Source organism: Cucurbita pepo, chromosome 2, assembly GCF_057944985.1.
Source record: "Cucurbita pepo subsp. pepo isolate OVF chromosome 2, ASM5794498v1, whole genome shotgun sequence".
Lineage (NCBI taxonomy): Eukaryota > Viridiplantae > Streptophyta > Magnoliopsida > Cucurbitales > Cucurbitaceae > Cucurbita > Cucurbita pepo.
Window position 1 is genome coordinate 5,754,208 of NC_141799.1, and position 144,179 is coordinate 5,898,386.

Sequence of the window (144,179 nt, forward strand, 5' to 3'; positions counted from 1 at the left end):
ACGCAAGTAAAATATTAGTTACTATTCAACGATCAAAACGAGAGTTGAAAACTCACTTAATATGTCACCGGCTCTAAACACCTTCCCATTAGGCCATCCCTCCATGCCCAGGTTCCATCCGTTCGAGTCGCCAACAACAAAAGTTGTAGCAGCATTGTCATGTTCGAAGCCAAGCAGCAACAGCAGCAATGCCATTGCAACAGCCACCGTGCTCATCGAAACCGCTCCGCTGCTCCCCTCGTGTCGAGCCATTCGTGAAGCCGAAGTAGCTCTCAAAAAAGATATGTAAAACAATTGTATTCCTTTGAAGCTTGGAAATGATGGTTATAAAGATATGTAAAACATTCATAACTTGCCTTTTTCTTTTTCTTTGTTTCTTGTAGTGGGCAGTTTTGGGATTGATTATGTCTCCTGGTTTTGAGATTAAAAGAAAGAGAAATAATCTTCCTAGTCCTCTCCACCAACCTCTCATTCCTTCCCCAATTATCTCTCTTCAACCCACCTCCCAAAAAAAGTACCGTTTGCAAAAAGAAACAGAAAAACAATAATTGACAGATTTAATTTGAGAAAAAAATGAGAATGGTTTTACCCAATTCACCTTTAAGAAGATTTATCGTGGAGATATATATTAAATCTTAATTTTTTTTGTCCTATTTTTTTTTTAGAAATCACGGCCAATTATGGTTAAATCTTCATTAAATCATTACAATTGTTTAGTTTTGAGTTAGAAACTAAATGCCAATAATTTATATGAATTCTAGTAAATTAGATAATAATATTAGATCAGTAAATTTATATCAATAGACAAATGAATAGATTAAAAATAAAATGATAAAGAAAATTTGTGAACATAATCAAGTGTTAACAGAGATGAGAAGAAGAGGAAACACAGAGATAAAGAATGATTTGGAAACACTAATCCACTATAAATTTTGAAAACATTTGAACAAAATTAAAAGGCAACAGAGTAAATATAGATAAAAAAAAAAAAAAAGAAAAGTAAAAGGCAATAGAGTACATATCCATAAAGAAAAAAAAAAGAAAATAAAAGGTAATAGAGTAAATACAGATAAAGAAAAAAAATAAAAAAAGCAAATAGAGAGGGCAGCAAAGCAGTGAATGACTTAAATAACTCTGTCAATCATTTTAAATAAGATTTTTAATAAAAACATAATTATAGATATATAATATTTCAAAACTTTTGACAATGGATCAATGTAAATTAGAAAAATAATTTTATAGAGTTCAAACTTGAAACTAATGTCATGGGCTCACATATGTTGGTTTGGATTAGGACAGAATCGAACTTTCATTAGGATAACTTCGGGACATCAACCTAAGCTAATCAAGTAAGTGGCCTTACTATCAACATGGTTATATTTATGTTAACACGTGTCCCATGGTTCGGCACGTGTCATATATATTGATATGTGTGAATTGTTTGTGGATTGATATGCTTATCATATGTTATGTATATGTTATAATATGTGAATTGTATGATAATAATTATGGTACGATGTTCAATGATATGTTTGAGATAGGATACAATAAGGATGCACAAAACGAAATGTAACGATAGGAGTAAGATACGTTCCTGAAACGTTAAGGTTAGGTTACATACCGAAGTGCTATGGATATGAGAGATTGATAAAAGAATACGGTTAGGTTATGTGTAGCAAGGGATATGGGTAGAAAGGGATAGATGTGTGATAGATTTATAGAACGATAGCGTTAGGATACGTTCATGTGATGGTATGACTAAGGTACATTCATGTAATGACATGACTGTGATAGGTATAAGACGTTAAGACTATGATAAGTTAGGGAACGATATGACCACGAAGTGTTTACGCTATGATATGATTATAATACGACATGTATATATATATATATATATATATATATCTGTCATCATATGATATGAAATATGTTATAGTACGAGATATGTGATAAATTGACTTATTTATGATATGATATATTGTGATGCAATATGTTCTGGTATGATATCTATATGATGAAATGTTATGTTAAAAGCATGGGACGGTATGTTATGTCTCCTTAATTGTGTGTATACAGCATGATATGAATGACGTGAAATCACGATAAATGATATGAAATATAACCCCTTTAGAATTATGTATGATTATGAGAACCGAAGAATGAGAAACGATATGAGATGAATGATGAACGATATCTGAAACGATATGATATATACAGAATGCTAAGAGAGTTGTATTAATGATAATGAAAACGGAAAAATGTTGGGACCTCATGCATTATGTGTGTTCATGCATTGGGGGATACCCCTATTCCATCACGAGGATACGGACACATACATCCATTAGGCAGGCAAAGTATCGTTATGTTTTACATAATGCTGCCGTGACGGTTACTAATTCTAATGGATGTCCGGCAAAAGTTGAGCTACCAGAGAAGGCTCGCTCGACAAGAAAAGGGGCCCAGCGGTGTACGAACTAACTAGTGAGCCGAAACTCGCATGTATGCGCTGTGTGTAGAGTATATGGTACACATCCAAGCTGCCCAATTAGAATAGTACCGTAGTAAAAATAGACTGATATGATAGGTCCTGTCGTTGCATTCGCATGTTCTTGCATTTAACCCCCAATAGTGGGGTCACTTACTGAGTATTTCTTAATATACTCAACCAACGTGTTACTTCTATTTCAGGTTAAGGCAAGGCATTCCTGTACGGCTGACGACGACATCGCAACTCGAGACTATGGCACATGCATAGGGTAGTCGCATTTATTTTCTTAATCTTAGGCTAGAATACGATGTTTTTAATTTAAACGTTTATTTATTTTATTTATTCTTTTGTTGTGTCGTTTTAAAGGTGTTTTCAAAACACTTAAGTCGGCTGTGTTTTAGGCTGAAGGTTATGGTTTATGTAAGTTTAAATGAAATATTTCCGCATTCATGTTTATGATATGTATACAGTAGCGACCTTAAATTAAGTAAAAAATTTCAGGTCATTACAAAGCATGACGCAAATCTCCGTCTACATATCAACTAGCGGCCTATAACACCGCTCGAAATAAAAAAGAGTTTGTGCCACTCATTGCAATTTTTTTTATCAATTAGGTGTAGGAAGGTATTTCATTAAGTTGAACCTGGCGGACGTCCAAGTGCGAACCACTCTTTTTCGACGAAATACATCTTAAATTAGGTCCAATATATAAAATTAATGCAATATAATATTTTATTCCAAAATTTAGAGGACTATATTTTCAACGTTAAATTTGAATAACTATTATAATATTTATTTTTAAAAAGTGAATATATCTATATAATAAAATATAGATTTAGGTTTAAATTAGGTTGTTTGTATTAATTCACACCATATTCATTTTAATAAAGAAAAAATGATTCTCTTTGATGTATAATTTAAAAATCCAAGAGGGGTGATTATAAAATTAAGGGGTGGTTTTGTATTGTACATTGAAATGCAATGATTGATGCAAAAATTATTGGAAGAATTTATATTTAATATTGAAGAGTAAAGCCAAATATATGACATAATTATTAGGTGCGGAAAATTTATTTAAAGTATTTTATAACGCTATCACTTACACATTCATAATAGGTTATTAAAATAATATGGGAAAAAGTAAATAACGTGAATTTTAAATAAAACTAGAAAATAAAGTATTGTCGTGATCTAACCTAAGCGCTATGGTAGAAAAACAACATGAGTGTATTTACACTAACTTTAGTCTCATGGTTGCCACCGTGACATCGTCATCCATACAAAGGTGTCTTACCTTAAAGAGCAAGTTGCATATGATTATTCTGTAAAATATTAATCTTCTCAATTAACGAATTTATAAAGAACGATTAAATATTTTGTGGTTCAGTCTTATACAACTTATTGTATAGGATACTCATACTCACATGGATTTGGATCAATTCATTTGTAATAATTACAATGTGGGCATATCAAAAGTGCTACCGAGATAAGGTATCCAACCTTATCTGTAACAACCGGAAAAAATAAAATAAAATAAAATAATAATAATAATAATAATAATAATAAATAAATAAATAATAGTAAAAAATAAAAAAATAAAACATTTGGTAACCATCCCTCCTCCTTCCTTCAATCTCTCACCACTCCTTCCCTAAAAATAAATCAGGCAACAAATCAGAAATTCTTTTTGGTAAAAACAACGCAGATTTACCAAGAATTTTTTCCTTTCTATAAAAACAAAAAGGAAAAAAAAAACAAAAAATTTCAGCAGATTTAGTTTGGCCTAGGAGATATGATATTTGAAGAGGTTAGTAGTAGTATGTTAAATCTTCCTCTTATTTTATTAAATAATATTAATTTGGTTACAATTATTTAGTTTTGAATTAGAGATTAAATGAAAAGAATTTTGTATGAATTTTAGGAAATCACAGCCCATTATATTTTAGATCTACTGAATTGTTGCAATGATTTAGGTTCTCAATAATTTTATATGAATTATAGAAAAAGAATATAACCAAATGAATCGATTAAATTAAGAGCTAAGAATATAATGGTTAACTAAACAGAAGGAAGACGAAGGAAATAAGAAAAAATGAAATAGATATGGAAATCCAGAATACTGTTAGCTGAAAAGAAAAAAGAAAAAATGAAGATTTGGAAGTAGGAATAGATTAACAATTGCAGAAGATTGCAGAAGATTGAGGAAAAATTTGTTGAACAGAATTTAAAAATAAAACAAGAGAGATGAGAGGGCAAGGAACTCCATTAAATTTAGTTAATAGAAAATATCATAATTTAACACCTGCAGAAATAAGAGAAATAATTTTATAGAGTTCAAACTTGAAACTGATATATTGGTGACAACGACTTAAGCTAACCAAGTAAGTGACCGGCATGGTTATATTTGCTGTTGACATGTACCCCGTGGTTCTGCACGTGTCATATATATTGATATGTGTGAATTGTCTGTGGATCGATATGCTTCTTATTTGTTATGTATATGTTATAATATGTGAATTGTTTGATAATAATTACGGTACAATGTGTTCAATGATATGTTTGAGATAGGATACGAGAAGGATGCACAAAACGAAATGTAACGATAGGAGTAAAATACGTTGATGAAACGTTAATGTTAGATTAGGGAAGACCTTGCAACTCTCTCCCACCTATTTGGAAGACTATCTCACCAAAAATCACTCTCCCACTATTTGGTCAAGCAGTGAACTGGTTCTTAGGTATGGGTTAGTTTAAAATCTTATGCCCATATAGTTGTCATCGGGGTTGGTTTAAAATCTTGTCAGTTTTCATCCCCCTCTCTCTACCTTCCTTCTTTTCTAGATTTTGTTTAGTATTATGAGGTTTGGATTGGGGATTGAGGTGTTATAGTAATTTTTCCTCTCAATCCAGTGATGTATGAGTGTATGAATGAATTTTTTTGCTGCTGCAATGTGTTATAGTAATTTTTCCTCTCAATCTAGTAATGTATGAGTGTATGAGTGAGTTTTTTTTTGCTGTAATGACCATACTAATGTATATAAACACATACTCCATATTTAATTTTTTTTGCTGTTGAAATTTGTTGTTACGGTGACTTTTCACTCGACATCACTAGAGTAGCAACATTTTGAGGGAAAAAACACATATTTATACTAATATATATTTGGAGCCGATAAACACACACTACTCCATCAATGATTATTCTGCTACAAAAAATAGATATATCCTCTTGTAAGGAAAATATTTGTAGCTTTCTAGGGATATATGAGTGAAATTTCCAGTAGAATAAGCAATATTGTAAGCGTATATTGTATCTTGCAAGATAATTATGGAAATTAGAAAAATAATTCAATTTGAGCGTCTTAATTTGTTTTCATTCTTTTAGTTTTGCCTTGCTTATGGATTTTTTTTATTTTCTTGATTAGTCGATTCTGAGGCATTACACAGAGTGCCAACAAAGGGTGGTTTAAGGTTTAGCGAACTGATTGAAATTAAAGGTGTTGAACAGATAACTAATTGTAAGTTACCTTATTCTCATTGTCGTCTTATTTTTGGAGAGATTTGAATGTACTTGTTACACTACATTTTTACGCTCTTTATTATCATATATCTATATATCTATATATATATATATATATATATATATATATATATATATATATATATATATATATATTATGCTCCAACTTTAAAGATAATACAAATATACTAGAGTTATCGATATCTTATTTTCTTAAATAGTGATTGTGAATCAAGTTATCGACGGTCCAATTGATCATCCTATTAAGCATACCAGAGCCTTCAAAATGTTCGACAAAGATTGGTTGTATTTGAATCGGTATGAGAATATAAGTATCAATACACTTTATTTTTAAGACACATATACTTATCAAAATTGACTTTGTCTAATAGTGCTAGCAATGAGTACATGGAAGGAGCATGGAAATTTCTACAAGAAATGAAGAAAGGAAGCCGGATGCCAAAAAGTTTCTATGTCCATGTAAAGAGTGTAGGAATATGAGATATTATGATATCCAAACCATAAGAAAAGTTTTATTCTATTCTCATGTTATATGTGTGAATTTAGTATATTTATTTCATTTTGCAGAAGAAAAGTTCTTCGGATCCAACTTCGATATCAAGGATTATGTTATGGACAAAGGCTCACACAAAGAAGGATGGACAACCGGTGAATTCACAAGTTGCTGAGACACTCGTATGTTAAATTTATTTGAAAATTACTTATTTTTAAGTTTGCAAGTATTGTGTTCGTTGATGTCTCTTGTTTATAATGTAAATGAAATGGGCAGTTGAAGTGGTTTTTTATTAGTATGAGCACATTGAATAAACAACTGACTCTGTTGAGATGTTTTTTATCATGTCTCTTAACTTATAAGATGTGTGAAGCAATTATGGACAATTGACATTTTTTAAATGTAGGAGCGCATTGAACAAGCTGAGATTGAGACAAAAACTTCATCAAATAATATTGTTGATGATGCCTTGAGTAAAGTTCTTGGACCAGATCGTGGGCATGTAAGAGGACTTGGATTTGGAGTGACTCGTTCAAAATTGTCTCTCTTGTCTCAACAAGAAAATAGATACATGACTCTTGAGAAAAAATATTTGAAGATGAGGGAAGAAATGATGGAAACAGGTACATTTTTTTAAATTAAGTTATATAAATTTTACATTTATGAGTTTATTCCATATATATTTTAATTGAAATTTTCATAGATTGACCTAACCGAGGAAGCCTCTAATGGTATTGGAAGTATACCAAAATCAACAAATATCCATTCAAATTTGACAATATCTTCTCCTACAGTAAGTTGATTTTCTAATTTAACGAATAAAATTATTAATTTCATTATTACTATAAAGTTCTCAATGCTTTTATTCTTCTTCTTGTAGAGCATCAATAATGATACTCAAATTAAGTGTAAGTTACTAGATTAGCATGACTTAGAAGAGATTGTTGCAGAAGGACAATGGTCTTCTAATGATCCAGTTGCTCTTGTTCATCATATCCCTATTGGACCACATGTTATTAGAGTATGGGTTGATATACCAAGGAAATGCAATGCCTATTTGTGGCGGCCTACCTCAGAAATGACATGTATTGAAGAAGCCGTGGGTAGTATAGTTGCTTGGCCATCCAACAAAGTAATTATCGGTATGTAATTTTTAAAGTTTATTTATTTAAATTAATGAAATAATTTTTTTATTATTTAATTAAAGTGTTCCCATAATCATATATTCATATATATTTTGAATATTTATATAGGTGAATAGAGTGATGCATGTCTTATTCATGCCAATGATGAATTTGAAGACTCACTTCTCTACATGATAAACTTGAAGCCAAACTTGGTGAATTTTGTATTTTGTAAACTACTTTTATGTTTTTTTTTTTTTTTTTTTTTAATTAGGCAAAAACTTTATCTTGCATGGTTGAAACTTCCTCAATATGAACTTCAATGAAGAATGAATACTTTTTTTGTATTTAATGTGTTATAAAATATCTTTGTTAGGAGAGAAAAAATGTATAACCAAGAGGTATAAAGAAATTTATAGAAAAAATAAATGCTATCAACATGCATATAAATAAATAATTATAAATGATTCATAGCATAAAATTGAAGCTATAAATAATATATTATAGTATTAAAAAAATGTTACTATATAAGTTAAAAGATACCATACTATTTTAGCTATATTAAACATATTATAGCTTAATAAAAATTGCTATAAAATGTTTTCATGACAACCAATATAAGCTATAGATTCATACTATATTATAGCATTCATTATAGCTATAAAAAAACGCTAGAAAAAGTCTCAGACTTTTAATAACATGGGCTGTCACGACGTACGAAAAACGCTATGAAAAGTCTACGATAGCATTTTTCGTAAGCTATCGTACTTATTGTTTGTTGTAGTGAGAGATTGATGGAAGAATACGGTTAGGTTACGGGTAGAAAGGGATAGGTTTGTGATAGATTGATAGAACGATAGTGTTAGGTTTGATAGAACGATAGTGTTAGGTTACGTTCTTGTGATGATATGACTAAGGTACGTTCACGTAATGATATGACTGTAATAGGTATAAGAACGTTAAGGCTATGATAAGTTAGAAAACGATATGACTACAAAGTGTTTACGTTATGACTTGTTTATGATATGATACATTGTGACGCAATATGTCATAGTATGATCTGTATATGATGAAATGTTATGTTAAAAGTATAGAACGTTATGTTAGGTCTCTTAAATTGTGTGTATACAGCATGATATGAATGACATGAAATTACGATAAATGGCATGAAATATAACCCCGTTAGAATTATGTATGATTTGAGAATTGAAGAATGAGAAATGATACGAAATGAATGATGAACGATATCTGAAACGATATGAAAAATGATATGATATGTACATAATGCTAGCGGGGTTATATTAAAGGATAATGAAAATGGAAAAGTTTTGGGATCTCATGCATTATGTGTGCTCATGCATTTGGGGAATACCCCTATCCCATCACGAGAGTACGGACGCGTACATCCAATGGCAGGACAATGATCGTTATGTTTTGCATAGTACTACCGTGACGATTACTAGTTCTAACGAGTTCCGGCATAATGGGCTCCCAGAGTATGCCCACCGGATAAGGAAAGTGGCCCAGTGGTGTGCGAACTAGCTGGTGAGCCCATACTCGCACGTATGGGCTGTGTGTAGAGTATATGGTACATGTCCAAAGATTACCCGTTAGGACAGCACTGTAGGGAAAACAAAACGAAACGAAACGAAAGATAGGTTCTATCATTTCATTGCATGTGATTGTTGCATTTAACCCCAACAGTGGGGTCACTTACTAAGTATTTCTTTAAATACTCAAGCCATATGCTACTACATTTTTCAGGTTAAGGCAAGACATTCATGTACGGCTACGGCTGACGACGACATCGCAACTTGAGACCATGGCACATGCATAGGGTAGTGGTATTTATTTTCTTACACTTAGGCTAGACTAGGATGTTTTTAACTTAAACTCTTATTCATTTTATTTAGTCTTTTGTTGTGTCGTCTTAAAGATGTTTTCGAAACACATAAGTCCATGGTTGTGTTTTAAGATAAAAGTTATGTTTTATGGAAGTTAAATGAAGTCTTCCGCATTCAATATTTATGGTACGTATACAGTAGCAACCTTAAATTAAGTAGAAAATTTCGGGTCGTTACATTATCCATATACTATAGACCCTTCACGTTATTGCTTAAACATGATTCTCCTGTATGTCAACCACATACTATTCAATGTTACACTAATAACCTTAGATTTTTCATACAATCGATAATATTAAATTGTAAATAAAATAATCAAAATTATTATTAAAAATGAATAATTAATTACGAGTCTTTATGACATAAATCCTAACATGGAGACCCCTAACAACACCGACAAGGTGCTCATAAAGTTCTCATAGGCTTCATGCATTTTTTAGGGCTCAACCTAGTTCTACAAACTCATAAGGGCATTATTGTTGTTCTCTACCAATTGGGACAAGTTGACTAAAATGAAATTGACCGACAAAACCCTAGTATTATGATATAGTACAAGCAAATCATAACTAACTCTATAATATTGTCTAGACCCTCGGCAATCGAGTCAATTTCACGACGAGGAGTTAGTTGACGAACACTTGATCATCCGTATATACCTTCATGTGGATTTGTCTTTTTCCATCATCGGTTCTCACATTGCAGACTTCTGTTGATTTTGGTTTCTTTATCAAACCTAAAGTATTTTTCAATTCAATTGTAATGAGCCACAAACCATTGAGTTTGGTTAAGAATTGAGGGAGATATTGTCTACTAATGTGAGATCCCACATCGATTGGGGAGGAGAACGAAACATTTTTTATAAGGGTGTAGAAACCTCTCCTAGCAGACACGTTTTAAAAACCTTGAAGAGAAGCCCAAAAGGAAAACTCATAGAGAACAATATTTGTTAGCGGTGGACTTGGACGAAGGCTATAAAGCTTTCTCTAATGAGTCTATATCAATTTTAGTTTGTTAATATTAACCATTTAAACTATTTATTCTTACGCATTAGAATTATTTGATTCGATTAAAAATTAAAGTAAAACATTGTATAAGAAAGAAAGAACGAGAAGGAATTATCAAGTTGTGGAACCTGATGTTTACTTATGGATTAAATTTTAGCAAATGCTTGAAATCATCAATATAAACTCCTAACGACCGTTATCTACAGGGGCAAGCTTATGCTCAAAGTGGACAATATCATATTATTGTGGAGAGTCGTGATTCTTAACACAGTATCAGAGCCATGCCCTAAACTTAGCCATGACAATAGAATCCTCAAATATCGAACAAAGATTGTGACCCTCGAAGGTATAGTCAAAAAGTGACTAAAGTGTTGAACAAAGCGTGTACTTTGTTCAAGGGCTCCAGAGAAAGGAGTCGAGCCTCGATCAAGGGGAGGCTGTTCGAGAGCTCCACCAGAGAAAGGAGTCGAGCCTCGATTAAGAGGAGGCTGTTCAAGAGCTCCATATGCCTCAGGGGAGGCTTATAGTGTACTTTGTTCGAGAGGAGAATTGCTGAGGATTGTTGGGAGTGAGCCCAACATTGACTAATTTAGGAAATAATCCTGAGTTTATAAGTAAACGAATACATCTCCATTGATTTGAGGCCTTTTGGGGAAGCCCAAAGCAAAACCATAAGAGCTTACGGTGGACAATATCATATTATTGTGGAGAGTCGTAATTTCTAATAGAGTTTTGCCATCACAGTGTTTGATAATCATTTGTTTTTTTAAAATGATTTTTTTAATGATTTTTCTCGAATGATTTTTAAGCACATTTATACTTTTTTATTATTTTATTTAAATTATATTAAAAATAAAAAAACTCTAAATTTAGTAATTTATTTAGGATTGGTTCGTATTTTTTCAAAAATTACAATAATATCCTTGACCTTAGTAAATATTTCAAAATTATCCAAAATTACAATAATACTGTTGATTATTGAAATATATTAAAATAGAAATTCATTTAGAATAATAAATGAAAAATCAACGTTGAAACACATATTACAATCATGAATGTATCATTGTAAGTCACGGTCATGATATGGAAAGATTGTTATTTATTTTTTAAATAATAATTAAGAAAAAATATAAACAAATTTTAAACGGAGAAAAACAATAGTTCCTTATAGAAAAGATAATTGGAAGTAGAAAAGTAAAGGACACCAAAAAAATTCATTCCCACCGCCCCGAGTTCAACCTCTCTGCTTCGATTCTTCTTCCCATAAATAAACCCATCGCTATCCACTTTGTTGGTTTCAATTTGTTCTCCGAGTTTGACCGGTAACCTTTCTCTTCAATCTCCACGCTTCTCTTTTCAGTTTTTAAATTTCTATCATACCCTTTCCTCAAATCATTATGTTACCCCGATTTTAGGTTGCGGATTTGTATGAGTGGATCCGAATTGTGGCGCAAGAAAGTTTCGAAATCTCCTGTTGGTTTAGCGAAGAGGTGATTTTTCTGCTCTAGTTTGGAGACCCGGGGTTAAATTCTATTTTCATTTTCAAAATTTTGAGCTGATTATTGAATTCTATGTTGCCATGAGTGCTTTGTTGATGATCCAATTGGTTCTTGTCAATTTGGTTGCCAATTTCTTATGTCGTTGGGCTTGAAAGAGGATTGGCTGGTTCTAATATTTGCTGGATTCTTTTAGCTGCTTATTGAATCGGCTGTTGCCAAAGTGCTTTGTTGATGATCCGATTTGTTCTTGTCAATCTGGTCGCCAATTTCTTATGTCGTTGGATTTGAAAGAGGATTGGCTGGTTCTGATATTTGCTGGATTTCATTAGGGCTTATTTAGAATGTCTCCGTAGAGAAAATAGTTTTTTGTTTATTCCATTATTATTGGTCGAATGTCAAATTTCTTCTAGTTTATATATTAGGAGGTCAACTGTGTCGAGGATTGACGTATCAATTAAGCAAACAACAATTGAAATCTGCAATTCATTGGTTAATCTTCCAATCCACATTTGACTTTGTTCTATTTATGTTAAATTAATTAAAGGAGCGAGATTATGATGAGTTGTATGTATCTTCAGGAAGTTGACGTGAGAAAAAGACTTCGGTGAGGGAATAGAAGAATGGCCAATACTGCAGCAGCCTGTGCAGAGAGGGCAACCAGTGATATGCTGATTGGTCCAGACTGGGCCATAAACATTGAGCTATGTGATATTATTAACATGGACCCTGGGTAATAAATTTTTATTATTTTCCCTTTTTCAGGTTAATCGTACTATATTTAGATTGAGGAAGTGCAACTTTGTTTCTCCTAATGTATTTTACAAATTTTAAGAGACATCGTCTATGCCATTTTGTAATCCTTTTTGTCTCTTCTGTCGTTTCAGACAGGAATTGTTAAATTTCATCAAAGAAAGTAGGATATATGAAATCAGAACCAATGGGTCCACCCCGGTTCAGGAACCAAGCGAAAATCATAATGAACTATTTAAACTGAAAAGATGAAAAATAAAATGAGGCTAAAAAAGTTTTTTGCTATTTAGTCACAAAAAGGCTACAAACTTATCTTAAACTAAATGATGCTTTTAGCATTAATGTACTAAATTTCTTGTGATTTCTTTGGTGGTTAGGCTTTAGAGAGGAAGAACTGCCTTTTTGCAGTTGTAATGTTTCAGTTGTTTATTTGGTTTTGTTATTGGAGACAGATGGGAGAGTATTTTGATTAATCCAATTTTTTTACTAATTGTTTAATGAGGTAAACTTCTTGGTTTGTGCTTGCATTTTCAAGGACATTCTCTGATGATTATTACATACTTTTTCTAATTGGAAACAAAAATTGTATTCGTAGTTTTGGTTGTAATTTTATCAGATATTTGTAATGAAGTCCTCTGATTTAGAAACACGGTGAAAGAGAGAAAATTCCATTTCATCAAAAGAAGTGCTTGAATTAGCTTAAATGCTCATTAATCAAAAGACTTCAATCTTGTTTGGATTGCAACACTTTGCATGATGATCTCTTAATCCATTTGCTGAAAGACATATTTTGGTGAATGACTTACATGCAATGACTTACGAGTTATGATTAAACTTGTGACTAAAAGTTTCCCTTTCTCAATGCAACAGTCTACATTGCATGAGAATCATTTTGTGTTTTCGTCATAATATTTCTCTTTTTCTTTTAATATTTTAAACCTCTCATCATAACCTCACATAGAGTAGTGTTAAATAGTCGTCATTGAGAATAGTCAACATGCACTTAAGCTGACCAAAATACTCACAGATATAAAAAACAAAAATTAACCTCATTGGCTAGTTCAATGCCCCTCTTGGATATTTGTAATCAAGGATTTCTCATTCTTTTGAACTGGAGTCCTTTCTTAATTATGTAGTTTGTTAGTTTTCTGCTTTTCTGGCTCCTTCTATTTTGTATTTGTCCATTCTTATATTGCCCCAGTGTATTCTTCTATTTTAACTCAATGAAAGTTGTTTTCTTCATAAAATAAAATAAACCTCATTAGAGCATGTTACTTGAAAATTTCTTTAATCTATTTGCAGAAAGAAATCTGTTGAATGAATGAATGACTAGCATAAAGTTCTTTATGCTTAAATTTGTGACTTAAAGAGTTTCCTTTGCTTAATACTAGAGAGTGCACAATAGATTATTTCCGTTTTAGTTGTACTGCTTTTTTTAAAAAGTTTTATTGACGATGGTTTGAATCTCATATCCCACTTTTCTCATCTACATCATTTTCATTTTACAATCAACATGCTTATTCTATTTATTGTGATGGTTTTGAACTTTGATCATTGTTTCAAATTGTCAATGTCAGGCAAGCAAAGGAGGCCTTGAAGATACTCAAGAAGCGGCTTACAAACAAAAACCCCAAGATTCAGATTTTGGCTCTTTTTGTAAATTTCTCTTTCCCTTGTCGAATCAAATTTTATCGAGGAGTCACTTACACTTGCATGTTTTAACTAAACTAGACCATGACACTGATTAATTCATTAAATCTGAAGCTATTGTGTATTATACTTGCATTGACTATAAATTTTTGGCTAAATGTACAAAATATCCCTGATATTTGCCCTCGGTTTTAAAAATACTTCTGTTTTCTTAAAAGTTGCAATATTACCCTTGACCTTTCATAAAAATCATAAAATTATCTTTAGAGTATAAATTTGTTGCGCGTTGGAAAGGTCAAGGATAACATTGCACTTTTGAAAGAATATTGGATCTTCGGTTGTATTCCACCAAAAGAAACCACTCCTTGTAGAAGTTTTTTTTCAAGATCAAACGGAGAAATTGGTACTATCACACTAGTTCAACACACACAAGAAGCTCATGAAAGCTGAACTCGTATCATTGGCAGTTAAGGAAGAACAACCTTGGAGAAAAAAGTGCGAAAAAATTGAATGTATTTTCCAATTAGTACCCTTTATATAAGAGAGACAACGAATCACAAAACCCCTTATTTATGCATTGTACTTTTACTTTTAACTTCTGGATAAATATTCTCAATATCTTCGGAAGAACCTCTCTTCATCTAGGGAGGTCAAGAGTTTATTGGACATGGTCTTAATTTACTATCCCTTCAATAATGCACAAGCTCTGTTGTGGACTAACCTCAATGTGACTTTCGCGAAATCGAAGAGTTTTCCCAGAAAAGATACAAACTCATTCTAGGCTTTTCAACAATGTAGTTTACCCTGCTATTCTTTTGGTGTAAAATTGTCTAATACTTTTGATTCCTATTGTCATACCTCCCTCATTGCTAATTGGGAAAGTTTTTTGTAAGCATCATAAATAACACATCCCTTTTGATAATTTCAAACATCAATGAAATTGTCTCTTACAAAAAAGGAAAAGAAAGAAAGAAAGAAAGAATAGGGAAAGTTTAAAACAAGGGGCGAAGTTCAAGGATCTTTTTATTGTTTATCCAAATTTTCCTTTGTAGATTTGTGGTTTTTCTGTATTCTCTCGATTGCTCCATTATGTTTTGGTCACCCATGTGTAATTCGTTCCTGTGTGAATGATTCGAGGCTTTTTTACCATATCCAATATGTAAAGCTCACTATGTCTTCTTTCAAATATTAATCATATAGGCCTTGGAGACTCTTAGCAAAAATTGTGGTGAGAATGTGTTTCAGCAGATTATTGAGCGTGACATCCTGCATGACATGGTTAAAATAGTGAAGAAGAAGGTGATTTTCTATATTGACCTATAATAAAAGGACTTGTCTATGTGGTTCCATTTTGTTTATTCATTGGTTGTGCTGCTTTTTTCTTCTTTGCAAACTCAGGCAAGCATAGTAATGCTTTCTTTCAATATGTTTCAATTTTGCAGCCGAGCTTGGATGTGAAGGAGAAAATATTAGTTCTAATAGATACATGGCAAGAAGCATTTGGGGGACCAAGGGGAAGGTATCCCCAGTGCTATGCTGCTTATAATGAATTAAAGGTAGGTAGTTTTTTTTCTTTATTCATTCTTTCTCGAGCCTGAAACTCTGTAGAGTGATCTTCACTTGCTTTATAAAACTTCTTATAGCGATCAGCCGGAAATTATGTATAGTGGCCTTCACTTGCTATATAAAAGTTCTTTAGCGATCTCATTCCCTTAAACAGAAGATATTTTGTGTTTTTTCTTCTTAACCCTTGTCCAATAGAAGTTTAACTTAGCAATTGCCTGAATCAAATTATAAATATCATTTTCGTTGGTTTCTATTTTGAATTATTTCAATTCATTCGTTTGTATGCCAGCTCTGCATTGAAACTCTTAAATTTCATGTTGTTCCTGATGGTGTTAAATTTTTGTTTGATGCTTGTATAAGATTTATGTTGCTACAGGGCTTCTATATTGACATTCCTTCGTTTTGATATAATATCATGATATAAGTAAGCAGTTATTTATGCATCACCCACAAACCTGATTAATTGTTCTTTAGGTGCTACTTGTATCTCTAATTTTCTCCATAAATTCTCAAAAGTCGTTGTGCTAAGAAGTTTGAGTGTGCATATATGCCAAAGACCCGAAGAAGAAGCCGTCAGCAAGGAGAATTGATGACCAAAGAGAAAAAACCTTCAATAGCATCTGGACTGTGAAAAGAGAATAAAGAGGCCTTCAAAAGAATATGTATACCACCCGAGGAGGCAAAAGAGGGCAGCCTGAATTATTCCTTTTAAGCTACAATGTAGATTTGGAGAGCCTTCTATCAATAAGAGGGAATATGGTTCTTTGAAGATAACGAGGGGGGATTGGCTTTGAGAATGGAAGATTTGACTGTAGCTATTTCTTTCATTGCTTAGAAAAACTCGGACATTGAAGTTGAGAATTCTTTCATGAGGAACCATAAGATTCCTATTTGATTGAAATGGAGATGGGTGCTTATCATGATTGACGGGAAGTGTGACGGTTTAGTAGCTCTCTAATGATTGAGTTTTTTTTTTATTTTATCTTATTATTTTTTTCCCTTTCATTTTCTTTTGTTCCGAGGGTATGAAGCTAGTGAAGTTCTTTTCAACCTTGATGTGGGTTTCCATGTGATCTAATTATTAGAGGACAGGGTTTTAGGAGCATATCTAATAAAGCCACCACAAAGCATTGCTAATGCCAAATGAGGGATTTCAAGTTCCATTTTTGAGAGGGTTCCATCCTTCAATCATTTGGGTTGATATTGATAAAAAAGGAGATAGTATTATTTTTCTTTTTTAGGTTTAAAGCAGACAATGGGAGCCACATTTGATTTTGGAGGACTCTTGGGCGTTGGAGATACCTTGTCCATGTGAATGTTCCAGCTTTATTTGGTTTATATACGAAAGAAGGAGAGGTTATTGGTGATTGTTAGAGGGCTGTATCACAGACTTGGGACTCTGGAATAAGCAGAAGACTCGTTAACAGAGGGATGCCTAGATGGGCAGAGCTCTAGAAAATTCTAGATGCAGTCTGAGTAGCTACTCAGCAAGATAGATTGCTGTGGAAGATTGATTCCGTAGGATCCATCATGGCAAAATCTGCGTTCATCTTACTAAGCCAAAAACGAAGATGGAAACTCCCCTGGTGCATGAAATCTGGAAATGTGAAGTCCAAAGAAAGTCAGTTTTCATATAGTCCTCCTTATAGAAGTCTTGAAACCTGCTGATAAACTGCAAAGGAAGTTCCCGAGTTGGTTGTTATCTCCCTCATTCTTCTGTTTGTGTTTGAAGAGGCTGAATCCTTGGGATCACATCTATCTCAATCGCCCTTTTGCTCGGTTGGCTAGGTCCTCCCTGTTGGCAGATTTTGATATGGCTATTTGCGGTCCTGGAAAAGTGGACCTTTGGTTATTGGAGAGTCTGGGGGGAAGTTAAACGGGAAAGCTAAAGTTTTATGGAATCATGCGGTGAAGGCAATTCTTTTCTCATTTGCAAGGAGGGACACCAGAGGATCTTTGTGGATGGAGTGACATTAGTGGATTCTTTTTGGAGTATCATACAACATACTACATCTTGGTGGTGTTTAAACTATAAGATATTTTTTTTCATAACCTCCCTATAATTACTAATGATTGTAAGGCTTTGATCGTGTAGCTTTTTCTGGCTAGGGATTTTCTTCCCTTAGCCCCGATGTTGTTTGTCTCCCTTGTGTGCCAATAATATTTCTCAAATTTCTTATCAGGAAAAAATAGTTACAATAAAACTTTCATATTGTAAGTGAAGGTTTCTTGCTTGGTTCTTCATTCACATTCGAATAGAAGCTAGTTGAGGTGGAAATACTTTTGCCTGGAGAAAAGAAACTAGTTGAGGTGGAAGGCGAGGCTTTGGTAGGCTATTCCTTTACATTAAAGTTTGGCATCATGGTGGGAGGCACATGGGTAATCTTTAATGAGCGAGAAAGAAGACCAACCCAAAAGATTTTTGCTTACAAGTATCATGACGTTTCTTTTCCTACGGGAGTTACCAAATTTAACAAGCTCAATGGTTTTCTCCTTCTCTGTTGGGGGGTTCTTCAATTTTAAAAACCAAACCCACATATTCATCACCTCTAATTCTCTATTTCAAAGAATTTGATTCTGCTACCTCTAAAAGCACTGTCAATCTTGATGATGGGTCTTCTTTTGCACAATCACAACCACAGAGTTTTGCTTGAAGCTCCAGCTCACGGCAATTGAAGAGTAAAAGAAAACTAGAGCAGGGGTCAGGGAGAGGCAGAAGGGGGCTTAGGTGAGGAAGAATAAACCATGGAAAATGTGGGTGGCGGACAGAGAGGAATTCAGGAGAGGACGCATTTCAAATAATGCAACTGAAATTTTTGGTTTCTGGGTTCTGTTAAAAATGATTATCAAATGGGTTAGGTATCTAGAAATTCTTCCATCTGGCTTTTATCGTGCAATTGTCTGATGCTCTTTTATTATGGTGTTAATGGTCTGAATTTTGGTGGTAGGAGTCGATTATTAATAGAAAGTGATTCAGAAATTGGACAAGAAGCTGAAGTGCCGAGTGCAGAACGATTTACTTGGTCGAATAGTAAATGATATAGAATGCCTTCCTTTCAAAGAGAAAATTGCCGCTTGGTTTTTGGACTTGAATCTGATAGAACTAGGTTTTGAAAGATCCTAACCCACAGATCCTAAGAAAATAAATTTTATAGATTTTTTTTACCATTTGTAAGAAACTACACAGGTGGTGTACTTCATAGTATGATAAGAATAAAATGGTCTCTGTTGGTTTTGAAGATTTTTCGCTGCTTCTTGAACCTGAGATGAGTCTTCTTTATTAGGAGGGAGGAATTCGTTTATTTGTTTGTAGTTTTGGGTAGTGATCCCTACTCTTTAATAATTACTAATTAGGAAAAGGTTATGTGATTATTTTGGTTCTGGTTGTGAGAGAATTGGTATCATTCCGTTCTCCACTCCTTCCTATGGTGAAAATTAAGTGGTGAAAAATTACCCCTCACGTTACTTCAATTTTTTTCTCATACTTCTAAAATTGATCTTTTTCCTGTTTGTGTGTGAATTGATGAAATCTTCATTCGATTTCTTTTTCCCTTTTTGCCACGTACCGATCATTACTTCCATTCTTAATTGAATCTGGCCTTTCACAGAATGCTGGAGTTGATTTTCCACCACGAGAAGAGAATAGTGTTCCATTTTTTACTCCACCTCAGACCCAGCCCATTGTTAATCAACCTGCTGCAAGCTATGAGGATGCTGTACTTCATGCCTCTCTCGATTCTGATGTTTCTGGCCTGAGGTACTTTGAGCTCATTTTCTCCTGTGTTTGTTCCTGACATTCAATAACCATTCCACCACTAAATCCTCTGCATATCTGTTTCTGTCCCACTCTTGCATTATTTGAATTTTGCATAAAAATGTTATTCATTCTACTTGTGTCCTCCTATAGCCTTGTGTACATTTCTCTCAGAAAGTTTTTGGTCTAACTGCTGTCTATCAAACTGAGTTTATTACGTACTCAATAAGTTTAACAAATCAAATAACTGAACCATTTAGAGTATAATAACATATAAATGATAGATAAACCAAAACAGTAAACCACCCACAAGCTTTTAGTACATCATCCACCCACATGATTAATCCACCCTCGTTTCCCCATTGATTGGTGTGGCATTGCCCCATGGTTTTATATCATCACATAGAAATGCAGTAATAGTTACCCTTTGCAGCCCCTGTGGTTCTTTTAACGTTTTATAACGTCAATCCGCTGATGATGTGCAACGGCATTGGTTGTTCATGTTTTTTTTTGGTCTATGCTACGATATAGTTCATGGAAAAATTGCTTGCTTTGACTTGAACCCTTGGGGATAATTTTGGCCGGTTCTCTAGTTGTTAGATATGTTCTTAATATACAGCTAGTTTTCACTCCTATTTGATGGGCAAAGGATTACTACCAATTAATAATTTTATTTATAACAGCTTGCCAGAGATTCGAAATGCACAGGGTCTTTCAGATGTGCTATTGGAGATGCTTGGTGCTTTGGACCCTAAAAAACCAGAGGTAGGTTATCTGTACATCTTCTATAGAATGAATTTGTAATATAAAATTTGTTTAAATTAAGCCGATTTAGTACAAATTTCCTTTCAAGATGCAGGAAGTTGTGTAATATTACAAACTTATCTACTTCACTCTTGTTGTGTTAAACTGCTTGAATAAAATAGGCACAGAACTAGCTGAAAAAAAGATCAAATGGTTACTAAGTCAATCAAATAAAAACAAAACAAGGGTAGTACTTCTGTAGGCGATATGTCCCTAATATCAATTAAATTTTTTCATGTGTATGTGCTTCATTAACACTGAAGAAAACAAAATGTTCCTTGACAGGGCGTGAAGCAAGAACTGATTGTTGACCTGGTTGACCAGTGCCGGTCTTATCAAAAGCGTGTCATGCTGCTTGTAAATAGTACAGCGTAAGAGTTTTCTTTACCCAGCCATTTTTTTACTTTATTTTATTTTTATAAGAAACAAGGGATGCATATTTAGAAGAGAGGTATAATAAAGAAAATGATGCTTTGTTTACCTTATCCATACTCTGTATACTGATTATTGTTTTCACTTCACCAGAGATGAAGAACTTTTATGTCAGGGATTGGCTTTGAATGATAGTCTGCAGCGAGTACTTGAACAACATGATAATATTGCGAATGGAACTACTACTAGGAACGCAACAGGAGCTGAATCATCATCTCTTCCGATTATAAATGTCAGCCATGACGATGACGAATCAGAAGATGATTTTTCACAGTTAGCTCGAAGGTATTTATAAAATTCTCTCTACGAAATGATCTCCATTAAAATCTCTGCTGAGTGATTACAGTGTTTCTGATAGTTTGAGACTGGGCTTGAATGTTCATTCTTGTTAGGAGTTAGGACATGATTATTGTATAGAATTGTTAGATCAAAACATTTGAGTTTCTAAACGCCCAACATTCTTCCCATTTCATATTTTCATGGAAGTTCAATGTATGCATTGTAATTCGTTGCAGAAAACCAGCCAGCAGTAATACAGAAGGAACTCGTGTTGGCCCTCTTCTACCTCCTCCACCATCATCAAAGAGGCCTGTTGTTACAGGAGGCAGCGGCGTGGTTGATTACCTCAGTGGTGATGCTTACAAATCAGAAGAAACATCAGAAACCTCTCGTCCACCGTTCACTGTTTCAACTTCAACCCCGCCGTCTTCTTCTCCCCTTCCCCATGTTGAACGCTCTATCCCATCACAGCCACTTCCCACTGGACAACCTGTGTATGATGAACCAGCTCCCACGAGCAGGTCTGCTGATCCGCTGCCTCCAGCACAATGGGGATCACAGTCCCAAAGCTCCTCCTTTCTTCCACCACCACCATCAAAATATGATCAGAGACAACAATTTTTCGACCAACAAGAAACTCATGGGTCAGGTTCGTACGATAGTTTAGTCGGACATGCACAGAGCCTCTCTCTCAACTCACCAACCCCAACTAAGCAGGAAAAGCAAGAGGATGTACTATTTAAAGATCTGGTTGATTATGCCAAAGCTAGGTCGTCGTCTTCGTCAAAGCCGAACCGATCTTTGTGAACATTTTATTAAAAGATGAAATTAATTGGTGTTGGTACAGATTATAAAGTTGCGTTTAGCCCATCAGGTCTTGCACCAAATTGGAGATTTATCAATTACCAAATTATATGTTGGAATAGGAAGCCTGGTTTTTGGTTGTGTATGTATGGTTTTTCTGGGTTGTGAATGGATCGAGCACTTTGTTGCATATATTTGGCTTTTATCTATCTATTTATATATAATTTATACCGTATGTACTTGCATAATTACATCATTGTTGTACTGATTAGTGAGTCCGAGATGGGTCTTAGCTTAAATTACTTATATTGATTTCTATGTGTTAGGATTGCATATCAAAACGCACACACTCGATCTAGATGAGCACAAAGAACATGAGAGAGAATGCAAGGAAAATATTGGCTCCTACACAAAATTACGAGGGGATATATATATACATATAGGCAAATATACTGACTAAATAGTTTTTTAGTCATTCAGTTTCATACCTAATCTTTTAAAATTTTCAAATCGATCTTTTTATATATTATTTTTTTCTACCAAATCCTTATCATTAAACGTTAAATGTTACACGTTTAATTTCATCAAAATAAATTATATATTATTTTTTTCTACCAAATCCTTATCATTAAACGTTAAATGTTACACGTTTAATTTCATCAAAATAAATTAAAAGTACTCACTTAAAGTACTCTAACAAGTGAGAAATATACTTGATTGAAAAGGAAAAAAAAAAGAAGGTTGCCAAACTAAGATTACAAGTATACTAAAAATGATTGCACTTCTTTTTAAAAAAAAATCATTTTATGTACATAATTTGTTTAATAAAAGAACTTTATTGAATGGTCAAATTCACTTAATAAAGTAATGATGGTATACATATATATATATATATATATATATATATATATATATATATATATATATATATATATATATATATATATATATATATATATCAACAAAAAAATAATAATAATAATAATAATAATAATAATAAAAGAGGAATATAGTATAGAAAAACCACATGCTGTTCTCTTCTAATTTGATTTGGCATAAAAAAAATATTGTTTTGTTGGGTAAATGGCAAACAAAAGTGTCTCAAAATCAGCTTCACTTTTAACACTGTTGCCCATCTCTCCTTCACACAACCTTATTTTATGTTCAAACACCTCTCCCTTCTTTGCCTAACCACTAAAGAATTGGTTTTTTATTAGTTTAGTGCTTTTGTTTTAGCCTAAGCCAATATTTAATAATACCCTAACTTTATTATTATTATTATATTTCTAACCTTTTCTTAATTATATATAAAAAGCAGGTGGGAACCACGTAAGAAGCGAAGAGTAGGTAATGTGACCATGTCGTAGAGAATGCCAGAGCCATCAAGTACAAATTCAAAAACATGACCATGTTGCAGGAGATGTGGGGGAATGTCGGAGTCATCAAGTGTCGAATTCAAATTCCTAAAAATTTTCCTATTATACATGTGAGTGAGGACAAAACATGTTGGAAGAACTTAATCTTCGCTCATAAGAAGCAAAGAGTAAGTAACGTAACCATGCTAGAGCCATTTGGTATCGAATTTAAATTCCAAATCCTAGACAAATAACATAAATTGTACTCATACATAACATTCTTTAAAAAAAATAATAAAATAACCAAAGAATGAAGCTAAATTAATTCAAATGACCCTTAAAATAGATTAATAATTGTTAAAGTAAAGCAAGACCAAACTTGTACGTGTGGCTTAACTCATAATTACTACTTAAGTCGCACACTTTCAAAAAACAAACAACAACAACTCCGACAGCAAAGATTTCTTACCTTAAAACAAAATTAAAAAAAAATATATATATATATATATATATATATTTAAATATTTCATAAAAGCTTCAAAACTTCACTGAAACAGAGATTCCTTTTGATGTTGTGTTTTTTGTTTTGTGGTATTAGGTAATGGAAGGGCATAACATGTTTTGTCTGCCATTGCCACACCTTTTCATTAACAAAACTAGTTGGCCCTTTCCTTACTTTACTCTCCATGTCTCCTTCCATTCCTTCTCAAAACCCTCCTCCTTCCTTCCACTCTTACAACACCAATATCATGTTTCATTCTTTCCGCCCTCGTTTCATTTTCATCCTTCTTCTCGTTCTTGCCCTCGCCTCCATGTCGTCGGAGGCGGCCAGGGTGCCTACAAAGTATTGGGAGCAGATGTTGCCAAAGAAGCTACCCACACCGTCCTCTGCGCCATCCAAAGGGACGAATTCTGTGGCTTCTTCGAGTTTTAAAACTGTGAAGGTTGATTGGTACCTGCTCGCCAAAGGTGGGAAGGTTTAGGTTTGAGATGGTATAGAAAGTTGATAAGTTATTCAATAGGACTGTCACAATGTGATAGCAAAAGATAGAGGATTCCGAGGAGGAGGCGGTGACGTGGCCGACTATGACGGTAGAGCTCTTGGTTTGAGTGGCTTGAGCTGTCAATGATGGAGTTTGATGGCGGATTGAATTGTATAATTATGTGAAGATTTAGATTATTATTTTTTGTTTGGTCGAATGGGAAGCCTCTTGTAAAGATGATGGGTGGATCATGATCCGACCAAAAGTGAAAATAAGAGAGGAATTATAGAACAATTGTTTATCAAAACTTTCTTTTAGTGAAAACTCGATATATATTTTGGGTAAGGCGGAGATAAGAAAGTCTTTCTTGTCCTCGATTCTATCTCATATTTCATCCTCTGTTATCGTGAAAATTTTCATTTATTTTTACAAAGATTTGAGTACGAATTCTCTTCGGAGAATGGATGGAGATCGAGTTCCCCATAAAAACTTATTATATCTATATATATAAGTAGAGTGAGGTGGGGCGGAGATTGAGCCGGGATCATAGTTTCATTTTTGCACAAAAACATTAAACTCTCGAAACATGCATTAATATCATACATATTGTTCGACCAATATTCGTTTGATGTATAGAAAGTCATCTTATAAGAAGCATAATTATCATAACTTTATGATCATACAAAAGAGCGAACATATAAATATCAATTTATTATTATGATGTAATACTGGAGAACTACGAGCATGTATAACATTACACGTTCGTTTCACATATCATACAACTCGCACAAATTTTAACCCTTGTTCAAATGGCTTTTAACTTACCCAAATTATTTAGAAGAGGATTATCCAAACAATCTTCTAAACCTAAGTCACCCTTAATCCCTAAGTTATTCAATACTTACCCAAAAATTCTAAAATTAGAATTCAACATAAAGCTTTTAATTGAATTTGAAAACTTAAGGGTTGGTATTCGAAAGCTCAAAATATTAATCGGATAGTACAAAATGCACTAGAGGTATTGATATAACTCGAGAATCCAACTAACTCAACTATTCAATCCAAACTATAAATGTTGGGTTACGTTAGATTTTTTTTTTCTTTTGCTTGGGTTCGGTTTAATTTTGGAAAACCGAAAATTCGAGTTTTTTTAGTTGAGTCAACTCGACCAATCCAAAAATAGAGTTTCAATCCAACTCAACCCTATTCTACTTTATTATGAAAATTAATAATATTTGACATTTGTAGCTTATGTTTGTGATCTACCATTTGAGTTTTATGAGTGTTATTAGGGTAACTTGTATAAGAGAGAACTAAGATTTTTTTTTTAAATAATTAAAAAAAAAAAAAAAAACATCAACTCAACCGAACCCTAAAATAAAAGGTTAAATTGGATTAAATTGGATTAAATTGTGAAGTCTATTCGGGTTTTTTGGATTAAATTGGATTAAATTGTGAAGTCTATTCGGGTTTTTTGGATCACTAATCCAATCCAACTCAACCTGTGTATACCTCTAAAATGCACAAGCTTATCCTTTAACATCAAAATAGAATGGGAACTCGAATTTGGAGTCGATTGGTTCACGAACAAAACAAAAGGAAAGACAAGCAATGTGGTCCGTGGAGGCTAGGGCACCACCACTTTAGTGGATATGGTATGATACTAAAAAAACGAAAAAACCTTTTCTGAACGAGTTAATGACCCTCCGAGGCATTGCCTGTGATGCTTATTAAGAAGCCTGTCAACGTTCGCACGGGTCAATGCTGGCTGATGAGCGTGAACATAGAAGAAGAAGAAGAAACAAAAAGCAACCCACGTCTCCAAAACATGCATGAAAAAATGGAGGTTGATTGCCTAGCTTGCTCGACGGTGGACAAAAATGTGAGAAGAAGGTAGAGGTCGGCCAACGTTTCACCCCCGTATGTCGTCGATGGTCTGCTGGACAAGGCGCCTCAACAAGGGCATGAACCATTTCCAAAGAAACAGAAGTTAAATAAAATAAAAATACAAAGATTTATGTGCGGGTTAGAGAGAAAAAATTTCTTACATCCACGGGCGGCAACCAATCTTAATAATCAAAGTGTATATCTCACACTTTCGTACTCCAAAATTTCACTCGACAAAATTCCTCCTAAATATCATTAGGTAAATACAAAATGACATTCAATCTCAATACTTCTCAACCACATGAACGGGAGATGAACCAAATAAATTCCAATACATGCATAGGAGAGGGGAATGTACTGAAAAAGTTCATGAATTCACCTATTCTTCATGACAATTTACAACAATCTCCATAGAAGATTTGCAAGTAGATAACTGGTTTGGCTGCCACCAAATCAACAAATTACTCCTTCCGACCAACATTAATTAGATCGAAACAATGCCAAAACTTCTTACGAGCAATCACGTTTGTCAACATATCCGCATGATTATTGGCAGTTCCAATTTTAGATAAACGAATGTCCCCTTCGTTGATAATTTCTCGAACAAAATGAAATCGAAAATCAATATGCTTCATACGAGCGTGATGGACTTGGTTCTTCGACAAACAAATAGCACTCTTGCTATCACAAAACACATCTACATGTTTCTTAGCAATATGCAAGTCATTAACTAAACCATACATCCAAATAGTTTCTTTAAAAGCTTAAGTGACTATCATATACTCTCCTTTTGTGGTAGACCATGCAACAGTAGACTGCAATGTTGAACGCCAACAAACATGTCTGTCCACCAGCCATAGTAAATAGATAACCAGTAGTGAATCGTCGCTTATCCAAATCACCAGCATAGTCAGAATCCACATAGCCAACTACGAAGTCGTTAAAATTAATGTTAAGGATATTTAGTAATAAATTATACTTTACATATATATTATATTTGATATTTTATTATAAGACAAATATCTAATATTAGATATTTGCCTTATTACCACAGGTATCTTTCCATTTATGATTATTTCCATTTATTACTATTTCTATATACTTGTAATTTATTTGATTATAAATAACATAACTTTCACACCATTTAGGTGTGGTGGATTAATCAAAATTCTTAATTAAACATCTCTTATTTTTTAAACTTGATACCAACATTAATAGTACAGAGAATGTACCTAGGAATTCATTTGACAGTCTGTCAATGCTCGCATATAACGACTCACCATGCTTACCGCGTGTGAAAGATTAGGTCGGGTACACATCATAGCATACAACAAAGCACCAACAACATTTGTATAAGGAACATTCTCCATATGCCTTTTGTCATCACCAAAACTTGGACACATGGAAGCACTAAGCTTGTGATATTAAGGCTGATTCAATCAAATGGTACCTATCTCCATTCCAAGTTTTTTTTTTTTTTTTTTTCTTTCTTTCGCCTAAATCTTTCATTTCAAATACTTTAGAAATTGATCTTTGAGCTTATCAATCTACACGTGTCTTGAAAGCAATTAACATGTCATCAACATACAAGAGCAAATAGATAAACGATCCATCGTCAAGGCACCAAAAATATACACAATAATCAAATTGATATGAGTGTACTTATGCTCTACCATGAAGTGATCAAACTTCTTATACCATTGCAAGGAGATTGCTTCAGCCCATGCAAAGATTTCTTCAATCTGCATATCAAATGTTGTTGCCCAACTATGTGAAAACCAACGGGTTGTGTCATATATACTTCTTCTTCCAAATCTCCATGCAAGAAAGTAGTTTTTACATTGAGTTGTACAAGCTCAAGATTAAATCGAGCAACCCCACCAAAATCCGAATGGAAGAATGCTTTACCACATGTGAGAAAATCTCATTGTAATCAATTCCTTCCTTCTGCGCATAGCCTTTAGCCACAAGTCGAACCTTATAACGTGTACTAAAAGAGTCTTCCTTTTTTGCATAGACCCATTTACAACCAATTTCCTTCTTACCTTTCAGAAGTCGTACTAAGTCCCAAGTTTCATTTATCTGCAATGACTTCTATCTTCTCATTCATAGCCTCTTGCCAATGTAAGTTATCCGGGCTCTGAATAGCATCTTTGTAGTTGTAGGGAACTCTATCAATCATAGGGAGAGCATATGCTATCGTATCATCAAACCTCGCACGTTTTCAAATTTCTTTTCCTAAATACTCCTCCACCCCACCAAGTTTGCATTCTAGTAGTGTCTTAAAAGTATTTTATAATCTATTTCTTAATTGATCTTAACAAAGGCTACGCGTATTTCCCACAAAAGAGTTGTATTCAACGTAACCTTGATCTATAGATTCATATTCTATTAGATAATCCGAATATGATTCCACATTCATGACATGCACGGATTCTCCGTAAAGTTCGTTTATTTCAAAATAGATCACACATTGATGCAAAAGGTTGAAAAACCCTGCCAGCTTCATTCACGACAAACATTGTAAGTACAATTATGTGTAGGCAAACACTGGTTGGAGGCTTCTTTAAGAAAAAAAAAACATTAATGATTGGTCGGAGAAATCTTGGATGGGATATTACCAAAGGCACAAACAGTTATATACCCAACGACAGGACAACAACTCAACCAACAACGACTTCCCTCTCCCATAACCTTGGAATTGTCAAAAAGAATCTCGTCCTTTTCGTTAAGATTCATATTGTTCATTATGATCCAGATTTTAATATACTGAAACCGGCCAGCGGCGACTTTTAGGTTATAACTCTCTTGAATAATATGTCAACTTTTTATCTTTCCTAGTTTTCAAGCATCACCAATGACTTCTTCACTGGAGATGCCAACATGGTTCTACATCGCCTTCATGATAATGGCTGCCATGGCGGACGATGAAGTCGACCGGTCAGCCATCGCCTTGCCGGGCTGCTCGTATCAATGCGGCGAAGTCGAGATTCCATACCCATTTGGACTCACTCCTGAATGCTCCCTTAATGAGGCATTTCTCGTCACTTGCAACACCTCGATTCTTCCCAACAAGCCGTTCGTCGACAACATTCCAATCATGAGTGTTTCGGTGGAAGATGCCGATTTGGTTATCGAAAATCTTGTGGCTAATTATTGTTTTGATGGCAAAGGAAATATGTCTGGCCACAATGAAACGCTTCTTAAGTTTGACAAGTTCACGATCTCAACGAAGAACATCTTCACCGTCGTTGGTTGTAGTACTGTTTCAATGATCGGAGGCATCCTCCAAGATGATGAGGATTACTTGTCGGGTTGTGCATCGTTTTGTAGTAGCTATCGGAATATGCCGAACGGGACGTGCTCCGGTGTCGGGTGTTGCCAAATGACAATTCCTAGTGGATTGAAACAGGCAAGATTTTTGTTAAGAATATTTAGGATAAGTATCTTTTCATTTATTGTTCTTCCCATCTACTTTTAACAGTAAAATTATTGTATGAGAATTAACGAGATTGAATTAAATAGATGAATTTGACGGTGGAGGGAAGCGATGTGACGAACGGTTCGGATATATTTTCGTGTGGGTACAGCTTCTTGGTGGAGGAGGGTGAGTTCAGGTTCTCGCCGGCTTATGTTCCACACTTCCCGAACGCCACAGTGCCCATGGTGTTGGAGTGGTCCATCGGCAATGAGTCGTGTGAGGCGGCTGCGGGCAGCCAAGGGTTTGCGTGTCAGGGAAATAGTAGCTGCCTGAACCCTGGCTTCATGGGGGGCTACCGCTGCAACTGCTTGCAGGGATTCACTGGGAATCCTTATTTGCCACATGTTGGGTGCCAAGGTACGTCAAGTTTTTTTTTTTTTTTTACTTTAATTTTTTTAATTAAAAATATTGATTTTAATTCTTTTATTTGGTTTATTTGGTTGGTTCGAGTTTAGAAGTTTTGTCCAAACCTTAAACCGTAGGTAAATGAGCTTGGTCTAATGTTTTATTGACATCAAATTCCAATCTGGTGGGTGTAGACATGATTTTAACGAACGGGCATACGATATCATGGAGCATCCGTCGAATGTCTTATTGACATCAAATTTGGCAAGATTTCATACTTCATATGGACGGATTTGACTCCAAAACCGCATGTCCAAATTCCCTCTAAAAACTTGACTTTCGAGGTTAAAGCTCAGGGTCCTACACGACCTTTCAACAGATCTATCTCTTACACTTATGTCTACTCATTGCCCCCTATCTTCAATGCACACATTATATAACATGCTTCACACGTTCAATTAAGCAACTTAAATTTGTATGTATGCTTAGATATTTTCTTATTCGGCTCCTTGTAGGAAGAAAAGAAAAGAAAAGATTGTGATAACTTACTCTTATGTATTGGTTTGTTCAGACATAAATGAATGTGATGATCCAAATGAAAACGAGTGTAGGGATATATGTATAAATACGGTAGGAGGTTATCGATGTGAATGCCCAAATGGATACTCCGGCAGTGGCAGAAAGGATAGCAATGGCTGTGTTCCCCGCCGCCGGTTCCATACTCTCATATTACTTTCTGGTATCACATTCCCTCTTCCAACCTCTTCTTAAATTATCACTAATTCATGATAAAAATATTAGATAATAACAAATGATCACTAATTCAACAATCACTGTCTTAACGGCAGGTATCGGGCTGGCAGTAATGGGCGTGCTAGTAAGTTCGTCCTGGTTCTACATCGGCTTCAAGAGATGGAAGCTCATCAAACTCAAAGCTAATTTCTTCGAACGAAACGGCGGATTAATGTTAGAGCAACAGCTTTCCATCCGCGATGAAGCCAACCAAACTGCAAAGATCTTCACCGCAGAGGAATTACGGAAAGCCACTAACAACTACTCCGACGACCGAATCGTCGGCAAAGGTGGCTTCGGAACCGTCTACAAAGGCATCCTCCCTACCGGCGCCGCCGTCGCCATCAAGAAATCCAAGGTTGTCGACAACGCTCAAAACAAGCAGTTCATCAACGAAGTCATCGTCCTCTCGCAGATCAATCACCGCAACACAGTTAAACTCTTAGGCTGTTGCTTGGAAGAAGAAGTTCCTCTTCTCGTCTACGAGTTCGTCTCCAACGGTACGCTCTTCGATCACATCCACAAGCGAAAATCGCCGCGGCCGATTCCTTGGAAGATCCGCCTTAAAATCGCATCGGAAACCGCTGGAGTTCTCTCCTATCTTCACTCATCGGCCTCGATTCCGATCATTCACAGAGATGTGAAGTCCACGAACATTCTCCTCGATGAAAATTACACCGCGAAGGTCTCCGATTTCGGTGCTTCGAAGTTAGTTCCCTTGGATCAGGTCGATTTGAACACAATCGTGCAAGGAACTCTCGGATACCTAGATCCAGAGTATCTGCAAACCAGTCAATTAACAGAGAAGAGCGACGTGTACAGTTTCGGCGTTGTTCTCGTGGAATTAATGACCGGAAAAGTTCCTCTATCCTTCAGCCGATCGGAGGAAGAACGGAATCTGTCGATGTACTTTCTAATTGCTCTGAAACAGAATCGGGTGAGAGAAATGTTAGACAAAAATTTGGGCGGCGATGTGGAGTACGAGCAACTGAAGGAAGTCGCGAGCCTTGCGAAGAGGTGTTTGAAAGTGAAAGGGGAAGAAAGGCCGACAATGAAGGAGGTGGCTGCAGAGCTTGAAGGGTTGTTTCATATGGCGTTTGGTCATCCATGGATGGTTGATGATAAATCTCCATTAGTTGAAGAATCAGAGGTTTTGTTGAGTGGAGAAAAGGAGAATCAGAAGGACGATGGTGTTGATTCTGTTGGTCGCGAGGTTGCATCTGGAACTGAGTGTACGGAAGGGAGTAACCGATATGATAGCTTTCCCACTAACCAAATCATACCAAAAGCAGATTCTGGGAGATAATTTTGGATCACTTTTTAAGTTACTCACACACCATAGGGGAGTTTTTAAACTTTTAATCTATCTTTAATTTTGATCTTGTCACTGACTTTTTATTAGTGATGAACACTTCACTATATACCCGTTATGGATGTTGTTCTTAGATTCTCTAGTCAAGATTAGTAGAAATCTCTTGAGTAGACCAACATAGAGTCAAATATCATTAAGGAGGCAACGATTCTCGTGCCTACACCACTTATTTGTTTATATGATTAATTGTTCAATTGTTCATAAAAATCTTGATCGAGAATTATTTAACATAATATAGTCCGATCCTAGAAGTATTCAGTTTGGTGTTTTCATAAATCCTATTCTCTTAGGCATTCTCCAAATGAGCCCTACAACAAGAAATTGGATTTTCTAGACATTCTACAAATTTTTTTTTTTTCTTTTTTTTTTTTTTTTTTGCATTTTCTAGATTCATTCTCATCTAAATTAACCTTCGATTTCTTCAAAAATTATAGATCTCCTCGTGACAATTCTATAGCTATAAGAATTATCAAGAATTGTCATCTATGCTAAAAGATGTAACCACTTGAAATTAGTTTTTTTTTGTATCGGTGGTACTTGACAAAAAGGGAATAATGTCTTTCTTATTTCGACCTTTCTTTCCAAAGAGAACAGACAAGAAAAAATTTCACTTCGGAATTCTCAATTGTGAAAAGGTAAAAAATGGATATGGATACGTGTGGTGGCATTTATTTCTCTTTTTAACCCTACGCTGCTGGTGTCTTTTTACACAAGATGAACATAGAAGTTTTTGATACCTACTACATTTTTTTTCTCTTTCCGCTTAAGTAGCCCAACTCTAAAGAAAAAACATTATTGATAGTCCAAAATCATACATATTGATAGATATAACTATTGTTATTTGATCAATAGATAGATAAACTGAAAAAATCATAACTATACTTAACAATAAAATACTCGGAAACGACCACATACGTCGAAGGTTTTTGGTTGCAGTCGGAAAAAGTAAAAATACTCGGAAACGACCACATACGTTGAAGGTTTTTGGTTGCGGTCGGAAAAAGTAGACGTCTCACTCCTATTAAGATAGGAATTGGAAGTGAGATGAAAGGTATGATCCGAAGAAAACGGAGGGGACTAAACGGGAATAAGAGGGATCCACCGAAGAATAAATGATCACTTTAAAAGGAGAAGCTATCAAATGATAAAAGTTCTCTTTGATTGGTCTCTCCTAGTTCTCTTTGATTGGTCTCTCCTATAATAAATATCTTTTATATTTTCAATATATCTAAAATTACCAAAAAAAAAAAAAAAAAAAAAAAAAAAAAAAAAAAAAAAAACTTCGAATTCTGGATTTGAAACAATAGATGAAGAGTATAAAAGAGAGGAAATGAAAGAAGGAAAAGAAAAAAAGAATAAAAACGATGATTGAAATATAAATTTGTTCAAACCAATCTTAATGATGAACCAATGCAAAACCAATCTTAATGATGAACCCAATTCAATCATTGCATTGGTTCGAGTTGTTCCGAATAAATGTTTATTTATTTTCAAACATTTTTTACTTAAAATTACTTTCCAAAATAAATAATCTAAAAAATAATTATAGAATAAATAAATGTGTATATAATTATATCACAACTAAAAATATATTTTTTAGAATTAAAAATTTGTTAAATTTGAAGGAAATAATATTTAAAAAAATTAAAAATTAAAAGCTTCACAATCTATCTACATTATAAGTAACATAAAAGTCAATTAGTTTAGAAAATGATTATCATATCTAACCTAATAATTTTGAACTTCATGCAAAAGTCCACATCAGGTCTACTTACAAGTTCTATATATATTGTAAACATCTTCTCTAGCATTCGTTTTTTATTCAATGATATAATTTCTTGTGTAGACCATCATATTTTATTAGATTGCAACTCATGATTGCCATCTCAACTCCTTAAGCCACAACCTCTACTACGGGATGCAGTTAATACCAAAACATTTGAGGCAAAAACTTCATTTACATTTTGCATTTCGATACTGAAAACATAACACGATACGATACCTCGATAAACCTGTGGCAAGAAGGTCCTCCTCTTCAAGGTTGCTGCTTCCACCTACAACATGAGCAAGGCGAAGCAAGTTGAGCCATCCTCCTCTACGCATTCCTCACACGTTATGGCAACCATCTGAAGCAACGATTTCATTTCAGCATAATGTGAGCGAGGTTTTATACGGTTCGTTCTTCTGATTAGTCGGCATGTAGATGGTGCTTCTTCTTTCGGCATCGGTTGATATACCAAGTTGCATACTTCTGCAGACTTAAGCCAACCAAAATCTTGAGGCTTATGAGCATGACATAGGTAACGCCGAAGAGGAGAGGAACTGAAAGAAACCTCCATGGGAGAGGATTGTATGGAAGAAGGGCAGCATATACTGGAGTTAACACGCGAATGACCTATACACCAAATGCAACAACACTTATGCATCCAAAATTTCATTCACCAAATGCAACAACACTTTATGAATCCAAAATTTTGAACTAAAACGACCAAACATGCTCATAATCCCCAAGTAAAGATCCATTTCGGGCAGTTCAAGAAGTCTTCATAAATGTTCATGAATCTTTAGTGCACACATGACAGGAACAACATTTTATGCATCCAAAATTTTAAGTTTAAACATCCAAAAATTTGAACTTAAACGAAAAAACATGCTCATAATGTGTCATGGCAACTTTTCAATCATTAATGAAAAAGTTCTTTTTCCATTTAGAGAAATATTTGTCTAAATTATAAAATAAGCATCCTTACCACGCATGCCGGCGCAACGGGAACAAATGTCAAATTTTTCTTTGCATCTTCACATGGCATGTTAAGAGCCTAATGATGGATGTAACAACAATTGAAAAAGAGTTACATTATGTATATATGGGACAATGTATTAATGAATTAAGGAACAAATAAAAAGATAAATGAGAAAATCATGAACCTGTTTGCAAAGGTCTTCAAGAAACTCTGAGTATGCGATAGGCTTTATGCCGTTGAATTTAGCTAAGAATGAGTGCTTTATGATATCAATGAGCATTTCACAGATGAAAACCATGAGAGCGTTCTGCAGCCACCCAAAAAAAGTTTTAAGAAAAGTAGTTGCTACTAATCAATTTTCATAATAATATGTTCCAAGTAAAGATGGCCGAGAGAACTTACATAGAGAAAACTCCCAAACCAGGGACCCTCCGCCTCCAATATGTTTTGAGCCAGCACAAACAAGAGAAATGCCAAAATGTGGAATCTTTCGATTGAATCTATCAAAATAAATAACATCAAAGATGTAGTAGGATGCAAATGTTATGCTTCTATTTTACTTCTATTACTTTTGGATCTTATTTGATGGGACTTTGTTGAAGTTTCAGATTATGTGGATTTACTAGAGTTCATTTGCTACAAGACTCCTGATTGTGACTGTGCAGAAAAGAAGCTGACATACCAAAATAAACCAAACTGTGAATATTGTCTTTGCTGTAACGTTTAAACACATTGCTTTTTATCTCTGCGAAGTTATTAGACACCAGCAAAGCAAGCAAGGCGTTGTTATGAGCCACTATACAGGTGGATAAGGTAATTGCCTGAACTAATAAGATAAAAGAATGAACAAGTATGAATAGTCAAGGAGCCAAAGGAGAATCATAATATCTATAACCATGAGAAAAATTCCAGAATTCCAAAAGAAGGATATTTGAGGCAGCCACAGCGAGAACTTGATCAGAAATGAATCTTCCGATCCAGAAGCCCATGTTTTCAGGTGGAGAATTTGCAAGTCCCTCTGCTGAGTTAAATAAAGTTTGCAACACATCTCCACCAAAACTTTGAAATAGTTTATCAAATATCTGAAACAAGGGGAAAAGGATAAAGAATATTGCTATTCTGAAACAATAAAACTTTTCATAGTAATCAATAATGAACAGAAACACAATAGTATAAGCAATTTTCCCAGAGATACAAAACAACATAATGTTTGACAAACATAGATCAAAACTGCAAAAGGAAGTAACCTTTTTTCTCCAACGTCAAACTAAAACTAAAAGAATACTCTTCTTCTTGGTCGTGTCCATACCATAAGGGTCGGGGTTGGAGAGAACCCCCTCCAGCTTAATGTTCTCAAGGCTACTCATTGGAAACAATGATGGATTTGAAGGAAGTTTCAAAAGATTGGGAGGACATTAGGAATTTAGTCAAATTCAGTCTTGATCTAAGTGGTGCACTTACAGAGGTGGAACGGGTGGGCAAGCAGGGAATCGTCCCCTCTTAGTATGTTGTAATTCAAAAAGTATAACTAAATACTTATACTTCATAGTTTTTGTAGTTCAAATTTTATATATATACAAAGTTAGATGAGTTTGTCCCTCTCTACAAAAAATTATGGCTTCGCCATAGTTGTTTTCGCATAAGATTGGGAGGACATTAGGAATTTAGTCAAATTCAGTATGGGTCTAATTGATGCACTTTCCTGGGTAGCTACAGATGTGGAACGGGTGGGCAGGCAGAGAATTGTCCCCTCTTAGTATGTCATAATTCAAAAAGTATACCTAAATACATATACATTACAGTTTTTGTAGTTCAACTTTTGTATATATACAAAGTTAGATGAGTTTGTCCCTCTCTACAAAAAATTATGGCTTCGCCATAGTTGTTTTCACATTTAAACCAATTGAGGTCCTTTGTAAGCATCATGGCTCGAGGGAAGTTTTATCAATGAAAAGCATCTCCTTATTTATAACATAGATGTCTAAAAAGAGAAATGGAGAGAGGGATAGACGTGGATCCACTTTCTCAACTTTCTCAGTGTGGACATCAAAAGAAAATCCAACGAAACCCAATTGACATGAGCAAAGATGTTTCAAAATCAAACTTTTGGAAATAAAATTCTTCCATCAATTTTAATAACAAGTTACTAATGACAAAATCAATCTTCAGAAATTGCACTACTGTTGGAATCATCTAACATTCATGCAAGTATCAACATCAGGTTATAAAAGGTATCAACACACTGGTAGGAGTATTTTCAAAATCAAGCATCAAACATGATTACTCATCAAATTAATGATTCATGCATTTGAAATCTATCAAATCGATAAAGCACTAGATTAGAAGTAGGATTATTCTACACCCGATTCTCAACTAACCTCCAATACATTGTAAACAACATATAGTTTAATTGTTCCTTGACCACGAATCATGTGATAAATTAAGCTGATATCTGAAAAAGGTTTAAAATATAAAAGAAATATTAGCAACTTAAAAATGCATCATGAGTACAAATAAGACTTTTTCACATTCAACGGAACAAAATTATACTCATCTAGAAAGCATAGACACAATTTCTTGAAAAGAAACAATGTGAGGACATTCCAAAAATTCAAGTTGGAAGAGATTCTCATTGAAGGCTGATGAGAAGAATAAAAAAAAAAAAAAAGCTGAATATATGCACTTAACACCATAAAAGGGGGAAAAACTAAAAATTTCTCAGCAGCAACTAACAGGAGGAGGTAAAGGTTCAAAGGAGAATCTCTGTCTATGGTCTCAGGAGAAACAAAGAGAAGGATGAAATTGAAAGAGGCTTCACACTGAAACACAAGGCTTCTGTTTTGAGTGCTCGCAACAACAAATTTCAGCTATATTATGAGAGGGATCAAATATAATTATCTTTTTGATATTCAAAATTGCAATAAATTAAAATTTGTCATCAGTATACATGCATGTAAGTAAAACTTTATAGACACAATTCATAGTCTTTGAAAGCACTGAAGTGCAATAAAAATATTCAAATCTAAAAGTATTTTTTAATCAACTGTGACCCTGTATGTCTGAAATTGTTCCACATTTGCGTCCCAACCACTTGCGTACTAATTGTTCGAAAATAGCTTATTTTAAGAGTCTCTGCACTGTGTCTACGTTCACACTTACTCAGATACTTAAGCCACTAGTCTAATTGAAAGACAATTAATAAGAAAAGAGAACAAAGAAACTAGAATCTGAAGACATCGCATACCCGTCAATTCTAAGAGGGCAACTCCGGATGCCATTATTAAAAAACAGCCAAAATCAGATAACTCTGCTGAAGAAAGTCTTCCAAAAGTCCTGTTACGAAGGTGACTACGTAAATTTTTAAACATCATTAATTACTTTGTGTTTAAATAAGTTAGAAACAACGAGCTAATCAAGTATCTTGTTCAAGGACATGATGCTTGTTCAGGTGAGAGATATCAAGAAGGTGTTCACAATATGTGACTAAATTATTGGCTTCAAGTGTCTACAATAGTATTTTTAGAACAGATCAAAACAAGTAATAAAGCACAAAAGAAACCCGTCACACCACAAATTGCGATCAAAATGTAAGTTAGTTCTGGAGTTAGATCAAAAGAGAAAATGAATTGAAAGGCATAAATTCTTCTCTACCTACGTCTATTTTTGTTGGGAAATTTATAATGATCTATGTAGCATGAATTGTTTAGTCTCTCACTACCAAATGTAGCTTTCTGGGTACCAAGCAGCCAAAATATATAGAATATAAACATGCTAGTATTGAACAAACAATAAGATAGAAGCTCCTTCGTCCAATAATCTGATTAAAAATGAAGAATCTTGCTTTTGAGCCCGAGTCTTTGGTCATCGAAAATCATAAAATAAATTCAATTTTCTTAACAAAAAACAATCTTTCTTTGATAAATTTCATCATTGATATCTACAAGTATATATTTGCATTTAAAGGCTAGATCCCTGAATGACTTGACTCTTCTAAGGCAAATGCAATATCTGCAGTTTCATATAAACTTCACTAAGAAAGGGATGTTGAAGCTGATAACTAACCTTGTACTAAAAAGCTTCCAAAGTGTTATCAGGATCCTTGTTGGCATAACGGTTAACAATGAAAGAAATGAATCAAGGCAGACAAAGAAGCCGACATCTATGAGCTGCAACAAGTTCAAATTTAGGAGTAACTGTTGGGAACAAGACTGATCAAGCTGAAAGCTCTTACCCTCAGATTCCCAGCCCCACCCCAAAAAAATGAATGGGGGTAAATTTCATTTTTAGATAACGGAAAAACTTAATTCTATTTATCAACAAAGTATAAACTCACGGTTACAAAACAAAGTAAAATTCACTTAAACAACACTCATGACCAACATAACTGCCAAATAATTGGTTTGATTAAAATGATCAAAAAGCCAAGTCTCAATAGAACTAAGACCATGTTCATGTACTAAAAAGTTTGCAACTCTCAAATTGATAATTATGAAATAAGAGCTAAGGCTACCAATTCACATCTCCATGGCAAGCGAAAGATGGTATCATAGACTCTTTCTCGTTCTTTCTCATTGCCAAAAGTGGTAGTGATCCGCAATGAATTTCCACTAAACATTTCCTCCATGTAGGATTTAACTGGTGACTTGTCTGCAGAAAATGTATCTAAAGCGAAAGGTCAGTAATATGAAGAAAGCATAACAGCAGATGAAATAAATTGAGCCACATAGGAACCAGAGCAACACAGGTTCTGGTTAGACTCTGCTTCCATCTGCTTCAACTACATTTACTTAATATGAACAAGAATAAGAGAGAATAAGACGGAAATCAATCAAAATAGTTACAAATTGTGGAATGTGAATAAAATTTCTTATATTGTATTTATTAAAATTCTGGCCAAATTGCATTTTATCCCTAATTTTTCCCATGTACTTGGTCCCTACGTTTCAAATCTTAGAATTTAACCCAAAGTTTATACAAATAGGTCCGAACAGTTCAGGTTCCTATCATTATTTTCTGTTTGATACAGTGATAAAAAACTGAGTAGACATCTTTTTATTGTTTTTATATTATTAATATAGCATTTAAATAATTTTATATTTTTATTGCTTGTGGCAATAAATTATATATGTTCTTTGTTAATCAACTAAATTAAACACCAAAACTGTCAAATTGAACATAGTTTAATTAGTTAATGCATTATTTTTCGGTCAAAAGATCAAAGGTTCGAATCTCCATCTCCTTACATGTAGTTAAACTAAAAAAAGAAAAATTTAAATAAAACAACAAAAGAACAAAATCAAACACAAAAACAAAAATTTCTTCGTCCTCTTTTTTTGCCCAGAAAGCAACTAAAAAAACCTTCTTTCTCCATTTCTTCATTCAACAGACTTGGAAGGGGTGACCATAACCCCAGAGATAATAAAAGAGAGATCTAAATAATTACTTTGATGTGCATTTCAAGAAATCTCTGGGGTGTCAGACTACCACCAGTTCAAGCAAACCATTCATGCCTCATCTGTACTCCTGCAGTTTAGCAAGGGCTTGTCCAAACGGAAGTGCTTTAGCTTACAAGCCTCAATGATGGTCTCCTTGATTACCACCATATTTTTTATGAATCATTACAGGAGTATAACCATATCACCACAACGGACTCTTACCACACATATTATCTCATTCCAAAAGAACGTCCCTATATCATTTCATCTACATCAACAACGGATGAGCAAATGATTAACAAACAGATTCTTCTTTCTAAATGAATTCACATAGAAATGTCTGATGAAATGCTACAAAAGTTTCTCATTTCTCAACTGCATTTTAACAAGAACTACATAATTATCCCTCCCTGTTGTTTGCTAGGAGAAATAACTTCATGAAACATTCACTTTTGAGTGAAAGTCCTTTGTGCCTAATAGGTTCCATTCTCCACTTCCCTATTCCTATAAACTTTAGGTTTAATGGGGGCTTGTACCAAATCTAAAAACAAATCATCCAACCAAGTAGATTGCCAGGATAAAGCAAACTGCACAAAATCTTAACCTTCCTTCTTCAACTACTCACATCTTCTTCACAAGGAATTTTCATTTGTATCAAAATTACTGTGAACACCTTCTGCACCATCTTATACAATCCTTATTTTGGTGTTTAGTATAGTCTGTTAGTGTACAATTAAAACATCAAAAAAAGCGAGAGAAAGACATTGGAATATTCGACTTCTACTGGGGTAACAATGAACAACTGGCATGCTCATTTTAATAACAATTGGAAGAGATGTGTTCCCTCTCCCAATAAATCATATCATGCCAAAAAGAAAACCATCATGGGTTGCACTAGTCGCCAATAAGGCTCATGTCAATGAAGAATAACCAAAGTGCATGCAAGCACTCACAGATATCAAAAACAAAGAATCATACCAAAAAAAAATGGAAGCACTGCATTCGCAATTTGCAACAATTTGTACAATTAAAGGCAAACCTAAAGGGTCATAATAGATCCAGATGCACTCCATAATGGGTGGAAACGGTCAGGATTATTTTCCTAAACGATTTTTTAGTTATTCAAAAGCATAAAACAGAATCAAGCTTTCTGCATTGCTTGATTGATTTAATTTTTATGCAAACAAGAAATGTCCACTGCCATCCTCTTGGCCAATGGAACATTCGTTGAATAGCCAAGAGACTAAAATTTGCAGTGAAATATTTTACTACATCAAGAGCAAATAATGATATTCCAACAATCTACTACGTCTTCAACTAACAAACGGGCGATGCTAAGGGAATCCATAAAAAAATCATAATTAACAAGGAAAGTTCACTTACAAGGGTCCTGAGCCATGAGCCGCTTCCAGTCCAAGGACCCTGCAGTCTCCAATCTTTGCACCACATTTCCGTTCGGCTCACTTTTTTGCTTTACTCCAGAGTTCGTTTCCACGCAAGACTCCACGTTCCCATCATCGCCAAATCTTGATGATGCATCATCTCCATTCACAGTTCTTTGCCTCAACTCACCGAAAGTAAACCTCTCATTGCGCAAATTTGGGCAATCCACCTCTGTCGTCTGCCCCAACATCGATACGCTCCCTCTACTCTCCTCGGGAACAGTCAACTCCTCACAAACCACAGTCCCAGTAGAACATGTACGGAAATTCAGTTCCAACCCCAAGCGATTCGTACAAATACTACCTCTGTTTTCGGAAAGTCGCCCCAAGTCTTCGCACTTGTCAAAGACGGAATTAGAGATCATGCATTTGTCAGCGATCGGTTCCTCCGGAATTGAGAAATCCGAAGGTGCCGTCATCATCATTGCCTTATTCTTCTTTGAGCCACGATGCCGCTTCTTTTTCCGATTGGGCTTCTCAATCATATGATGCGATACGGATTCTTCGACGCCATTTGAAATTAGATCAGATTTTGAGCCCAAAATTAAGGATCTATCATCTTCAGAAGAACCGCTTCCGCGAAGCACATCGAAAGACAGCTTTCTACCACCAGATCTCAATTCCATGACTGACCAAAAAAATTTGGGAATCAAAGTGCAATTCTAGACTTGTTCCTACGTATCCCAATGAGGAAGAGCGATTGCTTTGATCTTGGAAATGGATTGTGGGATAGAAATCTAGGAATTGGAATCCAGAACAGGGACGAAACTTGGATTCAAATTCAAGAATTCATCAAATGGAGACCTAATGGGCGACAAATACTATTGATTTCGCCCTATGGGAGAATTATGGACAACAATTCCCTGCCCAAGAATCCTTCACAGACATTTTTTTTTATTTATTTTTAATTATTATTTAATTTTATTGGTTTATTTTTTTATTTCTTTTTTTGAGAAAGAGGAAATCTTCATTAATATTGTAAGCTTAATTTGTGAGAGACAGATAAGAAAAATTAACTAAAATGAAAAATTGCAATATTTGTTATTGAATTAAATAAATAAATAGTATATTTATATATTTATATATAACCAAATTTTGCTTACGTGTAATTCAAATAATTTAATTTATAATTATTTAGGAATCTATTAATTTTATTTTAATTCAATATGCCAGCAAACATTTTTATTAAAATAGATACACGGTGTTATGAGTATACACGTTGCAACTATATATGTGTCGTGACAAATTTATGCAGAAAATCATTTTCAATTATTTACTTTAATAATAAAAATAACATAGTTGAACGTCTCTTTTTCAAAGTTTAGAAATGAATGTCATTTACTACAACTTAAATGTGGAATCTCATCGTGACTTGATGATTCCATGATCTCTAATATTGTCACCTTTACATAAGAGTTATTGTCTTTGCTGGAAACATTGTTAAATGTGGTTTCAGTATTTAAAAATACTTAATAAGTGACTCGACGGTTAGGATTGAGAAGTGCAATCACGTACAATCATAGATCGTGGTAGGACCTATGTTTCATGATTATTCCTCTCTGCGTAGTTCACGCATGCACATAAACAGTTGGAGTAACGGCCACATTAAAAAAAAAAGGACTCATGAGAATTTCGGTGAGTGTCGGAATTCTCGTTTCCACTTCAGCCACACTCTCTCCCCGACCCTCACGCTGCACCAAAGACGAGACAAACACCTCCTGCCCCACTCCAGATCCCCTATAAAAAGGAATAAAGAGAGAGAAAGAGTTTGAAAGTTTTCTAGCGAGGCCAATCCCACAAACCGACGCGAAGAACGAATGAACCACGCTGCAAAAAAGACCACCGACGACTACACATACATAGGAGGTAAGTTTCCATGCCTTGACAACGTTGTTCTTCGTCGAAAATGAAATGTGGGTTTCATACTTTTGGGACCTCGTAGATCTATGTTGTTATAGGTGATTACAAGTCGTGAAACGTCGCAAATTTTCGCGATAATTTGAGTAAGGAAGAAAAAGTCCGTGGACTTCGGGTCAGATTTGGATCGGGTACCCAACGAATAACCCAATACCATCGGCAACCCATAACATCTGCCCAACATACAGCCTCGACCCACTTGCAAAGGTGCAACATCTACAACGACCTAGTACCCGCAGCAATCCAGCACCAATCCGTGACCCACACCTCGACCTGACTCGACCTGCACACGCGTCAACGCCCCGTTGCGTCACGTGTCACACCTACAACAAAAAGCCCCTTCGACTTAAATGGCTTAAACGACTCGACTTGGCGACTCAAAAATTAGCTTCTCTGCTCAGTAAAGGATAAATACACAATTTTCTACCGTTTCGACCATCCCGAAGCTGAATTTGACCTTGTTTAAGGCAATTAAGGTTAGTATAAGGTTAAATTTCTTGATATAAGTTAAATTTGAGTTATTAACGAAACAGGATGCACTTTCTATTAGAAAATAACAACCAGCGATATTTGGAGCAATTTCAAGGAACAAGAAGCGAAAGTAATCAAACTTAGGAAAAAACCTAGCTAAGACCAACCAAGTAGGTGGCCCTACCATCGATTTTATTATAATTGTGTATTGTATGATGACACATGTCTGTGGCTTCGCACATGTTATATGCCCGTATATGCAAACTCTTATGAAATGATATGTATATAATATGATACGTGAATATTATGTTGTATGTGATGAATTGATATGTTTATGATATGATATGTTGAAGGCTTGCTTGAGTTATGTTATGTGACTGTTATGATATATGGTATGGTATGATACGTGCATGATGTGAATTGTTACGTACAAAGACATGATAAGTTATGATATCGTTTATGTTTGATATAAATGATATATGATATGATTGACATGCAAAATGAGGAATTGGCATGAAATACAACCCCGATACACGCATGGAAGATATGATATGAAGGAAGACGCTAGCGGGGTTAGTAGTATATGATAATGAAAAATAGAAAATTGTTGGGATCTTATGCATTATTGTGTGTTCATGCATCAAGGGATACCCCCTCTTCTTTTACGATAGTATGGACGCATACTCTACGAGACAGGGAAACAATCATTTATGTTTACCATAATGCTGTCATGACAGTCGTTATTCCTAACGTGTGTTTGATATCAACAGCTACTAGAAAATGTTCGCCCGACCAGAAAGGGGTCCAGGAGGTGTGCGAACTGACTGGTGGGTCAATACTTGCACGTGTGGACCGTGTGTAGGAAATTAAATACATATCCAATTGCCCACTTAGAATAATCACCGTAGGAAAATAGACTATTATAATAGATCGCATTCATAAGATAGTAGGTGTTTGTTGCAACATTAAGATCAAAACATGGTTAGTAATTCTACCTTCTAACTTATTTATTATCTTTTTGTTGTAATCTATTTTTGTTGCAACGTTGTTATATCACTATTTATATTTTTATAATAATTTAAGGTCGTCCAACTTCATCATGCATAAATAAGTCTCTTTTTATACTATTTTTTCTTTTAAAAAAATTGATGTGTTCTTGGTTTCTTTTATGTTGCCTCCAAGGATGATCACAAAATTTAACTTTCGTTCTTCCGATTTTCTCCACGAGGAAACAATTTGGATACCTGAACTGAAGAGGCTGTACTCAATTTCTTTTTCTTGTATTACACTATATTGTATTATTGTATTTTCTATTTGTACAATTACTCGGTTGAATCATGTCTAGTCCTTTTAGACTTGAATCACCTCAAAATGTATCATAAGAAAGTTGTATAACTGTTTGGTGAAATCATGTCTGGATCTGACATACCTCTATGACATACGTGAATGAATTGTCTCAAAATGTGTTATAAGAGTATGTGACTAATTGTCAAATTCTTCGTACTAAAAAGTTATAATGTTGCTTTCAAATCTTCTCTCATTCTTACTTTTTAAACTCCTTTCGAAAATCTCTAGGCCTCTGTTTTCTAACACCTTCTCAAAACAGGGATATAGGCTAGAGCATACATTGTCTGACCGTATGCGACGTGAATTCAAATTGGCTTGACTCACTCAGTGTTGGTAGTGAGTGTTAGGCTTATGGAGCCTGATACTTATTTATAGCTTGGTCAACGGTTATATCCGGTAAAGCTATATTTAGTGAAGCTATATCCGGTAAAGCTATATATGGTACATAGCTATATATAGTAGATGGTTAAATCTGGTAAAGCTATATTTAGTAGACTGAACCATATATATATCCCGTCTAGTAAAGCTTTGAAATGTACTTTCTATTCTCTGTACTCTCTCTTGTTGTACATCCCTGAAGTCATCCATACAAAATCCTTTTAGCCAGAGTTCTCCTTGCAACTTCTCTCTATTCTTCTCTTTGTGTTCATCTAGATCGAGCGTGTGCGTTGTTGTGCGATCCTAACAACTGGTATCGATCCTAACAGTGAGTGCTACACAATCACTGCCAGTTGGCTTGACTCACTCGGTATTAGGAGTAAGTGCTACACAATCGCTACCACTTGACTTGACTCACTCAGTGTTAGGAATGAGTGCCACACAATTGCAAATTCTACTTTAAAAAAAAAAAAAAAAGAAGAAGCGATTGTGTGGGTAGAGCAACATTGATTAACTATGACATGACACATTCGGACATGGTATATGAAGTGCCTCATCTAGGAGTCTCTTTCTGATGTGGCTTTGTATTTAGGTTCCAAAAACGGGTAAAATTGAGAAAAATGCACATGTGAACGAGGACAGATTCACCATCAAGATGTTCTTGAGAGGAGATTTTTTTATTATTGTTCCAAGGAAGTTCAAAGCTTGTGTTGCTTTACCATTTGGGGTAAATCATAAGCTAGAAGTTCCTAAAATTCCCATCAGGTGCTCGAGGTAAGCTATATTCGGGCTATATTCCGGCTGAAGCATTGGTTCCCCATAACAAATAAGCTAGCTCAAGATCTCAATTGCCTATCTTATGCTCAAGCAGGCCTGCAGTTCCTCGACAACACTTCAAAGTGCATTGTATTGTCTTACATGAGACGAGATATTCCTCACTCCATGACATTAACACCTTTCACTCATCCATTCTGCCTGTGGCGTAGATGGAACTTAATTGCATTTTGAACGTCAATCAGATTGATAGCTTTGTACTTTAGGAGATGGGGCAATGTTCTTTCAGATCCCCTCAACCAACTAAGACATTTCTTCATCAATTCCTTTCACCCCCTATCACAACAAGGCAGAGCTAACCCAACCAACATTCTACTGCAAAAGGCCAGCCCATTCGACGAAGCAATCTTGGACCCTCTTGGCTGCGCTGTGCTTGGATGTACTTGTATTCCACACGCCAGCGATGAGATTCAAACCGCCCCCATTCAGTGGTTCCCGTGCCACCACAATGGCATGGCATCAAAAGTGTGACCGGAACCTGTCCCTGACACATGGCCTTTAGTTTTCCTATCTTAAGGCTCCTCTCTATGATGATTTGTAAATGGAAACGAAATGTCACATTTTTTATAATAACAAAACTAGTTTTTTTTTTTTTCTTCTATATTAGTCTTTCTATTTTCAGTTCATGTTTTTGTTTCGTTTTTTGATGTCTAAAATGTATAAAATAATAGTTAAGGATCAAGCAAGTTATTTTATAAGTTAAGACAAAGCATAATCAAGCAAGTTATTTTATAAGTTAAGACAAAGCATAGTAATCAAAGTAGAATAGATATGCAAATCAAGTCTGTCAAGTTCTTACCTTAGTAGGCATTTGCTCGCAATGCTTCGATTGAGACTTTGAATATGATAGAAGCCCATCTTCAAATAATTTCGTACTTCATTGCCTCAACTTCACCAGCTTCTACTCATTATGACTACTAGACACTCTCTATTTCCATGATTCGTATTCATCGGAAGATCTTCAATCTTACCTTTTCAACATTCTCAAACTTGGCCACTGCTTCCACATAAAATAGCCTGCATAGTTATTTTGAAGTGTATCACTTTCTGCATACATAAACATATCCAAATTCTACATTTATCATCACATATTCACCTGCTAGTGCCATCTTTAATAAGCACCACACTGAGCACTTTCTGGTGACATTCTTCAGAATTCAATGGTCCCTAGAGTTCAGACTAGCCAGATCATTATGCCTTTCGTGCAGGTCGAAGATTACCCGACAACACACTCCAGTTACATGAAACTTACTACCAAGGATAATGTTGTTAACTGGGTTTACCTCCATTTTTTGAGCTACTTTGGCCAGACAGCTCCTCCATAACTTGAAGAGAACCATCAAAGATATTATCGGAGAGGTCAAAAGCAAGCACGGTTGCATATGGCAAGCTAGTTTTCCCTAAACTACTGCCATATAGATAATGTTCCATGCATACTAAACAAAATGAGTTCAATTTGCATTACCCATCCCCAAACAAGTAGAAAAGATTGCCTATGGAACGCTGTGGCCCCTTTCTATCAAAATCCACCGCTGTTTCATGTGTCCTCATCCGTTGGGAAGGAGGCTAGCAAGCATGAAAAGAGACTAGGAAAGTCCATCACCTTGCACAACAACTTTCGAGTTAGTATTGGCGTCGATAAAGAGCTACTTGAACATTGCTTCAGCCAATATTACCATTCTATTTCATGGAAAGTAAGATTAAGTTCAAATTAATTTTACCTCGCATTCTTCACTTTCAGCTAAATGATCGTCGTTGATCTTGCCGGCACCAGCTTTGAAGAACCTGCTTTTCCAGATATATCTATACATGCTTTTTCTTAACATGGCAGGATCAAATAAACCTCAAAGTTGATCTTTAAAATAAAAACGCTGTAAATTAGTAAGAGCTTAAGAAAATAAATGGTCATCCTATGAAGGCACATGATATGTTGAAGAAAGAACACATAGAATTCGACATTAGATACAAAATCCCGAAATATAGCATACATTACAAATGATAATATAATAAATATATATCTAAAGAAAGCCTAAGAATACGTACAAAAGGCATCATTTCCTCTCGTTGTCATTGTGTTAAATGGATTTTACAATAGAACAGAAACATCGGCCTTCTCCCAATCCTTGGAGATTATATACCTCTCATGGTACAAAATGAGTAAAACAATACATGGTTGATTCTCACCTAGATCTCCTTTAATCAAACAGCGTCCTGGTTTCTCAGAATCTTCAGTTTAAGATGTGCCAAGTTTCTTTTACACAGACTACATACATCATTCCAAGTTATAATCTCCCAAAAAGTCAGCATGCCTAAATGTCCAAAACCTATCGAGTCCATGAACATAATAAAACAAATTCTAAGAGATTAAAATGTGTAATCAGTCAACATGAAATAATTTGTGCTTCAGACCTTCTCTTTTATCAACTATTTATATCAAAGGTTAGCCAGACCCTCTTCATAATTTAGGGTCTTGGCCGCAGTAAGAAGCATGTCCATTCCTCTCCTTCCTGTATCCGATTCCTGATCGCCTCCATTGATCCGTTTCTTGCCTGAATTGCCATAACCCCCAAATGTATCTTTCCCTCTCTTACTACGCTTGTGTTCAAAATTCTCATATGCCCTTTTCACCCTACGTATTGCCTCGATTCCAGCTTCACATTTGCTACAAAACCATTTTCCTTTTGGAATTTCAGCAAGTGGTGGTCTCATACAGTAAATGTGGTATCCATGATCGCAGCCATCACATAAAACAATCTTGTCATCATCTTGATTTATGAGGCATGCTCTGCAAAGACAAGAAGGGCAGTACCAGCATGTATCGTAAGATTTTAACTGTTTCTTTGTCAAGCACCTGGTGTGATAACATTTGTGAGGGCAGAACAGGTGGCTGCATATTCTAAAATTATCACCACTTTCTACTCCATTTCCACAAATTTTGCAAGGGCCCAAATCTCGGCTGTCATTTAGTTGTTCAATTCCATCATCTAAACAACAGTTCAGATTCTCATTGACTTCACTAGTTTCCAGAATTTCACCAACTCCATTGGCTAGCATTGTGGGCGTATTCAACCTCTCACATACTACACAGTTGTCATGACACAAACTAAATCCACTTGAAATGCAACTAGCACAGAACCAACTCTTAAGGGGAATCTCCTTGACGGGAGGTTTGATGCAAGATATATGGTAAATTTCCTCGCATGAATCACAAACCAGACAATCAATCCCTTCTGCTTTCTCTCCACAACTTCTGCAGGCACAAACTTTATACACACCATAACCATCCATATGCTCTGCTTTAGCATGAGAAGGTGATTCCCGCGTAGAGAACTAGATGGACAAGAAATTTGCATGTCAGCAAAAATAACAAATTATTTTAAAAAATCCAACCCTAACTCAGAACAATTGGAAAATTAGCTTCAATGCTGTTAACAAACCCTTTAAATGCACTTAGGACAATGTGAAGTCATAACTAGGACAAGGTTTAGAAGTGTTCTTAATTGTCAAGAGGTTGAAATCCGATTATGATATACTTGCTGATATTTTCATTACAGTTATTTACATTACAATGTGAAGTCATTAGTTTATTAAAAAGATATATTCCTTTTTTTAGCATAATAAAAAATAAATTTATTTAAAATAGAAGAACCAGAAAAAGAGAGCACGGAGGCCCAAGCCAAAGGGGAAAAGACCCCTAATTTAATGAGAATGAAAAAAGTAGAGAAGTTACATCAAAGGTTAACATAGAACCATCCGGGCAAAGCTTGAGAGGAAAGTATTGATATCTCTAGGACAGCACTAAACCATCCCAATGTCACAGCATAAAAAAGACCAGCAGGAATAAAGAAACTAACTATTATTGAATATTGCAATTTGTGGTCTCCCAAACAATTCAGGAAAAACTGGAACGAATAAAAGCATGGGTCCTTTTCTGCAAACTGTTACCTTTGTTGAGATACTAGCATGGTAGGTAAGGATCACAAAAAAAACTTGACTTTACTAGGAATATTTCCCTTCCAATCATCCCAATAATGTGCTTTCCAGTATTAAAGTTAAGAGTAGGTGGGCTTGCATGGAAAAAGTACCCCAGGAGTCTAATCCACACTAATGTTCCTCCAACTATGAACGGTGTGCCTCAGCTTCATGGGCAGAACCAGCCATTTATTGAAATCCATGTCTAAGAGTTTTCCTTCTCCAACTCTAGTGCTTCGTCATTTCAGCATTCTCTAATGGGCTGTTTGCAATTTTTCTCTTTTCCCATGGGTACTCAAAACCCATCCACATGTTCAGCAGCCAACAAGGCATAGCCACATAGCCATATTAATCCAATGGAAATAAGTTTCATTTTTTATTTTTTATTTAATAGTAGAATAAATATTAAATATTAATTTTAACTGATAAAAGAGGATTAAAGTTAATATAAAATCTATTTAATTTAGATCAACAATTTAATTTAGTTGGCAAAAGTACGTTGATATCAATTGACTGATAAATAATCTAATTTATTCAATCAATTGATAATTGGTTAGTTCTAATTTATAAAACAATATTTCATTAATATACTAGTAAACAATTAATTAGCAGCCCACCCTTGATCTCTTAAACCATAAATGCTAACAAGCTTCTTTCAAAGATCATTTTCTCGTTTGCAAACCTCTAACATCCATTTGGAGAGGAAAGCAAACCATCCTTTCTTGATCTTTTCAAAGCTTGGATCACCAGACTCGTGAGGTAGGAGAACCCACCAACAATAAGCCAGATGGCCCCAAAAGTCAGACCATGAAGTTCCTAATCAGACCTTGAAGCTCCTAACATGACATTCCATCTTTTATGTGATCCCACCATGTGAAATCCCTCATTTTCCTACTGTGGAAGGCTAAAATCCCAAATGTGAACTTCTTTGTTAGGCAAGTTTGGGTCGAAGGGTGAACACCCTGAATTGTGTTTTGAGGCATTCATCCTTCGTGGTGGATCCACATAGGTGAGTTCTTTGGAAGAGAGAGGTTGAGGACCTAGATCATATTTTTGTCAATTTGTTTGTTCTATTTCGCTATTTCACATCTGTTTGCTAGGAGCAAAGTTTACAGCTCTATGGCGGAGGAGGTTCTTTGTAATCCACCTTTCTGTTCTAGGGGCCAAATCTTGTGACAGGGCTTCTTCGTAGTTCTTTGGAACCCCTAGATTGAAAGGAATAACAAGATATCTAGGGATGTGAAGTGTTATTAGAAGGCTTGTTAGGTATAGTGTCTCTATATAGGCATCGGTCTCTAAGGATTTCTGTAATTATCCACTGGGTCTTATGATCTTGAACTGAAGCCTCTTTTTCTATAATTAGGTTCGAGGCTCCTTTTTTAGGTCGTCTTCCTGAATACCCTACCATTTGCTTTTATTTCCTTTTTCTATTTCTTTCTTTTATTTTTTGAATGAAAGCTCAGTTTCTCAAATAAGAGAATTAGTTGTCGCTCCTCTATTTAATACCCAAGAGTTTTGAGCTTGCGCCATGGAAGATAAAGAATACTTAAAAGGTTACTATTTTGACAAGGACTCTCTCAGTGGAGAGGGTAAATATTGCTGACGGATTGCAAAGAGTATCCCTACCTAATAAAGAGAAGACCTTCCTCATCTACCTTTTCATTATTCCGTTAGCAAAAAACTGTGGGAGCCAATACAAGGCTTTGGATGCTCCTAGATATTTAACTTTGTGTCAAAAATAATATCTTCCATCTCTTATGTCGGCATAAGCCTAAAAGAATAGCTAAAGTACAATGGATCAATAAGCTTAAAGCTAAATTTTAGGGTATCTGGATCGAGAGATCGAAATGGCAAACAATTGGTTTGGGAAATAATAATCTTCCTTACATCAAACAAATAGATGTTACTCTATTAATAAAACAATGGATGATGATCAAAAGTTATGGAGCTTCATGCTGTACTCTTTTTTATGTCCTTAGTAATTAAAGGCTAACTTTTGTTTCACAATAAATAAATATAGGAGATATTCTCCGTGTTCCCTTCAGCTTGACAATATTCCACCAACTGCTCCCACCTTACCTCTCTTTGGTAAGACATTTTGTCTCATTAATGGGATAGGCCAACAGCCTAGGCCAAAAAGATATAGCCTTCTCAAGCTCGAATACTAGATAATACTAAGTCCATGGTTCACCACATTTTTTCTAGAATCTACAAAGTCATTTTGTTAGAAGTTCCTCTTGTTTCTACTTTCAAATTTTCAATGCCTAATCTAACACTCCCCAACGGTAATGAAATTATATTCCCACTAACTACGTGACATAACTCCCTTCCCTGTAGCATTCCAAAGAAAAGTTATTAATTTTTCCATCTAACAAGTAACACTGTTGGTTTTTAGGTATTTGGAAGACAGACATATTGTACATATGCTTCTTATGAAAAATAGCCTTACTTAACATGGATGATGGACGTGAGAAAATCCTGCCTGCATGAAACATTATATAGATGAGGTTGATGATTAAGAAGGTAGACCTAGGACCTCAAGATCCCAAGATCCAAACGAGGAGTCACTTAGAGGAACCATTGAAGAAAGTGGTAAATGGTGGTCGTGAATATAAAGGATGAACCAAGCCAAGGAAAATTCACCGTCGCTAAGTGTCCAGTCTCAAACTTAACCTACAGCTACATGAAACCTTGAATATCCCATCCCCATCCCAAATTCACGGGTATCCATACATCCAGTGCTCTACTTTCTCACAAAAAATTTGAATGCAAGTCCACATAGCATCTAGGATAGTTGACAATAAACTTGATATTTTTCTGACGCAGAAGATTACAAAAGGAAAGTTGAGATCGCCCCGATGAAGAATAGGGCTCAGCTGAAGAATGAACTCAAACAGTACTCTCTCTTCTCTGCCATTTTCATTCCACTTCCCCATACAAAATCGTGACAACCTCTTCAATGGTGACAGACAAACGGTTCTACTAGCTCTTAATGGGTGGAGCCACATATTAGCAGAATGGCAGATATTCATGAAAATATAGTGAATTTTAGAAAACTGGAACTTGGTTTAAATCGACAAAGTATTAGAACTACATGGTGTCTTAAGTGTTTCAATCCTCATTATTCTCACATATTTGACTAAAGTAATATAGTTTTAAGTTTCTGTGCAATTTTTTAAACCAATAATACAAAATGCAAAATAAAACAAACATTTTTACCTCATGCTTGCCATCTTCAAATACATTGCGTCCTGAAACTCCCACCTGGAAGGTTGAAAATTATAAGAGAATATAAGATAGAAGGATCACTTAAAACAACTTTTAACTAGGAAACAGATGATTAAAACATATAGTCTACAATTTTTATAGGTTAAATTACAAATTTGGTCTTCGTGGTTTTTTGTAAAGTTTAAAATTTAGTCACGATGGTTTTAAATGTAACAATTAGTCCCAATGGATTAAAATTTTATATAAGGGAGACGGGGATGAAACTTGTAACTTAAGCCATTTTTCTAAGATCTTATCAACTGCTGAAGATACTTGTTTTACCTTTTCTTGATAAGCGGCTCTGGAAAAGTCTGAGAGGCTTTCTGCCAGTGATACCAATTCAGTACCAATTGCTTGAAACTTTCTCCATATCTGAAAAAAAATCAAACATAACTGCTATTAATGGCAAATCAACATTGTAACGGAGTGCACCTGTGGTTGAAAGTACAATTCCAACGCCAACAAATAGTATTCAAATTTCCCCAAGTTTATAAATCATAAAAAAATGGAGAACAGCAGGTTTGGAACCTAGAATGAAACCCAAGAGAATGCTGAAAAAAAAATATAAGAAAACAAACAGTTTTTTCAACTTTTTTTCAATATGAACGATGGAATGTCGACTGAAATATACATTAGGGACAGTCAGAGATGGTTAGAGGGCAGGCATTACACATGAAAAAATTATAAAAACATTAAGTTGATCCTCATATACCCAGAAAATAGATATTTAGTTCATTTTACAAGCACTTTTATTAAGAAGTTTCACAAGAAATTCAGCAAAAATATATCATAATGTTAACAATAAAAAGTAGAACAAGATAATCAATTATTGCCTGTTGTACGTCAGAGAGGAAGAGCATGGGTGAGTTTTCATAAGCCCCTTCTTTGATCCTTGAGTTTACAAGACTAAAGTCAAAAACATTATCAGCCTTGATTCCTCTGAAATTTTCAGATAGAAGCTTACACAATGAGATAAACTTCTGTGAATCTATAATACTAAAGAAAGCTCGCCAGCAACTCTCGCTAACACTACATCCGTTCGAATTTTCTAATGATCCACTTGATACAACACCATTCTCTTTATGAGATGCCATCTGAACTCTACTAGACACTGATCCAGTACGTAGAAGGTCAATATTGCTATTTCCATGTTGAGCATCAAATATCTGCACAACAATCACAGAAGGAGAACCAAGATTATTTTAAAAACCGAACAAATAAAAAAAGGAAGAAAGAAAGAAAGAAAGAAGGGAAACCTACATAACAAGATCTGCATGAAAAACATGTTTTAAACTAACCTTAAATCTTGAGGGGTCATTGGCTCCTGAATGAGAAGCAAGGCCATCGTGAACACACATTGGTACATTGCCTCCGTTGACACTTGATGACTGGTATATCTGCTGTAACAAAACAGATCTCCAGAGGTCCTCTGGGCACTCATCTAAATTGACCATTGGAGAATGGACATGATCACAGGAGTTACTGCCTCTTAGCGTGTATAAAGTTTCTTGAACAGTCTGCAACAAATGGAAATAGAATGAGACAAGAAAAAACCAACAGACCACATACCAAAGCATCTAAACGTTCAAAGATGTAGAGAGAATTTTATTTTTGGTCTGTTTCGTCAAATAACTTTATGTAAATCAGATGTTTCTTCATTTTATTTGTATAACAGTAACTATATGATAAAAACGAAAAATCATACTTCATCCAAAGATTCCTCTAAACTTTCGAGATTTGTTTTATTTATCTACAACCAAACTGCCCATAAGGTAGGAAAATATGACAAATCCAAAAAACTTCCTTTTTGTCCTTGACCATCCAAGGAATGTGTAACACACTGCCCAATGGCCCCCAAGGAGCAGCACCATTGATAAGGATTTGGGATGTTTGGAGAAGATTATCAAAGTCTTTGGTTCAAACATCGAAATGGAGAACTGATAAATGGAAGTTCTTGACGTCTCCAAAGCTAGTGTTGGAGCACGCAAAGTCTGTTGAGATTTATTGGGAGTGAGTGTCCCACATTGGTTAATTTAGTGGAAGATCATGGGTTTATAAGTGAGGAATACTAACTCTATTGGTATGAGGCCTTTTGGGGAAGCCCAAAGCAAAGCCATGAGAGCTTATGCTCAAAGTGGACAATATCATACCATTGTGGAGAGTCGTGATTCCTAACATGGTATCAGAGCCATGCCCTAAACTTAACCATGTCAATAGAATCCTCACATATCGAACAAAGAATTGTGAGCCTCGAAGGTGTAGTCAAAAAGTGACTAAAGTGTCGAACAAAGGGTGTACTTTGTTCGAGGGCTCCAGAGAAAGGAGTCGAGCCTCGATGAAGGGGAGGCTATTCGAGAGCTCCATAAGCCTCAGGGGAGGCTTCTAGTGTACTTTGTTCGAGGGGAGGATTGTTGAGATTTATTGGGAGTGAGTGTCCCACATTGGTTAATTTAGTGGAAGATCATGGGTTTATAAGTGAGGAATACTAACTCTATTGGTATGAGGCCTTTTGGGGAAGCCCAAAGCAAAGCCATGAGAGCTTATGCTCAAAGTGGACAATATCATACCATTGTGGAGAGTCGTGATTCCTAACAAAGTCTCCCAATGGAATAACAAATTAGACCCAAAACCACAAATACCAGCAACAACAAAAAGCACCTAAATGTTTCTGAAGATAATGACACATTGGCGTTAGAAAGAGAAAAGAGATAATATGATTAGGAACTGGATCATGCAATAAGAAAACACAGATAACCTCATTAAAAAAATCCTTGTTGAAAGATAAATAGATAGCCATGTTTAAATCTTTTTATAGATATATACATAGAAAAATACTCTATTTTTATGTCCTTTCGTTCAACAAAGTCCTCATTTTTCAAAATAATGTGTCAATATATAAATGCCATTTCATATAGCATCTCTATATTTGTGTTTCTGAGTCAAGCGTATTCAAACTCCTATGTCTAAAATATTCCTCTTCCACCCTAAGAAAATTTCTAACAATTGCAGGAGTCCAATTAACTAAAAGAATATGGCCTTTTTTTTTAGAGAAACTTGGTGGTATTCAATTAACCAAAAGAATTTGGCCTTTTAAACAATTTCCTTGGATGGTCGGGTGAATAATAGGATCCTTTTAAACAACTTTATCCTGTTTCAAGTAAACTGAATACCACCAAGTTTCTCTCCAAAAAAAAGTAACACAATCCTATTAAACATTCTCTTTTTGGTGATCGTGAGACAAATAAATCCCATTGGAAAATTTGAAAAATGTTTCCTGAACAACAGAATTATCAAGGAACTTGTCCGCAATCACTTCAAAAATTGCAATTAGGAAAAAAAAAAAAAAAATCAATGGTTAACTCATCACAATTGTATTTTTATTGATGAACAGAAAGTTTCTTTTTTAAAAATAACTATTAACAAGGCAAAATTACAACAAGGACTGGATAAAATATCCACTAAAGATCTACAAAAACTTAAAGTTAATACATCCATGGATTTACATATCTAATCCTTGATACGGTTCAAAATAATATAACAACTGACCCATTTTCTTTACCCCAAAACACAATCAAAAGCATTAATTCTTACAAATTCCTAAAGCAAAAGAATATTCTTGAAGGGTTTCATCGCACCAAATCTGGTTGCTGCAACAATACATTCCAAGTCTCCTACCATCTGACAAAAAATTTATCAGTTCACCTAAATGTTTACCACCTAGTATGGGGCAGTATATATTGATGAATTTGAAAGCAGATTGACAACTTTTCCTATCCACCCTCCTTTTACCTTGAGAACATTTTCATTTAAAGTAGATATCATTACATTTTATATAATGTCCACAGTTCAAGTTCTGTGAGTAGAATCCAAAAATATCAAGTTCTAACTTTTCCCTGATACTTTATGAATTCAACACGATTCATAGTCAGTTAGATTTCATAGAACTTCCAGTCTTGAATGCAAGTACGCATAGCCAAGATTAAATCCAACAAACAACACTAAATCAACAAGAAATAATTTGGAGTATACTGAATAGGTGCGCATGATTAATTGAAAGGGCGATAGATTGAAAGAGAGAGAGAAACCTGGACTACTAGTTGACTAGCAGCTTCAACATGAACCTTGCCATCTCCCTTGCATTCGCTCCCAAAAGCCAACTTCGTCTGCTTCCGCCGCTTGTAAGTTCGAAAACCATCGCTAGTTCCTGGAACCCCTTCAGTTACAACATTCAAAACCCCCATCCCGATTCCATTTTTTCCTGCCACGCTCTTCATGAACTTGACCTCCAAAGGGCGTCCCGTGCAATTCCCATTGCTTTCCCCATCTTCAATAACCATCTAAACAGCACGAAGAAAACCCTAATTCCGGACAGGATTAGGGTTCCGATAGTCGCATGTGTTACAGATTCTGAAAATTCTCCACACCCAAGCTTCGCAAAACTAATTGGTACTTGATAGAAACCGAAAAAACACACTTAGTTCACCGGGAGAAATTTTCTCCATTAATGAACACAACAAAAAACATATACCACTATCACTAAAATCCCCTCTGCAACTTCCCCTGACTGGGAAAAACCTTAAGCTCAACATAGTCAACAAACAAGCAGCTAATTCAAACAAATCCAGTAGCTCCAAAACAAAATGCTGAATAAAGAAGCTACAAAATTCGAAAACACTCCATTCTTCTGTGTTTTTCAGCACGATTTTGTCAGCAACCAAACAGATGCGAAACAGAAATGAATTTGAAAGATAACAAACAAAACAAAGAGGAAGGAGAAGGAGAAAGAGAGACATACTTGAGCAAAGAAAATGCGGCGACAAGAAATGGAAACTGAAATGGAAACTCCAAAATCCGAGAGGCGGGAGAGCAGTAGAGGAAGTTCTTTTTGGTTAAACCAGCGGTCTTTATCTTCGTCCCTCTTTTTAAATAATTTCTTAGACTGGCAGCCGTTTTGCGCCGACGAAGCGGTTTATTCTTCAGACCGGACCGAGTAAGTGGTTTGGACGGATGGGCTAAGGTTTTCTGACTCCCGATTGAACTAGACATATTGAATCGGTTAAAAGTGTCATTTACACCTATACAAATTAAAGGACAACTCCTCTCAGATACGAGTTCATAACTCAAATTATGCCCGTATTAATCTTCTCAGTTAACTCATTTATAAAAAGATATTAAATATTTCTTGGTCCAATCTTATACAAACTCATTGTATATAGTATACTCTCACTCACATGTCAAACGATTTGAATCAAATCATTTGTAACGATTCTAAAGTAGATCGTATCGATAGTGTTACCATAATAAGTCACTCAATTTTATTAATATACTATAGACTCTTTAGGTTATTACTTGAACATGATCCTCTTGTATGTCAACAACATGATTCAAGATTACATTAATAACCTTAAATTGTAATCTTAAATTGTAATAAAATAATAAAAAATATTATTAAAATTAAATAATTAATTATAAATTCCAACAACGACGTATCCTTAATGTTTACCTCTAAATTTTGGTATAGTAATCGAGGTATAATGCGCCAGTCATCAAAGTTGAAACGTTTATATATATATATATAGTTGGAATTGGACCCAATTTCTTCGTAGAGCAAGAAAACTCTATGATTTGTTGGAATCATTGTATCATGTCAAATTATGTTTGTTAATTTTTTGTGTTTAAATGTAGGTTCGATCTAGGTCGGAGGTGGACCAATACCTATAGACACTATTAAGAAGAAGCTCTTTAGGGACCCTTCTATCGAAACTTAAATCTTTTGGTTTTCGAAAAGGGTTAAAATATGTGATAAGTGGAAATCACTACAATGGGAGTAAGGGAAGAACATTGTTTAAGATTCGAATCGCTCCACAAGCAAGATCGATCATGTCTAGCTTGAATGATTCTTGTTGATCAAATATCTCAACCCAAGAACACTTGTTTGAGATTCAAATCACTCCATAAACAAGATTGATCATGTCGAGCTTGAATAATTCTACATGCAACCTAAACTACATAGAACCGCAAAGAAACTTAGCTAATGGCTAAATACACAAATGCTCCTTTTACTATATTTTTCAAGTCGACTTACAAATACAACATACATGGCTTTGAAATATGTTATATGATTGATGTCTCTTGGTTCATATCGATATGTTTGTTATTGTATGGTTGTGTTGTGTGAATTAGGTAACCAACCACTATTGGTCACTTTGTTGAATGATTCCAGAAAATAGTTATCCAGAGAAGTGTTACACGGGTGTGAATCGAGTAATCAACCATTGATAATATTTTAAGGCATAAGGGTGGATGTTAAATTTTATGTGGCAAGGGTTACACGTGGTATGAACGGGGTAACCAACCACTAATAATCACTTTGAGGAGTGGTTGCTGAAAAATAATCTTAGGGAAAAAATTACACGCTATGTATTTCGAGCGTTTGATTAGTCATACGATGGTTGATGTATTTGACCTCCATAGCAAGGTCATGGTACGAAAGTGACGAGAAGGATGGAGAAGTACACGAGGCAAACTCAAACACGTTAACCTTTAATATAAGATTTTAAACTATTATTAATATAAGACTTTTTAAATAATAATTAAAAAAAAAAATATAAACCTCAAATTTTGAATTAGTCCAAATCAATGTAGAAGTCAACATGTATTAACACACAAGCCTCCATTTTTCTGCTTCTCCATCTTCCTCCTCCGATTTTCCCAACCAGAAGACTCATGAATCTGAAACAAGAAAAGCTTCAACTCCTTGGAATCTATGGAGTTCTTAAAGAAACCTTCAAATTAATCTTTACAGCAAAAACAATCTTCACTCAAATCACTCTCTCTTTTCTTCTTCCCCTCTCCTTCTTAATCTTCACTCAAACCAAAATTCCCAATCTATGGAGCATCCGTTCTTTCCCCTTCAATTCCGCTCTCTTCTTCTTCTCCGCCGTCTTCTTCTTCCTCTCCACCGCCGCTACAGTCTTCGCCGCCGCCTCTACTTTCGCCGACCGCGAACTTCCGTTCCACCAATTGCTCTGCGTCGTGCCGAAAATCTGTAAGCAACATCTCATCACATTTCTCTGTTTAACCGTCGATTTCTTCGCCTTCAATTTCGTCGCTCTTTCTGCAATTACACTGATCTGCATCGCGATTCTTCATCTCCTATACTACGAACCGTTCGAATTCTTGACTCGATTGCTGATTTTGTTTCTCTCCGTTGAGATGTTCTATTTTGCCCTAATTTGGCAAATGGCGAGCGTTGTATCAGTTTTCGAAGCGGATTCGTATGGATTTGAGGCCATTGCTAGAAGTAACGAATTGCTTAACGGCAAAATGGCGATGGCTTCGATTCTTCTGATTTTGATCGGTCTTCCTTTTGGAGTGATTTTGTTTGTGATTCGTTGTGTGGTAGTTGCTGAATCGGCGTTGGTGGAAGTAGGAATCAGAGGAATTTTGGGGATTGTTTGGATGTGCTGTTTTTTTATGTTCTTGTTGATTGGAACTGTGTTATGTTTGGTCTGCAAATCGTGCCATCGTGAGCGCATTGACAAACTGGATCTCTTTGTTCATCTTCAACAATCCCTCGAGTCTAAGACTGAACCTTTGACCTTAGAATAACTCCGAATTATAATTATAATTATGCTTATATTATAGTTGGACTTGTTTATGAAGAAATTTTTAATTTCATGTGAAATTTTGTAATTATTGGAGTTCAAGAAAATTATAATCTTAGCTTCCAGGCAGGGTTTCTGATCATGGCTGTCGAGATTATGAAATCAGACCTAGAACAATTACATTTATGTTTAAATTATCGTCCTTGAGTTAGATCGAGTTCATTTTCGTTACTTTAAGTTTTTATTATTTTATTTATGCTATTTCGATTAATTTTATTTAGAGCTGATTTAATGAACGTTTAAATCACGTCTTAAATGAACTTTTTCGCACATATTTCTAACATAGACCCTGTTTAGGGTCGAGCGTACCTATAACGATTCTATTTTTCTTAATAAAATAGATATACTACTATATAAATGATGTGACTACCATGCATGAAAAAAATTATTTAAAACTTTTTATATACGATGTTAAAGGTTCGTTTAAATTCATTTCAATTAAAATAAACTTCAATGAAATAAGAAGTTCAAAGCAATGAAATCGCCATGAACTAATCTAAGGGTTACAATTTAAACATAAATAAAACTATCCTGGCTTTGGTTTCATGCCTCTCCAACAATGTTGGAGAGGTACCTAAGAAGTTGTTTTTAAGAAAATAATTTGATTGTACCTAAACCGTATCTGAGAATTCTATTATGGAAATTGACTCATCTAATTTACATAAAATAATTTAAATTTAACTCTACAATGGTCCAATCATATCAAACCCAATTTGGGTTAGTTGATGATTTGGGTTAGCCGAGAAGCAGCTGAGAAGCCAAAACTTGTAAGTGAGATGAAAGTGAGATGAAATGGAGCAATTGTTGTGACTCAAAAAAGTAAAAAATGACATATTATTAAAAATCAAGATATAATGTTATATAATATTACATAAAAATTGTATCCCTTTAAAAGGTTTTTTTATTTTTATCATTCTTCGTCATTATACTTTAGTTTTGATAACGTCTTTCGATACCGTTCTCTAAATATAATCGAGCAATGAATTTGCAACCAATCTTGTAGACAATATTATGAACTCACGATAACGTTCTACGTCTAACTTATTGACTCAGTCCATGATCGTGACATAAAAACACGCTTTAGAAAAGACTTTGTGACCTCTCTAATTTTGGGCTTTAAAAAAATTTATGACGGTGGGTCATATCCTTATCTATATAATAAATATTAAAACATTGAATTGAGACTTTTCAAATCAATATTCACGTGTGTTTACTAATATTATTTTCTCGACTAAATTAATAAAATACTTTTAAATTTTATATTTTATGTTAAAAAAATATTCTTAAATTTTCAAAAAAATTTCATTAATACTTTTCAACATCTTAAAAATATTTAAAAATACGTTTACTAATTAATATCCGGTCGTAATTTTTATTAAAAAAAATTCAAAAAAAAAATTATTTGTACCAATATAGGAATAGAAACCATCATCTATCTACACTTCATAAATTATCTTTACTGTTTTAATTTTTTTAAGAGTATTAATAAAACTTTGAAAAACTCGATATTTTGAAACACCTCGAAAAGTTGAAGGGTATTTCTATTAATTTAGTCTTTTTATTTTAGTAGTTGGGTTGTCGGGATCATAAATAAAAAACTTAGAATATTCAACCATCACTCCATCCTCTATTTCCTTGTCTATAAATATTCCTTCTATTTTGCTAAAGTCGTCACATCCAATTCTTGTTCTTATCGGCCCGAACAAAACATGAATCAAGAACTCGAAAATCTCGAAAATTTTCAGTTTTTGGGAGTCATTGGGATTCTCAAAGAAACCCTAAAGTTAATATACCAATGGAGAAAGATTTTCACCCAAATCACTCTTTCCTTCCTTCTTCCTCTCTATCTCTTTACCTTTCTCCCCATGCAAATCTCCCTTCTCTTCCCACAAATACCTTATTCTCTCACTTTCAAAATCCTTTCTTATATCCTCTCCATCATTTTCTCTCTCCTCTCCACCGCCACCGTCGTCTACACTGTCGCCTGTATCTACACAACCGGTGACGTTTCATTCAAACATGTTATCAGCGTCATACCCAACGTCTGGAAACGACTTCTCCTCACCTATCTATGCGTTCTCATAGGCTTGTTTGCCTACACCTTTGTTGCTACCATGGTCTTCTCTTTGATACTTATGGTCGTTGTCTTAACAAATGAATCAAATGCCTTTAGCTCCAACAGCTATAGCTTAACGTTTGCTATCATCGTCACCATCATCGTCTTTATGGGTACTTTCTATTTGACACTAATTTGGAGGCTATCATATGCTGTGTCAATTCTTGAAGAGTTCTGTGGGTTTAAAGCCATGGCTAAAAGTAAGGGTTTGGTTCAAGGGAAGATGATGATCAATATTAAGTTATCAATGTTTCTTATTTTGAGTATGGGAGGGTTCGAACTTGGGTTCTATTATATGATTTTTCATACGCCATTGGTGGGTAAGATTCTTTTGGAAATTGTTTTGGTCGTGTTGTTTTCTTTCTTCTTTTTGTTTGGCTTAGTGGCTATGTCTGTGTTTTATTTCGTCTGCAAATCGTACCACCGTGAGATTGTCGACAAGGTATCGGGTTTAGATCGTCTTCAAAGTTATCCATCGGTCGAATATTACCCGTTGAAGGTCGACGATCATACTCCGATTGAGAAATTGCAAGTTGTTTGAATCTGATTTGTGCATTATTTTTTTTGCTTTCGTTTGTAATAAGGTGTAATATATATGTTGTACTAGTTGAATTATAATCAAGTTGATACGTAATAAAATATTCCTCCAATATTTAGATTCATGGAGATTGTGTCATTTTTTAACCTTAGATCCTTGATGAAAGTTGCTCGTTGTGAAGTGTAACGACCCAGATTCACCGCTAGTAGACATTGTCCTTTTTGGGCTTTCTCTTTCGAGCTTCCCCTCAAGGCTTTAAAAAGCGTTTGCTAGGGGAAGGTTTTCACACCCCTTATAAAGGGTGTTTTGTTCTCCTCTCCAACCAATGTGGGACATCACAATTCACCATCATTCGGGGCCTAGCGTCCTCGCTGGCACTCGTTCCTTTCTCCAATCGATGTGCAACCCCCTCCAAATCTACCCCCCTTTAGGGCCAGCATCCTTATTGGCACACCGTCTTGTGTCTACCCCCCTTCGGGGAACAGCGAGAAGGCTGGCACATCGTCCGGTGTCTAGCTCTAATACCATTTGTAACAACCCAGATTCACCGCTAGCAGATATTGTCCTCTTTGAGCTTTCCCTTTCGAGCTTCCCCTCAAGGTTTTAAAACACGTCTGCTAGAGGAAGGTTTCCACACGTTTACAAAGAGGGTTTTGTTCTCCTCCCCAACCAATATGAGACATCACATGAAGAAACTCAAGAGAAATAACCATTGAACTGAGTAGATTTATGTGCAAGTATGTTTACGTGTAATCGACTTAAAATTCTCCCAAAAAGAGAAATTTAGTATTCTAAGCTAGAGGAAGACTTTTGCTATGCCATCAACTCTCATTTGAGTTAAAGAGCTAAGATTTGAGTGATTAATGAAATAAATTAAAATGAGGGCGCTAAAGATAGCATGGTTTCACGATGATCAAGTTAGGATGTTTCTAGTATATACCATCATGTCAAGAAGTTTCTGGTGAACCGATCGCTTGTGGATAATGAGTTATGATCAAAGAACGACATTTTATTGCTCCCAGATTATGATTAGCCCCCATGAGCTAGTTGTCTCGAAAATAAGAACTTAATTTATACACTATTAAGATTCCGTTAAATATCTAGTTTACCACAGCAACATCCAACATAATTTGAGATACTTTACCGTGTCTATTTGTTAGGAATAGAAAAAGAAAACTAGAAAGATTAGAAGAATCGGGAGAAATCTCTCATTCTGTTCAATAATAAAATTGGTTATTATATAGCGAGAAAGAATCAAATCCGATAGGACTAAATCTAATTCAAATAACAAAATCTAATATAATCTAATCCTAACAATCCCTCCCTTAAACTCAACAGAAAGGCGTAATCAGTTTATATCTACGACCTCATAACTGACTTCCAACATGAGGTATCTTCATCGATTCTCATGTGTCATTTCTGTTTATTGCTCCAAGTCCATGGCTTGCCTCCATTTCTCACTCTTCAATGCGTCTTTAAATCAATGTGTCTTCAAAGTTTACAGGTTTGCAGGTTTAGTAGTGGTAAACATGGCTGAGCTTCATCATCTTCTTTACAAAAAAAAAAATCTCCTATTGCATAGTCTCTCATCTAGACTGCTCATCAACATCTTCACAAAAATTTTCTCCTATTACATAGTCTCTCATCCAGACCGGTGGCCTCTTATTCCTCACCTTATTCGAGCTAGGAGAGCTTGCTTCAACCAAAGAGCCAGATGAAATATTTTCCTCTGCTGTATTTTCATATGCCGCTTCTATATTATTATTTTCATATGCCGCTTCTATATCATAGAGTCTGTAAGCTTTTGACTCTTCACTAACTCCCAGCAAAACATAACTCAAACTCTTATCATCTAGCTTAGTTCTCCGAGTTGCCTCCTCTTTTTGTCTCTGAATCCAGAACTAATCGTTGCTGTGTTTTTTCTACCGTTCTTCTATTCTCTTCCAGCATTTTATCTAGCTCTTCTCTCTTTTCGTGCTTGTTCTCCTTTTTGTCTTGTAGTAGTAAGAGCGGCTTCTTTCTCTTTCTCAAGTTGCACATCAACATCATCAAACAACTTCATGCGACCTTCCTCTATTCGCCTCTGTATTTCTAATTTAGTCTCTTCAGAGTTTAGTCTTTCTTCAACATTCTTCTGAATTAGTTCTTCCATCCTCCTAGCTGCATCTTCTTCTAACTTCTTCAACTCTGCTTCACGCTTTTTCTTCTTTTCTTCCTCTTTCTTAAGCTTCTCTATGGAATGATTCCGATCAGTGGATGCACGACTAGAACTAGAACTGGACGATTCAGGGAAAGGAGATAACGAGGAAGACCTACTTCTGCGTTGGCGGCTGAGGGAACTTGAACGGGTGCTTCTCTTGGAACGGGTAGTGGAATGATAGGGGGAAGGACTTCGGTCCCTTTTGCTTCTCTTACTATGACGATAGGAATTAGAGCGGTGAATGTACGACAGAGACCTTGAACCACTTCTCCCCATAAGTTTCAATTGAGTTTGAATGGCTGCTATAGGCTGAGATATAGCATGCAATACGAACATTCGATTCAAAGACATCTTTGTCTCCATCATTAAGTCTCTCTCAGGATGAAACACCTTGCATGTTCCATTTTGAAACAAAAAAATAACCCCCTTTGCTTGCAATTTACCAATACTCAACAAATTGTTCCTTAGGCCTGACACAGAACACTCCTGTGATTATCATTATGATTCCATTCACTTCCAGCCACACATTACCCTTTCCGGTTACAACCATGCTTGAGTTGTTACCAGCTTCACTGAATCTCTGAAACTTCCATCAAAATTTGAAAAATATTCCTTCTTCCCACACATATGATTGCTACATCTCGAGTCAAGGAACCACATATCTTCTTTATTGGCCTTATTCATATTCACGTATTGAGTCTCTTCATAGTTTGTCATATCCTCTGCCTCGTCCCCTTCCACGACCTTGACTCCTTCCTCCAGCAGACCCACACATATGATTGCTACATCTCGAGTCAAGGAACCACATATCTTCTTATCTTCTTGGAACCACATATCTTCTTATCTCCTTTCCGGTTACAACCATGCTTGAGTTGTTACCAGCTTCACTGAATCTCTGAAACTTCCATCAAAATTTGAAAAATATTCCTTCTTCCCACACATATGATTGCTACATCTCGAGTCAAGGAACCACATATCTTCTTTATTGGCCTTATTCATATTCACGTATTGAGTCTCTTCATAGTTTGTCATATCCTCTGCCTCGTCCCCTTCCACGACCTTGACTCCTTCCTCCAGCAGACCCACACATATGATTGCTACATCTCGAGTCAAGGAACCACATATCTTCTTATCTTCTTGGAACCACATATCTTCTTATCTTCTTTATTGGCCTTATTCATATTCACGTATTGAGTCTCTTCATAGTTTGTCTGCCTCGTCCCCTTCCTCTGCCTCTAAAGCTTCCACGACCTTGACTCCTTCCTCCAGCAGACTGCACAAATGGACTCTCCATTGACATATTTTTATTATGACACACGTAGAAGACTGTTGCTTCTAGTTTTAACTAGTAGTTTAGGGCATGACTTTGATACCATCGGTGTGGCTTAATTTGCCTTTGGGGAAGGTTAAGTTTGAGGTTTATTGGTGAGGTTTATTGGTTTGTTGGTCGGCCAACGTTGGTGAGGGTGGTGGGAAGGGGTGAGTCTTTCATTTTATGGGGTTTGTTGTGTTTGTTGGTTGAGTTTGTGTCGGAAATTGTGGTGTATTTTGTTTGCAAATGGTGTCATGTCGGACCATTTTTATGGTTGTTAGACGAACACGACTCTCCACAATGGTAACCATTTTTATGGTTGTTAGACGAACACGACTCTCCACAATGGTATGATATTGTCCACTTTGAGCATAAGCTCTCATGGCTTTGCTTTGGGCTTCCCCAAAAGGCCTCATACCAATGGAGTTAGCATTCCTCACTTATAAACCCATGACCATTCCCTAAATTAGTCGATGTGGGACTTCCATCATCCAACAATGGTCATTTGTCGCCTAATTATGTTGGGTCGGATGTTCACAATGTTGTTCATCAATCATCAGCTTCACAATGATGTTCACAATGTTTTTTTTTTTTTTTTTTAGTATCCATTGATAAATAAGATTAATAATATTTATGTTCCATATTTATTAATATTTTGTGTTTGTAATTAACCTTAACCTTTATTAAACAATGAGAGTTGGTACGTTTATTATTCAACACTAGAACGCAACTGTTCAGACAACTACTCACTCTTATTAATACCCTTATGATTGCTCGGGATGAAAAACTTAATGAGGTGGATGGGTATTTAGGTAGATGCTAGACGATTTATTTATAAAATATCTAAAATCAATTAAAAATATCTATTAAATTCATTTATTCAATAAATTTGAAAAAAAAAAATTCTATAAGTTTGGAACATTTAAACCTAATAAATTAAATAACTTTTATTTTTATTTTTTAAATCCCTCTCAAAGAATAGGCATACAAGCCTTAAGTCAAGAAAATAATTTAGAAATAATGAATAAAATGTTGCCCAAAATTTGGTTAAAAAATAGATGTTATGCCACGTGTCACTTTTTGATAGGGTGAAAGACGAAAATATTAAAATTATGAAACAGCGAAGGGTGCAGGAAAGTAGATAGTTGACTGCCACGTGTGGGCTCGTCATAAGCTGGAAAATATAATAACATAATATTAAAAAAGTAACTGTGTTGAATTTTCTTTATTTTGACTATTCTTCTAATTCAAACCCAGCGCCACCTGTCACGTTCTAGATGGCCCAACATTTCAAAAAGCCTATAGTTCTGTCAGGTGATTGGTCCGATTAACCACGTCATCCATCTTTATTTTTATATAAAATCTTATCTGAGGTGGGATTGGAGTGACTCAACATATATTTTTATTAATATTATTGACAAATAAATTAAATTTTATTGACATCAAAATATTAATTATTTGAGGTCGGGCATCAATAATGGATTATAAATCTAATAAGGTTCGATTTTTTGAAAAACCGAACCACAAAGTAAATCAAATATTATAACGTTTTCAATATTTATAATAAAGAAATCAATTCTTTTAAAATAATTAGACCAAAATAATTGGTTTATGTCGAATCGATTTAGTTCCTTGATATTTTCAAACGTAACGAAGACTCCTAATATCAACAATAAAATCGAGACAAAACTTGAAGTTATCCTCTTTGTTTATATGATTGAACGTTAAATATCACACTCATCATTAGTCATTTTATCTATAGATCTTATATTTCAAGTAAGATAATTGTTGGGCTTTTATTGGATAAGACTGCAACTATACTATTTTCTATTGGAATAGAGTTGCTATTATATGTATGACATGACAGTGCAGAAATAATCCTTTAGAATATTTTAAAAACGATGTTATTGACTTAAACGTTCGTAATAAAAGCTTTAAAGTAAATCAACGAAAAATAAATAGCTGAAATTTAAATAAAATAATAAAATAATGTACTAATCTAAGATAAGGGTACAAAATAGACATAAATGCAACTACTTAACACTAGTTTCATGACCTTCATCATGGCGCCGCCATAATGTGTATATGAAATCCCTGGTCGAGGCAGGGATTGTTGGGTTGCAGTCACAGGTCTAGGTTGAATTCTACTGTTCGGCCGCGGGGATTATGTCTAGGTTGAGGGTTATTTCGTTGGGCCGAGTGGGTTTGGATTGAGGCACGGTTTGGACCGTCAGCGAGGATTGGGTTCTCGGCTTCGGTTCGTGGGTTGGTCACGGGTTCTCGGATTGGTTCTTGGTTACGGTTTTGGGTCGCGACTGATGGTTTAGGCTGAGATTGGGCATCCTGGGATGGGCCGAGGCGTCTGGGCCATGGTGGTTTCGTTGGCCGAGGGTTTGGACTGGAGCAGGTTGGTCTTAGTTCAAGTCGCGAGTTCGGATCTCGGGTCGAATTTCGTCTCCTTCGCTCGATTATCAGAGAATTTCCAGCGTTCTCTCTCTCCTTGGTAACGTTGTTCCGACATCCTTTTTCCTTCTTTTTCTTTCATTTTTGAATCTCCTCTTCCCCCTAATCCCGTTTGCGGTGTTTGTTTGGTTCATATAAGCCGAAAGCTTCCAGATCTGAGGAGATCCGAAAACTCGAGGTTCTGTCTTCCCTTCCCAACGGTGTATGATGGGTAATAAGCGTCGAAATCTATCCCTGGTGTGTTTGAAGGTCTCTGAGATTGTTTTCGTGGCGTAAATCAGAGGTTTCAACATCGATTTTTCGTTGGGCTTCGTTCGCTGGCGATTTGTTGGTGTCTCTCGATTTCTCTCACTTTTCTCATTGTTTTTCTTTCTTGCATGTGTTCTAAGATGGCTGAAGGTCGGGGTTTGGTTTCGTGAAGGCATTCGTCATACAAGTAACGACTTTTCTCAAGTAATATTTATAGGGATTGCTAGGACGTGCTAGCATGTATATGGAAAATTACCGAAATACCCTCAAAAGAGAATTTAATTTGCATGTTTATTTTAATACTTTCTAGTGTGTGACCTTTTCTCGTATGTGGGACTCTCTATCTTCTTGGGTAGATAATTGATCATTATGCTGAATGTTATCTTCTTGGGTAGAAATGAGGATAAGATGTTACGATCTATACTTTGGGCATTCGATGAATGTTATCACCCCGTTGAGTTTGTATGAATATTAGATTATGATTTTCGTACTTTAGGTGATTGATAATAATACCTCCCAAATAAGTATGCATGAATGAATAGACTATATTTTCCGTGCTTTAGGTGATCAATAGAAATATCTCCTTAACCAAGCATGTACGAGCAAACCAAGTTAAGAATAAGGTACTACAACCAGAGAGGTATTCTCGTTGACCGAAGTCAAATACATTTTTCGTAGACCGAACACTCGAGGATCGTGAGCGGCAATCAGAGTATTGCACCCAAATAGATCTCGTCAATTCTTCAGATTTTTTTGTTAAAGATCCTTTTGACAGTAGAATTCCCTCACACCGGAAGCCATCCGTATGTCGAAAAATTTCAAAACACCGATCAACCTTATCAACATTACATAGATCCAGCAAAAATAGTAGATTTAATTTAATGATGAGGTCAGTATGATCATTGTTTTGTCAATTTAAATTATTTTTATAGCGGGAAGTAGATTTAATTGATACGTTAGATGAATTAAATCGTATGTTATGTTTTAATCCAATGTTATGGATCCACGTAGATTGATTTGGATGACAAGGGTTAGTCTATGGTATAAATTAGTAACTCCGACTTAGGTCAACAAAGCAAGTGACTCTACTATTAGTTTGGTTGGATAAATTGCTTGCCGTATGAACCATAATTGCGTTGTGGCTCTTGCATGTATTGTGTCTTATGATTGATTTATGTATGTTTATTATGATATTAATGTGGTGGGAGTATGTTATGCTATGCAACTCGATATGTTATGTTGTAGTTATGAGATGTGTCATGTCATGGAATATCATGTTGACACGTTACACAATTGAAATTTGTGTTATACTATGTTGTACACTACATTATTAGATGACATGAAATGATTATGTTACGAATGAAGTGGACAGAAAGGTATCACTATCATATGCGTCAACTTTCTAGGGTCTGAACTAAGCCCGAATTTCTTAGAGTCCATAGAACAACTCAACGTAACTTACTAGGTTAAGGATGCAGTATTTTTTTTATAATAAAATTATAAAATTTGAATCGTACTCTTCAAATTGGCAATAATCGTGTGTAATTCATAGCACCGCATAATTGAACCGTGCATAATTGAACGAATATGATTGTAACACCACTTATGGATCAACAAAAAGGGGTGAAAGCTTATAAACTTGAAATTGACAATGCCTCTCGTTAATATAATAATATTGGAAGCATGTGATTTGCAATACAATTCGGCCCCAATGATTCTTCCAAAAAAACAATTGTAGTCAACATCAGGCCATCGTTGACGTCGACTTTATAATTTTCTAATAATAATAATAAAGATGCTTTTTCTTTTTCTTTTCTATTTTATTGCAATTTCATTGATAATATTGAAATAATAGCCAACCAACGTGTTGACTCAGTCACCAAGACTCGCTCTACAATGAAAAAGATAAGGATATCTTTCAAAACACTTTGGGGGCCTACCATTCATATTTTCTCAAACCTAAACCCTCTCTAACCCATGAAAGCTTAGGCTCGACGCCAACGATATCATACCCTTGTAAAGATATGTTGTTCCTATGATCGGTATCAAAATCTACCTTGAACCTAGTTATGTCCATAGAATCAATAAAGAAAAGTTGTGAGTCGTCTTGAAGGTGTAGATCCATACTAGTGTTTTAAAAAAAAAAAATTATATGGATAGTGTTCAACGAATATATGAGTATTTAAGAGGGGTTCAATGGTATCTTGTTCAAGAAGAGGATTGTCGGAGTCCCTCTATATACCAATGAAGGAGGTTCTATAGCAAAGGTCCGGTAGGTATATTCGTATTTAAGAGGGGTTCAATGGTATCTTGTTCAAGAAGAGGATTGTCGGAGTCCCTCTATATACCAATGGAGGAAGTTCTATAGCAAAGGTCCGGTAGGAATGCCGCTGTCAAATTCAACATAAACTAATCTATGAACACTACCAACATAGACATATCCTTGCAAGTAGCAAGAAAGTTCGTCAGCATTCTCAAGCATTTAAAATTGATTGTTCTATAAACAAGAAAGGATAAAATAATATTTGGAATAACCAATGCAGAGGCACCCAAAAGTCATCTATATCCTTTTCAAACTCAATTCTCAAGAACATTCAAACACCCATTTTCCTTATATATCCTTTCCTCCTCCAAAAATCCTCCATTCTTCTGCAAATTATCCCATCTACTTCTTCGCAGAATCATGGATGTAGAACAAGAAGAGATGCAATTCCTCGGAACCTATGGGATTTTTAGAGAAACCAGCAAATTAATCTTCACATGGCGAAGGATTTTCTCCCAAATCACTCTAGCCCTAATTCTCCCTCTCTCCTTCTTGTTCCTCGCTCATATGGAGCTCTCCAATCTATTCCTAAGAAAAATCATGTACGACGAATTCATACTGGACCAAACGCGGCCCCGTACAGAGTCATTCGGAAAACTCTCTGGCGTCGTTTCGTCGGAGAAGGTCTATTATTTTCTATTTCAAATCGCGTACCTGGTTATCTTCGTCGTCCTGTCGCTCCTCTCCACCGCCGCTGTCGTCTACACCGTCGCGTCAATCTACACCGGCCGCGACGTCACCTTCAAGCCGGTGATGAGCGTCGTCCCCAAGGTCTGGAAGCGACTCCTCCTGACATTTCTCTGCGTGTTCATCTCCTACGTCGGCTACTCCATCGCCAGCTTGTTCGTCATCATCTCCCTCCTAGTCCTCATCATCTTCATCGGCCACATCACCGGCTCCGGCGTCATACTCCTGATCTACGCCTTCCAGATCCTATACCTCGCCGGCGCCTTCTACCTGATGACGATCTGGCAGCTCTCGAACGTCGTCTCTGTTCTAGAAGATTCCTACGGATTCAAAGCCATGGCCAAGAGCTACGCCTTGGTGAAAGGGAAATTAGGGATTTCCGTGGTTATAATCCTTCTCCTAAGCCTCCCTCTCGGAACGGTGCGTTTTATGTTTGGGCATTTGGTGGTTCGTGCGGCAGCGTTGGGAGTTGTCTCCAAGGGCGTTTTGGGGATTTTGTGCTTCTTGTTGTTTTTCGTGTTCTATTTGTTGAAGCTGGTGACGGAGACGGTGTTGTATTTCGTCTGCAAATCATACCATCATGAAAATATTGACAAATCTGCCCTCTCAGACCATCTCGGAGAGTATTTGTTAGGAGAATATGTGCCGTTGAAACCTAAGGATGTTCAACTTGAAAAAATTCAAGTTTGAATATGCAAATAATAATCATAGGTTATAGGTTTATACTATGATTTTAATGAATCAATATCGAGTTCTAATGCTTTATATAATCTTGGGATGTAACTTTGTATCGATTATTTATTTTAGTCTTTTGATTTTCTAATGTTCATCGACAATACCATAAGTTGCGGGTGTGTTTGATTTGATTTGATTTGATATCTTTGTAGAATCGTAGTTGGCAAGCCAACTTTTCTGGTATGTTGAGCGAATTTGACTAGAGAAATGGTGAGAGATTACGATGTTGCTCAAACCTTAGGGTCCTGTTCATAGGACTTAGCGAGAATAAAATACAATTTAATCAATTTGAGTAAAATGAAAGTGACAAGGTAGGGTTGTAGACAATAAGATCCCGTAGGCTACTATAGATATCGAGAGTGGTAGTGTCGAAAGAAAAGGTCTATCACTAGGAAGTACCTAACTATGAAATCATAGTGTTGGTATGAACGTAGAAAAGAGTGATTTGGGGTTACCAAAGGGAAATTTTACAAGCTATGATCATGAAAGTTCGAGCACTCTATACTTGAACTAATTTGTAACCTCTACGAGTGCCTTTGTCTCAACACTATTTGTGAGATTTAAAGGCAAGTTCGAGGACAGCTGCATGTGTGAAAGTTGTGAGGCGGTTTAAAGGTGTCACAATGTTGATCAAGTTTTTCAGGCTTGTATGGAGGTAGATTGTGCTACGAGATATCAAAAATATGATTTAAAGTTATGAAATCGCGAATTAGATTGAGCGGAGTGGGAGATTCACAACGATTTAAGTGTAGAAATTGTTTCTAAGCCAACTAGATTCTAATGAAATTTTAATAAAATGCTTAATATGATATGATAAGGTCATGTACAAAATTCAATAGTGGTTGGATTACATTAAAGGGCTAAATCAAGTATATGTGTAAAATGATTAAAATACCCCTATGGTTATGTACCACTTGTTGGTGAACCAAGTGACCTCCAAATGGTACGAAATTTTATAGAAAGGTTTCAGGGTCATTAGAATATAAATAGCAGTTAAACAGTGGTGATGATGTTCTATTTATAAGATAAACAATGGTGGTCAGTCGTCATATTTGTAGAGTGCTTCAAAGGGTGTCTGGTTAGATAACAACAGTGATGATGTTCTATTTATGAGATAAACATCCGTTAAAATGTACTCTCCCAAAAATTAAGTGAAACTTGTGACTGAAAGAGAAGAGACCTAGCTACATTTAGAATATAACAATGTTTACGTTCTATGACTCCATTTTGTTGGGGAGTATAGACACAAGTGCGCTAAAATTTAATCAGTCCCATTGTTTGGTCGTACTATCTTGATAGTAGGATGAAATTGAGTTTGAACGAATTTAACAAAGTGTATTAACAAATGATGTACTTCTGATTTATGTTGCATAATTATGTTGCATAAGAAAGACACAAGTACATCGAATAAAATCATCAACATAGTGAGAAAAAAACGCAAACTAGAATGGTTAGGAATTAAGATGTAATTGATCATCAAATTATGAGACTAGGCGTAAAGCCACAAGTCAGGAATTAAGATGTAATTGATCATCAAATTATGAGACTAGGCGTAAAGCCACAAGTCAGGAATTAAGATGTAATTGATCATCAAATTATGAGACTAGGCGTCAAATTATGAGACTAGGCGTAAAGCCACAAGTCAGATGATTGAAATACTTGATGAGTCGAAGGATTGATTGGAGATAAGGAAATATGATAGAGACCAACAAATTGTTTACCGAGCCAATCATCTTCCGTAGCCAAGTCCCTTAACCAACAACTAAAATATAAAGATTACATGCAATTACAAATTTAGCAATGTGGGATTCAACAACATATGAATCTAACCCTTCAAGTTCAAATAATTTTTGATGTCTCCTATTTTAATATTTTATGTGTAATTACAAAATATTTTATATGTAACTTATATGAATTTTTTAAAAACATTTTCGAGTTTATGAGCATAACGAGGCAAGGGCTAAAGAATGACGGGATAAGGAATTAATCATCCTTTGTTATGAAGGAGAATGCATTAGATTCGTATAATTTCAACCATGCAGCATCATGATCTTGACATACTCATGACAACCCTTAAGGAAAACTCAAGTTCTAGTCACATTTTTTGTCCTATTTTGTGGCTTCGCCGGATATTAGGAAAGGTTTGTTTTCGCCAACTAAACACAACTTGTATGAAATTCAAGCTTGTTCAGTAACATATGCTGCTTGTGCATGCATGTTCAATCATTTGTGACTTTAGTCGGCTTGCCTCTACACTAGGTCAAGTCATTCAACTCGACCTTACCTCTACTCTAGGCTAAGGTTTCTCATGTGCAATGTCGTATCTCATCATCGTTTCGGTTCCTAACAATACAACCCATGCATCATGATGTCATCCCATATCTCTGGACTGCTCAACTATCTTAGCTTGCTTAGATACATCTGTCAGAAACTGATCCATGTGTCGATCATATCATCAGGACATCCCAAACATCCATCCATCTGGGTTCTATTGAGGCATGAACTCTTCCACGTCCATGTAGTGTCATTTACGAACTTTGTATCGGATAGCAAATACATATACCAACATTCAACATGGGATGAGGCGCAATGATGGCATGTGCCATCGGACACTATCATCTCATTGAAAGACCTATTTCAACGAAAATACTCGAGGCGCTTGCCCACGCTATGACACACGTAACTCGCTTAGGCAACAGAACCTAGGGGTGGTGAAGAGTTGACACCATGCCTCCCCATATAGTACGTTTTGAGACATTTCCAATCCTTCTAGAATAAACATCATGTGGTAAGCGGTCATACAACCCTGTGGAGTGTTCGTCGAATATCTGATTGACACCAAATTTGGAGAACTTTCATCTTTCATATAAATGGACATAACTCTAGAATTGCATGCCGAAACTCACATTGAAATCCTAACTTCTGAGGTTATGGACTAGAGCCCTTTCCGACCCTCTCCAAGCTTGTCTTCGACACTCGTGTCACCTCATTCTCTCTAATCTTGTTTATGCCTTAGCTTGGCTTTAATGCACACTCATGGTGTGTTGGATGATGCACTGTTTTCCTCGGTTGTATCATGACATTTGCCTGTCTCAATCCTCACATGGGCAAATGGGTGCCACTTGAGAGTTGCCACCTTGTCTGTATGCGTATGGGGGTCACACCCTACTGTCTTCATAGTGAAGTTGTGACACTCTCCCTCACTTAAACTAATCATCGTCCTCAATGACTTACTCAGGAGAGCACGATCGCATCATGAATTGTGGCACTCTCCACAACTCGCAGATTGTGACACCATACAAGTGAAAAACCAACAACGAAAAAAACAAAACTTGAACCTAAGCCCTTACTCATTCAAACCGAGGTTGAAAATGGATAAGTCTGAGGTAAGATCGGCTTACGTACGACCAAATCTTAGTTATACGAAATTAAGTATCCTTTAAAATGATGCAAATAATTGACATATTTAAACATTTTTTAAAAAAATAACTATAAACTCTTTATAAAAAAAAAACATTAAAAATACAACGTTGGTAAAACAAAAATATGGGGATGAAGATTTGTAATTCCATTATTTATTATTTATTATTTATTATTTATTATTTATTATTTATTATTATTATTATTAATTACCCTTTTAATTAGTTGACTCAACCCACACAAATAATATAAAATTACACAGTGATGAAAAGGGAAGGAAAATACACTTTAAAATGCTTGTCTTCATTCAACAAAGGTGGCTTAAATTAATTAATTGACTTCAACTTTGACTTTGACTTTGACTTTGACTTTGACTTTGACTTAAATCCCTTAATTGACTTCAACTTTGACTTTGACTTTGACTTACTTATGTTCAACCCACCAAATCCAACCTGGTTTGGTCAATTTGTAAAATTCAAATTACTTTACTTTCACATTGTTTTGACCCTTCTAACATTATATAAATGATATCAACATTTTTTCTTTAATTTTTTCTTTTCACACCCACAAATTAATTTTTTAATTTCTCTTTTCACACCCACGACATTATATAAATGAACTCAATTTTTTTTTTTTTTTTTTTAAATTTTGGCTAACAATTCCATTATTGAGAAATTTGAACCATTGTAAAAAAAATTGATGAGAAAAAAAAAATACGGTTTTTTATAAACCAAAATAGTTATCAAACGTCACGATTTTCATAAATACAAATTTAAAATTAATAGCTAAATAGTTGTCGAGCTAAAAGAATAAAAATTAAAATAAAAACAAATAATGTTTATATTACTTATTTATTAAAAAAAATTTAAAGTTGAAAATACGTTTAATATGTTTTAATCGAGATTTTTCAATTAAATGTTTAATTCCCAAAAAAAATTCATGTAAACCGAATATTTAAAACGTTTAATAAAAATAAATTAATATCCCATTGTCGAATTATTTAATATACTATGAATTCAAAATTAGGACCGACAACGGTTTACATTTTTTTTTTTAATTTATTAAGATGTTGTCACGTTATATATAGGTGAACCTGATTTATGTAATTTTATCGTGAAAAATCTTCATGCTAATTCTTGCAAAAATAAATGGGTATCCGACAAAAGTTGAGCTACTAGAGAAGGCTCGTCTGACAAGAAAAGGGGCCCAGCGGTGTGCAAACTGACTGATGAGCCCATACTTGCATGCATGGGCTGTGTGTAGAGTATATGATACACATCCAAACTGCCCAATTAGAATAGAGTCGTAGGAAAAAAAAAAAAAGACTGATAGGTCCCGTCATTGCATGTTCTTGCATTTAACTCACAATAGTAGGGTCACTCACGGAGTATTTCTTAAAATGCTAAAACCACGTGCTACCTTTATTTTAGGTAAGACGAGGCATTCCTGTATGACTAACAACAACATCGCAACTCGAGACCATGACACATGCATAAGGTAGTCGTATTATTTTCTTAGACTTAGGCCATAATAAGATGTTTTTTATTTAAAAATTATTTAATTTATTTAGTCTTTTGTTGTGTCGTTTTTAAGAGTACCTTCAAAACACTAAGTCTATGACAGTGTTTTAAGCTGAATGTTATGTTTTATGAAAGTTTAAATAAAATATTTATGTATTCATGTTTATGATATATATACAGTAACGACCTTAAATTAAGTATAAAATTTCGAGGCATCACAAAGTTGGTGAGAATGAGAAATGAAATAAGAGGGGTCGAACAAGACTTTTCCATCCCCTCCCATGTTTAGAATTTGAAATCCATTCCGACATTCTCGTAGATCTCTTTAACATGGTCACGTTATTTAACATTTAACTTTAGAATCCTTATAATTAAGCCACAAAAAATGAGGTACACGGCCTTATTGATATATATAATAACTTTAAATTCTTTTAAGCATTTTTTAGTTATGATATTCTCGAGATCGCTCTAATTTGAATGTGGTCTTTTTGCTGAAGTGTCACGTATTATTTTGTCGATATTGATAATTAGAGGACGAAATGAAGGGTAAAAATGGAAATTGGCACCTTTACCCACAAGATGACGTAAAATGACGTAAGTATTAAGCTTAAAAAAGAACCCTAAAAGCAGCATGAAAAACACGACCGTATGTTAATCAATTTCAGTCATTATGAACCCATTAAATTCCCTAAACAACAAAAAGTAAACTCCATGTATGTATATGCCATACACATTACACATCCCATGTACATACATCATTACCTTCCACCGGCACGTGTCTTGTGAATCAACTCGCGTGCTACTGCTTGCCTCCAAAAAGCACCGTTATGTTTCCGTCGAGAAAAGGGCATAACCGCCGTTAAGTGAATTTGTCATCTACACCCCGGTCCACGATAAGAATGCGCGTGTTCTAGTTTGCACCCTGTCAAAATCCACCACGTAGTAAAGCTTAGAGTTTATGATGCAGTGGATTGTGGCCTTAGTGAATAAAGGATTATCATAATAATAATAATAATAATAATAATAATAATAATAATAATAAAATTAATAAAAGAAGTAGAAGTTGATAGGATTTAAATTATGATATTACACCAATTTAATCTCAAAATTAGTTTATATGCTTTTTATTTTTATTATATCAAGTTATTGTCATTAATGATATTATTTAAATCCATGTTTAAGGACGGACTTCTAATTCAAAACTTGTGCGTGTAATTTAAAAAGAATGGTAAAAATCAATTTTGAACATTTAGATAAATTTTTAGAGCATTTAGATAAATTTTTGAGAGCTCATTGTTAGACGAACGCGACTCACAATGGTATGATATTGTCCATTTTAAGTGTAAATTCTCATGGTTTTGCTTTGGGCTCCCCCAAAGCGCCTCAAACCAACGGAGAGAGTATTCATTATTTGATTATAAACCCATGATCATTTCCCTAAATTAGCCGATGTGGGACTTTGATCATCTAACACCTCCCCCTAATCAAAACTCGACTCCTTTTTTCGACATTTGAGGATTTACCAATCTATTGGCACGACTACATTTAGGGCATGACTCTAATACCATGTTAGACGAACACGATTCTCCACAAATGACATGATATTGTCCACTTTGAGCTTACTTTGATCATAACCTCTGGTAGCTTTGCTTTGGCCTTCCCCACAAGGGCTCATACCAATGGAGAGAGTATTGTTTAATTATAAACACATGATCATTACCTAAATTAATTAGCTGAGGTGAGACTTTCATCATTCAACACTCACTTAATTTCAAAATTCTGATAATTAATAATATTAATAATAATTTTTAAGCATTTTAAAATTTATTTAATTTTTATAAAAAGAATATTAGATTATTATTATTATTATTTTTTTAAAATTGAAGAGACAAAACGTAGTGTGGAAGTAATAATAGAAGTGTGAAGAGTGGGGAGAAGCATGCGTATGCATGTGAATGCATGTCATGTATGATGGATGATGTGTTTTTATTCGCCAAAAAAAAAAGCGTTTAATCAAATAACATTGGCGTTTGACTTGGTTTGTCACATGGGGTAAGAGAGAGAGAAAAGAAAAGGAAAGGAATGAAGAAAATTGAATTAGATCGAATAGAAGTTTGACGTCCACTAGGACACCCATCAACTCTCTCGCTCTCCCTTTCTCTCTCTACACAATACGGCGAAGAACTTGGTCTTCGCAATTTTGGTTATGAGAGAGACAGGAAAACACCCCACGGCAACTTCACACTGTCCAACCCTAGCCAAGCAGCTTCCACTCTCTCTACTCGATTACCATTTTTGAAGAACAAGACACCGACACGGTGATTACTGCGAATACTTCAACTGGAAATTCATTTTCTACGCACTTTTTTTTTTCTTTTTCTCCTTCTTTTTGGAGTAGTCTGATCGTTTTTTCTCATTCAAATCTCGGCGGTTTTTCGAATTCGAAACTCTCTGGTCAACTATCACTTGCAGGTGAGTTTCAATTTTGCTGTTCTTCTACTTCATTCGTGTGTGTTTTTCTTTGCTTAGTTTTTTTTTTTGGAATTTACTTTTAACTGGATGTGGTTTAATTTCTCTCACTATTTCAGTCTTTGGATTGTTTCGCTTTTTTTTTTTTTTTCTCTCTGTTTTTATTTTTATTTTGTTGTAATCAGTGTTTGTTGTATTTGAATAATTTTTATTTTTATTTTTGTCATCTTAGTTCGTGAAGAATTTCAGCTCGGAGTTTTGAAGAAAGTCGTTTTCGTTAAAATCTTGTTCTAATTGTTTGTAGTTTTTTCAATTTGAGGATTTGTGTTTGTCTTGTTTTAATTGTGATGACTTCGATGTGCATTTGGGTTGTATTATGAGATTTTACGGGTAAACTGTTAAGAGTTTGATTTTATTTTAGCGTTTTTGTCTGTATAGATGAAGTGAATGTTGCCTGAATTTCATTGTAATATACAGATTCATGCGAAAGCCTTTCAAAGATTTCTCTAGCAAAGATTGTCTGGTTGTAGAATGTTCAAAACCAGGCTTTGTTACATCGTTTCAGCATCTTTTGGTCTTCGGCTAGTATTCATTCAAAATCCGGACCATGTGCTGAGGCTCAAAACCTTTCCGTTTCTATTGTTTCATCGTAACGACCATGAAGATTGCAACCAGGGCTGTCGGCGACGAATGTTCTCTGGACTGAGCCCTCTTATGTGCCTTGTACGAGTTATTGTGTAGTCAATTGATGTTACTTTAGATAGCTTGCCTTTTACGAGTTATTGTACGAGTTATAGTGTGTATAGATTTTTGAAGAAGATGGTGCCTTCGGGGCCATCCACTCCCATTGGTGGTGCACAGTCTGTTTCACCATCGCTTTTGAGATCAAATTCTGGAATGATGGGAGCACAAGGGGGGCTGCCTTCTCAGTCAGCTTTTCCTTCTCTTGTATCTCCACGAACTCAGTTTAGTAGTATGAATATGCTTGGTAATATGCCCAGTATGTCTTCTCTCCTTAATCAGTCATTTGGGAATGGAGTTCCAAATTCTGGGCCCTCAGGTCTTGGAAACAGCCAACGAGGAAGTATGGACCCTGGTTCCGAGTCAGATCCATTTTCACTTGTTGGCAATGGTGTGAACTTCAATAATACGCCATCATCATTGGGGGCATCAAATACAGGAAACCCTGCTTCATCTAGTCAAGTTTCAGGGCCACAATTTTCAAACCATTCTAGCAGCCAAATAGTACCCAATCAACAGCAGCCCCAGCAAATTGAGCCCCAGAACTTCCAACATAGTCAGCATTCAATGCAACAGTTCGTTAGCTCTAATAATGCACAGCAGTCACAGCAGCAGCAGCAGCAACAGCAACAACATCAATTCCAACCTATACGAGGAAGCTTATGTGGTGTTGGACCTGTCAAGTTAGAGTCTCAAATGAATAATAATGATATTCAGGGGCAGCAACTACAGCAGCAGCAGCAGCAGCAGCTGCAGTCAATGAGGAACCTTGGTCCTGTGAAACTGGAACCTCAACAACTTCAATCAATGAGAAACTTGGGTCCTGTGAAGTTGGAACCTCAACAGTCTGATCAGTCATTGTTTCTACAGCAGCAACATCAACATCAACAGCAGCAACAACAACAGCAGTTGCTCAGTATGTCTAGGCAGTCCTCTCAGGCTGCTGCTGCTGCGCAGATTAATCTTTTGCAACAACAAAGGCTCTTGCAATTTCAACACCAACAGCAACTCCTGAAGGCTATTCCTCAGCAAAGACCGCATTTGCCTCAACAATTTCAACAACAAAATTTGCCATTGAGATCCCCTGTAAAACCAGTTTATGAACCTGGCATGTGTGCTCGGCGTTTAACAAATTATATGTGTCAACAGCAGCAGAGACCTGAAGTAAGATTATGTCACTTAGTTGTTTCATTTGGTATCTGTTCAACCTAGAATGCAAGCTATATGATTTGTGTAATCATATCTGTTTTGTAGGACAACAATATTGCATTCTGGAGGAAATTTGTTGCGGATTACTTTGCTCCACATGCCAAAAAGAAATGGTGTGTCTCCATGTATGGAAATGGACGCCAAACAACTGGTGTATTTCCACAGGTCTGCTGCAAGAAAACTCTGTAACTTTCAAAGTTATATAGAATGGCGTTTGGATTCTAGTCGACCTAACCTAGTTGCCTTTGCTTGAGGGGGGGGGGGGCATCCGAGAGGAAGAAGGAGTGAGGGAGAACCTTAACAAATGAACACTAAAAGAAAAAAAAAAGGGCGTGGGTGTGTCTTTCCACCATTTTGCTGCTAGGGAAACCTTGTTTTGAAAAATCTATGGAAGCTGTTTAAATTCTGGTTGCCTTAAACCAGTAGGCATTTCAAATGGGAAATAAAAATAAGAGGAAATAATCACAAGAAGAGAGAGACGTACCAGGGTAAGGTTAGAACTATTATAGTTACATTCAAACTTGGGGCAAAGTCCCACCCCACTATATTTAAATAGTTTCCATGGTTGAAATTGATTGAAATGTGGGAGAACAAGAGAGCAAGGGGATGGGAGGTCTTCTTGTATGGACGTGAAGAGAGAGAGCAGAAGAGGTCTTCATGTAGGGGCTACTAGAGGCACATTTGAAACTTTGTGCTAAGCCCCACCCCACTGTATTTAAAAACTTCCACGATTGCAATTGTTTGGAATGAATTGCGATGCAGTGCAGGAGAGGGAGGAAGGAGGGGCTTAATGTGAGGACATTAATAGAGAGAAAAGTTTCTGGGTGAGATTGCAACTGCTACATTTCAGAAATTTCCTTGATTGCAATCGTTTGAGATGCAACGAGGCAGTGGGGTGGGGAAGAGAGAGAGAGAGAGAGAGAGAGAGAGAGAGAGAGAGCTTCACTATATTGAAAAGTACTTCTCATGAATTTTGGATTTTTTGTTGTCATTCCTTCAAGAATCTAATATCATGGTGAAGATTCGTGGAAATCTTTCTCATTTGCTTTAAAACATATAGCATAGATGCAAGTAAAGTAGTAATCATTTTGGTGCATTTCGCAGGATGTTTGGCATTGTGAAATATGCAACCGCAAGCCTGGTCGAGGTTTTGGTATGTCATAGTTTTTATTTTCCCGAGTTGCATTATGTGGTTTTTGTACTTTTGATCCAGCTACTATTTTAGTTGGTCCTCATGTTTATCTCCTCTCAACATGTTAATTTTTTCTTTTGGTTCATGTATTTCTTTTGTTAACGGAGTTCCTAATTACATCTTAATTCTCTCAACATTTCAGAAGCAACCTTTGAAGTTCTTCCAAGGCTGTTCAAAATCAAATATGAAAGTGGAACTCTTGAAGAACTTCTCTATATTGATATGCCCCGCGAATATCATAATTCCTCTGGACAAATTGTCCTAGATTACGCCAAAGCAATACAAGAAAGCGTGTTTGAGCAACTTCGCGTTGTTCGTGATGGCCAACTTCGGATAGTTTTTTCTCCAGACTTAAAGGTCAAATAGAAAGTTTCTTCTTCTTCTTCTTTCTTTCTTTCTTTTTTTTTTTTTTTTTTTTTTTTTCATGATTCCTTCTCTTCTTAGGGAACAATATATCTTACCTTTCCTTTGTTTTCTTTTATCAGATATGTTCTTGGGAATTTTGTGCTCGACGTCATGAAGAGCTTATTCCTCGAAGGTTACTAATACCTCAGGTAATGATGAAGAACAGTTTAGTTTCACGTTTAAATAACTCTTAAAGCCACCCGAAACTTTCCATGTGACTTTGAATCACATCTGCGCATGATTTTTATATCTGGGTTCATTTTTATCTCTTCCACAATTCTTTTTCCCATTTTCATTCATGTATGTATTTATGTACAAACGCTTGGTTGTTAAGAAACACTTATTACTGAAAAATATTACAAACGAGAACAAGCTCTCTAACCTGAAAAGAGGAAGACGAACTGGTTTGCTGAAGGCTTGTCTATTGATCAATGTGAAATGGAAAATTACACAATTCCTTGTAGAGAGACAGCTGGCAAATAAATTGGACCCAACCCTAGACTACTATCTTTTGTGTGTAAATTGATTTGTAAATCCTCCTATTTCCTTTTCTCTACTCTCCCAACATACATCTAAGTGGGAGCTAGACCAGAGGATCCTCAATTTTAGATTAAAGCCTAGAGTAAAGCTTGAGTAATGGGGGAGATCATCTACCTAAAGCTAGGCTTATTTAAATGTCAAGATACTACTAGGCGTTCCCACAAATTCCTGGTACACTCAGTTTCAAGAACTTTTAAATACCACTTACTTTCAGGAAAAAACCACTGATAATCAAAGGTTAGTGCATGTCTTTTGATTCTCTGATTCGTATTAACATTTTTTAGAGCAAGTGACCCCCTTAATCCTCCTTATTTTCAATTTAGTATGTTGTGATTATTGTTTGAAAATGATATTCCTGGACGGGACTTCTAGACCTTATGGAAAAAAAGAAAAAAAAAAAAAAAAACTTTTCATTTATAAAACGAAAAGGTCATTACTAAGTCTTCAATAGGCGTTGTGCTATTTACATTTTTTTGATGATTTCTGTGTATGTGTATGTACAATACAGCCTTATGTACTCCCAGCTCATTTGTTTCATGTCTCTATTATTGCATTGCACAGGACTTCTAGACCTTCTTTGACTTTTGGTGGATAATGTATTGGTTAGGCATAGAAAGATTTTCTTTAGATAGGAAACATAATATTTTCATTGAAGAAAGATAAAGATAAATGTGTCGATTCTTGACTATTGTTGGTTATCTGATTAGCTGACACATATTGTGATGTGCAGGTTAGTCAGCTGGGGGCAGCTGCTCAGAAGTATCAGACTGCTATTCAAAAGGCATCATCTAACTTGTCTACTCCAGAGTTGCAAAATAACTGTAACATGTAATGCCTACTTTTAGAAAAATGTCTTCATTATGGAATGTCCTATCTTTACTTTTCATATTCGTTGTTTTGACTGGCTTATTATGTTAACTTTGATATGGTATAGTCCAAATTGGTCAGTTTTAAGGGTAGGTCTCTGATTATTTGAATGTATTATATTGTATTTTTACCATGCCTCTCTCTCATTACTTATCTGAAGTAAATGGGGTACTAGGCCGAGAAGTTTGTTTGGATGACTTCTTTTGTTTGCCTATTTGACTTACTTGAGGACCTTGTGCCTGTGCTATACTGATCCTTTTGTGGTCATTTAGGACAGAAAATAGTGGTAGCTGTTTTCTTTTTTCCAAATGAAAGCAGTTTTTCCTTCAGTATGGTTGATGTATACAGTGATCTGGATGCATATGATGCATTGTTTTCTACACATGATGTTTGATACAATAATTTCTGGTAGCAGCTGGGGTTGAAGTCATTTTTGATCCACTGGGAACTACTTTATTTTTCTGTCCAAGCTGTTAATTGTGTTCATTTGCCTTTCATTATCAGATTTTTATTATTTTATTGCCATCACATTTTATGGTACTGAAGATTATGTTTGTAATGAATTTCTAGGTTGGTAAGGTAGGATTAATTGACGTAGACAATTTGTGTGTATTTAGTGAAGTTACTGCTTAAATATTGTGTATGTGCATCATAGTTGGATGTATTAACAAGGTAGGATAAATTGACGTATATAATTTGTGTTAAAAAAGGAGAATAGCTTTAGAGTAACGGAAGTGAAATTAAGGCAATCCTGCTGTTTAGAAAGAAAAAGTTCATGACATGGCTGGTTAAAGTGATTATGTAGGAGCCGCTGTTGGGGAAAAAACAGGAAATTGGAATAAATCCAGAACTTGGGTTTTGGTTGAAGAAGTTAGGTTCCATGTAGCTGAATGAAGCTCAATAGAAAAAGAACTCCGTAGACCTTTTACAAATAACTTGAATTGTTACAAATAACTTATGTTAACTTTGTGGAATGATTTAGGATTTTGTTACTATATGAGGGGGCATACATTTTGGGAAGGCTATAGATCCTATACTAATAATAGAATGAGCACATTTGTTAAATTCTATACTTGGGAACTTATTATTGTGTTAGCTTTTCACCAAGTCCATAAGTTTGTGTTCTTTCTTTTCTTTTAAAAAAGACTTCAACATTCTTTTGAGATTTATTGTATAAGTAGTGAGAGTTATGATTTTAACGGGAAATTTTTTCAGGTTTGTGGGCTCAGCTAGACAATTGGCCAAGGCATTGGAAGTGCCATTAGTAAATGACTTGGGATATACGAAGAGATATGTCCGGTGCCTTCAGGTAATGTTTGATATCAACATAGGGTTATGTGCTGGGATGACTTCCATGGTCTTTCTTTCAATTGAAAACTTCAGTTTCTCCTAATATAGTGTCTGGATTAGATTGAAATGTCTGTTGGTTGTCTGATTAGTCAAAACCTTTGTGGTTGTTTTCTTAGCATGAGGTGAAGACTATTACTCATTGCTTAACTTGTTCTAAACTTATAGGTCAGCATTTCTAGTGTGTTTAGAATAACATGGGAAGAAAATGCTTTTTGAACAAAATTAATTTTTGTATTAGCACTTATGAAAAAAATCAATAATTTAAAGTGTGTTCAATATAGTTTATTGAGTGGTTTATCGTGAGTAGTTTTTAAAAACAATCTTAATAAATAAAAGTGCTTCAAAAAAATTGGATCGATTTGAAAACATTTTCTTTTGAATAAGTACTTGATGGATGGATTATCCAAAATGATTTTAAAGTGATTAATCAAAAATCCTCGAAGCATGAAATAAATAAATAAAATTTTATAATAAAAAGAATCACTTTTGGATATCGTGTAATCAAACAAATTTGTTATTAAAATTCTTTTGTAAAAATTTAAGGTATAATAACATTTTATTGAAATTTTTTTTTTCATTAGTGTTTAAACTTACCACATTTGTGTCTCCTTTCTGGTTTAAAATGAGGCTTGGCGTTGAACAATTGGGAAATCCAAATTATTGTTTCAAGTGTAATTTTCCCGGAGGCTGTAACAGGTTTTATATTTTGATATCTTAGCAATGATCGATGCATATATATACCAGGAGTTAGTTACTGCTTTGTGTTTATATTGTTAAAAGTGGTACTCTCACACATGAAAAAAGAAATTGTCAAAGTGGTTCTAGGCTGGAAATGCAACCCTGAATGATATTGTATGCTTTATTCGCCTTTTTAAGTTGGGGATTTTTGTTTTATTTTTCTATTTAAAAATGCAAGCTTCTAATGTAACATTATTGGTTTCATCACAACTTTCTGACCAAATTTTAAAAACTAAAGAGATTAGTGCTCTCCTAATCATTGTTTTGTTTACAATTTGGCTTCTTTTTATTAAGAATATTTTGTTTAGTAACAATTTTCTCACCACTTGTTCTCTCTTTACCAGAAATTTATTTCATAACAATTCTCTAAGTCTTATCATTTATAATTGTTATCTTGATATTTGTTAGTGCTTGGGTTAATTTATGTGCATCTTGACTAATCTCAATTATTTCTACTTTTTGAAACTAATTATTTTTAAACACTATGTTTTGGCCTTCTGATTTTTAATTTGCAACCAAATTTTTTTTTTTTCAATTGAAACTGTATTAAATTCCATAAAAATTAGTCTGTAAAAATTTGTTATACGAAAGTTTCTGGTCGGAAGGAATGTATGAAAGGAATGATTTTACAAACTATATTGAGAAGTTGAATATAAACAGCTCATGAACTTTATCAAGAAGTTGAGGAGTGTACTTGTAATTTGACTTCTCAAGTTTAGAATAAAATGTAATATTCTGAATTAGTGCTTTTTTACTTAATTAAAAAAAATGCTATTATTATTTTCTTTAAGACAAAAAAAAAAAAAAAAAAGGAAAAAAAAAATGTTTTTGGCCCATAATCTCTGATAGCTATTTTCTGGGTACAATGTAGATATCAGAAGTCGTCAATAGTATGAAGGACTTGATAGATTACAGTCAAGAAACTTCGACAGGGCCAATTGGTAAGTTTAACCTTCATTAATATTTTGCATCGTGTTTCCGTTTTGTTGAATGAATCTGTGCTGGATGCGTCATTTGTAGTTTGTTTTTGCCCAGTAGACATTACTTATATGAAGGGGATTCCAGATTAGGTACTGTAGATATTCTTGGAATGGTTTTGTCTTTTTGTTTACTTTATCCTCCCCTTCTTTATGAGTAAAAGATAAAATTTTCATTGTGGAAAAAATGGTGACAGCTAGAGATTTCCAGATTAAGTATGGTAGGTAGTCTTAGATGGGTTTTCTTTTGTCAATCTGCGTTTTTATGCAATGGGAGAATCTATAGTGATGGGAAGTTTTTGGGAGGAGGTTTGAGCCTTCATGATATTTTGTTTCTTTTAGTGAATCACATATTCTGGTCTCTTTTTAGGTATTAAATGTGTCAACATATAGACATTTGACATTTTCTTTTTAGGTATTGTCTACACACCGTCCCCATATCCATTCTTCCCTGAAATCTCCTTGGCTGAGGTTGAATATCTTGTTTGTTTTTCATGAAGGAAACAATATTCATTAAAAAAGAACAAAAAAATATATGAGGCAGTTAACAAAAAAAAAAAAAAAAAAAAAAAAAAAAAAAAAAAAAGAAAGAAAAAAGAAGGAAAGATAAAGGGAGAGAAGCCCAAGCCAAAAGGAGATCACAAACTGAAGCACCCAATAACAAAACATAAGAAAACAAAATTACAACATCAATGCATTGTAAACATCATGGATAACACATCCCTTTTGTAAATTTCAAACATCAATGAAATTGTCTCTTATATAAATAAATAAATAATAAGACAAAATTACAAAAAAGAGCTCCAATTGTTAAGAATAAGAGATAAAGGGCAATCACTAAAGTTCTTAGTACAGAAGCTTAAGAGGAAAACATTGAACCTAGCCAAGACACCATAAAATCTTTCCTAACTAGTTCTTTCCGATCTCCATTTCAAAATTCCTGCTAGTCAAGGCTGTAAGATCAGGTAAATCACAGGTTACTTTATCTGGGAATGACTAATCTTGATGGAGGCCACCTAATTAACTGGGAGTGGGCAGAATTCTCTTCCTTCATGCTTGGGAGGACTTGGTATAGGCATCATTAGGATGAAAAACACTGGCCCTTTTCTAAATGGCATGGTCATTCTTCAATGGAGATAGCATCTTACAGAGGAAGGTTGTAAAATCTAAATACAGAATTTAGATCAAATATTGGCACAAAAAAAAAAAAAAAAAAAAAAACCCAGTTAGCTCCAGTTGTTCTGACAGATTATTGCCAAGTATTCACGTGCTATTGAGAATGGTTCTTCTTTTATACTTAATGACTTACGAATCAGGTTTTGGAAAAATAAAGGTGCATTTGCTTGCTGATCTAAGAACAAAAATTTCAAAACAAGGGATTCCATGGAGAATATTGAAGCTATGGGAACAGACTAATAAGTGGCTGACTCATAAGAGAATATTGGAACAATATAATTAGGCCTGGACCCTGTGCCTTAGAGTTAGAAGAGTGCCTGCTCTTATATCACGAAGCTGAAAGGATTCTTCAATCAGAACACAGATTATTTGATTTGAAAATGTGAATCAGCCGCTTCAAGTTTAAATCATAATGCCTACAAATTGGAAAGGTAGCTTGTAATCAGGTCTGGAAAGAAGCACCAAAAACAAAAAAAAACATCAAGTTCCTCCTGTGGATCTTCCCCTTGCAGAAAACTAAACAGTACACCAATGATATATTACAAAAGAGGTTCAGGTTCCCTAAGTCTATATAAATTGTCGCATGGGTGAGGAAACATTTAAACCATCTTTTGACAAGCTTCAAAGGCACTCCTTGGATATCCATCTTCCGAACGGCAGTGTTATGTGCGAAAGTAGTGGTCAAAACCATCTTTAGGTGGTGCAAACAGGCCAGACTCATTTGGGACTACTTTCTCCAAGCTTTTGGTTGGTAGATTGTCTTCCCCCGTGACATTAGAGACCTTTCGACCTTGGTTGTTGATAATGCGTTCAAGAAAGAAAAGAAGGATCTTTGGCTAAATTTCATAGTGTGCTTTCTTGTGGTTTTGGTCAGATGCCAACTCTTGTATTATTTTCTTTAGCTAGGAAGAAGGCACTTATTCTCTCATTCCTTCCATCTTGATTGGTAATTCCTTTGTCATCATTCAAATTTCTATGTTCCTACAAAAGAAAAAGAAAAAAAAAGAAAAAAAAAAAAAGAAATCATGTAAGACTACGCTTTACAAAACCTTCAGTCGACTTGATACTAATGGTTAGATTCCCAACTTAATGATTTATATGCTTGAACATGCATGATTTAGAAGATGAATTATGTTCAATACTTGGATAGTATCTGGAAGACAAAATTCAATGATATTAGCTCAATGTGTTATGAATTGAGTCTTGCTTTCGCTGACTATTTAGGCAATGTAGTTATGCTGACTATAGATATTTTGCTGTTACTTGTTAAGTATGAGAAATCTCTGATACAATGTTTAGAATAAGAAAAATGTTAAGAATAAGAAACATAAGTGAGATTGAAAGTCCAAGAAACATAGGTGGGATCGAAAGTCCAATATTCATTAATGTTCACAACATTTAAATAGGATACAAGCTACCAACTAAATCTTAGAAATAAGATAAAATATTCTACTAACCAAATCTGAAAATAAGATAAAATATATCAAATATGCTATTAACCAAATCCTGAAGGTAAAAAATGTAAACGGATTAGGACTATATAAAATATATTCCAATATTACACTAAAATAATTTATTTGTTTCACCATGTAGACTTAATTCACTTTTGAAGTGGTCCCTCAGTCTGATATTCTGAAATCAACTATTGAATCATTGTATCCCCTTGTTCTTGCAAATGGTTGCAGAGAGTTTGGCCAAGTTTCCGCGGAAGACAAACGCTTCACCAGGATTCCTCAGCCAAGCTCAAAACACTGAGCAACAATTACCTCAACCCCAGCAAACAATTGATCAAAACACAAACGGCGACCAAAGCTCTGTTCCGGCTGCTGCTAACAATGGTGTTCCAAATGCAAACAACCCCGCGAATCCAGCATCAACATCATCTCCTGCTAGTACCATTGTTGGGTTACTCCACCAGAATTCCATGAACTCCAGACAGCAGAACTCTATCAACAGTGCTGGAAGCCCTTATGCCGGGAATTCTGTGCAAATATCGTCCCCCGGTTCCTCCACCACGATTGCTCAGGCACAAGCGAATCCCTCCTTCCACTCGCCTACATTGTCCTCATCTAACAATCCTCCGCAATCATCAATTGGAACTGCAACTACTAATCACGTAAGTGCCACAAACTCTCCAGTAAATGTTCCCCTGCAACAGCCAACACAGTCTTCTGAAGCCGATCAATCCGATTCCCAGAGCTCCATGCAAAAGATTATTCAGGAATACATGATGTCAAACCAACTAAACGGGATGAACACAATGACTGGTGTTTCCTCTCTAGCAGAGGATGTGAAACCTGTTAATGGGATGTTGGCAGCAAACAACATTATGAGTCTCAATGGACGGAACTGCCTGGTCGGGAGTGGAACTGCCAATGGTGTTTCTGGTATCAGGAGCATGGGGTATGGCTCGATGGGTGGTGGAGGACTTGCTCAGGCTTCTATGGTCAATGGAATGAAGTCTGCAATGGGAAGTAACTCGATTTCTAACGGGAGAATTGGGATGGCGTCATTGGCTCGAGAACAGAGCATAAATCATCAAGATTTGGGAGACCAGCTCCTTAATGGTCTGGGAGCAGTGAATGGGTTTAATAATCTACAATTTGATTACTGAAGCTGCTTGTGCAGCTACAAGATTAGCTTAAATGGTCTTTCTGATGATGGAATCACACCATGAAAACAGGGCATGGCTCATGTTCTGTACTGATTTGTTATTTAAATATTAAAGCAAAATGTGGTGGTTGGAGGTGTTGCTCTGATTGGATGGGGTGAGTTTCTTTGATTTCTAATGTACCATTTGTGATTTTCCCCTCTTTTTTTTCCTTTTTTTTCCTTTTCGAGCTTTCCTTTGCATTTTAAATTTTACCCTTTTGTTTGGGTGTAGAGAGAGTAACTTAAAACTTTAGAATACGCAAAATTTTACAGCGCCAAAATTCTCCAGTTGAATGGAATTTTGTTGTGTCATACAAGCAACGAACGTTTACAGGCGGCCACCTTCTTTAAGAATGTAGTACCATTGACAGTCTCACACACAAAATTGCATTACTTTTTGTTTGCTCACCTCACAACATAAGTTCCATATTCCTTGAGTGGTTTCTCGTTCATGTATTAGTTGTTATCGTACGCGTTTAGGAGTTGCTTGTTCATGCAAGAATTGTTCAAGCCACTTATAGCACATAGGGTTAAGTACATCACGGAAAACGAATTTGATTTCCTATCATTTGGTATTAAAGTTTTTACCGTGTTTTTAATTTCAAATCACTATGCTTATTTGGAGATTTTTTTAATACGAAGTCTTAGTGTAACTATCTTACACTTTTTGTAACATAGACAATATGGATATGAACCATTTGTTTAACACAAATTAGAAACTTCTTTATATTAGAGCAAGGTTGGGTTTCTTATATGAATCTTAGTGATAAGATGGTCTCCATTAGGATTCGTGTAGAGTTCTGAACAAGCTGCAGAGTCAACCCTTTCAAATCATTATTAGTTGACACATATTGTTCCTAGCCGTTTGTTATGAGTCCGGGAAGCTAGGAATCCTAAATATAAGGCATCCCTCAAAATAAAGAAGGGTGGGCAGGGCTTCCGCAAGGGCTTCCCCTCTTTCCGGTCAAGATAGATGGGAAGAAGGTTCAAGGGAAGGAGTTTACAGTGAAATCCAGTGGGCAGGGCTTCCGCAAGGGCTTCCCCTCTTCTCGGTCAAGATAGATGGGAAGAAGGTTCAAGGGAAGGAGTTTACAGTGAAATCCAGTGGGCAGGACTTCCGCAAGGGCTTCCCCTCTTTCCGGTCAAGATAGATGGAAAGAAGGTTCAAGGGAAGGAGTTTATAGTGAAATCCAGTGAAGGAGAGAAGCCGATGTGAAGGAAAGAAATACTTTTACCTCCTCTTATATATGTTCAAAATCAATTTGAGTCGGTGAATTAGATTGAATGGAACTGAACCAATTGGTTCATTCCAGTCTTTCATTTTTTTATAACATAATTAAAACTTTCTATTCATTAGTCGTGAGATTGTTTGACACAATCATCGATTTATAACCTTAAAAACACTTAGAAAATACCTTATCAAACCATAATATATATACTATATATTTAATTTATACTATACACCTAAATCTAAAAATTTTATTCTAGCCTTATGATTCAAAATTTGAAATTTTTTGGTTAAAGATATCATTTTACATAAGTACAAGCAAATGATTACATCAATTTTTTGAAAACCCTAAAATTACACATACGCAAACAGCACACCATTACAATTGTTCTAAGTACTCGATGATTATAGGACGTTCTACTAAGAAATTAGCAACCCTTTGTTTATTCGGGAAGGCAATAAATGGGTTTTTGATTCCGCGTTCTGAGGGCTTTGGAGTTTAGGAGACCAGTACAGTCTTGTTTTCAGTCTCCGCCGAGAAAATAATACCATGCCGTCTTCCGGTGTTTCAGCCTTGGATTCAGAAGAAGAAGGCAGGTCGAATGTGGGTAAAACAAAGGAGAACCCCAGCTTCTTCGATATATATGGAACCGATGTATGTATTTTTAGTTCATCATTCAGCTATCCCATTTACTTTTTTCAAATTCTTCAAGCCGTTGCATCTTCTTTTTATTCATCGATTACTGTTGTTGTTATTTTGCTTGAATTTTATGTTCTGAAACAATATAGAAACGGATGACATGGTGCATTCTGCTACTTTGATTCCTCTTGTAGGCCAAAGCTGAGATTCTTTTCAAAACTCCCGAGTCTAATTCAACTTTAAGTCTGCAAGTGAGTTTACCTGGTTGCTAAGTTTCTTCTGATTTATAGAAAGAATTGGTTATGAGATTTTTTTTTTTTTTGAGTATCACTTATGTTTTTCTGCAGGATGTTCAAGGGCTTGTAACTTGGGTGCTTGCTGAAGGTTTCATGCCATCATGGGTTTTCATTAAGGTCGATACTTTTCCTAACTTTAGGTTATTGATATGTCTTACTTGAATTTTGTGTGAGCAATAAAAATCTGATCATGAACGGATTGTTATTCAATAGAAATCAAATTTTGGTGATATTTGTCAGTTTAAAGGTCTATGACCTAAATATTTTTGAGCTATATTCATCATTTGTTTCCTCCTTACCAATTCAATTTTTGAGCTATATCTCCATAGGAATGTGACCAGGAGGTAAACCTTACTGGGATCTTGGTGTTCTATTATTTTTCTCGAAAATTTACGCACATTCTTATGTTTTTTAAACTTCGATTGTTAGTTATTCTAATTAATTTGATGGCTTACTTTTGCTCCAAATGTTTAAGATTTCCTGGAAGTACTTACAGAGTTAAATATATGCAGAATAAACCCCTGATCCCCAAAGTGGTTATGGTTTACCTCCCTGGCCTGGATGCTGCTCTGTACATGTCACAGACCAAGATACTTTCTACGTTTAAAAAATTATGCGGCAATCCGAGGGCAGTTTTAGCTCTTAGGTGCTCATTCTTTCATTGAAGTTTGGAAGTTTTTATTCTATTTACCTTTTAGAATGTTTCTGGGATTTTCTTAATGCTACAGTTCTCATGTTGTTATTTTTTATTTTTTTGCTAGCTGTATATCAGATAGAATGCAAACAATTGATGCACTTTTGACATGTAAGGTAAAGAGAAAGAGGGATGCAAATAGTGTAGACTTAAAGAATAATTTGACGTCTGAACAAGGTTTGTAAACCATTTGGCAAACTTTAGTTTTGGTCTAGTTCTCCAGTTAATTAATTTTCTTGTTGTGCTGTTTTAGAATTCTTTTTACTTCCTTGTAGGAGTAGGGAATTAATGTACTTCATTATAACTGTGCTACAAGGAGTTTAAAGGCGAGTCTACATAATTATGTGGGCATCAAACATATACTCTCCTGAGAATAGGGCATTTTAGTGGCAATGAACTTGCTGAAAGTGGTTTTGGTTGATGCCTTTTTATCTACCCTTGATTTATGGTGAACTGACGTTCTGACTTGTTTGCATTCTCCTTCTCTCTCGATATGTTCTCTGGAATGTGTACAGAAAGACTTGACCCTGAAAAAGAAACACCGATATCTATCAAACTCCCGAAGGAGTTGCCTTTCCCTGTTACATATTATACGCTAACTGCAAAAGAACTGGAAGACAATGGCTATCCTTTCAATCAACCAGGTGACTTGTCTTTGGCCCTTTTTCACTTTTTTTCCGAAGTGAGAAAATTTCTTAAGTTAATAGTTCATTTGATTCAGGTTTTATACATACACTTCCTGCTCCTATTGGATCTTCACCTTATGAAATGTTGGCGCTTGACTGTGAAATGGTAAATACATTTTTCTTTAAAAAATTTGAGACAGTAATATATTGAAGGAAATGATGTTAATTCTTGAGGAAACAAGCATATTACAACCCCCCCCCCCCCCCCCCCCCCCCAAATATATTTGACAATCATCCTGCTTATAAATATCTTCGATTGCCTTTTATTTCATTTATTTTTCATATCTTACTGCTCATATTTGTATTAATGAAAAGGTTCTTTAAAATTTCATATATCTAATTTTTTCTTCTTTTCTTTTTTGTGGCACTTGGAGCCCAAGAGAAATAATAGACGTAATTAACAACTTTTTTTTGTAGGAAACATTGAATATTAAAAAGGAAAGAAAGCAAAACCTCAAACTAAGAAAGATTAGAGAAGTTTCTTCCAGGCTTAAGGGCCATTTTTAAACTATTGTTGTTAGAAAGCAACATAAATTTTACATCAAAATAGAGCCGCAAAATAAATGGTATCAAAAAAACTATCAATAGTCTTTTCTATATTGTTAAATGTCCTATTCTTCCTCTCAAGCCACGGAAACTCCTTTAACTTTTTGGAAGGATAGCTAGCCATGGTGTGTGTGTGTGTGTGTGTGTGTGTGTGTGTGTGTGGAATGCTTATGTTGCATCTATTCAATTCATGTGCTTTATCGGCTACTTAGTCTGTAAAGGCTCAATAATTCTCTTAATTATTTGATACAATGCATTGCCAATAGTTTCTTTGTAGAATTTTATCTGACGACCTGCCTCATCTTTGATTGAGTTAATCATTTAATTTTTTTGACTTTTATTAGTGTGTGACCTGTGAAGGGTTTGAGCTCACACGAATAACCCTGGTGGATATGGAAGGACAGGTATGCACTTTATCTCTGCTTCAGTTAATTGCCTTAATGAAAGCATTGAATTTTTGTATGAGGAAACTTAACTGGTGCTTTGAAGACTTTAAATCAAGTAATTCTTATCTGAACAAATAATCAAGAACCGTATAGTTAATATGGCGACCATCTTGCTAAGTTAATTTAGTTATCTATATCTTTATCCTTTCTCAGGTTATGCTTCTTTTTAATGTTAAAATGTGTATTTAATAAACTAAAGTCACTGGATTTTACCTCAGAGGCATACAGGTCCTGTTTGTTTAACTGAAGTTTTAGACCAGCTATTTTCAGTTTTGGGTTAACAAAGTATTATCAACTTTTATTTTTGTGATTTCTGTATTTGATTTTGTTTTTAGACCACTGTGTTTTACTTCTACATGTCCCATTCTTTTTGATTTATTACCTTTTTATCTCAGGTTGTCCTTGACAAATTGGTAAAACCATCAAATGCAATTGTTGACTACAATACGAGGTAAGATAGTCGAGCTTTTAGTATCAATTCACAAAAGGTTTTTAATATCAATTCTCATAAAAAGAATATGTCACCAAGAAAAGTTGATGTGAAAATCTTAGTTTCCTGTATTTGATCGATAGTGATGATTTATGAAGCCATTTTAGTTATATTGCACGGTTTACTCTTCTTTAAATTGCTTGCATTTGGTAATTATGCTTGTTTTTCTTATTAGTGGGCAAGTGGCTATACTTTTCAATCTGGCGATTTCTCTATTCTTTTTTCTCCCTCGTTTTTTTCCTTTTTATAATTATTTTTCCTCCGATAGGAAACAGACTTGTTATTCATAGTGAAAAGAACACCACTGGCTGAAGGAGATTAGAAAGTACTGCCCTCAGTTGGAAAATAATCGGAAAGAGTTAGGTAAAGGCTAAAGAGTACATCATTGAGAAAATCACTAATAAAAGCTTTATGGTACACCATTGAGATGCTGCTGAGTTTAGCGAACTCCCAAAGCTCGTACCCTTTTGTGGCAATGTTCCGTCTAAGGATCTTGTCTTCCCATCTAAATTTTCCCATGGTTGGTCATCACGGCATTGACCCAGAGTGATATTTACCAAGGCATCTGTAACGGCCCAAGGCCACCGCTAGCAGATATTGTCCTCTTTGGGTTTTCCCTTTCGAGCTTCCCCTTAAGGCTTTAAAACGCGTCTGCTAGGGAAAGGTTTCCACACCCTTATAAAGAGTATTTCGTTCTCCTCCCCAACCAATGTGGGATTCTCACAATTCACCCCCCTTCGGGGCCCAGCGTCCTTGCTGGCACTCGTTCATTTCTCCAATCGATGTGGGACCCCTACCAAATCCACCTCCAACCAATGCTAGTAGATATTGTCCTCTTTGGGCTTTCCCTTTCAGGCTTCCCCTCAAGGCTTTAAAACGCGTATGCTAGGGAAAGGTTTCCACACCCTTATAAAGAGTATTTCGTTCTCCTCCCCAACCAATGTGGGATTCTCACAATTCACCCCCCTTCGGGGCCCAGTATCCTCGCTGGCACTCGTTCATTTCTCCAATTGATGTTGGACCCCACCAAATCCACCCCCCTTCGGGCCCAACGTTCTTGGCACACGGTCTCGTGTTTAAGAAACAGCTTCTTCGCTGGTACATCGTCTAGTGTCTGGCTCTAATATCATTTGTAATGCCCCTAATTTTTTTTAACCTAAACAGTGATGTCACCCATGCATGCATAAATCATAAAGCGGGAATTCATAATAAATAGTTTTGGAAACAACACCAAGGTCTTACATAAAAGTTCAAAAACCCGAAATGAACGTATCTCAAAATAAGAAAACATTCGTCAACTAAAAACAGAAAATTTAAATAAAACAAACATTCATCGATTTGACTTAAAAACCCAATTAAAACATAAGCGGCCCAAGAATGCCCTCTCATCAACTTCCATGGTATCCTCAGCCTCCTCCGTCACCTGTGCATAGGTGCCTTGCCTTTACCTGAAAAATTTAGGTAGCACGTACCTTAAGTATTTTATGAAATACTTAGTAACTCACACTATTGGGGTTAGATATGCAAACACATGCCACATATGAGTGGGACCTATCTTTCATCAATCATGGCCTTGGGCTATTTTCTTTTTTGGGTAGGATTGGATGTATGATACTTATCCATACACGGCCCCTGTATGCGCACATGGGCCCACTAGGCGGGCTCGTATACATGCTCCCTGGGTCTGGCTTGGTCGGGCACAACGTATTACACGTCACTGGATGCCACAGAACAGAAAAAGCCCACATGATATCGTGGCGAAACATAGATATCGAATTCTTACTTTCATGACATAAAAGGGAAGTATCCCAATGCAAATGACATATAGATATGCATGAGGTCTCATGACTTTACATTTCATAACATAATATGTAATACAAAATACGTTTAATTTCCTTCATGCATTTCTTAACATAGCTCAACAACGCTAAGTATATGCATGACTACGTTCATCATATTCATAGCATGTAATACTAACATAACATCCATTACATTTCAGTTCATTTCATAACATTACCAGAAAACATAATCGATGCATAACAGGGACATTTCTCATAAAATATGGTGCATGCAAAAGTCATAGGGCATGCACCAACATACAACATATATTAGGTTAACTCTAACAGTAAAGTCACTTACCTCGTTGGCTTTGGCCGAAGTTTACTCATAGTATTAGCATATGAAGGGTATATTAGTAATTAGATTGGAAAGTCGTTATGGAGACTAGTTATAAATATAGTCTAAATGTTTGTCTTTTGTGGCTTAACAGGTTTAGTGGAATTACATTTGAGTTGTTAAGTCAGGTGACCACTAGTCTGGAAGATGTTCAGGTTCTCTCTTTGACACTGCACTCACTGATGTTATCTACTTGCAGTAATCAGTTTCTGATGGAACTTTCTAATGCACTGTGGTAAATGTACACTGCAGAAAGTTTTTTTGAATCTAGTTCACAAGGAGACCGTTCTAATTGGTCATTCACTGGAGAATGACCTGATGGCATTAAAGATCTCTCATGATCTGGTGATTGATACTGCAGTACTGTATAAGCATCCCCGTGGCGGCTCTCATAAATCTGCCCTTCGAATCCTTACCAAAAAATTTCTTTCCAGGGAGATACAACAATCTGGCAATGGCCATGATAGTATTGAAGATGCAAGAGCTACTATGGAACTTGCACTTCTTAAAATTAAACATGGTAAGTGACATTCTACTGGCAATATATTTATGGAGAACACAGTTTGATTGTTCTCTCTGAAGTTCCTCAGGAATATTTGTGGTTACAGTTCATGACAGGTCTTCAGAATAACTTAATGTGAAAGTAGCATTTGTTTCAAGTAATTTAGTGTTTAATTTAATATGAAATCTTGCAACTTCATGTATTGCTGGAAAAAGCCAAATTGAGTTTCATGTTTGATGTACTCATTAGTAGTCCTGCATGTAAGTGCCATGGTATTGCTGTGAGGATAAAAATCGGCCTATTCGTACGTAAAATACTGAGTTTTTTCCTCATAAAATATAGAGTGAAATCCAAAAATTGTGCCTAAGCATATTTTTGAAGGGGCCAACTTATTGTTTGAGCACTCTTCAAAAAGGGGTAGGATACACTCAAGGAGGATCTTGTTTAATTCTTCTAGGATTTCTTTCATATTGGAATTGTAGTCTAATGTAAATGAGATCCTCTTAGCTATTCTATAAAGGCTAGTGCTACTGAGGCCTCTAACTATAGAGTTTGGTCCTTAAAAATCATCTTACGTTGTGTTGTATATAAATCGCCAAATTCTGCCGAGTTCTTATTGAATGCCTTCTCTCTTGTTTTCTATCAGGACCCGAGTTCGGTTCACCTCCATCATTAATCAGGAAAAAACTACTTACTATACTTGGTGAGAATGGAAAGACGTCTTCTTTCATCGATGACGTTTCAACAGTGAAGCGATATTCCTCGGAATCATCGCATGCATTTCCTGTAACTTCTGATGATGAAGCTCTTTCAAGGGCGAAAAAGGAGGTTGGCATGGCGCTGATTGTATTTGACTGAAATTTCTTTTATAACTGATATCTAACTAGTTTGTTTGTGGCTATTAGGTAATGAATGAAAGAGTACACTTCATATGGACACAATTTTCGGAATTAAATTCTTACCATAAGAAGCAAGTAGATGATGAAGAAAGATTGAATGTCAAGCTTGCAGAGTTATTGTCATTACTTACATGTGATTCAAAATCTGCAAACAAGAAAAGGAACAGCCGCAAAATCTCTGTTGAACTACGGGAAATTTTGAGCCGCATGGATTCCAGAATCAAGGACCTTTATACCTCGTTACCTACTAATGCTATGCTTATTGTTTGCACTGGTCACGGTGACATAGCACTTGTACAGAGGTATGTGCTTTCCTTTCCATTTATCATGGTAAATTCTTACTGCTTCCAAATATCAGAGTTTCTGGTTGATAGAATGACAAGTGATAGCAAAGAATCTAGCAATTATTTGAACATGGATGATAGCAATTAATTGTGCTGAACTCCTTAAGTTGGCTAACGTGATTGGCTGTTCTGTTATGACCTTCCCTCTTGTCTTTCATTTTCACCATAACCCCAAATCCAAATCTTTTGGGATTTGATCGCAGAAATGATGAGCAAAAGATTGGGTTGTTGAAGGAACATTAGTAGTAACCTTCAGTTGGTTATAACTCTCCATATAATAAGAAAAGTAGCATTCTTTTACACAGTCATCAAATTTAGAGTGCCACAACCGGAGGATTTAGTAGTAGCATATGAGAACCACACCGAGAGTTTGCCCCCTGCGTATATTTGTCATATATTGGAGTGGAAGATGGAATCGAGATGGTTTGCTGCGGAGCCTGATGCAAGCCTTCCCTAGACGGAATTCATATTTTAGTGGAACCTAGGAGAGCTTTGACTATTCCAAATTCACTGTTATGAGGTGTTGGTCGAGATAGGTTGGGGCGTTGCCCCATCTATCTCTCCTCCACCCTTTCCCGTAATATAGTCCCGCAGTTTTTATGGAAAGTCACTAAGGTGGAGTCATTTCGGGTCTGTTTGAAACGACCTTTTAAGTATTTAAAAAAGTGTTTTCAAGCACTTGAAAAGCCATTCCAAATAGATTAATGCGATGGTTGGGAGTCCAATACTATGCCCAAAGCATGTGTGGTTTGGTACAATCAGCTACGATATCTCGTGTAGGTGAATATCAATACCATAAAGTTTGAATCTATCCTCCCGACGTACTTTATAGCTTTCATTTCAAATCGTAATGACTTTTATTTTTCTGGGAACAATGTTAAATGTTTTGACATTTGTGTATGGAGACAGATTGAGGAAAATGCTAAAGGAGCAAAGTGAAACAATGATATGCCGTGAGAAGATTGTCAAAATGTTGGAAGAGCTCCATGCCCAAGCTGAAGTAGCTCTGTGTTTTGCTTCTATAAAGCATTCATCTTTACTCTAATTCGTCTCTCTTTGTAATACATTGTTTCCTTCCATTTGTCATTCATCCATAATTATCATTATTGGAATTTGAATGAGTGTGATTATAGGCAATCACTATTTGTGTTAATTATAGGCAATCACATGAAATATAGATATTATTGTTAGACGAACACGACTCTTCACAATGGTATGATATTGTCCACTTTGAACATAAGCTCTCGTGGCTATGCTCTGGAAGGCCCCAGTGCAATAGAGATAGTATTCTTTGGTTATAAACTCATTATCATTCCATAAATTAGTTGACGTGGGACTTCCACGCTCACTAACAATTATGATTACAGTTAATCAGAGCTAATTAGGGATTAATAAATTTTATAACATCAATATCGACATTGAGACATCTACATGTTTGTCAACCGGTGAATGTAAAAAAGCAATCTGATGTGAAATGATGTGAAATAATAGAAAGATAATAAGAAAAATAAAGCTTGTATTTGGTGATATGTGACTAATAAATATTAATATTTGGAAGTTTTCAATAATTATTTACATATTCATGGTAAGTCATACGTGACCATTATACATGGTAAGTCATAGTATCTCACACGGCATAAACATAATCATAACAATATAACAAATAAGTTATTCTCAAAAGAACCTATGAACCCTAATCAACGTAAATCGAGAGGAATACAGAACACCATACCAAAACTTGATCTCCAAAACTTTCAACATACATTGAGAGGAATACAACACACCATGTCGAAACTCCGTCATCAAAATTCATAACTTACCCATTAAAAGCTTTTGTCCGTTCGAATGAAAAAGCATATGAACGGTCCCAAACTTGGGAACTACAACCAAGTGGGACACCTAATTCTTTGGAAGTTTTCTATCATTATTTACCTTTTATTTCATTTTGACACGTGTAAACAATTTTTTAAATTATAAACACCCTGATAAGGAAATGGTCCATTGAAGAGAGAGAATTTCCATTGGCCAGATCAAGGACACTGGACATGGGATACACAGGCACCAGAGCTGATTTGACCGGGCAGACTAGATGAACGAGATTGATTTAAAGCGAAAGAAAGCGTTGTGCCAACTTGCATACAAGATTGATATATGAATTTTGAGACTCTAGTCAAATCTTCTCTAACCGTCTTTTCTTACGGGCTATTTAATTTAAAATTTTAATTTAATTGATATAATAATAAGTTAATTTCATGGGTTAATTTGTAATTTTAATTGCATAATTACCTAAATTTAATCGTATTTAAAAGTTGTAATAAATTGGTTTATTAATTTTTATTTATCCCACTTACTACCATTAGGACAAAACTATCAATTCTACCCAACTTATTAATGCATTTTTGTCCCACATAAGTTAGGCTAAAAAAAATATTAATAATTTGTTCATTTTCATTCACTCATATTTTGTATGGAGGAAACTTTTTTTTAATTTTTTAAAATGAGAAGAATTAAAAAAAAAAAATTTTAAAATATTTTTAAAACATAGTAAAGGTTGGGAAAGTTTAAGAATATTATTGGAATGAAATTTTAAAATTTAAAACAAAGTTCATAATTAAACTTAAAAAAATAAAGAAAGTTACAATATTATTGTCCAGAAATAATAGAATAAATTAAAATAGACAATTAAGAAAAAATTAAGTAGTTTAAATGTTTATTAAATTAGGAGAAGATATTTAATGGGTCAAAACAGGAAATAACTCATGGATCTAGTCGCTAGCAGAGCCACAAAAGACTAGGAAATTGATTCTTTTCTGGTTATAAGCTCCCATTGCATCATACGAATTACAAAAAAAGGGGTTTGGGAGAAAAATCTGCACGAATCGGATTTTTTGAGGAACATTTCGAGAGAGATATTTGGTCAAATACCTAGCGACAAACTCCTATATTCCTTTCATTACAGTATTTGTCGGATAAAAAAAGACCAATATAAGGGTCAAAGAAATGAAAAGGCACCTAAACTATAAGACAAGTAAGCTTCTCCAGACCATACAAGTGCTCGGCCAGCCCGTTCTACCTTAACGCACTCCAAATGCAGTTGCCAGTGTAGTAGTAGTTCCTTTCTTTTCAATCCTTGCTAGCTGCTTATCCATTAAGCAGAGGAAATCCTATTTAACAGAAGGATTATAGCCTTATTCTTCCAAGAACGAACTAAGAGGGTCAGCAACTCGGATACTTCCCCCCTAAATCCTAAACCCTAAACCCCTACCGATGCATTTTTACATCCCACCGCTTAGCCCCGTTCATCTTCGTCAAAGTTTTAGATTGGCGACCAAGTCCCTTATCCTTCTTGTTTCCAAGGAATGGGCTATTTCATTTGTGTTATCTGCAAATTCCAACACGTAAATTTTAAGGTATCTTTTTCTTTTTTTTCATAAAAAAGAAAAACGAGTGTTTATATGGCTCAAATAACTCCACTAACTCAAACTAAGCCAACCCAAACCATAAAATTAGTTCGAGTTTGTTGAATTTTTGGAAAATCCTAAGTCCTAACCCTAACCTATTTGAAAAATAAGGTTATAACTCAACTAAACTCAACCCAAATTTTAAAATTATCATAAATGTTGGATGAAAGTCCTAAGGTCTGCTAATTTAGAGAATGATCATGTGTTTATAATCAAATAATACTATCTCCATTCGTAGAAGACCTCTGGGAGAAGCCCAAAACAAAGCCGTGAGAGGTTATGTTCAAAGTGGACAATATCATACCATGTTGGAGAGTCGTGTTTATGTAACATGTATTAGAGTCATGCCTTAAGCTCTAAACTTAGTCATACCAATAGAATCGTGAAAGTAAAAGTAGCGGACCGGACAAACTAAGCACAGTAAAAAAGGTAAAAAGGTAAAAAGAGAGAGAGAGAGAGAGAGAGAGAGAGAGAGAGTAAAATTGAAAATGACAAAAAAGTCCTTGCTTCTAATTTCTCCGAAAGCACATGTCTAGAGTTCCAGAAGTTGGCACACCATGGGTAGCAATGGGAAGAGATTGGGGGGTGGAAGAGGCAGTCCCCACCACGCCACCACCTTCCAAACAAACCCACAAACTGACACCTCTATATATGCACACATCCACTCTCACATCATTTCTCAACTCTTCCTCTTCTCTCTCTTCCTCTTCTCTCTCTTCCCATTCCCTCACTATGATTCGGACTTCCCTCCGCCTTCTCACTCCGAATTTTCCTTCTCCGCCGCCTGTTCTTGGCGGCGCCCGCCGTCAGAATGCCTTCGTGTTGCTTTCCTCTTCTAACCGCTCCGCTTTGCTCTCGCCGACACGTCGTTTTGAATCCACCGAAGCCGCGCGACTCCATGAAGACGAAAACGATGATCAGGTTATTTAAATATTAATAATAATCTATATTTGTTTTAATTTAATACTTATGATTACAACATTACGAGATTAAGGTAGCTGCCAACAATTCTCACTCTATCAAATCATTTTAGATTTCCAAATTTATATAAAAATTATTTTCTAAAATTAAATGCTTTTTTTTTTCTTTTCATAATTATCAAAGGAAAATAGTTTAATGTTTTTTTAATTTGGAAAGAAAAGTCAAATCTGAAATTTCTTTACCATTTGTAATGATTGTTCAACATAGATCTTCAAATTTACTTACTATCTTTGTGTATATTATATAATATAATATAATACAATAATGAGATTACTTTTAGTATTTAATATTAAAAATTTATCAAATAATATAACATAATTTATGTTAACTATTTCAATTAAAACATTTGATTATTAACTTTTTAAACTTTTAATTAAAAAATATGTATATATATATATATATATATATATATGACGAATGATTTATTTACCGTGGTAGGAGTTGGATTTTCCGGGAGGAAGAGTTCCATTTACGAGTGAAATGAAATTCATTACTGAGTCGACTGAGAAGCGGGTCTCGTGTTATCGAATTCTCCACGAAAATGGGGAGACGATTACGCCCACGAATTTCAAGCAGGTTCTATTTTTTTTTTTTTTTTTTTTTTTTTCTGTAAAAAAAATAAATTTTTTTTTTTTTTTTTTTTTTTATAATATAGTTGAGCAAGGATGTAATGATGAAGATGTACAAAGACATGATTACCCTTGAAACAATGGACACCATATTCTTCGAAGCACAAAGGCAAGGAAGAATCTCATTTTACTTAACTTCAGCTGGAGAAGAAGCAGTGACCATTGCTTCAGCAGCTGCGCTTCACTCCGACGACGTGGTTTTGGCTCAGGTACGTATGTACGTATGTACATCAATTTAGCTTATAATGTAATCTCGTTTTGGTTTAAGAGAGTCAGGTCGATTTATTACAGTACAGGGAGCCGGGAGTGTTGTTATGGCGTGGATTTGGATTGCAAGAATTTGCAGATCAGGTGTTTGGAAACAGAAGTGATTATGGAAAAGGTAGGCAGATGCCCATTCACTATGGCTCCAATCTGCTCAATTACTTCACCATTTCATCGCCAATTGGGTAACATGCCTTCATCCCTCAATACTTCATACTTAACTTTGTGGCTATCAAATTGAAACCATGTGTGTCCTTTATTTACTGTCTGTTGCAGAACGCAGCTTCCACATGCTGTTGGCGTTGCTTATTCTCTTAAAATCGACAGAAAAGACGCCTGCGCTGTGACTTATTTTGGAGATGGCAGCACCAGCGAGGTACATACCTTAAATACCCTCTTTTCTTTGCTCCAATATTGAATATTGAACACTTGGTGGTGCACATTCGTATCATATTATCCACTTACTTTGAGCATAAGTTCTCCTGGCTTTGCTTTGGACTTCTCCAAAAAGAAGGCCTTTGTATTCTTTGATTATAAACCCATGATCATTCCCTCATTGAATTTTGTTACTTACAGGGAGATTTCCACGCGGCATTGAACTTTGCAGCAGTGTTAGGAGCGCCGGTGGTTTTCATCTGCCGGAACAACGGCTGGGCTATCAGTACTGCAATCCAAGAACAATTCCGAAGTACCAAATCCATTCTAAAATCTCACACATCTCAATCCCAACCTCTGATTCCCTTTTTCGTTTCCATTTTCAGGCGACGGGGTGGTGGTTAAAGGTCAGGCCTATGGAGTCCGAAGCATTAGGATTGATGGCAATGATGCTCTGGCTGTTTATACCGCCACTCGCAGAGCGAGAGAGATGGCGGTTGCCGAGCAGATGCCGGTTCTGATCGAGGCTCTAACTTACAGAGTTGGCCACCATTCCACCTCCGATGATTCCACCAAGTATCGGGGTGTGGATGAGATTGAGTACTGGAAAACAAAGAGGAGCCCTATGGATCGGTTTGCAAGATGGTTAAGAAATAATGGATGGTTGAGTGAAGAAGATGAGTCCATGCATCGATCCACTGTAAAAAAACAGGTCAGATCCTTTGTTTTTAAATACACTTTCACCTCTTATACCACTGTTTCAAGCTCGTTTCCGAAACAAAATCGTTATCAAACAAGATCCGGTTGAAACTAGGATCAGGACATAACTGGTAAACATAATCAAATTGTTGGTTTTTTAGTTGTTGCAAGCAATCCAGAAAGCAGAGAAGGCAGAGAAAGCTCCAGTTTCAGCATTGTTCAGTGATGTCTATGATCACATACCCTCAAACCTTCATGAGCAAGAACAGGTACTGAGGCAAACAATGAAGAGGTATCCTCAAGATTACCCTTCTGATGTTCCTCTTTAGAAGAAGATTCTATCCAAAAGGGTACATCAGCAGTTGTGCCAAATAAATGTAAACTAAAGCGTACATCAACCGCTTGTGCCAAATAAATGTAAACTCATGATATGATATGATATGATATGATATACTGTAATATCAGCTTCGTGGGTTAAGATCATGCTACCGCTATGGCTCTTTGGAAAATCTTGATGATGATAATGTCACTACCTAAATTGATCTGAAACTCTAGAGCCTTGTTCAGAGTTATTTGGATTAATGGGAACATGTTGTGTTCTTCAATGGACACTAATTTCCTTCAACTTAACTTCAGTGCTTCATTATGTACTCTTATAACCTTCTATTGGGCAAGTCATTCCTATGAAGAAGCCATTCACCATTATAATCACTCCATTGCCTGAACAAACAGCTACCTTTCAATTTAATTCTATGAAGAAGTGTATTCAAAATCTAGCCAAACTGAAATAGTAATAATAATAATAATAATCATAACAATAAATATATAGTTTTTCTAAAAAAATATATTTTTGAAATAGTGAAAACAAACCATAGAAATTAAAGGTGGGTTGACATCATTTTTAGACACAAAAAAAACTAAAAATCAAATGGTTACCAAATGGAACCTTATATTTAAATAAGCACATCAAGTTAGCATGTGAGATCCCACGTCAAATGGAGAGAGAAACAAGTGCCAACGAGGATGTTGGGCTCCGAAGAGGGGGTGGATTGTGAGATCCCACATCGATTGGAGAGACGAACGAGTGCCAGCGAGGACACTGGGCCCCAAAGAGGAGTGAATTGTGAGATCCCATGTCAATTGGAGAGAGGAACAAGTGCCAATGAGGATACTCAGCCTTGAAGGGGAGTGGATTGTGAGATCCCACATCGATTGGGGAGGAGAACGAAACATTCTTTGTAAGGGTGTAAAAACCTCTCCCAAGTAGACGTATTTTAAAAACCTTGATGTGAAGCCCAAAAAGGAAAGCTTAGGGAGGACAATATTTGATAGCGATGAGCTTGGGCTGCTGTATATAGCATAGGGTTGAGCAAATGAAACTTGTATCTAGATTTAGAAACATTTGCATTGGAAGAACTTGTTGGTAGTATAAACCTCAGGAAAACTGGTTGAACTATATAGGGAGGCAGCCAATGATCATCTTCCACAATCTAATTCAGAGTTACTTTCCCAAGGCTAGATCATGTTTTACTCCACTCATTGAATTCTACACAAGGTTTATGAGATTTGCAGTATTATGACTGTGACATCGTATCTTAGGTCCTTCAACAGCTTAAGAGGTTTATGGTTGGGAAATATTTGCCACAATAAAGTTGATCCAACAACTAATAGAGGTTTACAGGTAGAACACCTATCAGATGTCAACAAGCGTTTGATGTTGAAATGCAAATACTCGATTTCTTAGTTAAAATGGGGATCAATTTCAACTAAGATTGATCCTTCACTTAGTTGAACTTGATTACTTGCCACTTTTTACTTTCTTGAATCATACTTGAATCCCTTTCTTGTCTGTTATTTCCCAAAGGAGAGAAACAAACAAGGCACACATTTTCATACAGAAACAAGTGAAGGATAATAGCAAGAAAAGTTTTGGCAATTGGATAGGCAGTGGAATTAGTCCAAATATTCGTAGATGCAAGCAAGCGGGGTGAATCACATAGATAATCCCCTACTGGCCAACGTGCATATAGATAGGGCAGGTGAAAAACGAAAGGGATGGATATCTAAACAATTAAGAGAACCCAGTCTCGAAACCGAAGTATTGATAGGATTCCCAAGTTTTGGATCCTTTTCCATCTGTGAAGTTGCAAGTTCATGGTAAATCAATAAATTGTCAACCTAGTAACAAAGGCTAAAAGAAGACGAGCAAATAACTCTGGCAGATATTCTAGCTCAACGAACTCATAATCCATAAAAGGAAGATTGAAGAACATAAACCTTTTTACTTCAAGGGTGTGCTAAAATGGAATAACAGCATAACGAGTATCCTAAATCCAAATGAGGATGCTCCTGGAGTCCTCGACATAAAATCAATACGAGCAGCAGCCACCAGGTGATGCATTCTCTTGAGGAGGTTTCTCTTTGAAGATGTTCTTTTTCAAACCTGTTGAGCCATCAGCCAAAAGACTGGGCGTGTCCAAAATCTGCAAACACATTTTTAGAGCAGCAAGTTACTGAATGGCTTATGGAGGATTGGTGGGGCAAATTATAAACACTCTGAGATGTTCTTGAATAGGTTCTAGTTTTGGTTCTACCTAATTAAAAAGCATTTCTAAGCTAAATGCCTATTTGAATAACTTGAAAATTTACAATTGCACTCTTGGGCTAACTTGAGAGCAACTGGACATTAATATAGGAGGTTCATGCTGTCCATATTAATGCAGAAGAGGTTCAAGTTTTCACGCACCTTTAACACAAGCTCATCAAAGCATTGTTCCACATTGACTCGAGTTTTTGCGCTACATTCAAGAAATAGGCATCCATATTCTCGAGCAAAGTCGATTCCCTCTTTTTTACTGACTACCCTTTCACTTTCCTGAAAGATAAGATCGCTCAAATTTAAATATCTAAAGCTAAGAATAAGGATTAATTGATTTACAGAAGAAAAATATTATAAACAACTTGTAGCCAATAAACCAAGCTCAATAGAATATAATGGGTTACTTCAGTAACTATGGCACTAATTAAGCCAGATAGTCATACTAATTCAAATCCATAGTTAATTAAATAGGGCAGGGTAGTTACTAGTTACTACTGAATTTCGTAAGAGTTAATGGCATACCTTATCCACTTTGTTTCCAACAAGCATCTTGATGCAATCCTGATTTGTTGAGTACAGGTCAATTTCTTTAGCCCATATGTCAGAGAGATTTGTGAATGTCTCGCGGCGGGTCACATCATACACTAAATTTTTAGGTTGCAACAGTATTTGGTTAACTTAAGAGCTAATTGAATAATAGAAAAAGTAATTAAGACTTAAGAATTTATCAAAACAAGTCATCCCTAGAGTTTAGGAAAAGCCATAAGTTCCAAAGTTGAACCTAAAATCCAAGCTTTTCTGAGGCTCAAAAACCCGAACGAGATTTCATAAGTGGAGCAATGGTAGCATGCTAGTATTATAATTGTAGATAGAAAGTGATGAAATAAAAAGAAGATACCCATAATGATTCCTTGAGCGCCTCTGTAATATGAACCTGTTAATGTTCGAAACCTCTCCTGCCCAGCTGCAAATAGAGAACATTTAAATAACAATAAAATAAAAAAAAAAATAAAAAAAATAAAAAAAACTTAGACAGATACTAAGGAATAAAGAATTTAATTTTCTTCAAATAAAGGTATGGAAAATGTGCTTACTAGATCAAATCTCATCAAAATACACTTAATAATAGGAGGTAGCCACTTACGGAATAAAAGTTCGAACTTTCAAGTAAAGATGTGGAGGATGCGTTAACATAAATCAATTTTATCTTAGTATACCACTGCCAAGCTACATCACACAGACTTGAAAAACATACTGCATGTCTTAGCTGATTACTTACAAAGACCAAAGTTTTTTATATTCAACAGCTATCATAACAAGCCCCAAGTAGCACCATAAAGAAACTAAATTAATCCCTACTCTACAATGATTTTAGTTTCTCTGCTTATGGTTTTTTGTTTGTCATCAGTGAAATCGTAGATTGAAAAACAGAAATCGTCTTTGAGGATGTCCTTTACTTATTCCTAATAATTTCCAACAACAATATAATACCACAAGATAACCAGTAAAATTTTACATGCATGAGACTTTCAAAGATACTAAGTCAGTTAGTGGGCATAAGAATCCACTACCTTATCTATCGAAATCATATAACTCGAATTTCAAACTGCAACATTTTATAATATGAAAAGAAAAACGATGATCAATGCAACTAATGAAATGTTACGTGCATGGTACACCCCCCAGACACTGTCAAGGTCAGCAGATATATGTAAATCTATGTAAATCCAACCCCTACAATTTCATAATTTAGCAGATATATGTAAATCTATGTAAATCCAACCCCTACAATTTCATAATTTAAACATTTAAAGGAAAAGCATGTTAAGGTTGAAGCAAACTGACTAAATAAGCCAGTACTAAGGTTTTATAATATAAATAATTCTCATGCATACTTCTTTATCCATAAAAAAAGTATGTTAAATGCATATCAAACATTCAAAACAAAAATGTAGAAATTAAAATACAGATCAATAACACAATGGGTGAAGCCAAAAGAGGACAGAAACAAATCAAACGACACCATTGTTTTTCCCCAATCATGTTCATACAGGTGCATAACATGAAACACAACAGCAAGATTTCACCTGTGTCCCATATTGCAAGCTTCAACTTCTTTCCCCCAACTGTAACATGCTTAATCTTGAAATCCACACCTAAAAATTATGTAGAGAATTACATTTAGTATGTAACAAGATGAGCAATAGATCATATCATTTTTTTTTCTATAAGAAACAAAAGAATACTTCATTGATGTAAATGAAATATATTGTAGAAAACCAAATGAGTTACAAAAAGGATCTTCAATTAGTTGAGAGGATTGGATGGTGGGGATAGTTTCGTTTCCGTATGTTACCTTCGTCTTTGTTACCCTTTCATCACCATAATATGCTTTTGCGGCTTTTGGACATCCCTTGTCTAATAGGGAGCTTATAATGTATCTTCTTTTCTCTCTATGTTGGCTAGGCCGGTTTTGATGTTCGTTTGTTACCCCTAATCATCCATTAAGTTTTACTATAGTTGTCTAATCTCTCGTTTGTAGGGGTGTTCGAATGACTCGATTAACCAAACTACCCGACCCAAACCGGAAGTTAATTTTTTTTTTTTTTTTTTTTTTTTTTTTTTTTTTTTTTAATTTGGCTTGGTTTGAATTTTTGGAGGACCGAAAATCTGATTCGATTTGCAGGTTGGATTTTTTTTCACCCATCCTAACCCCTACCTCTAGAATTGTTACAAAGGTGAAGACCAATAGTAGATGTTAATGATGCATTGTAACTTGTGGATGTTTGATATATGAGCTTAAGAGATTTTAGCTATTAATGTGACATATATTGTGGATAAGTAGGATTTTTTAAATTAATTAAAAAAAAATTGAAAAGCCGGCGAACCAACCTGAAAATAGAGAGTCAGGTTGGGTTGGGTTGTGAACCTTATTTGATTCATTTTAGTAGGCAACCCGACCAACCCGGAATTTCGGGTTGGTCCAAAAAATTTCCAACCCAACCCGTGTACAACTCTACTCTTTTGTGCAATTCTCACCTCCTCACACCATCTCTATAGTACTCGCTCTAGAAGGTTGAAGTCTAAAGAAGGTAAAAAATTTCAATTGGCAAATCTGACACTAAAGGATTAACACTATTGACTCTATCCAGAGATCATTTTATGTTAACAGGGCCTCAATAGAGCATGCTACGTAAGGGTACTTCTAAGGATATGGATCATATCATGTGGAGTTGTCAGTTCATAGATTTAATTTGGGACAGTCTGTAGGAGACTTTAGAGGTAACAATCCATACAACATGATCCTTATCGAATCTATGAACTGACTGATTCACATGCCAGTTTGTTGGAGACTTCAGATGTGCATTTGGTTCATAACATATAGTGTCAAGCCATGATGGAAGAGCCATTGTTCATTCACCTGCCTTTACAAGATAACAGGGAATTTAATGTCTTTCATTTTCCATTTTTTATCCTTCTCTATACTGTAGAACATTTGACTAGAGAAGAACAGGAAAATTTTAGAAGGATCGAGAGCATTTTGGGAGGTGTGAGCTTAGCATAAAAGTTTTTAGTTCAAAACACCAACAAGTCTTTCATATGTTTTCACCTACATATTTGAATTCTTAGCCAATTTTTAAATTTCAGTAACTTCCTAAGTTGAGTTTGAAAACATTTCTAAAAACTAAAATAAATAAACAAACACCTAATGTTTATAAAATCAATCGTAACCGCTATCAAACAGGGCTTCAATCTTTCATCTTCTGGAATTCAAGACAACTTCAAGCTAAATTGAATGATCATTCGAGACAGATTCAAATAAACAAACGAAGAAAGCCACAAGCCATTGATTACAAAGACGCGATTAGAGTAGAAGAAATCACAGTCATACCAATAGTTGGAGAAAGTTCCTCAAATGAATCAGAAGTGAATCGCAAAAGAAGCGTACTCTTCCCAACTCCAGAGTCCCCAATCAACAGCAACTTAAACAAGTAATCAAACTCCGGTTGACTCGAAGACGGTGCCGACGACATCAGAAACACAGAAAAAAAACACCTTAATCAACCACCATCAACAAAACCCAAATTCAGTCGCAATCAATTTCCCGATCAACACAAATAAAGCATTAGAAGTGAAAGAAGCAAAATACCTTGAAAAAAGCAAATCCAGTACAGGAAAAGGGAAAGGGAAAGTAAAAACTGAGTGAGTAGAGAGGGAAGGAAAAAGCCTTTGAAATTGTTCTTCAGACAGAATTTAGAACTCGCTTGCTTCCCACCGAATCCTCTTCCTCAACTCTTATTTCGAAAAGTGTGCCGACGCCTTTGATTGATATACGGTACGAACAGATCTATTTTTGCAAATTGCAACTGCCGTTGGATTGATAGTCAACCCATCCAATGGTTGGTTTTATTCTAATTAAATATGGTCCTCCTTCCGTTTTCGCTCAAGGTTTTAAAACTTGTCTACTGGAGACAGATTTCCACATGCTTCGTTACCCTCTTCAACCGACGTGGAATCTCACAATCTACCTCCCTTGCGTGCCTAACATCCTCACTGGCACACCGTCCGATATCAAACTCTAATACTATTTATAATCGCTCGAGCACACCGTTAGCAGATACTATTCTCTATGGGCTTTTCCTTCAAGAACCTCCCCTCAAGGTTTTAGAACGCGTCGGTTAAGGAGAGGTTTCTACACCCTTATAAGAAATGATTCATTCCCCTCCTCCCACCGATGTGAGATCTCACAAGATCCGACCCATTCAATCAAACTTGGATTATGTTTGACTTTAAGAGCTAATCTAATTCTAGTATTGTCTATTGATTGGTCTGTATTTTGTATAAAAAAGTGTTAATTTCTTTGATTGAATTATTGAACAAAAGGTTGGATCATTGGCCTAAGAATTAAGGTTGTCTTATCAATTATGTTCTGAATCATTAGAGTCATGCGAATCCTAATAAGGTGAAGCATGACCTTCACTATCGTCCAACTCTAAGATGTATACGACTTCAATCTCACTAGGCAATTCATTACTAAAGAACTAGTGGACTATTTTCTAATAGTTTCCATATGGCATATCAATGTGGGAGTAACCCGGTGTGCTTGACAACTATTAATATTATGTGAACCGTGATGCTCAAAAAATATTTGGGTTGGGTTGGATTAGCCTTTCGAATTGGTTGGGTTCATTTTTTCTGAACACGAACTTGTATTCAAATAATTATAAATTGTGGATAAATGAAACTTTTTTTTTAAAATAATTTTTTCAAACAACTCAACCCGAACCCAACCAAAAAATAGAGGGTTGGGCTGGGTTACCAATCTAACCAACCCAAACTTTCGAATTAAGTAAAAAAAAAAAAATCCCTCTATCTATCCATATCGGGCAGTGTGCTAGTGAGGATTTTGTGTGCTCGAGCGGTTATAAATAGTATTAGAGTTTAAAAAAAAAAATCCATCTAGAGTTCATTGAGCTATTGTCTTTTGTGTTCTATGCATCTGAGACACTTAGTTTTAAAACCTCGTATTTTCTTCCACGTTAGACTTGCATGCCTAACGTGATGGCGCGAAATTCAAATGTGTATTGTTGTAGCATGGTGATGAGATCAAAGATAATCTAAACTAGTTCGTTTTTAGACAGTGACATCCGTAATCGACATTAATAAAAAAACTATGTAATAAATAATAAAATATGTTATATTTTAATCGGACTTGTTTAATTATATTTTTAATAGGTATTTGTAGTGTAACAACTGAGACCGCTAGCAAATATTGTCCTTTAAAAACTCTCCTTGAGGGCCCAACGTTCTCGCTGACACTCGTTCATTTCTCCAATCGATGTGGGACCCCCACCAAATCCACCTCCTTCGTGGTCCAGCGTCCTACCCGCTTTAAGGAATGACCTCTTTGCTGGCACATAGTCCAGTGTCTGGCTCTAATACCATCGGCCAAAGCCCACCGCTAGCAGATATTGTCTTCCTTGGATTTTCCCTTTCGAGCTTACCCTTAAGGTTTTTAAAACGCGTTGGTCAGCGAAAAATTTATTTATGTGGTGTTTCTTTCTCCTCCCCAACTCATATGAGATATGACAGAGTGAAATTATATTACTATTAAACTAAAAAAAACAATGAAAAAAAAAAAAAAAAAAAATCTTAAAGCTCTAACCCTAGACATGGAATTATCGTCATAATTGACTCATTTTAAGGTTTTTTTTTTTCCGACAATGTTAGATATTTATTTAAGCCCGACATGAGAACTAAATCTTTTTATAGTATAATTATTAATAAGTAATAAATTATAAATTTAATTTCGATAACAAAAAGGAAACTAATTAATTAAGATTCTTAAAAACAGATTTCCAAACCTATTCAACGATGATGTTTTTAGCAGTTGAACAACGTTGTTTAGGGATAAATCTATTTTAAGAAAACTACTTAAACCACAATTTTTTATTTTCTTCTTCAATTTTTATTTTTATTTTTATTTTTTTTATGGCTATTAATTATTGCGACAACCTAAATTTGATAATGTAACAAAATTTGTCTAATTTTCATAACATATATAAACACCCAAAGGTGTGTTAATTTTGATGGGCAAAGAGTAAGCCACACCCTCCATCCTAGAAGCCCTTAATTGTTTCGCCATGGAAGAAACGCAGGTGGTGATCGTGGGCGGTGGTCCAGCGGGGCTTGCGACGGCGGCATGCCTCAACCGTCTTTCGATACATAACATCGTACTCGAAAGAGACGATTGCTGCGCTTCTCTATGGCGAAAAAGGGCTTATGACAGGTTGAAGCTTCATTTAGCCAAACCCTATTGTCAACTTCCTTACATGCCATTCCCACACAATGCACCAACCTACATTTCCCGGTTGGATTTCATTGCTTATTTGGATAACTACATGTCGTGTTTTGGGATCGAACCGCGGTGTTGTCGGAGCGTGGAACGAGCTTGGTACGACAAGGTGGAGGGGAAGTGGATGGTGGTGGTGAATAACAAGGGTAGTGGTGTGGAAGAGAGGTATGTTTGTAGGTATCTCGTGGCTGCCAGTGGGGAGAATAGTGAGGGGTTTTTGCCGGATGTTCCTGGATTGAAGAGCTTCCATGGTGAGGTTTTGCATTCAAGTGGGTATGAGAATGGAGAGAGGTTTAGAGGTAAGGATGTTTTGGTTGTTGGATGTGGGAATTCTGGCATGGAGATTGCTTATGATTTGTCTAATTATGCTGCAAATACTTCCATCGTCGTTCGGAGTCCGGTAATAATCTCCTTTCTTCATGTTTTTCTTACCCGATTCATGAATCTTCGTTTAAACGGAGAATGACGGGGGAGTTATCATCCCAATTTGGTATCATTTGGGTTGAGTTATGAACTCTGAACGATCTAAAAATTAGTGTTTTATTGTGTCGGGCAGGTCCACGTGTTAACGAAAGACATCGTTCGGGTAGGGATGTTTTTATTGAAATATCTTCCATGCAAGGTTGTGGATCCAATCTGCATTAATCTTGCAAAGATGAAGTATGGAAATTCATCCAAGTATGGGATTCGTAGGCCAAAAGGAGGCCCTTTTCTTATCAAAGCCAAAACTGGTCGTTCCCCCACCATTGATGTTGGATGCATGAACAGAATCAAGAAAGGAGAGATCAAGGTACAAAGTTCTAACCTATTGATGATATCGTAACCCTAGTTAGTTCATCTCTCGTAAACGTTTTGGATTCAGATTACTTGGTTGATCAAATGTTATTTTGTTTCAGGTTCTTCCATCGATAACATGCGTAAACGAAGACCATGTGAGGTTTGCATACGGCATTGTGAATTACTTCGATGCGATAATTTTTGCGACGGGGTACAAGAGCACGGTGCTGAATTGGCTGGAGGTAAGGGGTGGTAAGTTGATGATTGAAAACATGAAATATGAAAAGGGTTTGAAGCAATTTTATGAAACATTTGATAGGATGAGAAGGGGCAGTTCAATGAGGAAGATGGGTTTCCAAAGCAAAGGCCACCAAATCATTGGAAGGGGGAAGATGGGTTGTACTGTGCAGGATTTGGAAAGCAAGGGTTGCTTGGGATTTCAAATGATGCACAGAACATCGCAAGGGATATAGCAACATTGGCAGCTTGAGATATCAACTTAATGTTCGACCTGTCATGCAGGGGTGGAGGTATTGTAATATTGTTATTTGGGAATATTTCCTATCATTAAATTGGATAATTGATTTTTCCATATTATGTGTTCATTTACTTTACAAACCAATTAATATCACAGTTTTGACATTATGTAAAATTATTGAGTGTATTAGAATATAAAATTAATCAAGTTTGTAAATCTTATTTTTTTTAAACTTATTTTAATGTTCAAATAAATCAATAGACTGAATCATTCAATAGACTTTTGCTAATTTTTTTTAAGTGTTTTTAAAACTTTTTATTTATTCACAATTCATAATTATTAATAGTTTACCGACAAATACAAATCAATCTATAATTATTTAAAAAAAAAAAAAAACAAATTTGTGGACAAGAATAAAAAAAAAGGGGGCTAAGAAAATATAGTTGGGTTAGATACTCATTACAAACCAAAATTAATTTATAAATTGAGCTACTACAAGTGGGCTAAGAAAATGTACAAATGTTTGTATATAATTAACAATTAACGACAAGAAGAACAATTGTTGTCAAAGTTGTTCTTTAATCCCTCAGACATCATTGTTATTTTCACAGAGGTTGGAGTGTTGTCTTGGTTTCCTGCCCATGATTGACTCTTCAGTGTTAGTACTCAAAGGAGATTTTTGTAGCATAAAATGTTTTCTAGGCATGATTGATTCTTGGTTTTCTGCCAGTTTATAAGAACATGGCAAAGAATAAATCATAGATCATTTGTGCATTTAAGTTGGCTAACTTGCTCGAAGGCAATTGTCACACAATCATAGCACGATCCGTAAAATTTTACCCTACCTAAAACTCGAGGCATTACACAGATGCTCACCCATGAGCTTTCCCTCGTGGGTCAAGGTAATGATCACACAAGCCAACAGGAAAACAACACACAAATCAAATAAATCCCTTGTGTGTGTGTGTGTGTGTGTGTGTGTGTGTGTGTGTGTTTGTGTGTGTGTGTGACTTCAAAAGGCAACAAACACATAGCAAAGACAGCGCTATTAGTATAATCTCCCAAAAGGAAGCATGCAAGGGCTCCAAAGGGCAAAGAGCGCAGAGTAAGGACATTGACTCATACCTTAGTTATCAAATGGGCGCTATACAATTAACACATTCCATTTGGGCAGATGCAAGAATCAATGAAGCTTTACCAGAGCACGCATAATTTGTGTAACCTAAAAGAAAATACACTTTAAGATACCGAAGACCTCATGGCCACAATCGAGCATCTAAGGCTTGAGAAAAGACATTGACTCGTACCTCAGTTATCAAATGGGCACTATACAACTATACAACTCACACATTCCCATTTAGGCAGATGCAATTACCATCACAGAGAGCACCAAGCAAACACTACGTCTACAATAAGGATAACAGGTAATGCATTAAAACCAAACACAGGATGACAATGCCCTCAGAACTCATAGCTTAATTCCTCATTGACAATGCTTGCATTTCATTCGCATACTAGCCTCTACTCATCTACAGCCACTATAAAAGAAAAGAAAGGAAATGGAAAGCGTATAATGTATATATATATATATGTATGTATGTATGTATGTGTTTGTAGAGTTTGAGAAAGAGAGAGAGAAAGAGTTATGGTTGAGGGCAAAGGCTAGTACTAGAAATCAATGCAAATGCTTCAGAGCACGAGTTTTTCCATCATCGGGCACAGGCAATTTCAAGATGCAAACACTAATCAATAATATGCAGATTCCTACACCTTAAATTGTTCTCTTTATCATTATCAACATTTCATAATTTAATAGCATAGCATATTTCATGCTTATTAACTTTCCTAATAAACTATCCCACAAAAGGCTGGCATTTACACCTTTTCTGTTCATATACCTTGACCATTGATGACTACAAAAAATAGGGTCACATGAAGTAATATAGGTGTCCTAGAACAGCTGGGAGTTTAGAGAAAAATTTTGAAGTAACTTATAAGGCAGAATATAAATCTAGTTAAAATTTCAAACAAAATTACAAAGTCATTAAGAAGAATTTTTTAAAAACGTGTTTTAATTGATAAACACAATTCACAAATACACTACTTCTGTAAAATCTGACTACAACATCAGTTACAGTTTCATGTAGATTAACCATTTCCAAGATGCCCTCAGATATCATAATCATACTTCATCATTTCTAGATGTATTTGATTTTCATTACTAGCCTCTGCACATCCTTAACCACTCACAAAAAAGAAGAAGAAAAAGAAGAAATCAGATATATGGATTATCAGATAGGCAGATAGATAGAGAGATAGAGAGAGATAGAGAGAGAGAGAGAGAGACACAGACAGACAGATTATGTGTGAGTTGGCTAATGGCAAAGGCTTATAATGAAGATCATTAGTATCTGCTCTAATCAGTGAATTCCATCATCGGGCAGATGAAACTTTTAAAGCAAAGCCAATTTCTTCATACAAAAAAGTCCAAATACCATACAATCAGCACATCTCTGAAAATACAATTCAAAGGAACCAACCTAATCAGAAGCGCATCCCACCCCGACCAATTTATATATATCTATATATATGCACATTAAAAAACAATTATAATAAGAAGAAAGAATACAGTAAAATAAGATTACAGTAAAATCTAGAAATCTTTATGACCATGAGTTCAAGCCAAACCCAATTTTATAATGTCAAATATTATGAAGTCAAGTGATTGTGTATGAGATTTGTCAAGACAAATGACTTTACACCCAATATAAAAGTCACGTATATTATCATATATTCATGTCTATAAATAGCGACAGCAAATCATGAATAAAAACAAAATATTGAAAACAAAAGGATAGAAGAATCACTAATTCAGAAAGAAACAAAGATTCAAAATTTATCATGATCCTGAACTTTCACCTTTACCTGTTTCGATCCATGTACTTGGGGAAAGAATGCTTTTAGGTCCTTATCATTAAATTTATGTCAGGCGTGAACGATTCGAGGTGCTACCATAACTTTAGAACCCAAAAGCTCTATATTGAATATCAGCCTCTTTAAATTGGCCATGTATAACCAGCCTATGTGACACTCTCCCACCTTGCTGCAATGACCTAAAAAAAACCAACTAATGAAGCTACAAGCATTCAAAAGAATGGACAACCCTTCTTAAAGATCACTTCAAAAGAAAAACCGAAAACTTATGCAACATATATATAAAATCTGGTATTGGAATTGGAAAAATGGTGGTCAACACTTATGTTAAACTACATAAAAATATTTAACAGCTGATATAAAAAAAAAAAAAAATTTATAATGCTTGCATATAAACCAGAATGGATTAAAAAAAAATTATATCAACGAGTGTCCAAGCCAACTCACATGCATCTCGACTAATTTCACCAAAACACCACCTAACTCTGTTACATTGGTTGATAAGAAACGCGTAAGATACTAAATCTTAGATAGGTGACCACCAATTCTCTTATTTCTCCCAGGCCTTTATGCCCACTAAGTCAACACATGATGGTTAGCCAAAATTGATTAAATTAAAAAAAAAAAATTGTCTCGAAATAAGATTTGGAGAACAAAAAATAACTTTATGCACAAGTTCCTTGCACTTCAAAATTAGATGTTTCAATATTTGATATCATTCTTGAAACTAAATCGTCACTTTAAAGTTAAATCGTGCAAACTGGGAAAGAAACTTAGTAAAACAATTCAGTGAACCTTTAAGATCAGAGTATGGGAAAATGCCCTCAGTCAAAATTGATTTTCATCACTACCTCTACACAGCAACAGCCACTATAATAATTTACCAAAAGAGAAGGCAAATATATTGGGAAAAGACAGATAGATTGGATGGGTTTGTGTTTGAAGAAAGAGAGAGAGTGAGAGAGAGAGAAAGAGAGTTGTGGATGAGGGCAAAGGCTTGTGATAAGAATCAACTTAACAACTCCAGAAATGAGTTTCTCCATCATTGGGCAGGTGCAATTTTCTGATGAACAGTGGAAAAATGCGAACATAGAGATCAATAATCAAGATACTAAAACAAGCAAAACAAAAATTTCAGATCACAGTTGTTAGATATGAGAATCATTTAGAAATTAGATCATTTAAAAGAAAACAATCCTATTTGCATGTACAAGATTAAAACGTTGAGAAACAAGCTAACTTAAAAAATTTAGTACAAAAACAGTAATACATCTAACAAATTTCTCATTCAATAGCATGCAACTCAACCAAAAAAAAAAAAAAGAAAAAAACGAACAAAAATGCTATCCTGAAATTAGAAAAACAAGTAATAATAAATAAAAAAACCGTGGCTATTTAATCCAAATGAATTATGACTGGATACTTCATAAAGAACAGTAAACAGATACGCTTCAAATGCATATACTGCAAATGAACAATGATGAACATATAAATTAAACAAATGACTAGAAACAAAATCAAGTTTAGAGGGATCAGATTCAGCATCCTAAGCATCACTCACCTCACACATATAATTCGTAATACCTCCAAACAGATTTACTAAATCCTAATCAACAGCATAAAACAAACAAATATAAGCAAATCTAGGTAGGACTTGCCATTAAGCCAGGACCCAGTTAATAAAAACAAAAGAAAATCCAAAACATGAATGATCGACACATTGACAACTGAAACTAACCCATTTTAGGCAAACCCCAACAAAAACAAAAACCATTAAAATAACCAGAGTGCTTAGTACTATGAAATCTGGACATGCAAGGGAGAAAAAAGAAATGAAATTAACGCACACCCACAAAGACTCTGGGTGAAATAGTTGAGATCAACTCCATAAATAAGAGAAGCCCTCAGCCCTAATAGCGTAAACTAAATCATCCATGGAATAGACGAAATGGGGTTCACGAAAATCCCTTAGTAAATGCCAGAAGGCAGTGAAGGGGGGAGTAAAGGGTGATTAACGATGAACAGAGGGGACAGCAAGAGATTAACAAGGGGTATGTTTGCCAAAAATGGGGGAAATTGAGTTGTTTGTCTTATCTCTCCGGACTGCCACGACTAGATTAATCGAGGAAGGGAAACTAAAGGAAGCCCCAAGAAACGATGGAAGAGAGGAACAAAATACATAAATATGGCTTTTGAAGGGTCAGATAGAACTGTGCTATCATAGCACCGGAGCCTCGGGTTCGCAGCCGAGTTAAAGTAAAAAATGCTACTTTTCGTACCTCAAACAGTGTTCAAATATATATCTTTTTTATTCGTCTTTGAACCTAATATATTTAACGATATTATTGAAATTTTTGGTATGAAAAACGCAAAAAATTACACTGATATTCTGAGATATAATAGAATTTGGTTTCATTATTGAATTTTTTATGCTGATTAACTCTTTCCCCATTTTTTACTCACCAATTTGGCCATCCATCAACTTTCCATAAATTACCTTTATTAGGTATAATAAATGAAAAATATTTGAATTAAATGTTAAAAACAATATTCATATATCAAACCGAATCTGCATTTTATCAAGGTTACTGACATTTAGAATTCGAAACTACGGATTTCTCTTTTTGTTTACAGCTCAAAATCTACTGAAAAATTAAGCTTTTCTTCCTTCACCAACATTTCCCTACGACTAACACACAATTTTCTTCAAAATTTTAAGAGTTTTTTTCTTTGTCCCTAAATTTTTCTTAAGTAAAACTATATATATTGCAACTCAAAATACTATTAAAAAGGTATCAGTATCATATAATTATCGATTGATTGTTCTTTTGAAGCCAAATCTGAAGATAGGCGAATTCCAATCCCATTTCCATTTGTTTTGCAATCAATGTTGTAAAAAGAACATAACATTGTCATCCTTTTTCTCAGATTTTGGATGGGCAAAGCTCCTCTCTCTTCCATGGATTTGCAAGGCCTCTTAATTGTTAAAAATAGGTATTCCAGACAATGAATTTAATTATAAGAAACGTATAGCTATGCATACAGCTGAAAGCAGATGGTAAAACATTTGACCATGAAGAATTTGAGGGGAGTGATGATGAAATCCATTGTCATTGATGAGATAAATTCGAAAAACTACAACATTATGAAGATTTAAAAAACAAAAGCATCAATCAAAAGGAGATAAGACTTAGCAAGGGTCAGAATCACAGAAACTAAAGGGATTATGCAGAAGTATAAGGTTTTTGATTATGAATTTGGAGAAATAAATTTTCTTATAAATTAGAAATCACAAACAAACATGGGAATACATAGTTTATGAGTAGGACGATTCAAAGGAAGGAAACAGAGTCTGCAAAAGAAACAGGAAACAACAGAACCAAACAACAGACAACAAACTAGAAAACATATTAAGCAACAAGCAAGACAAAGATACTAACTTCTAAATTGTAGAAAAAAATAATTTCAAATGGGTTGAATTAATCTGCTTCCAAGGCTGCATTTTTACAAGAAATACAGTAAGAAACTGCCCCAAATCCAATGCAAATACCAATCATATTCCACAAGTTGCCCTAAATTCTCGAAGTCGGTATAGAATCCAAGGAAACAAGCAATACAATAAAATAACAACAACAAAGCTTGAAACAAAGAAAAAATAAATTTAGGAAACAAAAAGAATTGAGCTGCATTCAAGAAAGCAGTTAGAATCAAAGCCCTCAGATCTCATAGCTTTAATGAATCACGCACGGCATAAAGCAAACGACATTCGTTCATCAAAAGCCTTTACCAGTAGTGACGTGTGTGGAATTATATGTATGGAAAGAACGAATGAGGAGGTGATGATGGAGATGGAGATAAGCAAAGGCTAATGACGAACTAAGCCATCTGCAGCCGCTCAATAAACAATGTTTTCCATCATTGGGCATAATTGAAGTTACCAATCTTACGCAGCAAGTAAACAAGAAAAATAAAACAAAACCCTAAGAATCCATAGCCACAATCAACAAACATAAAGAAACCAAACAGAGGAAGACGACGGCAAAACACAAAAGCTTAGAAGGACGGAATACAGAAGATTTAGGGCAAGTCGCTTTAACCTGGATTTTATAGAGAGCTCTGCGATGGATTTTGCTGTGAACTGCCCACTGCGAGATTGGCGGCGGAGAAACCTGCTGAAAAGCCCTAGTATGCAACAGAGATGAAATGAAGGCCCAAATCATAGATATGGGCCTGGGCTTGGGCCTGGGCTTGGGCCTGTGAGCTTAAAACATTTGGCCCAAAACTACAGAAATTCCTGTATTTATTTTAGACTAGTTTCCAACGTTCTATGTTATAATTATTTTTCATGAATATTTATATTATTTGACTGATGGTAAGTTATCTATTTATAATCAAATAAATTAGGAGGATATAAAAAGAGTAATAAATAGAAAAATAATATATGGAAAGATACCTATGGTAAGAAGACAAATATTTATATATTCACCTATAATAAAATATCAAATATGATATATATGGTAAACTATAATTTAGTATTAAATATCTTTGACACCCCTGCAAGCTGACCATAAAATTTGAACGAATGTGAAGCTTGGATCTAAAAAATTCAAAGAGAGGTCGAGAAACACTTTTCGTGAAAATGTCAACAACCTGGTTCGGAGGAGGCGTAGAGAAACACTTTCTTGCCCATCGAAAATTGTAGAGGGATCGACACTCAGCGGCGATGCTACCTTGGCTTCGGCGAGAATATGTCTAACCCATGAAGAGGGATCGTCGCTCAACGACGATGCTGCCTTGGCTCTGGCGAGAATATGTCTAACCCAAGAAGTAGAAGGGAGAAACTTAGAGCAAGGGACAAAGACAATGCTGAAGTCAGAAGAGTCACCACATTGGGCGAAGGAGCCAATTTTGGTGAGAAGGGCGACGGCGACTTGGTTGGCGAAGAGGCCAGTGCGGCGTCCAGATTCAAAAGGTAAATCTCTGCAAAAGGTCGATAGGTTTCTCGAGATTTTGTATATTTTCGATGGGAACGCTATGAGGATTCTGAAGTTAGGGTTTTTGTGAAGGATGAAGAGCCGATTGAGAAGAAAATTAGAGAGGTTATGTTGGCTAAGGGGAAACCAATTGTGTTGGAGAAGGTGAGGTTGTATGTACAGAATATGGCGAAGGGTGATTTGAAGGTCAAAAGGGTGGAGTTGAAGAGTAATCAATTGACTTCGCTTGTGGCAGCCATGGAGACTGCATCTGCGGCGTCAAAGCCAGCAATGGTGGTAGGAAAGAATAATAGAGGATTCAAAAGCCATTGAAAAAAAAAAAGGATCAGGGTTGTTAAACGGAAAGGGCTATGATACCATGACAATGTTTGTTTAATCTACTGCACCTAAATGATGTGAAAGTTATCTATTTATAATCAAATAAATTACTAGGACATGGAAAGAGTAATAAATGAAAACAACAGTACGTCTAACCAATTCTAATTTAGAAAATTAGAATTAATGATAATTTAAAAACTGGTTGGGCTCGATTGAAGTAAGACATACTAAACTAGTTCTTATTCAAATGTCGTCCCAAAAGCTTGTTGGGTCAGTTGGAAACTAGTCTAAAACTCTAACAAAAGGGCTGCAACGATCATATCACAATTTGAAAACAAATAAAACGAACCAATTCAATGGATGTTACCAAAAATGGCTCGGGCATCTGTTGGATTGATTGGGTCTCACAAGCAACATTCAACCTGCCCACAAAAACGTGTCAGAGTGAGAGGAAATGCGCTGACGCAGGCCTAAATTCATTGCTGCCGGTCTAAACGTGTCGCTGCCCACGCTGGAGCGCCTGTAGAATGGGTCACGTCGTGTTCTAGATAGGGTCTTGTCGGCGTTCTCGCGCAAGCATACTCACACGTTGATGGTGCTGTCAAAGCCGCACGCCTAGGTGTTGCCCTCGATCAAAAGACAAGATTATAGATATTATCTCTATTAATACAAACTATTCTAAAAAATTCGAAGAAAGAATTTAACCTTTTTTTAATTTTTGGGTTAATAAGTTATAATATCTAGGCTAAAGGTAGATCAAAATAAGATCGTAGAACACGATTGAAGCGCTTGAATTTCATTAAAACGATTAAATGTCATGTGACTAAAAGAAGTGTAGGGCATTGATTTTCCAAAGAGGGTAAGTGGTAGCTAAAGAAGATGGCTTGAATTAGTATGTTGATCTCAAAGAATGTGATTAAAATATATAAGGGAATATAGTAATGATTTCCCAAAAAGCATATAAATTAGGTGCATAGGAAAATGAAAAAGTGTTTGATTTGGAATCCTTAGTGCTTGATGCATTATGCTCTTTAGCCATGGGATTATCCTCTAAAAAGGTGGTTTAATTAATTAATGAACCTAACTTTACCCTATCCCTTCATAGTGCTTTTCCAATTAGATTCTCCTACGATTGAAAACAAAGTTTGATTTCGTGGTCAAATATTTGCCAAATGTAATAAACAAATATTAAATGGTTAGCATGATATATATAGAAATTTCAAATCGTTATAGAACATGTTCACTATCGTCTAAAAAGTATACAAACATCTAATACTTTAGTTGTGCAAAAAAGGTTATGATCGAGATAGAAATAACAAAAAAGAGAAGATGTAAGGAGAAATATACACGGGGACACCGAGATAGAAAACTCTATGTCATCTAGGGTTGTCTGTATCAGTGGACGACTTATTGTTGCTCTGACTCACACTTGTGTATAACGCTTCTTCCTCACCCTTCATTCAAGATTCTTCAATGATGGACTCCAAATTTAGTTAAGTAATTTTCTGACAGATCGACTTGATCCTATGAAAGTATTGTGCAATTGTTTTGTCATGTTGTAAGATTGATGAGAGCTTGTTCTCTTGAAGTTGTAGTCTCGTATCGTTCTTCTTTAAGAAAAGTGTCACGAACATGTCTCATGCTTCTTTCGGTTTCTTGTGATCTTGAATGTTCTCTAGCCTCTCTTCTTCAACTGTGGTTTTCAAGGAAAACATTACCTTGCCTTCTTTTATTCTCCATTTGTGCAAGGTATCATTAAGATTTCCTCAAGTGGCACAATTTAGCTTCTGCTAACGACCTCCTAAAAGTCTTGTCTATATAGATAAGACAGCATGCATGTTGCTCACGTATTGTAGTTGTTGAGTTTCTTGATTCTTTCGATGACTTGGAGATCACCCATTGTGTTGACAATACCTGTAACGACCCTAAATTTCCACATACTCAGAGTCGCTATTAGTGTCTCATGCTCATCTCTAATGCGGAAATATAACTCTTACATGAATATAATTTATAACTTAAACTTTGAAAAATGCTTAAAACTTCTTCTTCTTTGGAAAACACAGCCATGGTCTTACGCGTTTAAATACGAAATACTAAAATTTAGAGAAAATAAAAATAAATACAAAATAATTTAAAACAATGAAATGCAAAAACACTTATTCTAACTTAAGACTAGAATTTAAATATGAGTCTACCCCATGCACGTGCTACAGTCTCTGCTCGCGATGCCGCCGTTCTCCATACAAGTGCGCGTTGCCTTTATTTGAAAAATGATGTGGCACATGGCCCAAGTATTTCGAAGAATACTCAGTAAGTGGCCCCACTATAAGCGGCCATGCAAATGCAAACATATGCAATCATGATTTAGGGACCTATCTCTAATCATCATAAGGGTGGCCTCCAGTCTCGGACAAATTGGATATATAGTACTTCACTACACACGATTCACACGTGTGAGTGTGAATCCCCAGGGTGCTCGCACACCCCCTGGACCCTCTGGTCAAGCTAATCTGTAGCGGCGTTTGGAGGTTAGCGGAACTTCATAGTGTCATGCGTCTCATGAACACCCTCATCTGTGCACATTGGCACTCACGCGCATTCGCACTCATCATCATACTGTGCACGTCCGCACTCATCATATCTAGGGGAAATAGCTCTATGCTTATGAACATACAATATGCATGAGGTCCCTCTAAATCCATCATAATGTCTCTTTCTAACACAACCCTCTAGTCTCATCTCTTTGTTACTCTAGGTAACACATACTCGTGGATATTTATATTAATATCATTTTCATGCTCTTAGGGTTGTGACATGGAAATCAACCCAAGGGAAAGTATGTAACGGATTACCTTGATGATCAAGATCAAGAGTAAAGAAACTTGTGATTCGAATAACTCCACAAGAGGTTTGATCAATACCACTTGAATGATTCTACATGCAAGTTCTAAACACAAAAATTTGCAAAGAAAGTTTAGCTCTCAACAAAGCGAAAATAGAAATTATATTCTTAATTCCAAAATCTCATGTCTAATCAAAGAAAAGAAGACTTTATATAGCCTTTACAACCTTAACCTATGTCATACATAACTCCCAAATTAAATGGGCTAGTAAATGAGAAATACCCATAACCTCCGTATTAAAATGGCTAGTTAATGGTGGAATATAGTAACCTGTTTGGATTACAATATAACCTTTAACTCCTATATTTAAAACTAGCTTAAATATGACAAACAAAAAGTTAAACTATAATTAAATAATGCAATGAATAAAATGTGCTTATTAGTCATCCTTGGACTAGTTTCATAAATTCAGTGGAGTTCATTAAATGCAACTTAAAGTGCATTTAATTCATCTCTTTCTTGAAGCTCAACTTTGCACAACATATAAGGGAGGTTTCCAGCGTCTTCTAGAATTTCCTTTGATGATCTCACCATAGCTTGAATATAACTGTATAAGGTTTGTTGTAGCTTCTTGGTTCTCGTCCTTGTAATTGGACCTTGAGGTATGGAAATTCCTTGGTCGTGGTTCATATCAGGTTGTGTCCTATGTTGATCTAACGACATGATGCAATATGACACTCATCATCATATAGCATGCTCAATATGGAAAACATCATCATATTAAGGTAAACGTCACACAATCACCATACTCATCATATTGCCATAAAGTGCATCAAGCATATCAAGTACGTCATTCATCAAAATATATATATATACTACGCACATCATCAAGCATCATAACTCATACATAATCATAACTCATACATCGTCATAACTCATACATCATCACATACTATCATACGACATCGTACGACACAGTTCATACATCATCATAATTCATATAATTTTTAGTCTATCCTATAGTAAGCCACTTATCTGGTTGGCCTTAGCCGAAGTATTCCCTTATTTAATTAACGTAAGCTCTCGTTCCTTGGGAGCTGCTCTAAAGGTTGTCGGGGTTCACCTCATATCGCACCGTTCGTCACCTTTCGTACAAGTATTTCACATTTTAATTAATAATCCAACTAACAATGTGAAATACGGCTCTAAAACGGTCTCAGTAAAAATCGAATTCCACGTTGTCATTGTTTCTAAATTTTGTCGCATAGTAAAACTTAAATTAAAAACATGTCAATCTTATTTCATGGTGCTTGAATCATTCAATCCAACTATAATTTGTTATAATATCATATTCTCTCGATACAAAATAATAATAATTTCTCACCTCTTCCTTTTTCCTTTTCTATGCTGTACCAATCTATTTCTCTTGTCTCTCTATTTTTTTTTCCTTTCCTACAAAGGACCGTGCAATTATAAGTCATTTTTCAATCAATTCTATTTTCTTCTCTTTCCTATAAATGACTATCCAATTAACAAAAGCATGTTTTTTCTCTTTCCTAAAAGTGACTATCCGGGTATCAATTTTCAATCAATTCTAATTTTTCTGCTAGAAAATGAAGATGCAATTTACCGAAGTCATTTTCAATCAATTTTGATTTTATGTCAGATATCTAAAATCTAAATAATTACATAAGATATAAGAAAAGATATCTAATTAAGATAACTTTTCTATCCATTTCCAAAATATAAAAGAAAAGACATCTAACTTACCTATACTTTTCTTCTCTCTTTCCTCTTTCATTCCCCGTTAAATCTGCTTGAAGCCAAGCCATTTCTTATTTTTCGTTCTCGCATTTTTTCTCTTCTCAAAATCTTTTTTTTTTTTTTTTTTTTTTTTTCAAATCATTTTGAGGTTGTAGGAGGGGTAAAGATATTTGGGTGAAGGTGGAGAGAGACTATCATTTATTTATTTATTTTTAAATTATTATTATTATTATTATTATTATTATTTATTTATTTATTAAAAAAATTTCGATCGTTACATTATACACCCCTAAAAAAAACTTTCGTGCTCAAAAGTCTCAAACTCTTATTTCGTCCTCATGCTCTCACGTAACTTCTTCGGTGTGGTGGTTCTACCACAACATCTTAATGAATGCAATGTCCCTATTGCGTAGCACTTTCACTTCGTGAGCTAGGTTCCTTATGGGTTTTTCCTCATTACTCAAATCTTCATTGAGCTAAAGGGGCTCGTAGTCTATTACGTGGATGAGGTTCATCATGTATTTCTTTAGTATCGACTTGTGAAACACATCGTGTACTCCTGAGAGGGAGGGAGGAGTAGGGCTAACTTATACGCTACTAGACCGATCCGCTAGAGAATCTCGAATGGTCCGATAAATCTAGGACTTAACTTGCCCTTACGTCCAAACCTCATGACATCTTCCATGGGTGTCAATCTCAAACTCTAAGCTTCTAGGCCTTATATCAGAGTAATTTTTCTGTCTACTTTGAGCGGTACGCATCCTCGCTCGGATTTTTTAGGATAGCCTCATTGGTGACTCAGACCAGCCCGGGTCCTACTAGCTCTCTCTCACCTACTTCGTCCCAACATAGTGGGGACCTGCACCGTTTTTCATACAGGACCTCGAATGGTGTCATTCAAATAGTGGCTTGAAAACGCAACTTCCCTTAAAGCCTATTACGCAAGTGCGTAGCGTGTCCTCTAAGATTTGGTTTAGGCGGCTCCAATTGTCCATCTGTTTTGGGGTGGAAGGCGGTGCAAAATCGAGCTAAGTACCCAACGCTTTTTGAAGTCCGCGTCAAAATGCTGACATAAAGCGTGGATCTCGACCGACACTATAGACACTCGAACTCCATGTAGTCTTACTATTTCTTTCACAGACAGTTGCGCCCCGTTATCAACTGTATATGTGGCTATCCCTGGTAAGAAGTGTGCCGACTTGGTCAACCTATCGACAATTACCCAGATCACTGTATAGCCTTTAAGCGTTTTGGGTAATACTACTAAGAAGTCCATTGCTATTTTCTCCCACTTCCACTCCGGTATACTTAGGGGCTGTAACATCCCTGTTGTCTTTTGTTTAGGAGCTTTCACTTGTTGCCAAACTAAGCACTTGCTCACAAACTCGACCACATCCCTCTTTATGCTCTTCAACTAGAAATGTTGTTTTAAATCTTGGTACATCTTAGTACCTCCTGGATGCATGGAAAATGGCGAGTTGTGAGCTTCCGTCAGTATCTCTTTCCTTAACTCCTCTATTGCCAGGATACATAGGCGTCCTTGATATAATAGTCCTTCATCTAAGGACTTCAAGAATCCGTCTATCGGACTTTCGTCTAGCTGGCCTAGGATTTTCTGTAAGTTAGGATCCTCTCATTGGAAGGTAATAATTCTCTGCCTAACCGTAGGTTGCACTGTGAGTCTGGCCAGCTGTGCTATGACTCTCTCGGTCACTACAACTATGTTGGCTCGCTCGAATTCTCTTTGTACCCTTACTTCCTTTGTAATGAGCGTCGCAGAGTGGGCCATTTTTTTACTTAAAGCGTCTGCGACCACGTTTTCTTTTTCAGGGTGGTACTGGATATCTACATCGTAGTCCTTCACCAATTCTAGCCACCTCCTCTGCCTCATATTTAACTCATTCTGGGTGAAGAAATATTTAAACTCTTGTGGTCGGTAAAAATTTGAGTTCTCTCCGTACAGGTAATGTTGCCATATTTTCAGCGTGAACACTCCAGCGGCCAACTCCAGGTCGTGGGTAGGGTAATTCTTTTCGTATTCTTTTAGTTGACGGGACGCGTATGCAAAAACTTTACCGTGTTGCATTAACACACATCCTAGTCCCTTCTTGGATGCGTCACTATATATTACATACCCTTTTGAGCTCTCGGGTATTGTGAGTACTGGGGCGGTTACCGATCTCTCTTTTAAGTTCTAGAAGCTTGCCTCACAAACATCATTCCATTTAAATGGTACCCATTTTCTCGTTAACTGTGTCAAAGGCGAGGCTATCCTAGCGAAGTCTTGCATGAACCTTCGATAATATCCCGTTAGTCCCAAGAAACTCCGTACTGATGTTACTGTAGTTGGACGTTTCCACTTTGTGACCGCTTTAACCTTAGTAGGATCTATGGATACTCTATCCTTTGACACCACGTGTTTCAGGAAAGAGACTTGTCGTAACCAAAATTCGCACTTTGAGAACTTAGCGTACAACTTGTTCTCTCTTAGGGAGGGTGGCTAGGACTTTTCAGAGGTGTTCCGGGTGTTCCATGTCTGTTTTCGAGTACACTAGGATGTCATCAATGAGCACGATCACAAAAGTGTCTAGACAGTCCTTAAACACTCGGTTCATTAACTCCATTAACACAACTGGGGCATTGGTGAGGCCAAATGACATCATTACGAACTCGTAGTGATCGTACCTTGTCCTAAATGCAGTCTTTGGTACGTCTTTTTCTTTACTCTTTATTTAATGGTAACCTGACCGCAGATCTATCTTAGAAAATATCGTTGCCTCTCTTAGTTGATCGAATAAGTCTTCTAGTCTAGGCAAAGAGTATTTGTTCTTTATGGTTCTCTTGTTTAGCTCTCTGTAACCGATGCACAGACGCATCGATCCCTCATTCTTCTTAATCAAACAACACTGGCACACCCCATGGGGATACGCTAGGTCGAATGAACCCTTTATCTAGCAAGTCTTGTAACCGTGCCTTAAGTTCCTTCAACTATGTTGGCGCCATACAATAGGGTTCTTTGGAAATAGGCCTAGTTCCTGGCTCGAGTTCGATGACAACGTCAACCGCTCAGGAAAGGGGTATTCCAAGTAGGTCGTCCGAAAATACATTCGAGAACTCGTTTACTATTGGCACATTTTCTAGGGTCTTTTCTTTTCCTCTTACGTTTACTACACATGTTAATATTGTCCAACTGCCTTGTTGGACTAACCTCTTTGGTTTCATCATCATGACTACCTTTGGGGTAGCCCCGATACTTGTGCCATTAAATTTAAAGCTAGGTCCAACCAGTGGTGAGAATATCACTTTTTTTTTTTTTTTTTTTTTTTTTTTTTTTTTTTTTTTTGCGACAGTCTATACTAGCACGGTTTGAAGCTAGTCAATCCATGCCTAGTATTACGTCGAAGTCGATCATCTTTACTACTATTAGGTCTACGCTTAGAGTTTGGTCAGCTGCTATTACTTGGTCATTCTTTACTCTATCCTTAGTTACTAGGTCTACCTCGCAGGGGTGCTTGCCGACCATACATGCAATAAGGGTTCTAATTCAAACTCTGTCTCTGATCCTTCTCAAGGTGGACTCTCTTCAGCCTCACCTCGTCCTCTACCTCTAATAGGAGGTCGTCCCCTTCCCTGTCTTACTCTTTCGCGTGATCTAGGTAGCATGGTTTTACAAACCAAGATAGCATCTCTTAAGTCTAAGGCTCATTACTTATGAACTTATGCTATACATCACATATACTAAGTTCACATCATACTGCAAACAAAATCACAAAGCATGCAACACATCACATCATACTCTTAAATAAGTACGTGAAATATCACACCACTTTCTGTAATATTAACATAATAATGCATGCGAGTTCGAAAGCGTTTCTCTTTTCTTATCTTGTGCAAGGCGTACCTGACGGTGACAGGGCATCGACGTTGGGACCATGGAACGTGCGAAGTCTACATCGTAGGCTAGTCTACAGAATCTAAAACCTAGAGCATGCACTACTCACGACACAATACCAAACAAACTTTTTCGATACAAAACTTGCAGAGTTATGCACTACTCACGAAACAAAGAAACTCACTAATAATCTCAAGAAATTGTTTCTGATATGGAAGATCAGACATAGATGCAACCCACATTATACTAAGAATTTTAAGAGACTTAAAAATTTATACCAACATCGCTCTGATACCAAGTTGTTGAACAAAACTCTTTTGTTAGAAACACTCACACTTTTATTAAAATCAATCGAGAAGAGATTACAAGATACTCTGTATTGTTGAGATTAAAAACTTAATAGGGTGGTGTGGTATTTACAGCAAAGGCTAAACAACTTCTACCACATTTATTCCTAAAATATTGAAATATTTATTCCTAATATACGGATATTTTTGTTCCTCAAATACCCAATTCTTTTTTTTATTCTTAAATACGTAGACAATTGACTCATACAATTAATTGAGTTAGACTCTATTAGGTTAGTGATGATATTTTAACATCTAGTTCTTAAACGTTAGTTTTAAAACCATTTGTTTTATAGAATTGAAATCATGATTGGACCTTGCTTTCATATATAGTTAGGTTGTTACTATTTTTTTCGTGTCAATACAGGGGTGTGTGTTTATTCATCACAATCATGTCTATAGGGGTGTGTGTTTATTCATCACAATCATGTCTATACCCGCTAGGACTAAAAGACCCCAAAATATATTAGGAGGATGTGACTAGTCGTTAGTTCTTTCTACTCGAGTTATATGTTATTAAAGTTATGGTTGTTGCTTATTAGTTTTTAGCCTATAATATTGCTTCCTTACAAATTATTTCTAACGCATTTCTCACTCACATTTTCTTAAATGTGTTCTCACAAACGTGACTCGAAGCTCGCTATACATCTTACGATTTTCACACGACTAAGTTATAACGGCCCAAGCCCACCGCTAGCAGATATTATCCTCTTTGGGCTTTTCCTCTCCAGCTTCCCCTCAAGGCTTTAAAACGCGTCTGCTAGAGAAAGGTTTCCACACCTTTATAAAAGGTATTTCGTTCTCCTCCCCAACCAATGGGGGATATCACAATCCACCCCCTTCAGGGCCCAGCATCCTCGCTAGCACTCGTTTCTTTCTCCAATCAATGTGGGACCACCACCAAATCCACCCCCCTTCGGGGCCCAGCATCTTTACTGTCACACCACCTCGTGTCTACCCTCCTTCGGGGAACAGCCTCCTCGCTGGCACATAGTCCGGTGTCTGGCTCTGATACCATTTGTAAAGTAATAAAAAAAAAAGAAACCGTAGGAAGCCATTGTTGCTGGGGCTCGATCTGGAGAACATGTGTTGGAAGCAACCTATCAACATTTGACACGTGTCGTGTTTGGAGAGCTAATTTTCCTTTGGCCGCGCATATTGTACCTACAGGTGAAGCCGCGTGTGTCCCCTTATCCAGCTTGCGCTCAAGGCCCATGAGGCGTGACCTACCAAAAAAACTTCAGAAATTTTGGGACTCCTAACAGTCATAAAAGCTAGCTTTGGAAAGCACGTGTCATCCAAGTAAATAACCACATAAAGTTTAGGCAAGTAATACTTGTAGGGATCGCTAGGATGTGCTAGCATTCGAGCATTCCTTAGATCGTTAGAAAGTACATTTTTAGGACTTCAAAAGGTAATTATTGGATGGGTATGTATTTTATGTATAGTTAAGAAAATTACTATTACGCCCCTAGAGATAAGTAAACTATGTAAGAAGTAAAAAATTACCAAACTGCCCCTATGATGAGATTTGTCATGTATACTATTTTAATTGTTTTCCGTTGTGGTAGAAAGAAGAATGGACTATTTTGATTTGTACTTCGGGCAGTTGATGAATATTATCTCCCTGTTGAGCTTGTATGTTTGCATGATATAGTATGTTTAGCTCCGAGTTATTGATTGTGTGTTTTTCCTATAAAGTGAATTTATCTGCACAAGGCTAGAACTAGGGCGCTAGAGTTAGGTTGGCTAGACGATGACTTAGGTCAGGAAGCCTCTAACATATTGAGCACCTTAGGATTGTGAGCAGCAGTCAGTGGGTCTAGACCCTAGTGCTCTCAGACTAAGAAAGACTCAAAGAGTCAAAACAAAGTACCCTAGAGCCAAAAGTCATCGATAAGCCACCTAACTGCCTTAGAAATCCAATTGGCCTCTTCAGCTCCTATATATGACCAAGATGACTTTTAGAATATGCATATCATGCTCATGGTAATCGATGAGATACTCTCCCTAGTAAAGCATGCACCATAAACCAAGCTAAGTTTAGGGTACTACAGCTATAGCAGTTTACATGTTGACTCAAGTCAATACGTTTCTAGTAAACACTTCACCTTAGGATTGTGAGCAGACCTGTGTGTACTCAAAGGATGGATTAGCTCGAGGAGTTGGTCTTAGATGTCCTAGAAATAAGATACAAGTTTTAAACAGCCTAGATGTCTCTAAGAACCTACTAGACATCCACAAAATCCAAAAATAAGAAAGGTAGTTCTTCAAGTTGTTAGTAGTATGCATGGTGTCATCAGTTTAACGGTGCTACAGCTAGCTCATAAGTTTACTAGTACTATTGAGCTAGGCCTAAACCGGTTAGAGTAGTCTGCCAAGGCGACTAGTGGCCCTACCTTGTGGAAATGTTGCGACAGTAAACGCGCCCTGAGTTGGGGCATAGTACTATGTAGGTTGACTCAGTAACTGGCCAGCACATAGGGTCATACCTCTCAAGGTGAGTTTATGGTTCTGTGGAAGTGTTTGTCAGATAGCCCTTCCATGGATGACAATTAGGCTAGCAATCATCATATCGTCCCATTAGTAGTTTTATGAAGTAGTGCCTCAATCCAAGACGCGTAATATTCACTACGTGAGCGTAATAAGCTACCAAGTCTAAGAAGAGAAAAGTAGATTATCCCAAATATGAGATTTTTTGTCCATAAGACGTATGACGCCAAAAAGGATGAACCACTTCCTCTGAACCCAAAGTGGGTATGTGAGTAACTAAAGTATCGCTTAGAATTTCAAGGCACCGAGATACTTCGATAGCAATAGAGACTAGATCCGAATTTCCTTGAGCCTAGAGTAAAGCTCGTGGATACCTACTAGGATATGAATGTAAGGAAAGCCTACAAGTAGGTTACTTACTGAATATTTTTATACTCACCGTTTTCTCTTTTCTTTTTTCAATTGTTCACAGGCCATCGATCGAGGTGGAGAAGCGTTCGAGGATTATGCGGTAACGGAAGGGTTATTCACAAGTGTAAGTTCATCCTTGTAATTTGATAGCATTTTGTATTTAATTATAGTGTTGTTTTGTTATCTTTATTTCAATTTCAATTTTATTAGTTTTCCATATCTTTTTCTTTATTTATCTTTTCTTTTATTTGCTTTTAGTCTGTCTTTTTAGTCACTGTCTAAGACATTCTCACCCATGCAAATCAAAGGCACAAGTTCTCATAGGTAAGAGTTTATAACTCAATTACGATTAAATTCGGACCACATATAGTCATCTTGTGAAGTATTAATCTTCTCAATTACTAGATTTATAAAGAGAGATAAAATATTTCATGGCTTAATCTTATACAAGCTCATTGCATTCACATGTCTCCACATAAAAGAATTTAAATCAAATTTTGTAGGTCGTATCAATAGTGTTTAAGACAAGATACTCAACCTTATCCATATACTATAACTCATTTAGATTATTACTGGTACATGGTCCTCTAACATGTCAACCACAAGGTTTCACTAATAATCTTAAATTTTGAAACAAGGTATAATATTAAATCGCAAATAAAATAATAAAAATTATTATTAAATAATAAATTACGAGACTTCAGAACATAAATCTCAACACTAAGTACATGAAAGTTATACGTGTAAACCTAATATATATGAAAGTGATGCATACCTGTATATGAAAGGGATACATAGGGTGCATGAAAGTAATTGATGTATAGAGGTGTTTGTTGTATCAAATTAACGTACATGGAACATCCCGCATAAAAAGAAAAAAAAAAATGGAAACCAAAAGCAAATGGTTCGATCACACTAATATAAGTCATGTATGTCTTTAGCATTTTCTCGTTGCTCTCTGTTATTTGAGAACAGTAACACTCTACGTAATTTTTTTTAATTAGTTTAAAATCATCAGCACCCATTTGAATAATACAAAAAATTCAATCAATTTCCAGCAACAAAAGTAACCAAAAGAAATAAGTTCGGAGTAGAGAATCAATAATTTACTTCCTACTTACTATTTGTGATAGTGATAGTGTATAGTTACATTTATTCTCGTGAATTTTACATCATTTTATAATATTAAGTTAGAAATAAAGAGGAGATGAAGCCTATAACCTAGAGGATATGAAGCCATAGAGGATATGAAGCCATGGGAAAAGAGATCCACACCTTTAACCTTTTAACCTCTCACCTCTTTTATTCATTTATTTATTTAACCAAAGACAGTGTAGTTATTTAAGTGCACCACCCATGATGCCAACCAGAATTAATTTCCACGCCTTTATATATATATATATATATATATGTAGACACCACAAGCACACAACTCGATCAGAGAGGCAGAGACAAAAGATGTGTCCATGCCATTGAAAGGGTACCATCATCGTATTGGAAGCATCGGAGTGTGGAGCATCTTCATACACAACCCTCCATGAAGACATACAACACTTCCAACAAAACCCAACCGGTGTGCTCCCTCGCAAATCTGTCAAAAACCTGTTTTTTTTTTTTTCTCTCTCTCTCCGACAACATTCTCACCTTCTTCCCTTATCCAATTTGTTCTTTTTGGGTTTTCTTTTTCATGTATTCCTCCAAAAATATGAACTTGTTATGATCTAAATTTAATTTCTTATGGATCTTCGCAAAGATTATGATTTTTTTTTTTTTTTTTTTTTTTTTTTTTTACCATATTGGTGAGAGAAAGAGAGAGAACCATCTTTCTTTTTCTTAATTTTTACCTTTTACCGTAGATGAGATTCATCCAGCTACTACCTGAATAATGATAAATAATAAATAAATAAGGGAGGAAAAAGGGAAAAGAGGAACAGACTGTTGTTCGATTTTTACCATCAATAATTGCTTTCATTTTTGTCGATTACAAACGTTAAAAAAATATTATTTTTATGAGTGCCCAATGATATATGGGTTTTTTTTTTTTTAGTGTACAACGTTCGTACTATCGAAAACGGATAAAAAAGAAAGGAAAATGAATAGTATCGTGAGTGTACATATTTATAATAATATATTGGAGAAATAATCTGTGATCATATGTTAATGCTCTAATTTTTTTACCAATTAGTAAAAATACTTATGTGGAAAATCATATTAAATACTTTTAAAATAAAGTTATGAATTTAACTGCTCGATTGGAGATAAAATAAAATGAAATAAAAATATTTATCAACTACTAAATGAAATTCAATACATTCTACTAGCCTATTATAACCTATCTTGATTTCCATGGCCTCTCCAATACTTTGTCGTCATTCGTATATGGGAGATTTACCTTTACCTGAAAATATGAGAGTAGCACATGACTTGAATATTTTATGAAATACTTAGTACTAAGTCACTCCACGGTAGGGGTTAGTAATGCAATCACACACATAACTTGATAGGAACCTATTTTTTAAAATTGTAACATGATCTTAGGCTCTTTCTAGTTCCGTACAAGGTTGGATGTGCGGTACTTCTCCATACATGGACCCACAGGTGAGCTCGTATACGTGCCCCTTGGCCCTAACTTGGTCAGACACAACGCTTAACAATCGGACGCCACGAAAAAGAAAAGGTGAGAATGTTTGCTTAATACATCACACCTAAATGATGTATGAAAGTTCTCTATTTATAATTAAATAAATTACAAGGATATGAAAATAGTAATAAATGGGAAGCTACCCATAGTAAGGAGATATTTGGCTATAATAAAATATCAAATATGATATATATGGTAAACTATAATTTAGTATTAAATATTCTTAACAAAAGGCTTGCATGATATCATGGCGAATATAAATATCGAAGGTACATGGCCATATTAACCTAGCATAACAGAAAAGTATTCTGATACACATGACATACATACATGCATGAGGTCCACATGATTTTCATTCATAACATAACATTAACATCATTCTCTTTCTCTTTTCATCCATGACATACTTCATATATGCATCATATATATATATGACCGTCGTCACATAATCTATCACATAACTTTATATGACAAAGCATAACATGACATACATAACATTTCATAGCATCATATGTCAATACAGAGAACATACAAGTATAGCATAAAATAATATGGTGCATGCAAGGGCCATGAAGCATGCACCATCAAACATCATACAATTATCTAACTCCAATCGTAAGGTCACTTACTTGGTTGGCCTTGGCCGATGTTAGTAATTACAGTAGCTGTATCGAGCACTATACTTTGACGTTAAATCTCACATATATTAATCCATATCACGTACTTAGGGCATATCCATATCTGGGCATATTAATCCATATGTGTGGGTTGCGAATGAAGGCATGAATGAATGTGTGAATGAGGGGCGTGAGATGGGGTTACGAAAGGCTGTGGGTGGTTGGTTACTAGCGAGAATATCGCCTCGCCGAAAATCTCACGATTTTCCAACAAGATTTGAATTTTCTTTTTAACTCAAATCGTTACAATATGAACATCAATATGTATATATGAGATCTAATTATGGTTGTTCATAATACTTCATGAATTAAATTCCTTACAAATCATACATGCATATTCGTAGTGTTTCAAAATACTTATGGTACATTGTTCATCATGACATCTCGCAAGACATAAACATAAACATGTCAGCATATTAGTCATACTCGAACATACATGGAAGCACATATATCATATAATTCATACAACTATCATAATAATTTAATAACATATAATTAGAGGTTACAAGTTACGTGTTATTTATTAAACATACAATTTCATTCCACCAAAGACGTTTCTAAAAAAATACATTCCTAAATTTTGAATTATAATGTTATTTCGTTCGTATGGTTAGTGCATTAGTAAAACTCGTGGCATGCTCAATTTTAAACCCTAGTTTAGAATCTCCACATCCACTTACTTCTCTGTTTGACAATTTAACCAAGCCTACTACACCTAATTTAGCCCTACTCTAATCGTAATAATTCAAAACTTAAAAGAACGTGTTTATTGATAGACACTTTCCGCGGAACTATATATCAATTGTAAAATGCTTTTCTTTACACTTATTTATATTTTCTGACACGACGTTTTTCGATGTAGGTACGACGTAGATAGATTTTGTAATTGCAACGATGGACGTTAATGTTAGGTAGGCAAGATGTAGATGGGATGTTAATGTTGTTGAAGAGAATTGAATAAAAACAGTGTTTAAAAGTTTGGGAACCACTAAATTTGAAGTACTACTTTGTCTTCAATTCTTTCAATGCCAAACTATTCACTTCTTGACCTCACTTCCACCAAATTTGTGTACTCTTAATTCAAATCTCACCCTTATTCATGCCTTCCTTTTTATCTACTTTGACCTACCCATTTCATTT

General features: G+C 35.5%; 11 protein-coding genes, 1 long non-coding RNA gene, 1 other non-coding gene and 1 pseudogene across 24 annotated transcripts; 10 read left to right on the forward strand and 4 right to left on the reverse strand.

The window, feature by feature from the left end:
* Positions 1-6,416: 6,416 nt before the first annotated feature.
* On the forward strand, positions 6,417-7,672 carry LOC147793410 (uncharacterized; annotated as a pseudogene).
* A 4,049-nt stretch (positions 7,673-11,721) lies between these two features.
* Positions 11,722-22,343, forward strand: LOC111788867 (TOM1-like protein 3). Of its 2 annotated transcripts, XM_023669427.2 has the most exons (12): positions 11,722-11,876; positions 11,970-12,044; positions 12,476-12,542; positions 12,632-12,783; positions 14,381-14,459; positions 15,654-15,752; positions 15,896-16,009; positions 19,628-19,776; positions 20,457-20,538; positions 20,863-20,948; positions 21,103-21,294; positions 21,525-22,343. In XM_023669427.2, the coding sequence occupies exons 4-12, from the start codon at positions 12,674-12,676 to the stop codon at positions 22,093-22,095; spliced, it is 1,482 nt and encodes a 493-aa protein (XP_023525195.1). In that variant the 5' UTR covers positions 11,722-11,876; positions 11,970-12,044; positions 12,476-12,542; positions 12,632-12,673; the 3' UTR covers positions 22,096-22,343. The 2 variants fall into 2 exon arrangements, with proteins under 2 accessions (XP_023525195.1, XP_023525194.1); XM_023669426.2 differs by lacking the exon at positions 12,476-12,542.
* A 6,831-nt stretch (positions 22,344-29,174) lies between these two features.
* LOC111787694 (wall-associated receptor kinase 2-like) lies at positions 29,175-32,447 on the forward strand. Its single transcript, XM_087121061.1, has 4 exons — positions 29,175-29,729; positions 29,843-30,147; positions 30,659-30,882; positions 30,992-32,447. The coding sequence occupies exons 1-4, from the start codon at positions 29,175-29,177 to the stop codon at positions 32,239-32,241; spliced, it is 2,334 nt and encodes a 777-aa protein (XP_086977187.1). The 3' UTR covers positions 32,242-32,447.
* A 1,647-nt stretch (positions 32,448-34,094) lies between these two features.
* Positions 34,095-42,817, reverse strand: LOC111788559 (protein POLLEN DEFECTIVE IN GUIDANCE 1). The gene is made up of 11 exons (XM_087121398.1): positions 41,870-42,817; positions 39,562-39,713; positions 39,114-39,217; positions 38,296-38,384; positions 37,430-37,503; positions 35,983-36,133; positions 35,734-35,901; positions 35,454-35,551; positions 35,236-35,358; positions 35,058-35,126; positions 34,095-34,702 (listed from the first exon to the last, which is right to left on the reverse strand). Exons 1-11 carry the CDS (start codon positions 42,552-42,554, stop codon positions 34,496-34,498), a joined length of 1,920 nt encoding a protein of 639 aa, XP_086977524.1. The 5' UTR covers positions 42,555-42,817; the 3' UTR covers positions 34,095-34,495.
* A 2,672-nt stretch (positions 42,818-45,489) lies between these two features.
* Positions 45,490-45,575, forward strand: LOC147793411 (small nucleolar RNA Z159/U59). The gene has a single exon (XR_015420166.1). It is a non-coding gene; the product is annotated as a small nucleolar RNA Z159/U59 (small nucleolar RNA).
* Positions 45,576-48,803: 3,228 nt separating this feature from the next.
* Positions 48,804-59,062, reverse strand: LOC111788807 (PHD finger protein EHD3). Of its 5 annotated transcripts, none has more exons than XM_023669327.2 (7): positions 58,910-59,062; positions 58,200-58,472; positions 55,413-55,631; positions 54,948-55,280; positions 54,397-54,486; positions 54,067-54,111; positions 48,804-50,205 (listed from the first exon to the last, which is right to left on the reverse strand). In XM_023669327.2, the coding sequence occupies exons 2-7, from the start codon at positions 58,449-58,451 to the stop codon at positions 49,309-49,311; spliced, it is 1,836 nt and encodes a 611-aa protein (XP_023525095.2). In that variant the 5' UTR covers positions 58,452-58,472; positions 58,910-59,062; the 3' UTR covers positions 48,804-49,308. The 5 variants fall into 5 exon arrangements, with proteins under 5 accessions (XP_023525095.2, XP_023525092.2, XP_023525093.2 ...); XM_023669324.2 differs by having other exon boundaries at positions 58,200-58,563; positions 58,910-59,058; XM_023669325.2 differs by having other exon boundaries at positions 58,200-58,553; positions 58,910-59,036.
* A 4,833-nt stretch (positions 59,063-63,895) lies between these two features.
* On the forward strand, positions 63,896-64,438 carry LOC147793412 (uncharacterized). Its single transcript, XM_087121062.1, has one exon. The coding sequence runs from the start codon at positions 63,896-63,898 to the stop codon at positions 64,436-64,438; it is 543 nt and encodes a 180-aa protein (XP_086977188.1).
* Positions 64,439-73,194: 8,756 nt separating this feature from the next.
* Positions 73,195-74,513, forward strand: LOC111787693 (uncharacterized). The gene has a single exon (XM_023667725.2). It carries the CDS (start codon positions 73,343-73,345, stop codon positions 74,357-74,359), a length of 1,017 nt encoding a protein of 338 aa, XP_023523493.2. The 5' UTR covers positions 73,195-73,342; the 3' UTR covers positions 74,360-74,513.
* A 6,951-nt stretch (positions 74,514-81,464) lies between these two features.
* Positions 81,465-93,790, forward strand: LOC111789153 (transcriptional corepressor SEUSS). Of its 2 annotated transcripts, none has more exons than XM_087120898.1 (10): positions 81,465-81,816; positions 82,291-83,718; positions 83,809-83,928; positions 84,868-84,916; positions 85,098-85,312; positions 85,441-85,509; positions 86,631-86,728; positions 87,983-88,076; positions 89,727-89,796; positions 92,694-93,790. In XM_087120898.1, exons 2-10 carry the CDS (start codon positions 82,633-82,635, stop codon positions 93,620-93,622), a joined length of 2,730 nt encoding a protein of 909 aa, XP_086977024.1. In that variant the 5' UTR covers positions 81,465-81,816; positions 82,291-82,632; the 3' UTR covers positions 93,623-93,790. The 2 variants fall into 2 exon arrangements, with proteins under 2 accessions (XP_086977024.1, XP_086977026.1); XM_087120900.1 differs by having other exon boundaries at positions 81,465-81,662.
* Positions 93,791-95,259: 1,469 nt separating this feature from the next.
* On the forward strand, positions 95,260-103,798 carry LOC111789151 (small RNA degrading nuclease 5). The gene is made up of 14 exons (XM_023669811.2): positions 95,260-95,543; positions 95,723-95,779; positions 95,876-95,941; positions 96,337-96,470; positions 96,586-96,695; positions 97,034-97,162; positions 97,240-97,310; positions 98,095-98,154; positions 98,592-98,647; positions 100,956-101,016; positions 101,114-101,381; positions 102,010-102,191; positions 102,269-102,564; positions 103,516-103,798. The coding sequence occupies exons 1-14, from the start codon at positions 95,439-95,441 to the stop codon at positions 103,649-103,651; spliced, it is 1,731 nt and encodes a 576-aa protein (XP_023525579.1). The 5' UTR covers positions 95,260-95,438; the 3' UTR covers positions 103,652-103,798.
* Positions 103,799-106,767: 2,969 nt separating this feature from the next.
* On the forward strand, positions 106,768-109,498 carry LOC111789152 (2-oxoisovalerate dehydrogenase subunit alpha 1, mitochondrial). Its single transcript, XM_023669812.2, has 8 exons — positions 106,768-106,988; positions 107,487-107,624; positions 107,704-107,886; positions 107,969-108,126; positions 108,218-108,317; positions 108,518-108,629; positions 108,703-109,028; positions 109,177-109,498. The coding sequence occupies exons 1-8, from the start codon at positions 106,800-106,802 to the stop codon at positions 109,342-109,344; spliced, it is 1,374 nt and encodes a 457-aa protein (XP_023525580.2). The 5' UTR covers positions 106,768-106,799; the 3' UTR covers positions 109,345-109,498.
* A 1,575-nt stretch (positions 109,499-111,073) lies between these two features.
* LOC111789381 (ras-related protein RABC1) lies at positions 111,074-115,916 on the reverse strand. The gene is made up of 7 exons (XM_023670135.2): positions 115,765-115,916; positions 115,507-115,670; positions 113,702-113,770; positions 112,513-112,578; positions 112,137-112,258; positions 111,762-111,890; positions 111,074-111,498 (listed from the first exon to the last, which is right to left on the reverse strand). Exons 2-7 carry the CDS (start codon positions 115,646-115,648, stop codon positions 111,385-111,387), a joined length of 642 nt encoding a protein of 213 aa, XP_023525903.1. The 5' UTR covers positions 115,649-115,670; positions 115,765-115,916; the 3' UTR covers positions 111,074-111,384.
* Positions 115,917-118,195: 2,279 nt separating this feature from the next.
* On the forward strand, positions 118,196-119,741 carry YUC11 (Flavin-binding monooxygenase family protein). The gene is made up of 4 exons (XM_023670012.2): positions 118,196-118,870; positions 119,027-119,260; positions 119,367-119,489; positions 119,567-119,741. Exons 1-4 carry the CDS (start codon positions 118,259-118,261, stop codon positions 119,735-119,737), a joined length of 1,140 nt encoding a protein of 379 aa, XP_023525780.1. The 5' UTR covers positions 118,196-118,258; the 3' UTR covers positions 119,738-119,741.
* A 443-nt stretch (positions 119,742-120,184) lies between these two features.
* Positions 120,185-126,811, reverse strand: LOC111789037 (uncharacterized). 6 transcript variants are annotated; one of them, XR_015419933.1, is made up of 3 exons: positions 126,757-126,811; positions 120,851-122,838; positions 120,185-120,360 (listed from the first exon to the last, which is right to left on the reverse strand). It is a non-coding gene; the product is annotated as an uncharacterized LOC111789037 (long non-coding RNA). The 6 variants fall into 6 exon arrangements; XR_015419934.1 differs by lacking the exon at positions 126,757-126,811 and adding an exon at positions 124,507-126,745; XR_015419932.1 differs by lacking the exon at positions 126,757-126,811 and having other exon boundaries at positions 120,851-122,238; positions 122,651-125,007.
* Positions 126,812-144,179: the final 17,368 nt, after the last annotated feature.

Coding starts and splice junctions, on each gene's coding strand:
- LOC111788867 (XM_023669427.2), top strand. CDS start 12,674: ATGGCCAATACTGCAGCAGCCTGTGCAGAGAGGGCAACCAGTGATATG. Junction 12,784..14,380: donor ATTATTAACATGGACCCTGG/GTAATAAATTTT, acceptor TGTCAATGTCAG/GCAAGCAAAGGAGGCCTTGA. Junction 15,753..15,895: donor TTAAAATAGTGAAGAAGAAG/GTGATTTTCTAT, acceptor TCAATTTTGCAG/CCGAGCTTGGATGTGAAGGA.
- LOC111787694 (XM_087121061.1), top strand. CDS start 29,175: ATGACTTCTTCACTGGAGATGCCAACATGGTTCTACATCGCCTTCATG. Junction 29,730..29,842: donor TTCCTAGTGGATTGAAACAG/GCAAGATTTTTG, acceptor TGAATTAAATAG/ATGAATTTGACGGTGGAGGG. Junction 30,883..30,991: donor TACTCTCATATTACTTTCTG/GTATCACATTCC, acceptor TCTTAACGGCAG/GTATCGGGCTGGCAGTAATG.
- LOC111788559 (XM_087121398.1), bottom strand. CDS start 42,554: ATGGAATTGAGATCTGGTGGTAGAAAGCTGTCTTTCGATGTGCTTCGC. Junction 39,714..41,869: donor GCTCATGGCTCAGGACCCTT/GTAAGTGAACTT, acceptor CTTTCGCTTTAG/ATACATTTTCTGCAGACAAG. Junction 37,504..38,295: donor TGCCCTCTTAGAATTGACGG/GTATGCGATGTC, acceptor AACCTTTTTCAG/ATATCAGCTTAATTTATCAC.
- LOC111788807 (XM_023669327.2), bottom strand. CDS start 58,451: ATGGTTATTGAAGATGGGGAAAGCAATGGGAATTGCACGGGACGCCCT. Junction 55,632..58,199: donor CTAGTCAACTAGTAGTCCAG/GTTTCTCTCTCT, acceptor CATTTGTTGCAG/ACTGTTCAAGAAACTTTATA. Junction 54,112..54,396: donor GAGCCGCTTATCAAGAAAAG/GTAAAACAAGTA, acceptor TCAACCTTCCAG/GTGGGAGTTTCAGGACGCAA.
- LOC147793412 (XM_087121062.1), top strand. CDS start 63,896: ATGGTCTTCTCTTTGATACTTATGGTCGTTGTCTTAACAAATGAATCA.
- LOC111787693 (XM_023667725.2), top strand. CDS start 73,343: ATGGATGTAGAACAAGAAGAGATGCAATTCCTCGGAACCTATGGGATT.
- LOC111789153 (XM_087120898.1), top strand. CDS start 82,633: ATGGTGCCTTCGGGGCCATCCACTCCCATTGGTGGTGCACAGTCTGTT. Junction 83,719..83,808: donor AACAGCAGCAGAGACCTGAA/GTAAGATTATGT, acceptor TCTGTTTTGTAG/GACAACAATATTGCATTCTG. Junction 85,313..85,440: donor TTTTTTCTCCAGACTTAAAG/GTCAAATAGAAA, acceptor TTCTTTTATCAG/ATATGTTCTTGGGAATTTTG.
- LOC111789151 (XM_023669811.2), top strand. CDS start 95,439: ATGCCGTCTTCCGGTGTTTCAGCCTTGGATTCAGAAGAAGAAGGCAGG. Junction 98,155..98,591: donor TGGTGGATATGGAAGGACAG/GTATGCACTTTA, acceptor TTTTTATCTCAG/GTTGTCCTTGACAAATTGGT. Junction 98,648..100,955: donor ATTGTTGACTACAATACGAG/GTAAGATAGTCG, acceptor GTGGCTTAACAG/GTTTAGTGGAATTACATTTG.
- LOC111789152 (XM_023669812.2), top strand. CDS start 106,800: ATGATTCGGACTTCCCTCCGCCTTCTCACTCCGAATTTTCCTTCTCCG. Junction 106,989..107,486: donor AAGACGAAAACGATGATCAG/GTTATTTAAATA, acceptor TTACCGTGGTAG/GAGTTGGATTTTCCGGGAGG. Junction 108,630..108,702: donor AATCCAAGAACAATTCCGAA/GTACCAAATCCA, acceptor TTCCATTTTCAG/GCGACGGGGTGGTGGTTAAA.
- LOC111789381 (XM_023670135.2), bottom strand. CDS start 115,648: ATGTCGTCGGCACCGTCTTCGAGTCAACCGGAGTTTGATTACTTGTTT. Junction 112,579..113,701: donor GCTTGCAATATGGGACACAG/GTGAAATCTTGC, acceptor CTCTATTTGCAG/CTGGGCAGGAGAGGTTTCGA. Junction 111,891..112,136: donor TTGGAAACAAAGTGGATAAG/GTATGCCATTAA, acceptor CTTATCTTTCAG/GAAAGTGAAAGGGTAGTCAG.
- YUC11 (XM_023670012.2), top strand. CDS start 118,259: ATGGAAGAAACGCAGGTGGTGATCGTGGGCGGTGGTCCAGCGGGGCTT. Junction 118,871..119,026: donor CCATCGTCGTTCGGAGTCCG/GTAATAATCTCC, acceptor TGTGTCGGGCAG/GTCCACGTGTTAACGAAAGA. Junction 119,490..119,566: donor CGGTGCTGAATTGGCTGGAG/GTAAGGGGTGGT, acceptor AACATTTGATAG/GATGAGAAGGGGCAGTTCAA.